Here is a 144179-nt window from a genome sequence, read left to right as displayed (position 1 = left end):
AGCGGCAGCATTAAAGGAGAAACATAATAACTCTGACAACTTTACCCAACGTTAGCAGATTACTCCTTTCTAATGTGTGGTCCTAATTAACCCCACATACTGCAACAATGATACCTAGTGATACCTTTAGCAAGAACGACAACAAAAAATGTATTAAACATCAAACAAAATTTGTTATCAAAGTATAAATGATAGAAACAATTTTAAAATTACCTCAAATATGGCACAGAAAACTTTAATTGTCTCTGACTTTTGAATCAATAAAGGGATTCAGCTGAAAGAAAAAGCACCAGAGACAGATCCCCTTTCATTAATTCATACTGCTATGTTAGAGTTGTTACAGGTGACAATCTCAAGTAAAAGAAAACTGGACCCCTTTACCTCTACAGTGCTGGAATCTCACTTTGCTACGCTTAGAGGTAAAGGTCACTGCAAATCACCAAAGTTGGTTCTCCAATCGGTCTTTGTTGATTTATTTCGTCACCCTTTCCCACCGTCACTTTCTGTGACAACATGGACTTTCAGCATTAACATAAGTGAATAATACACAAACAGGGGAGATCTACTTCCCTTTATATCACACCTACAGGTTATGCACTGACTACTTTAACCACACGTCCCATCTACACAGTGTTTCATTCGGCTTGTGTGAAATTACTTCAGACACTCTGCTCATTTCATTTTAGGGAATTAAGTCCTTTTCCGTAATGTTTTGCCTTGATGAATAAATGTAAGCTAACTGTAAACTTGCTCAGGCTTCACAGTGTTACACACCCAGCCTTAAACAAGTAGGGTGTCTGAACTAAACAGCAAATGCACAAAAATCGCAATTTATAAATACGTTGTTACAAGTAAAAGTACTGAGAGTTCCAGCTTGGTAGGTCTAATCACAAATGGAATATCCTTATTTTAGAGAATAAAAAGAAGTTTGAATAAGCATGTGAAAATTGCTCTCTTTTTCTCTGATCCAGGTTGCTCAGCACTATAATTGACTCACAGCTCAAGACAGCAGCATGTTTTTTGCTGCTAACTCTAAGACTGAATCACATCCCTATTTAGTCATTAACCTACATAACAGAGCTGGGTACTGCTCCCAAAACACAGTTAGGCCAGACCAGCGCCTCATTTTCATCCCTATTTGGAGCCGATGAATGCAAGTGTGATTTTTGCAAATTCTTTCATAATGCAGGTTCTCAGCAATCTAAAAAAAATAAATCAAATAAAGCGATATAAATTTAGGTCAAACTGCCACGCTAACTCCAAGATAGCAATCCTCTCCCATCTTTAGGTCACAAGGGGCCACCAAATGGTTTGATGAGTATGAAAATTTCACCTGAACATTATTGTACACCTATGGGAGGTTTTGACTTGGATTCCTCCATTACACCATCCTTGAATGAGGAAAAATTCTGTCACACAAATTTATGACCCTGGATCCCAGGGTCATAAATTTACCAAGAGGCCATTAACAAGTAACAGTGTAAATATAAGCCAAACATTAGCACATCGTGAGTTCCAGACACTTGTACTGCCATAGTCCCAGGGTATTTCTGCTTGTATGTATGTATCTGGCCTCGGTTAATTACTTCCTGTTTTATTTATTTAACAGCTGTCTCCTGTGTCTTCCCTAGATTCAGTTCACCTGTGTCTCGTTCCCCAGCTGTTTCCACTTCCCCTAGCAACCCTTTGTGTCTTTGTGTGTCTGTGCGTATATCTGTTGTCCTCGCAGTAGAAGCTTTTTGATGCCACTGAAATCGGGTTAATTGGGATCTCAAATTTTAAACTTAAACTTTCAACCAATGTATGGCCAAAAAAAAAGTTTTTCGGTGGTGGAAGAAAAGTTTTCACACTTCTCTTGTGTTTTTATGACCCGTTGCTGAGTTTTTTGGATTCTATCACTTTGGATTTTTCCATTGACATGGAGATTCAGTGAAGCTGGTCTTGGTCATATAATGGGCCAAAATCTTATTATATAGACATTATGTCTTTATTTTGTGTCGTATAAATCGTGTCTACACCGAGGCTGCACTGGTTCTGATTAATTCTAATAGCGCTTGTTTCAGTGCATTGTACTAATTTCTATTAATAATAAGTCTCCCTTTTACTTAATCTAAGTCAAGTAGGAAGGTTTGGGCAGTGCTAATTAATAAGCATTCTGTCCTACAAAAAGCAGATCAATCCAGAAATTAAGAATTTCCACAATATTAAATTGGCAGATTGCTCGTGCCTAGGACCTAAAACAAGAAAAACTAAGCTGAGACAGAACTATCTGATTTTAAAAGATTCACATTCACTACAATATTACCTCTAGTAAGTACTATTTTAAATACAAATGTGGTAACAAAAATTTACCACAAAATGTTGTAAAATTAAACTCATTCTATTCATGTTTTCCTTTTTTCTTTTCTTTTTTTGTTATCATACAATCTTGCGATGCTAGTTCTGAACATGTGTAACAACTACTGCATACAACACTTTTCTGACCTTTTAAGCAGCAGGATTTGTTCAGAGGCCTTGACCAGTTGTAAAGCACAACAACAACAAGGCTGAAGTAGGCAGCCCTCATACAAAAGCTAGACATCTCTAAACATCAAGAAAACTCACATTTCTTTGTAAACAACCTGTCAATCATTTCCATTAAAAATGTTTTGTCATTTTTTTGAACACTTGTTTTGAGATCCCACCAACTGTATGCTTTATTTGACAGTTCCAATCATGTAACATTGCATCTTTCAGCTGTAGATGTGGCAAGGGTGTCTTCCCTGTGTAGTTTTCCCATAGCAATGTAATCTGCGGAGGAAACAGTAGTGCTTTTAATGAGAAGCCATGGTCTCCTCTTCTCCGTAACAGCGCTTGTCTGTCTGTAGCACAGTGCAGCAAAGCACAGCACAGCATGCTCCATTGAAATGTGGTCTGTCTATGTGGGATTGCAAGGGCCCCTTTGAAGTACTGAGCTGCGGCTGTTTCCTTTGTGTGTAACAACACTAAAAATCAAACCTAAAACCAAAACACCTATAAGAATACCTAAAAGGGGTACAATATAAAGAGCCGTATGTATATGATGCTTTACACATCTCTCCTTTGTTTCATCCCCTCCCTTCTGCCATGATTATGCATGTCTTCTGTGAAGAGCTGCAGTGCGTCTGGAGAGCCCCCTGAATGGAAACTGTGAGGTACAGAAAGGCACATTAAAATCCTCTAACGTTCTCAAACGAACAACCTAGGGACAAAACATGAATTCCATGTGGTTTCTCTCCTTGTAGTGCTGTAGCTCAGACAACCTCACATTTAGTACTGGCTGCCATCTCAGACAGTGGGTCCAGTGGGATGTGTAGCTATGTGTTTATCAGAGAATGAACTTCCACTTTTAATCCCATTATCTCCTCCCCCATTTTCCTTATTCCTTCCTCCCCCTCCTCCCTCCCACTTCGGTTAGACTGTAGTTGAAGGTGAAGCACCAGAGTTCAGAGAGCAAGAGGAGCAACCGCCGCCTGAATCACACAAAGCTCTGCTCTTTGGGGGCTCAGGGGTTTTGCCCTAGTGTAGACGCTGTGGCACACTTACAGGAGTGACAATGTAGGATGCTTGGAATATAGTTTATATTACTGTGGCCTATATAACATATGTGCTTGACAACTAAAACAGAATAAAAATAAACCTTTTATAATGGGATATGAATATGTGGACATGAATAGAGGCCATGGATGCTCTTTTACATGTAATTCAAATATAAACATACAATTATGACCTTATGAAGGGAAGAAATAGTTGAGAATAAAGAGCACAAAAAGAGCAGCTAGCATATGCATAAAAGGCATGCTTGTGACTTTGTGCTGTCACCAATTTGGGTTGCACACGTGTCTACATACTCAGATTAAATTAATACACTTTGTCAGTTAGTGACTCATATCTTATTTATATAATATGTTTATCATTGTGAAACTAATTCAAAGGTTGCCACAGAGACGAATAGTAAAAGAAAAAGACTATAAAAGATTTTACAACCATAATTCTAATAAAATATATTAACAAAAAAAATAATTGTGGAAAAATAAGACAATTAAAACAAGTAATCTTCCCATACACATACATGTATTTTTGAAGGATTTCCCACCTTCCACTCTGAACAATAACGTTATGTATAATTTGTTTTAAACATCATCATGGACAGTATTTAACTCAACTGATTCATATTTTCTGCCAAATACAGGAATAAATAAAGGAAGTCGATAACAAATTGCATTATCAACATTTACTTCAGTGTAGGTAGGCCTGATAATCACTGAAGCTCTGAGTGAAACTGCTGGAGGATATTTAGGAGACAGCATTCTCAGTATATATCCATGTGGTACAGCAGCTCCTCTTGCTTATAGCTTGACTTTTAAAAATGCTGGATTTGATGCACAGTACCCCACATGCCAGGTCACACATCAGTTGCCTGTAGTGTTTTACATTTACTGTCTCTCGGTTTATGAGTTCCCGGATTCAGTGTAAATGTATCTGCTATATAGTGCACTCTATGCCGTGATACACTGTTCTGCGTTATTTATACAAAAGTACTTACTTAATCTCTCAGTGATGTTGCAAAATGATGTAAGCATTTAAAATCTGAATTTACTGCTCAATATTGAGTACTTTTATGACTATCCTTTATACTGCATAGGCAGCAGTGAATGGATGAAAAAGAACAAGATGTGATTTTGAAGTTATTACTTGTATACCGTCACTTTTTAAAGAACTATTGCATAACTCATATCAACTTCATATTGCCAAACTTTTTATTTGAATCAAGGCATAATAATATGTGAATGCACGGTACAAAAATATGTTACGTTGCTACAACTATGACTGTGAGAAAAAAACCCCAACAAGGGTGCAGTTCAATTCAATTTAAATGGTGCTCTCTAGTGGACACTTTGTATCACTGCTGCATTTATTTTATCAGTTTAACAGACTTGTGTACAATTAGACAAGTCTATTAAATGTGTAAGCTTTTTGTGAACTGACTTTTTACAGCCATTTGTGGATATTTTGGTCATTATAAACTGATCAAGCCAGATTTGTGCCATCTAACAGTAAAATTCAGTTGTTGATGCCTATTGTTTCTGTGGTTTATTCCAGAAAGGTGTTTTTGGAAAATCGACTCACTCACTATACATTTTGCAGTGCTGTTTCAGTTCTAAACTGGAAATATCAATTTTACTATAGAGCGCAAACAAAATATGGTTCCAATCTGTTGTTGGAAGAAAGAAAAACAAAGATATGTACCTAATCTTATTACATGCTGAGAATCCATGGTGAGCATTATCAATGTCAGCCGTCTCTGTTCTGCAGTTGATTTCATAAAAATGCCTGCTGTAACAAAATTTACGACTTTTCAGAATTGTGTAATCTAAACATATATTAATAAACAATAAATTTGTTATCACTATGAGTAGCTATAACAGCTACAAGAACAACAATGCTGCTTTTGTTAAAAAAAATAATTTTATAATAATTAAGTGCTTTGCATATATAAATATCCTTAATTAACAATGAATATATGGAGATTAGTATCTGCTACCATGCAAATCTACAGTCTCATCAAGCTTGCGTAAGCTGATATAGTGCATTCAAAGTAAGTTACATAATAAAACACAGGTTTGTGATAGAAAGTAAGTTTTGGGGAGAGATCAGTGAATAAAAACATTTGTGCATCCACAAAGAGAAACACTGTAGTGTTATGTGCCCTATGTGAGACCTCTGTAGAACTCCACAGAGTGCTGAGACTTGCCTTGCTTGTTTGTGGCTTCCACTTTTCAATTTATATGGGGGCATTTAAAGACTTGGCACAATTTGGAGCACAATAGTCCTTTTGGGGTGGACAAATATTATATAATAATATTATAAAAAATGTATAATATTTGTCATGGCTTTGTGTTGTGCTTTCATTATAATTATTATTATAATTTATAAATCACATGCATGTTCTAGGTCTTTGATCTGAATAATGCTACACTATATTCATATTCTTATCATTTTCTTTTAATTTATAATATTAAAAGTAATTCTAAATCAGTTTGGAGTTTTCAGTTTTTGTTATACTGTTTGTTTGTTTATTTATTTATTGTTTTTATGGTTTTTGATTTCTTTATTATAAGATTTTTTTAAATTGTCTTCAATAATCAAAATCCACAGGGCCAACTGTTAGACGAGCACACTGGCAAACCTCCCAGCGCAGACTGAGTACTGTAAAAGCTTCAGCTTATCAACACAAAGACCCTAAATGTAGTCTCACCAGTCACTTCAACAGTCACACCTGGCTAGAACCAGGTTGGCCTACCTTTGACATGGTAAGCAACAGTATTCACATATGCTGTGGGGTTTTAACAATGCCCAGTTGGTATGAAGGGGTCCATAGTGTGCAAAGAAAATATCACCCACACCATTAGATGACTAGCAGCCTGAACAAGGGAAGAATCATCGATGCTTTCATGTGTTTTACACCAAATTCTGACCCTACCATTTGAATGACGCAGCAGAAATCAACAGTGATTAGATCAGACGATGTTTTTCCAATCTTCTATTGTGAGCCCATGCAAACTGTAGCTTCACATTTCTGTTCTTAGCTGAAAAGAGTGGCACCTGTTGTTGGCTTCTGCTGCTGTAGCCCGTCTGCTTCAAGGTTTGACATGTTGTGGATTCAGAGGAGCTCTTTTGCATACTTCAGCTGAAAGTATAGGTTATTTGGGTTACTGATGCCATTTTCTCTTTTTCAGACCCTTCTCTGTAAACCCTAGGGAGTGTTATGCGTGAAAATACAAGTAGATCAGCAGCTTGGGAAATACTGAGATCAACCATAACCTAGATTAGCCATACCACATTTCATTCATTAGCCATACACATTTCTTCCCCATTCTGATGCTGAAGTTTGAACTTCAGCAGGTTGTCTTGATCATTTCAACATGCCTAAATGCACTGAGTTGTTGCCATATGGTTGGCAAATTAGATATTTGCATTAGCAAGCAGTTGAACAGGTGTACTTAAGTATGTCTATGTTAGTTTATTTATCTCTAAACAGACGTCTGGCACCAACAGCCATGCCACATTCAAATTCATTTAAATCACCTTTCTTCCCTGTTCTGATGCTTAGTTTGAACTCCGTCTTGACTATGTCTGAATGCCTAAATGTATTGAGCTGTTGCTATTTGTATAGTTGATTATATATTTGCTTACATAGCTAATCAAGTGGCCATTGATTATGTGTGTTTAATATTTAAACTTTAATATGACAACCTTAATTATAGACACAGGAAAGGGCTGGCGTATTAAAGTTTTAAACAAATGCAGAAAATATTGAAAAAAACTTACCAAACAAATTCTAAAAGCTTTAAAAAAAGAACAAAAAAATAGCTCAGTGCTAAATCGCCTATCTAGTAGTCTATGTCAGCAAGTCTCGATGCCCCAGGGGTAAACAAAACAGTTAAATAAATCCAAAGCTCTCTTTTGATAAACAAATACTTGTCTATTCGAAAGCTGTATTAACTGTGAAGCCAAACTACTGCCACCCAACCGTATTTGCATATTTTCTTGGCAACCACATTTTCCACCAGAACTCAATAGAAATCACTAAATATCACTTCTACTAAATATCCTCAAAGATGTTACATTTAATTCATCAAAACCTTAGAAAGTAAAAAGAAACATTTAAACAGATGCCATGAAACACTGTTATCCAGTATAACTATTTTTATTTGTTATACTTTAAGGTAAAACATATTTTTACGTGACTAATGTTTTAGCAGGACTTGATCATCTGAACCACATGAACCTTTAAAGATATCAGCATCAAAGTCCTTTCTCCAATTAGTATAATGATAGTTGAAAACAACAACACAGCACATTCGGAAAATTTTAGAGTCAGAGCATTTTCAATAATACTATACAGGCATATTTTCCATGTTTACCTTGCTAATTTCAAATGTCCAGGCGCTGAGATAGAGGGAGATGGCTCACAACTCTACATTGATAAAATGAAAATAATTAATTCAAGCTACAAATATTTCTTGGTGCTGACTAGCCAGCAACACTTAATGGCCAAGTCAACTTATCAGATACAGCCGCAGTGAAAGCTATCATACAGTGAAAAATAAAATCTCACCAAACATGAAAACTTCACAGGATGACTTTGGGGCTTTTATTTTTACCGAATCATGCTCAATTTTTTGCATTCAAATGAACAGATCTGACCAATCAGACCACTGCATTTGGCAACAGTGGACTTGTAGCGCAAAACACACTGAATACACAAGGATAGGAAATAGTAAATAGAAAAAATGTTTTACCTCAGACACATAGCTAGAAGCTACTCCGGATCAGTGGGCTCTCTAAAAGTATTTCTCTGCTTCCTCAGATGTGGTGCCATCTCTGCCAACAACAGGGCAAACTGTCCCACTGACACCTTGAAATATGTAGGAAAGCAGTTGTGACCCACGTTAACTCCTGGATCAAACCATGAAATTCTCCCTGCTGCTTCCTTCTCTTAAAAAATCATAGCTGGAGCTTTTTTAAGTCACTGTGTTTCTTATTGCTAAACTGACATGGATCCAAAACCCACTGACAACATATTTCAAAAACTGTAAAAACAAAAATATGCTTGATAATAGCTAGCTAGCTAGCTGAGCAGCTGACCAGATAGCTAGACTACAGAGATGAGGTCAACAGACTGACTGAGTGGTGTTCAGTTAATAACCTCCAACTGAACACCACGAAACTAAAGAACTTATCTTCGACTTCAGGAAGGGCAGAGCAGACCCGGCCCCACTGTACATTCACGGGAGCTGTGTGGAGAGGGTGCACTCCATGAGGTTTCTGGGCGTGCAGATCTCTGATGATCTCTCCTGGACTGCAAATACCACGGCGGTGGTAAAAAAGGCCCAGCAGCGTCTACACTTTCTGAGAGTGCTCAGGAGGAACAACCTGGAGGAGAGGCTGCTGGTGACATTCTACAGAGCCACCATAGAGAGCATCCTAACGTACAGCATAACAACATGGTATGCAGGGTGCTCAGCTGCAGACAGAAAAGCACTGCAGAGGGTCATCAACACAGCCCAGAAGATCACTGGCTGCTCTCTGCCCAGCCTGGAGGTCATTGCAAACTCTCGGTACCTCAGCAGAGCTGGCAATATCATCAAGGACCATTCTCACCCCAGCAATCAAGTGTTTGAACTATTACCATCAGGCCGACGGTACAGGTCACATAAAACCAGGACAAACAGATTCAGGGATAGCTTCTTTCCCAGAGCTATCACCATAGTAAATAAGCACAAAAACAACTGAAACTGCTTAGCTACACCATACTGTCACCGTCAATTATTATGCTGCTATTCTTACTGTCATTATATTAATGCTGCTATCCTGTATATATTGTACTTACTATTGTTTGTTTTATTGTACCTTTTATATTTTACATTTATATTTATTATTGTATTTTTGCATTAAGGGAGTGGCACTCCAATTTCGTTGTACCCTGTACAATGACAATAAAGGCTATTCTATTCTATTCTATTCTATTCACTTGTCAGCAAGCTATGACAATAACTAAAACTAGCAACCTATTTTTTTTTAGCAAAAATAGCTACCCCCCCCCCCCCCCCCCCCCCCAGCTAAGAAATGTGGAATGCAAGAAATTTAAATATATGCATATATATATATGTCTCAACCTGTAGTCATCTCTATGACTATTAGACTAACTCTGTAAAAGGTTGAGTTAAATATAACAAATGACTGTAACAAAATTATACAAACAAGAAATCCTTTGAAAAAACAGATATACCCTCTCCAGAATTCAGAGTTGCCATTGTTTTTATAGTTTAAGAGCATGAACCGCATCCTCGACTATTAAAATATCCTTGAAAGTTCTTCTTAATACTTTAAGCCAGAAGTCCTGAGAAAAAAAACAGCCCACTGTTCAAGGTAGCATTAAACCAAATCACGGCTGGAGTTTCCCCTGTGTGTATACACACTGGAGCACTGGTCCTATGATAGAATATACTCATCCACATTTGTGATGAGAAATTAAATGAGTTGCTTTCCACTTGAACAAGTTTTCTGAAACACCTTCAGATTGTATGTTTTATTTCTATGAGACAAGGACCACAAAACTGAGTTAAAAGTGTGAACAGCATCTGAAATCTGGGGATAAATACTGATATCGACCTAGTTAACTTTAGCAGTGCCTCTATATTTTCTTTCTAACTCTGGTATCAACGTAACGTACATGGACAAAAGTATTGGACCACACCTCTTAATTGTTGAATTCAGATGTTTTCAGTCCCATTACCGCAAGTATATAAAATTACATTCATTCCCTTGCAGTCTGCCTTTAAAAACATCTGTAAAACAATGGGTTGTTCTAAAGAGCTCACTGATGCAACAAGTCAGGTCATGAAATTTTTCTCTTCCTAGATATCCCCCAAATCAACTCTAAGTGCTATTATTTTAAAGTGGAAGCATTTAGAAGGGAGCAATATAGTTTCAAAATTATATCACAATATTTATGAAGATATAGAAAAAGATACTGAACATTTTATCAGTGATTCCAGCTCACAGGAAACAGCATCTATTAGTGCAAATAAAGTGAAGGGCATGTTTAGTTTGAGTTACAGTCACTGATGACAATCTACTTAATTTGAAGTGTGGATCTTTTGCCAAAACGTGCAAGCAGCAGCATTATAAGGTAATAGTAGTGACACAGCATTATATACAGTGATACTACAGAAGTCAAATTCAAGCAGAAAGTTAGTCTTCTTCCTGGAAATATTAAGAAAAGGTATAACATAACATATAATGAAGTTTAGACCTCTTGGAGCCAAACTACTTCCTTACTGTTGAAGCCGCTCTGTCTTTAGCTATTAAATCATCATTAGAGGGAGCTCTCGCTCTCAGATATGTTTGCCACTCTAGGGAATAATAAATGCATGGTGTCGCAATATACTTGGTACTGTGAGATAAGTTTTATAATCACATAAAAATGTATACCCATATTGGGAATCACAACAACTCATCCTCAAAGTAGCCCACTACATGACATTACAGAGCAGGGTTGCTGTGTAATATGCCAACACACACATATTGCACAAAAATCCCTAAACATCACCAACATTCTGCTGACTCAATTCTACTAAATACAGAGTTCCAAACTTCATCTTGCATTAACATCAGAACAAAATAGTACACCAGGAGCTTCGTGGCTTGACTCCATGAATCCGTTTGTCCATAACATACATAAATTTTAATCCAACACCAGCAAAAAAAAAGGGATTCTTTAATCCATAATTTTGAGTTTCCAGTTTATTTAGAATTTAAAAAATTACTTCAACTGACAGATTTTAATAAAAAATGGTAACTAGCCTATTCCCCTACCATCTCACTACTTCCAGTGTGAGAGCAATGTATTGAATAGTATTGAAAATGTTTTTCTAAAAGAGAAAAGATAATGAAGCAAGCAAAAGCATCAGAACAAGAAATGAATTATTAGTCAGCAAAGATAAAGAAGCACAGCATTCTTTGTTTTTCCATTTTTTCTTTACTAAAATCTAAAAACAATATTTCTATTTTTGGCACCTACAGTCAGCCAGGTAGAGAATATAATACTACTTAAAGCATTGTGCAGAGCCAACCTCTGTAACCTCTACCTCAAGCAAACACCAAAGGGAAACCAAAGAACTAAACAGAATGATGTTGATTTGTGATGACTCAAACATCAAGGCAGTCTCACAGTCAACAGTCGCGTCTGCATGTCCTCTATAAATAGCTCACCTGGTTGCATTTCTCTGCATGTTTTCACTGAATGCCACTGATTGGTTATTCCGCAGCTGGCATGCTTCACACCCTCTTCAACATCATGGTTAGCAAGTTCAAAGAAGTTCACAGAGGTTTCAATCATCAAGCTTTCAAAGTACACTTCGAACAAATAGATACAGTAAAGGAGAAGTTTGGAAATTCTTTAGCATAATTTTGATGCCAGATATTAATTCAACTGATAAATATTCTGCCAAGAAGATGCCACAACCTGACAGCGTTGATGGTGGAATCATATTTCCTGCGTGTGAATTCACATATAAATATCTGAGCTACACACGGCTGTGTTTCTTTCCAAGGTGGTGTGTTAAATGACAGTGACACTCATCCCTTCATGGCGACAGGATGAGCGCATCGCGGTGATCAAAGCACGAGTGACACGCCTTGAGGAGACGGGTGTGCGTTTTATGTGGTAGGGTGTGGGCTTAGTATATTTACAGTAATTCATACGAAGTTTTCTCTCCATCCATAAACATCTGTTTGTCTCTGATAAAGTCATCTTACTGTGTTTCTTTCTAACAATCTTTCCTACTTGTCTATTTGTGTTGCTTCTCTACGGTAGGAGCTCTTTGCTTAATCTAGTGACTGAAAAACTGTTTGTCGTAAAAAATAAAGCCAATGTTGAATACGTTTTCAAAAAGTTAACTTTACTGTAAATTTAAGGAGATAAACCATCAAAAATCAAATACTTGTTTCATGTCAGTTTGAAAATTAGCTTTAACATGTCTGCACTTAATTCTGGTTTATGATGGAAAAGTTGTTCAGCCCACTAGACCAGCAGCTGTCACAACTGGTGTGAGCTAGGCTACAGTGTTCAGTGTTGCACTTAATTAATGTGACACTATCCACCCTCTATGTGTCTTCTGTGGCAGGGATGGTTCTCTGCACACTGTAGAGGGCAGGGGTGGAAGAGAACTTTATTAATACAATAATAGGCTATAGGCTGTTGCAGTGGTTAGCACTGTCGCCCTACAGCAGCACGGTTTTCTATTCCCGCTTCCTCCCTCAGTTTAAAGACCTGTTTGTTAGGTTAACTGGTGATTCTTTTTTTCTTTTTTTTGCCTGTCCCATTTGGTTCTTTAGCCGTCAGAATTGTTGTCTGAAGGCCAACAAGGATACCCAATGGATTTACTTTGCCAAATGGATCATCACGGCCTTGCCATATTGGTCCATTTGATCAACCAATTGTTATTATTTATTTTATTTTATTTTCAGTTGTTACAGACGGGACAGACATGACTGAGGGATAGGAAAGGGAGAAAGAAAGATGAAGGAAAAGAAAAACAGAAGGGAAGAGGGACAGTGAGAAAGGGCACTTAAACAGAGAAAGAAGAGAGAAAAAAATCTCCTGGATCACCTGCTGAGAGAAAAAGAAGAGAAAACAAGCAAAAAAAAAAACAAAACAGAGCAACATACTAAACACAACACCATCACGTTAATCTAGCTAAGTGTAAACAGCAGTAAATACTAAATATTGAATGTTGTTGTGTAGCAAGCAGGACCGACAGCGCACAATGTGCTTGGAAATAGCAGCCAATAAAGGTGTAGTTTATGAACAGTGAACACCCGTGTGCACACCTGTGTGGATCAGCGCGCTTGTATTCAAAAGGTTTCCCCATGTAATGGTCTGCTAGAGGGTGTAGAGAGCCATAGCCCCGTCCCCCAGGGCATGAAGCAGGCATGGAGGAGATCCAGGCTCGGACATCCAGAGGCCCTAGAGTGCGAGAGCCCAAGGAGGACCACTGGAGGGGCATCCGTGCCACCCTCCTGGGAAGAGCTGAGGAGAGCCCCAGATGAGGGGTCACCCAGTAGCCACGGAGCAGAAGCCAGAGGGGGCTGCAGTGGCGTGCCCGCCGGCTCTGCCGGCAGCCAGCTGTGCCAGAGTGAAACGAGCCGGAAAATGGGAAATAGGTGCAGGGGTTTATCAAAACATGTGCAAATATAGATGTAAATACAGTTTATAGGGCAAGGCAAGTTAGTAATATTCTAGCAAGCTTAACAGTCAATGTTTGGTATGACCAACTTTATTCTTCATCACAGCTTGAACTTTCTTGTAATTTCTTCAAGCAACCATCAGGAATAATTCTTGAGGAAAAAGCTGAAGGCTTTTCTATGGGTGCTGGGGCTCTGTTGAGGCCAATCCATGACTGATAATGTTTTGTTGTGTGTTTTATTATCTGTGTATGTCTTTAGATAGATAGATAGATAGATAGATAGATAGATAGATAGATAGATAGATAGATAGATAGATAGATAGATAGATAGATAGATAGATAGATAGATAGATAGATAGATAGATAGATAGATAGATAGATAGATAGATAGATGCTTTGCTTCATAAAGCAGCTAGTAACTAGGAGTAGACCAACACACATGTTAGGATCCTTTCTGATCATGGGAAATTTGAAGGAGGTGAGCATCTCCAATCTCAAGATATTGGCAAAGTTTATTTTTTAAAGGTAATTTTTTCACTTTACCTTGCTACTTTCAGATTGAATAGCTTCTTGTGCTTGTATCACTGTGAAGCTGAACTTGGATCACTGTCATCTTCCATGCTCTGAAAACTGACATATGTCATTAAATAATGTCATTTGAGGTTATCAGACATTTAACATTAACGGTAAAGAGGTGTGTTTAGACAATGTTAAAGGAAACTAAAACAACATTTAATGTTTGTTATAGTTGATGACTGTATTCTGGTAGGTATCTGTCACTGTAGCTGTATCATGAAGGCTCCAGTGTTATTATTGCTGTTTTCTCAATAGAAAAATGGAATTAAAATGTAATGGAACATTTCAGGCTATTTGTAGTTGCTTTCACATGGTATTCACTGTAAATTACACCTTTGAGGTGTTTATTTTTGTTTTCACATTCAAAATATATGGTTTGAATAATATACATTTTATTTTATCATGTGATCACATATTTATCCATGTTTAAAATAAGTTGAAACTACATTCATATGCTATATAAGCTACCATATTTTTTTAATCTACTGTTGTATAATCTGTCAGAGAACACTAGAAAATGCCTATCAAATTTTCCTAAAGCGTAATATGAGGCTTTTATACCCAAAGATCTGCGATTTTCTGTCATAGTGTAACTACAAAATCCTTTTTTATGCTGGCAAAGAGAAACTCAGAGTTGTAGTCAATCATGATTACTGACAAGAAGTTAGAGGATTTAAGTGAGTGTGTGTAAATATTTGAGCCTGTATGTATACTTTTGACCGGGTGCGGATCAGAGAAAATTAAAAATAAATTCAAAGCTGCGCAAGCGATTCTTGTTTTTATAGCTAGTAAAGATCATCATCCCACCCTGTAAAAATAACTGTTCAAAGGAACTAACATTCAAGCCTGTGATGACTGCATTCAAACTTCTGACCACAGCTGTATCTCCACAAGGTAACCCTGGATCTTATTTACAGTGGGTTCTTGTCTACTGGTCATAGCTGTGAATGTCATCTCCAGTTGTTCAGTTTGGCTGTTTGTGAGTTCAACCTCCTTTCAAATAAGAACTATGGAGATAATGTGCTCTTGGGCATTTTAATACTGCAAAAACACTGTAAAAACACTGTAACACTGTAACCATGAGTTGGTATTTCAATCCAAAATCCAAAATAGCTTTAACATTTTATATAGACATTTTATATAGACAGGTATCCAGATTTCCTATTTATGTCCATGTATTTTATTTTGCAAAACTAGCTTCATATTTTATAAAAGGCATTTTGTTTTTTGTAATGGGATAATGTAATTCAATTTTTAAAATCCGATTAAAAATTAGAATGGGATATGGGAAAATATCCAAATCTGTCAGATGGATAAAATGAAAAAAAAAATATCTTCTTAGACTCAACCACAAGGGGGTGCCACTGCTAAAAAAGTTGTTAAGACTGTTAAGCACTCTGGGCTTGTTTCTTACTCTTTCTACGGTGCTCGGGTGAAGACTTGCCCTTTTAGGCGATCGTGGCTGAAGAGTTGGCAGTTCCTCTTGTAATCGGAAGGTTTCCGGTTCGAGACCCGGCTCCGACAGTCTCGGTCGTTGTGTCCTTGGGCAAGATACTTCATCCATTGCCTACTGGTGGTGGTCAGAGGGCCCGGTGCCGCCGGTGTCCGGCAGCCTCGACTCTGTCAGTGCGCCCCAGGGCAGCTGTGGCTACAATGTAGCTTGCCATCACCAGTGTGTGAATGGGTGTATGACTGAATGTAGTGTAAAGCGCTTTGGGGTCCTTAGGGACTAAGTAAAGCACTATACAAATACAGGCCATTTGTCATGTGTAGATTAAAAAAAAAGATGCCAATGTAGTGTAAACTGATAGGAGAAAATAAAGTTATCTAAGAAAAGAAGTGAAATTAAACAGCCTGGTTCACAAACTTGGACTGGTTGTTGCGTTTTGTTGCGCATGATAAACAACACTTGCAATTTTATGCGCAGCCACTTGGTGGCAGCAAAGGCCAAAAGAAAGCACTGCGAAGCGGTTTAAATCTCACCTAGCAACAAGGTTGCTGCCTGTTTATTCACACACCTACATGGTCACACATCCACATCTACTCACATGTAGAAACAATCCATCACAAGTGCATACAAGCAAAGGAGCTTAGGATCAACTGCATAAAGATATAAACACAGTACAAAAAGCCAGAATTTATCATAAAATAAAAATCTATGTTGTATACAGGTAAGCATAGTAATCGTAATACACAAGCAGACATGGCAGAAGCTATGTCCGTGTGACCCCAGGGCCCTGTCACACGGGCTATTGTTACTGCCGGCCCACATAAAGTAACTTTCATTTTGAATGGAAACGCTCTGATTTTGGTTTCAGGCTGTGGTGAGAATCCGTGCAACACTCTCTAATACTAGAATTATCCCCACCACTTTCACCCCTTCGTCTCCCGTTTTCCTCCATTCATCCTCAGCAATGTCCCCCCCTCACACATTTCCTGTTTATTTGTCCCATTTGAAGAAATAAAAAAGCAACGCAAAAATCAATTGGCCCTGCGAGTCTCAAGACTACCATGCAGTAAATTGGCTCTGAATGACAGCACTATGTGGACCATCTTTTTTTCTTTTCTTTTTTTTTTAAGATTTCCTCTTTTTTTTTTTTTTTTTTTAAAAATGTGAATTTTGAGTAGATGACTGTTGTTTTCCTTTTTCTGAAATCATGTCAAGGGACTTTTGACTGAAAGCATGTGACTGGTTTTGTGGTATAGTCTCTCCCCAGCAGCCAACCTTACTGGAAACAAAGCCTTTGAGGTTTTTGATAACAGTACTGGGAAAAACGTTGTGCCCAACTATACGCCAACTCCAAACACCTTTGAAACATTTTGACTACTTAGAGGACTGAACTTCAACGTGATAGTCAGGACCCTGTAAGGACCCATACCACTGAAGGAAACACTAATCAATCAATATAAATAAAGAGACCTAGTTTTCCAGTTTGCACGTGTGCTGGGGTGTGAAAGACATATAAACTATAACAGCCAGCTTCCCCCATACTTCCTACCTCTTTAATTAACTCTTTGATGTGAGTGCTATGAAGTTGGATCTGCCTGTAGGCATGGTTGAGGGCCAGGAAGTAAATGGGTAGGATTTCATATAGAGTACAACAACGTAGGTGCACTGTATATGAAGTTACTCCTGTTTGGACCAAACTGAAAGTTTAGATCTTTGCTTACTTTCATTTTAATGTGGAGTTGTGTAAATCTTGTACAGTTGTCAGAGAGCTACACTATTTGCTGTATTATACATGAGTGGATGTATTATATAATGCAACTGATTGTTTCTGCAGCAAAATCAGCATTCAGTTTGGATTTTTCATCTAGATTTCTTTGCTCTGTAATAAAATGAGATGACACTGACTGTGGTGGTGTTAAGTACTTGAACTTCAGTGGAGTGTATAAGAATATGAGGGGGTTGAAGTAAACGGGCAGTGGATCTGGCAAGTTTTAAAAGGAGCAGCAAGCTTGCTTTGTTGGTTGGAATTTGCAGCCCCATGGAACGACTTAATAACAATGCGTGAAGCAATGAAAATTACACAGCTCCCGCTCAAAAGGAAAAATTAATTGCTCTCAGGTTGCACGCTAAAGAAAGTTTGTTGAAGTGAAACACGCACACATGCATTTACAGCCCTCACCCAGCCACAACACACGCTCTCGGGCACATAGGTGCACGCGCAACCTTCACCGTGAGCAAAACCAGGACTAAGGATTGGACGTGTATCCGTGTGTGTGTGTGAGCATGTGAACATGCAACTCTCCTGTGCAGTGAAGAGAAGAATTAGGGCCTAGGCTACATTCCAGCCCTGCCTCCCTGGGTGAGAGACAGTATTCAGCATTCCACTGCCTGCCTATCAGGGCAGGTGCATTCCAGAACACACACACTCACATTTAGACAAACACTACCTGGCTTAAAAACACACAATTACGCTCAGTCACAAACGCAGCATGCGTAGGCATGTGTGCATGTAAGTGCTTACAGGTGATAACAAAGCTTAACATTTAATGAAAAAAAATTAAAATTAAATTAAATAAAAGCTGTGACTACGCAAATGTCATGGAACTTTGTCTGCATATGATAATAAGAAGAAGAATAACAGTGTTTAGAACAGACATGTGCTGCCTTGCCTACATGAACAAATGTTGGCTTTGACCAAGACAAACCAGCATTGTCTGTGCAGCACTGCTGCCGTGCGCTACACAATGTGACGACATGATCTCTGCTTCTTTAATTCTCGTGTGAGTCAATCATTTTTAATGCATGTATATTTCTGTTTGGAGGAGGCTGAGCTATTTAAAGAGCAGGGGTTTGAATACACTGTGAATGTACAGCCAGCCTCTTTTTGAAGTTCATACGGTGCTGCGATGCGCTGTGAGTCACTCATGACAGTGTAGACGGGGGTGGAGTGTGTGTGCATGTGTGTGTGTGCGTGTGCGTGTGTGTGTGTGTGTGTGTGTGTGTGTGTGTGTGTGTGTGTGTGTGTGTGTGTGTGTGTGTGTGTGTGCTCGTCCATCCGGGTATTTTCTTTATTTATCAGAGGTTTGCTTCATTTCTGTCCTCTCTGTACTTGAGAGAAATCAAACAGAAAATGTCAGTTTGTCTTTAATTGGACAATTCCAGCACAGATTGGGGGGATGTGACAAGAATCTTCTACTGTCAAGGATGTGCAGCAAGTTAAAGAGTTAAATCCAGTTACTTGTTAAGAAACAGGATGAAGTGATAAATAGACTAATGTGAGGAAATGGACCCTTATGATGAGGATTATTTTAATCATCTAGAGGCTTGTTCAAATGCAAAGGCACAACAACCTCAGGACAAAAGCTCTATTTAGTTTCAACGGGCTGCTTCCTTTATACAATGTTTCGCCCTCAGACAAAGAAAAAGGTTGTTGGCTTCATGCTGTTTGACAGGCAGAGAACTCCAGTGCTCGACAAGCCCTGAATCAGACCATTAGTCTTTGTGATTCTTCCCTCAGTGTTACGCTTACTTTCCAGATTCTCACATTCCCCATCACTACCCTTATCCTTTTTCTCATTCCCTGCCTTTCATCCTTCACCTCCCTCCCTTTCTTCCCCTTTACATCCCAGTTCATGTCTGCTGGTTGCAAGCCAATCCCCCACCACCACCACCACCCCACCCACCCTTCCACCCGCAAGCCCACTTCTCATCCATTTCCATGTGCTGACTTTTCATCAGTGAAGTGCCTTCCTGGCCCGACTACCCCAGACCCGCCTACTCCCTCTAGCAAACTCGCTGAATGGATGCAGCATTAAGGAGAAAGAGTAGGCTGAAACGATCCTTCCTTCCTTCTTCCTTCAAGCGCCACCCCCTTGGCTGTCGCAGAAGTGGTATGTTCCACAGCAGTGACTGCAGAAGTTGAGAGAGCACATTGTTTGTAATCTTGCATTGCAGGGGTCACTTCCTGACTCGTGTGTCCGCTCCCCGAGCCCCACGCCGATCCCTTTTTTCCCCCTCCTCCTGGCGTGTCCATCCATGGGCCTAGTAGCCGACAGCTTTGGACAAACCCTGTTCTTCCTCTTTTGTGTAGGAATGGTCCAACATCTGAAAACAATCAAATAATCTGGGCACAATGCATTTCTTTATAGAGGGGTGCTGGTGGTTCCCAGATGAGCTTGAGGATTAAGAGGAGGTGGCCACAGGGAAGAGGAATAGAGGGATGGGGGCTACAAAGCTGAGGAGGGGAGGGAGGCAGGGGGGAGTTATTGTTACAAGAGTTTCATAGCAAAATGTGTGTGTGCGCGTGTGCATCCATGTGTGAGTGTGTGTGTGAAAAAGAGAGAGTGCACGTAGATATTTTGAGTGAAGGGATGTTTTAGGAAAAGACGAGATGTCTGAAGACTTCTGAAGAGTAATATAAGGAGTCATGTCTGGCTCAGAGTTTTTCCAGGCATCGATTTCTTCTGATTTGATGTGGTATGGAAACATTAGAGTGAAAACTAATCGTTACTTTTTTACTCACCCACCCTCATGAGACAGACACACACATCCACACACACAATGTTTACAACGTGCATTTTTAAGGTCTGTGACATTACTTACATAATCAGCTTATGTAGCTGGGCAATGTCTGTACAAAATAAAAAGGGGATGGTCTGCAGAATAATTATCAATGAAATCTGTCTTTAACTTTTGAGTATTTGATCCTTTGGGTGCAGTGATATTTAGACCCCGATGCACTATATGATTATTTCATTTTACCACCTTACATCTATGCAAGCAGGTAACAGTACAGCACATCCAGGTACAATGTGGAGGAAGTGTTTTGTTGTATGTTTTTTGGCCTGTGGCAGATCTAGAAAATTTAAATGAGGGGCAAAAGATCTAGGCAGGGTTTCATATGCCTCTTCAGTGAAGTATGTGAAAATCCCCTATATGCAAATGGAGTCAACAAAATATCCACAAAAACACTTTAAAACTATTTATTGTATCATTATCTCTTCTAAGAAAATAAAGACAAGGTGATTTTTACAAGCTTTAAAGTAGAAAAACTCACACTGTGCAGTCCTCACTGGCAAAACAATAGCAATCTTGCACAGACGAAAGGGATTTTAAGGACATAAAAGTTGGAGGGGGGGCAGCTAGGGGGCAAGGCTCTACAGCAGGGGGCAGTTGCCCCCCTGTAGATCCACCCTTGTTTTTGGCAAATGTATCAATGTCAAATTAGTCGAATTGGTTAAGTGCCATCTTGAAATCCACTAACCAGTTCTCCTTAATGCATCCATCCATAGTGCAATGGGAAACTAGAGGGTAGTCTGGCTCTGTCTGGTGATACCACAGTCCATCGAGTAGCACTTCTAAAGCTTGACAACCATAAATAACCAAAGTAAAATCATCAAACTGTAGTTTCACACTATGTGACTGACCTTTTGTCACCAGGTTACAGTTTCCCTCTATGCTATGCTATATGGTTCAGGAGTGTTTAAAAAAAGTTGAAGAAGCCATTTAAAATGTAATCAGAAACAGAATAGAGTATTTATAAATGATTCAAACCTTAATCATAAACATTGTAGAGTTTTTAAAAACGCTTAGGCTCTTGGCTTGTGATTTTGTATTGTATAGTGTATGTTAACTATATGTACAGTTAAGCATAGTCATTTGAAAAAGACAGTTTTTACTGGACTCAATGTAGCCCTGTGAAAATTTTCACTATCACCTGATTGCTTACATAGGAATCAAGGGGGTAAGTAGCAGTTTCATATTGCTGCTAATCAAATTCACTTGATTAACTGATCATTGGCAAGTGTGGCTATTCTATAAAAGCAGAAATTTTGATATGGAACATTTATGTGTGTGTTAAAACAATGCCTAACACTAACCCTCTTCCCAGGTGTGGATGTCCCAGCAAGTTCCCCCCAAGGATAAGCCCAGAAAAGCTCAGTAGAATGACAAAATTCTGAAGATCTATATTACACACTCCTCAGGCAGCAGTCAGTGTTAAATGTTAAAGTTTATGACAGTACAATTTTAAAAAGACTGAATAAATATGGCTTGTTTGAAAGGGCTGTTTTCTGTTAACAACATCCCAAGTTCACCCAAGAATTGAAGTGTTGAAATGGTCCAGTCAAAGGCATACCATAAGAGGGCTGTGCCAAAACAAATGCCTACAAAGCTCAATGAACTGTAGCAAAACTGCAAAGAAAATTCTTCCACAAATATGTGAGAGTCTAATGAAGTCATATAGATAATGATCACTTCAAGTTATTGCTGGTAAAGGTGGTTATACAAGTTCCTGAATCATGGGGTGTACTTAATTTTCACAGGAATACACAGAGTCCTGTGTAAACTTTTTCACACGATTGCATTTGTAAAAATGTTAAACTATTACCACTGTAAAGTGAAGGACCAATAAGATACAATAGAGAGGATTTCTCTTTTTACCCTTCCTTCCTGTGTCTTTAATCGTATTTGCACAAACGCCCACATATGTGTGCTTGCCCAAATGCACCTTCTGCAACTTCTTCTTCTACTGTTTCTCATGCCGTTCCTTCTCATCCCCATGAGAATGATAAATAGTCATCTGTAACTTCCCCTCCAACATATTCATTAATCCCTTCTATCCTGTGGGGCTGGGTGATGATTACAGGGAAGCCAACTGAAGCCGCCCAAATAAACACCCCTCAGGCAGTAACAAAGGCCTGTCCACCTCACCCTAAACACAGCTTCCCCAGCAAGATCAAGTTTCAGTCAAGCCCACACACAACATGCAAACAATAGGAAGTGACAGAGTCTCAAATACTGAAAAAGCGAACTGTGGTTGAAACTAATTTAGTTTCCCATTTTTGTAGCTGAGACATTACCAACTGGTGCACCAGGTTTTGAGTGCTGATGTAGTTTTAAATGTAATAGTCAGTCTAAAATGGAATGGAAAAACTGTCCTAGCTGCAAAACATTTAATGCATAACATGTAAACAGACATTTAAGAAAGCAAAACAAACTATTTGAAGTAACACAGTTACTATTTATTAATTAATTTTTTTTTCAGCACACATGGGACATATAACTTATTATAACACTCTTTCTGTGTATAAAGCACACAGTGTGGCCATGCCTTTCAGAAAGAAAGTTTTGTTGGTCTCCACAAAGTTCAAATTCTGGTGATTTACAGAACTTTGATAACTCTAGAGATGTATTTCTCTCAAGGGCTTTGAATCCATACTGACCTTTCATATGAACATCCTTGTGCGTGGTCACAAGACCAGCTCTTTAAGCTTTACACACTTTACTCATCTACTTATCCACATAAATCTCTCTCAAAAGAGAGATGGATTTGTTTGGAGACATTCTTGAAAATCCCCTCATGCTGCTTGAATGTAGTCAGAGATTTCAAAACTGGAATTTTGAGGGCGATTAGGCAAGATAATAAATGTTTGTATCTTTGGTATCTTACATACCGTATGCACATAAACAGTCAGAAAGAGTGAAAGAAAGAGAGAGGTGGTTCAAAGCACATCAAACACGCCTGAAGGCCTTCACACTTCCTTCCCCTCTAGCCACTACACCTTTTCTACTCACCACCCTGCAATTAGCTTGCCTAAAAGTTGTAGACTTCCGAGGCCAGGCCCACACTAATCATAGGTATGCATTGTTGTGTTCAGCTGCCAGGCCTTAAAAAATCAACACCTCTTGTGTAAGCCACACCTCTTGGCCTACATGACTGAGAGTCCACTGTAGTTATCGAGTGTGCCTCACAGACAAGCTGGAGATGATCATTTCTGGAAACTACACAATAACAAATGTGGCTAAATGAGGTTAAATGTTTAGTGTTGTCAATTAGTTACAGTTACAATACATATATACATATCTCCAAAAGTTGAATCTGTTCATCTGGACGTAGCGTTTTGTGGGAGAAACGTTTCGTCACTCATCCAAGTGACTTCTTCAGTCTCAGCTGACTGCAGGTTTCCCCAATCTTATAAACAGTACATTTGCATAATGACTGAAACCAGCCCACTGAATAAACAATGGGCTGGGAGGTCAGTTCCTTAATCATAATTATGCAAATTCTCATGACCATTGATCAACAACCACTGACCAAAACCATATATACATACATCTATTTATATATATATATACATCAATATAACAAACAAATGGATGAATAATAGATTACTCATTCACCAAACCATCAGCCTACATGGGTCATTCGTTGCCCTGAGTTTACTGCAGACTGTATGGCTACACAGTTATAGTTCTCCATTTCTAGAAGCTGCTGTGCTTTTGAGATGATCAGAGCAATATGTTTGGGGAAAGACATCTGATTCTCTCTCTTGGCCAGACCAGAAACTATAGATCTGTGGTTTCCAACTCCAGGCCTCAAGGCCCGGTGTCCTGCAGGTTTTAGATATCACCCTGGATCAACACACCTGAATCAAATGATTAGTTCATTACCGGGCCTCTGGAGAACTTCAGGACATGTTGAGGTGGTCATTTAGCCATTTAAATCAGCTGTGTTTGATCAAGGACACATCTAAAACCTGCAGGATGCCGGCCCTTAGGCCTGGAGTTGGAAACGCCTGCTATAGATGAATCTCCCATGCCCAGTGGTGCAGTGCTTAGTATTGCTGGAGCCCTTTTTTGTAGTGTTTTCAGGATTAGGTTAAGTGGCCATTCCAAAATTAGCTATATAGGTGCAAATGTGAGCCTATGTGTCTATCTACTTTTGCCCTGTGAAGGATTAACAACTTGTCCAGGAAATGTACAATCACTCGCCCAGTGTCAGATGGGCTCACTGTGAACCGGATGGATGGTACAGAATCACAGGTTCCCATGTGATCCTAGGTGCAGTTGATCACATTTTGCTGTCCAAATGCTTTCTGATGCTGTATTTTAAATAAAGGCATTCAAGGAGAGAAAATCTCTTTCATGTCATGAGCAAGTTTGTTTATCTACTGAAGTTTAGATTCTGATTTTTTGTGCAAACACAAAAATAATAAATACGCAATGGAAACAAGTTTGTCTGGTAATTTTATAATTTTTGTTTACATTGAATTATCACATTCTTTTCACATTACAAGATACGTCAGACGCTTCAAGTAAATAAAAATTCATGCAGCAAAGTCACTGAAAAATAAAGGAACATGACTTAACGCCAGTCACATCAGACTGCAGTATGTAAATCATTTCACTCATCAGCTTAGATCTGATGAATGAGGATTGTATCGGGCTAAAAATATCATCCATTCTGTGGTTCCTTGTTGGCAATACAGGAATGTTATTGTTTACTGCCTTGAAGAATATTGTGATGAGTCTGATTGCATTTAGTGAGTAAAGTTAAGGAGGGATGCTTCTATCAGCTAAACTTCCTGTTGGCTGGTTTAAATATGCTACATTGTGTGATATGTTCAGTGTGAAAAACACAGGAAATGGACTAGGGTCATCCACATTTGTGAGATGAGAAAGAAGGCTGACTTCCTGAACTCTAAATACTCTAAAGGATAAAGGCATGCTAGTAGGAAAAATAAATCATGTTCATTGTTCTTTTCTGCTCTTTTTGAATCAAGGGACACTTCATTTGGACCTGATCATGGTAACTTAATCAGAAATAAGTGAAGAGGCCATGTTAAATAAAACAAAGATGCAGTATCCTAACCTGATTACCCCGTTTATAATACAGACTCCTTGTATAAACATTCATGTCAGCTTGAAATCATTACTTTTTTTAGAGAAAACAATCCCAAGAGAGCTTTTGCTCTCAGGCAGTCTGTTTTGGAATTATGGCCATTTTTATACATAAAATCCTTCATTTTCAGAGGCTCACTGGACAATTGACTGACAAGCAGTTTCGTGACAAAGAGAAGCCTAGTCCACAAATTAAGCAGATAAAAGAGTTGATTCTGAAATTTGAACTAGAATGTCATAGTTTTTGACATGACATTTTATATGAGGTTCAAAGACATGCCCATGCAAGTGAATGAGGCCAACACAAGGCTGAAAAAAGACAAAATAAACCAATTGGAGAGATAGCAAAAACATTGGGAGTAATCAGATTAATAATTGGAACAATATGTAAAAGAATTCATTGGCCAATAGACCTGGAAGATCACAGAATTTATTTCTAGGTTAAGAGAAACCTCTTCAAAACATCTAGAAAAGTTAAGCACACTCTTGAGGTTGCAGGTGTATCCTTGTCATAGTCTAAAATCAAAAGGAGTCTTAATGGATTTAAATACAGACGGTTTATAACAAGATGCAAACCACTGGTTGGTTACACTCAAGAACAGCACTGCTAAATTAGACTTTGATAGAAAACATTTAAACAAGACTGCCCAGCTCTGGTGCAACCAAGATTAACTTCTGCCAGAATAATGGTGAAAAAATAAAATAGCTCATGAAGTATGTCACGTCATCTATCAGACATGGCAATGTTATGCCATGGACATGTATGGCTGCTCACTGAATCAGGTTACTAGTGTTTATTGACGATATGACTGCTGATAGAAGTAGAAGGAAGAACTCTGAAGTGTATAGGGGTATACTCTGATCAGGCGGTATTTCATGGTATAAATAGATAATGACCAAAAACATGCCGCAAAAGCAGTCTTTCCAGGCAAAGAAATGGGATATTCCTTAGTGGCCAAGTCAGTCACCTGATCTCAGCCCAATAGGGGATACTTTTAGTTACTGAAGACAAAACTGAAGGTGGCTGCAGTAAAAGCCTGGCAGAACATCTCAAGGGAAGAAACACAGGATTTGATGTCCATGGGTTCTACAGTCTATTTCTACAGGATTTCAGTTCAAGTATTAAAAACAATCCTTGTATCCTAGGTTATCTTTACTTCTTCCCACAGTTCAGTGACATACATGGATTAGATTAACGGGTGAGTCTAAATTAGACATAGTTAACTATTCATGTGAACATGAATAGTTAACTGTCTCTCTGGTGTTAGCCTTGTCAAATACTACATGCCCCCAAATTGGATAAGCAGAAGAAAGTAGATGAATGGATGGATATTTACATTTTTTTCAGCTAGTCCAATGACTTTTAAGCCTTTTAAACCAATCAGCTACGTGAAGAGAAACGATAGTCCATCATTTCTTTAAGAAGCAAAGCTCAGTCAGTCCGGAAAATTGCAAAAACTTTAAATTTGTCCCCGAAGAGCAGTCGCAAAGACCATTGCTATGACAAAACTGGCTCACATGAGGACCGCCCCAGGAAAGGAAGCCCGAGTGTCACCACTTCTGCTGAGGATAAATTCATCCGAGTCACCAGCCTCAGAAATCGCCAGTTAAAAGCACCTCAGATTAGAGCCCAGATAAATGCCACATAGAGTTCCAGTAGCAGACACATCTCTACATCAACTGTTCAGATGAGACTGCGCGAATCAGGCCTTAATGGTCAAGTAGCTTCTAAAAAACCACTACTAAGGAAAAGCAACGAGCAGAAGAGATTTGTTTGGGCCAAGAAACACAAGGAATGGACTTTAGACCAGTGGAAATCTGTGCTTTGGGCTGATAAGTCCAAATTTGAGATCTTTGGTTCTACCTGCCGTGCCTTTCTGTGACGCAGAAAAAGTGAACAGATGATCTCTACATGCATGGTTCCCACAGTGAAGCATGGAAGAGGAGGTGTGATCGGGATTTATTCAAAACTGAAGGCATACTGAACCAGCACAACTACCACAGCATCCTACAGTGGGATGGACCGCAGAGTGAACGCAAAAGGGCCAACAAGTACTCAGCATCTCTGGGAACTCCTTCAAGACTGTTGGCAAACCATTTCAGGTGACGACCTCATGAAGCTCATCAAAAGAATGCCAAGATTGTCAAAAGCAGTAATCAAAGCAAAGGGTGGCTATTTTGACGAATCTAAAATCTAAAACAAAATTTGAGTTATTTCAAATTTTTTGGTTTACTACATAATTCCATACGTGTTCATTCATAGTCTGGATGTCTTCAGTGGGAATCTACAATGTAAATAGTCATGAAAATAAAGAAAAACCATTAAATGAGAAGGTGCGTCCAAACTTTTGACTGGTAGTGTATGTACAGTGACACAGAGGGATGTTTCATATGGCCCTCAGCATAATACTGTAGCACAAGCTGTATGAAAGCCAGAGAAATACAAAGAAACTTCTCACACAACATGTTGTCACTATGACAACCAGGCAGAATCATTTAGCCTGATCTCTTGCCTTTTCCACACAGCACAGAAATCCAATAGCATTTAAGTCTTATGCAACCAGGCTGCCAATTTGCTCTGAAAGGATTTTAACACATTTGCAACTAAGATTCATAGAAGCACACATGGATTTTTCTGGCAACTTCTTTGACTGTTTTATTCTGGAGGGAGCTTTAGCTGCCTGGTACAGTTTTAGAAGCTAGGTAAGGCAGTTTTAGCAGCACAACTTTGAGCCACACGCAGTTGTTTTAGTCCCATACTCTCTAGTGATCACCCAAACCCCCTTTTTGTAGCTTATAGTGTAATCCTAATGCCAATTACAGTTCTCAAAAATCCCACACCGTGCCCTACTCAGATTTTTGTTTCTACATTCCAGAGAAAAAAAATCTTCATTTTCTGAATTAGTCTTTCACTTTTCACTCTGCTATCACTGAATAATAAATAACCCTGGCCTACGCTCAGAGATAGAAATACCATCTTGATTTGAAACATAAATCGTGAAGAGGGTCTGATATAATTCCACGTGCTGCAGCACTCTCGGTTGTGTACATTTGCAGCACTTCCCCGCTATTTTGCATTAGGATTTTAAAAGCGGTTCGGAGGGGAGGTAGATCACGATAATACAACTGAAGAAAAGAATATACCAGAAATTGTTAATGACCAATCTCCGTGTCAGCTCAGGTCCTTCCCCTAGATTATTTTCTAGCCTACTTTGCGTGCTATCACACAGACGCTTCCCTCTTGTTTCAATGCGTGATTGAAGGGAAACTTCTTTTGGGAAGTGGGGGGACTACTTTAGGTCAACTTTAGAAAGAAATCTTACTAACTTATTGCATACGCTTACGGGGGAACGCGGTTTAGTATAATATACGCTACTCTTTAAGCATACAGAGCAAAGTGTGTGCTGGGTTGGTATTTTTTCTATCACAAGTGTTATGTTTTTACTACGTCGCGGAAGGATCCTTTTTTCAAGCGAGGGTCGACATATCCGCCCATTTTTCCGATGTTTCATTCCCCCCCGAGTTGAAAATGGAGTTCGATTAAAGCAGATGTCCATCAAGTTCTCAAGGAAATTTCAAGTCTATGTGTTTTTACTTTAACTGTCGGTGCTAATACTGAAAACAGTTGGACCATTTTGGGGGGCATTGGATGCCTTTACTGAAAATTACTCGGACACGTTGACGGAGCAACGCTGCACAGCGCTTTTTCAAGTGTTGTCCTGGACCTGAAGTTGGCGAATGGATGCTCGACAGCCAGCCATAAATAACCTGCCAAACGATACAACCTACAACGGTTTCTACATTTTTTGAGGATCTATGCACATTTTTGCAAGCTGGGGATTTGTGTCAGTTGAAGAGGATGGTCCAGATGGCCCATTTGTTGTGGTCGGATTTTACTTCCAGGGAGGATAAAATGAATCAACGATTGTCATTCCTCCTCGCGATTTAACGTTAGAGCCCAGCCAGCAGAAGCTAACGTCCAGCTAGCTTCACTTGCTTTTCATAGGGACGCTGAGTTAGGCATGCCCCTTGTACGCCGTTTATTTACTAACCGAAATAGGGGTTATTTCTGTATGTGAAGGAAAATGGTGATATATGTGGTATTTTATCCCGCCGTCACTGCGTCGTCGATGCTATTGCTAGGATTTGGATCCCCGTGAGGAAAAAAATGAGTGAAGATTCAACAAATCCAAACAACGAGTGAGTCCTGTTTTACACACACATTATTTTATTATTATTATTTTATCATTTACATCTAAACACACAGCTAATCTTCAATATGTGCTTATATGTGTAGATATTAACACACCGAGCATCGAGCTACGTAAGTTCTCGGTGACATTTCTAACCGAGCAACGTTGCCATTTCATCGTCTTGGTTTACTAATATCAACAATAAGAAACACGTTGTACTTTCCCCCCCTGTTTGTTTGTTTATCAAGCTAATAGAAAGGATTGCCTTGTGAGATTAAACAGAACCGTGCCGGGGAAACGGTGGCATCGATCCGTAGTAAAATATTAATCTCGTTGCTACTTTTTTGCAGGCTTATGATACTGCTAACCAGTATATGTTGTGAGAATTCACATTAAAGCCACAACATTTGAGGTGTACTAATCTTTGCTCATTTAGGAGGCACTTGCTTGGTGTATTATTATATATGTTCGGGAAATGTATTAATTCAAGAAGGATCGTTCGGAGCAGACGCATAGATGGCAGTAATCTAAATATAATTTTATGTGAGTGCTTTCTCAGTACATCACGATCTGAGTCCTCTGCATTGACAGCCCAGATCTGTGTCTAACTGCTGTCCGCCATGATTTCGGAACATAATCATCGATTAAAATATTGCGGATTGTGTTAGTCTTTAAGTCTAGCCTTTCTTAATGAAGGCTCTTCGCGGTTAATGCGGCAATGTCGGCATTGAAAAGCCGAAGATGGCATTTTTTTTCTCAATCATGCTCATTTACATATCACAATCCTCCATTCATAAAAACGCTTAAAAACGGCATCGCATTCACGTCCAGAGCCTCACAATCTACGGGCATCGATTATAATTTGTGCATGCTGTGTTTTTGTACACGTCGCGCCCATTTCAGGTCGCATTTTGGTATTGTTTTAATGGGCTGATCCCTTGTGTGCGCTTGTTGACAGTCAGTGAGAAATATCTGCTTCGGGAGGTGCTGCGGTCACATGATCCCCTCCATTCATAAAGTACCTGCCTGCCCATTCACAGCACTGTACACTGTTTCGCATTGCACCGACGGTCACACAGTGATCACATATTCTGCATTCGCGGTAAAATACGTCGCATATAAGCGCCTGTGCTCGTTTTTCCAGTCGTTTATTTTACATGTTTTTTCTTAACCATCTCGACGTGATTTTTCTTTCACAATGCATTTGTCACAGAGGAAGTCATATGCCCTTTTCAGCCATTTACAGTGTCACGGTTTAATGTCTGAAACACACCCATGTTTTTTTTGTTGTTGTTGTTTTTCCCCATTCAGTCTTTCTGGCCTTTGTGAGACTGATTGATTTAATGCATGGAGGTTTTGTCCTTGAACTACACTGCTGTTTTGTTTTTATGTAACATGTGTCATGGATTTATTTATTTTTCCTCATGTCAAAGCACAGGAGCTCACACATGAATTCATCCCAGGCTATATTTGCTCTAAACCTTGATTCAGCTTGAATTGTGTGAATTGGTGAAACCTCCTCATCTCCTAAATTTGATGCGGCTCCCTTCAATAATCTCGGGAACTCATCCACGCCCCAGATCCCCAATTTTTCAGAACTACTGCCACAGGCTAAAAAATAAAAATCCTCAGTTCCACACAGCATGATGGCAGCAGCTAAAATGGCGAAGCGATCCAAACATTGTTGCTAAGATTTCACCACCTTTCCTCTTGTATGATTCATAGTAATGGAGTGAACGGAATACTGAGCGCTGCCTGAGCCATTTATTTTTGCTGAAAAGCGTCTATTTAATGAAATATTTTTCATGACACATCTATTGACCAAAAAAAAGAAAAGATTTGGTGTGCCACATTTTTTTAAAGAGTCAAGGATAATCATTTCCCCCCTAATAGTAGTCTTTACCATATTACATTGTGAAATTGAGCCACTTTCCACTGATAAATTAAATGTTGGTCTTTGAACCTCTGAATCCTTAATCAAACTGCCTTTTTTCTCATATGTAGAACAAGTGTAGGATCATTTACAAATGTAACTAAGGATGTATTATTTATTTTATTTTATTATTTATTTCTTTTACATTTTGCTCTCACAGCCTCGATTTTTAAACATTTAATGTGAAAGTATCCACATGGTTTGTGAACAGATAGCCCTGAGGTGGTTTAGTCTAAATGATAGGTGGTAAGCCGAGCTGGTTTACACACAGCACGCCCTTTGCTGAGAACATGTTACTTGGCCTTGGTGCAACAATGTTCACATGGCTGAAATGACAAGAACGCACTTAAAGCCTTGTGAAATTTTGGTTTGCGTCTCGTCTGGGATGTGTGCTGTGATGTAAGGCTAATGTGAATTCTGTAGACGAGGACTGTGGTCTTCCTGGGAGACGTGGGAGATTTATGCAAGCACAGTATGTGCAAGCAGTCTCTTTGTGAATGTCACGTTTATCTAAAATATTCATCTCTACCAAAGCGGCTGCCTTTTGAGCTGTACTGTGCTTATATCTCTTGTTTTCCAAATTACTGTTTTTCTTTTTCCTCCTCCAGTTTTTAATAAACACATGCTAATATTGCTAATATATTTTAGCTGGTCCAAGTATATAGTCTGATTCTTTTTTTTTTTTTACTTAAAAAAAAATCCTTCATCCTTTTTATCAGTGAAGGAAGGTCAGTTGCCTCAGTACCTCACCGAACATGTCTAGGGTATAGGCTCATTGTTTTAGATTCCTGTAGTGCTGTGGTATTGTCTGTTGTCAGTGTGATCTTTTAGTGATTCCTCTCCCTGTGTCCTCTTCCTATCTGTGTGATTGATTTGACAGCTCAGCGTTTTATCTGCCATTGTTGTGATCTTATCACCTGTGGGCTGGTTTGCACTCCCATTCCTTTTGCGGAGCCTTCCAAACACATTCCTCCCAAACAACCCCCATCATGTCCTGAAACGACAAAGGGAGACAGCTACTTCAGCTGTTAGGGCTAGTGCTTTATGGCCTGGGTAATTGCCTATATCCTGTGGCCCTCATGTTAAGCTAAACAATTTCCTGGACCTTTTTATAGATGGTATTATTTGGGGTTACTGCCAGTTGTTAGTTCTGACCTCCACCACCTACTCCTCCAAAACCTTTGTATTACTAGTCTACGCTTGCAGACACACCTTACCTTTAACAAAGTCTGCTGAGCTAACCACGTCTTTGGTTTTGCTTCTGTATTCTTTTGAGGAAGTGATGGTTGTGGCTGCAGTAGTTAAGAGGCTAATGAAATGGTGTTATTTGACAAATATGTATATATAGATATGTAAGGGCACTTATAAAAGTATTAGGGGTGCAACGATACACAAAATTCACGGTTCGGTTCGGTTCGATACTTTGGTGTCACGGTTCGATATTTTTTCGATACAAAAAATGTTCATGCTTTTTTAATTTGTCATTTATTAAAATTATAAATATATATTTTAACTCAAAAGTACAGTTTTTAAATTTAATGTTGCTGAAACGACAAAGTAATAAAAACATAAATATCTCATGGAGAAATCCCTCATCTTTGGAAAAGAGAGTTTATTACAGAGAAATGGCTCTTTCCAAAATAAAAGCTATACTATACGCTTCTTCTGGGGTATACTCTCAGCAGCATATTAAACATATCAGGTCCCCATAAGGAGAATCATGTGCTAACGGCTGTCTAAATGACTCGGGTAAAGTTTGTAGCATGCGTGCTTGTTGTTTTTGTCTGCTTCCACTTGTCTTTGCACTAGGATGATGTCGGAGTATGCAGTCATATTCGTTGTGTTCCCACTAGTGCTGTCAGCGTTAATCTGAAATTACATTAATGCCACAACACGGCAAATCTCCGTTAACGAGCTACCGCGGATCGCCCCGTGCGTGGGGCTGGACAGCGTCAACACGTTAACGAGCAAATTGCGCTAAGCACTAGTTCCTACCCATGTAATTGAGCATTGCGTGGCACATCCGACATACTGTTTTACTTTTGTCCATGATGCGCTTACCTTCAGGGTCATACTTCACACGAAGACCAAAACAGTTCCAAAGGCCAGATCTGAATGAGGGTGGGGGAGGTTCAATTTGCCATGTTGCAACGAGCTAAGCTTCTGTCTTGCTAGCTTGCGCTGCGTTCAGTGGATCTGCGCTCGACAGTGCAGCCTAGGCGGAGTAGTCGAACGCAGATCCACTGAGCTCTCAACACAGACAGCATCGTCAGAAGAAAAGTTGATAAAATAAATTAAAAATTTTGTATTGTTCGATACACATGCGTACCGAACCGAAAGCACTGTATCGAACGGTTCAATATCGATACGAGTATCGTTGCACCCCTAAAAAGTATTGTACTTGACTGGTTGATGGTTGCATTCTCATATTTCATTAGATGCATGACAGATTTAGGACGTGCATTTATGTCTTATATGTTAGGATATATTGGGAAGTTTACAATGTCTTTCTACAGACTTTGACACAGTGTTCACCTAATAAAATGTTTTGTAATCCTAAAACTTATCTTGTGTAGAGAGTATCAATGTCCGAACGTCTGCCTATTTTATTAGAAGCTGCTGCATTGTCTCAATAATGACAGTGAACATTTGTACAATCAGTGGGCTTTGGCTGTAACCGAGACATGTTAACATACGAACAGGCCTTGTATAGTGTTGGGCTGTTCCATTCCCATGGCCAGATTTGGTCCTGGATTCTGTGTATTTAAAACCCAAGCCACTTCCCTCTTTTAAGTTTTTCATTTCCTCTTGAAGTATTTTAGGAGCACACATAAACTGCCATAAATGTCAGCAGTGTATTTGGAGGATATTTCAAACCAATTTGCAGATTTTTAAGAGAAAGACCTGATGTGTGTGTGTATATGTATGTATGTATGTGTGTGTGTGTGTGTGTGTGTGTGTGTATGTATATATATATATATATATATATATATATATATATATATATATATATATATATATATACACACACACTGTTAAGCCACCAGAAGTGTGTGTGTGTCTCCATCACAGCATCCACATAGCAGCGATTATCTTTATTTCTTTGTCAGGACGGTCCTCTGATGTTCACAGACCATATCCTAATGCCTCTAAGAAGTGCTTTTAGCACTAAGTGTCTGAATTGGGGATATTGTTTTTAGTTATGCTGCATGCGGGAGCATGAAGGCTGAGCCTTGTAGTGAGCTCTCTGCTGCAGCTGGGCTAAGATGGTTCTTTCCTGTGAGGCCACAGACATAAAAGGGCACAGATGTAAATCCTAAACCTTGTGTCTTTGATTGAGTTTGCAAACGCTTTGAAAACAGGAAGGGGTTTCTGTGTGTGCGTCTGTGTAGACACACAGCAGTGTTTACGGTATTTCTCTGGAAACATTTGGCGTGTATATGGGTTTCTGGGAAAGATCGAGCCAGATCCTAGATGAGGGAATTTATGCGCACATAACATGTTATCAAATAAATTGCTTAATGATTCACATTTTTAAATAGGATTAAAATTAGAGGCCTGTAAGGATATGTATTTTTATCTGCTCAGGAAAGTTTTGATCACATTTTGTGCTGTCTAGGGACTATATTTAGAATTTGGAACAGACTTTTATTGAGAGGAAGAGGTTCATGCAAGAGCTGCTTGGAAAAATTCATGATTCATAATGATGATAATGTTATAGTACTCCTAACAACTGGGCGTGCTGCGATGATGTACAACTTGTCATTGCAGTTTCTCTTAACCTTCATGGGCCATCATCTTGGTTTGGTGGTTTGACCTTCCCAAGTTCCTCCTGAGATATATCAATAGTTTCTCCCACAGCTAGATGGCTGCCTTGTCTCCTTAGCTTCCTGTTTCCCCATTAGTTTCAAAGTAGCTATGACGTGTAGATGGTTGGTCTTTGGGGACTACTCTTACATCAAAGCAGCCCAGAGACGCTGCAGCAGTCGAAATTTGTGGTTCCTCTTTTTGTTGTAATGGCAGGCACGAGGTTTTAATTTTCCAAATGCTTGTGGTTCAAATTAAGATAATCTCAATATGTGGCTTTGATTGATGTTTGAGAATAGTTTTTTTGGCATTTGATACACATATGGGAATCTTTTGATTTATAGTACCACAGTGCAGCGGCACCTACAACATTGCTGTTGGGGTTGCGGGCCCAATCCAGTAATGGAGGGGTTGGTTTGAAAATCAGTGTTAGAAATGCCGTCTGAGTGAGTAGATCTGACATTCGTGCACTGGTTTGGTCTATCTTTGATTTAGACTCCAGGGTAATCTGTGCCACTAACTGCTGTATGTGACAGATAACAACAGACATGACAATGAGCGGTTAATTTGTCGTATGCATTAGGTATTTTTTTTGTATAAAAGAATGGTGAGACATGAAGTCGAGATTCACTGTGTGGTGCAGCAGCAGAGTAAGCCTGTTCTGTTCTTTTTTTTTTCTTTCTTTTTTTTCTTTTCCCTGAGTCAGTTGGTAGCTAAGCTGAATGTTCTTGTGAGCGAGATGACTCACCAGCAGCCTGAGGTGTTGAGAGGAGATAGGGCAAATTTCTCTTTCACTTCTCTTTCTATAGCAAGCGTATTGGTTTTCACTGCAGTTAATGTAAGCAGGCTTATGATGCTGGTGTTTCTCTAGGCATCGTCCTATTGTTACTTCTGTTAATGAGTAACAAGATAGTCTCTTTAAAAGTGTTTTGCTCTGACCTTATGTCATAATTTGCACTGCATCCATGTTTGGCCATGTTGGTGTTTGTTTTGGGGTAAGTCTGTGCCCTTGAGTTTGCCTCTGGTTATTTGGGAGATTTGAACCATGGCTAATTGGCTAGCTAGTTTGCACCATTCAGATTAGATGCACTGTTGGAATCAATGGCTGAGTCCCAGATTGCATGTTATTTATTTCTTCAATGAGGCATGATCCCAGTGAAAGAATGTGTGCCATTAGTTTGTCTTTTCAGTCTTGGAATAACATACTCTTTGGTTTTATTGCATGTACGAGCCTCTCATTCATGAAATGGTGAAGGAGATGTGTAAAATTTCGATTTTCATCAACTTTCAACAGATTTTTGTGTCTTCAGTGAACCCAGAGATCCATGAAACATGAGAGATTCCCATCCTTTAGTTTTTTTTGTTTTCCTTTTCTGCATGTATCAGAAAAGCGCTCTAAAAAAGCCACTCAGATTTGCAGCCCCCTCTCACATTAAAAGGAGATAAGCGCAAACCCCTGCCTGGTGAACAGATTCGTCTGAGTAGCACAGACCTACCCTAATAAATTCTGAATGACTATCTGCAGTTGGCCATTGTTATATCCTTGCTAGAGTCGCTTCTGCAAACTCCCAACTCTGAAATGTCTCATTTGCGAGCAAAGCAGACCAAGTGCCTGTTGTTAAAGCACATAAAAGAACCTTTAAATTGGCACATTACAAAGGTAATAAAGCTAATGTCACTCACTCATTTTGAATGTAAGGCCAAAAACTGGCCAGAATGTCTTTGAAATGCTAAAGAGCATAAATTGAGGAAGACCCAATTTCCAATGACTAAACAAGGACTAGGTGTGGTCTTAACTATGCTAGGTTTCTGTTCCATCTTTTTACCTCTCATATATTCTCAGTCCTCACATTTACTTTGTTTTAGTAAAGCTGAATTCTAATAAAGTTGTTACCATGTAAATATTTTTGTATTCCTGTTGTCAGACAGCAGAACAACAATGGTATGACAACAGAAACATAGCCCTTCAAGCCATTCCACTTGCTTCTTGGCACGGCTCTAATTATTATTTTTATAACCATGTTGTTGTCTGACAGACAGAATCACAATACACACTGCTTCAGTTTTATAACTGACATTGCAAATTCCTGTTATAATTACATGATTACACTTAGAGATGTTTGAAAGGAAGAAAATATCTTGTTCGTGTTTGTGTCGACTGCCCTGCCTTCACCTAAGGGTACGTCCACACTAGCCCGGATAGATTTGAAAACTGCGTTTTCGTCTGAAAACGCTCCGCGTCCACCAGAGTTGTCCGTCCACATTGAAACGGCCGAAAATGCTTATGTTCCAGTCCTGCGCCTGCGCAAAAGCGAGTGAGAATTAAAGAATTGGAAGAAAAGCTACCTGGAGCATGTTCAAACTGATATTAATCTTTCTTAGCGCTTTCAAAATTGAGCGCAATCAAAACAACTGCTGTATAATGCCCTCCGCTATCTTTGTTTAATTGGTCACATGACTGCATCACATGACTAAAATGCATCATCGGTTTAGAAAGTCTGCGTTTTCAAGTGTCCACACTGCGACGGGATAGCTCCGTTTTGACATGTATGCGTTTCCGAGAGTGTTTTCAAAACGCTGCGTTTTTCCTTGAGGAAAACGCCGTCTCTCTGTGGACAGGAGGACAAAACTGAGAGAAAACGATGCGTTTTCAAACGAAAACGCATTAGTGTGGACGTAGCCTGAGTGTGTCGTGTTACTTCCATTGGCTGCTCTTCTTTCTCATTCACACTCTTGCTGTGGCAGTAGGCCACCTGGTTTCAAAGATACAGGTACTGAGATGATCTTTAGTATGGCATTAGATGGGATATACTGGCATTGCAGAATGAATGATTTGTGGGGTATTTTTAGTAGAAACTTGCAATATACACTCTGAAGACTCGCCTTAACTTGTTAAATAAAGGTAAAATATTTCCCCCTTCTTAATACTTCTACACTTGGTATATTTTAGGTCAAGTACTTAAGGAAATGTCAAAATATCACAATTTTCCTGTGATAACAGCCTCTGAAGTAAAGCAAGCGACTCAAACGCCCAGAGTTCCTTTTTGCTAAATCTTCCATGTCCCACCCACTTTCCTAGCGATCACTTTCTTCTCAGAGGATAAGCTATGGAATCGGATTGGCATAAGTAGCTTGTGTTTATTTTCCCAATGGTATTTTAATGACCTCCCACCAAATAATATAAAAAGTCCTACAAGCCAAAGTGGTCTAGTGGAGCTTGACTGTGCTTGACAGCCTTCCTCCGGTTTTGATATGGAGGAGAGATGGTGAGGGGAAAAGGGGTGATTGGGGAAAAAAAATAAGAGGTGGTGTCGAGGGGGCTTTTCTCCCCTTTTCTGATGCTAATGAAAGGAGGAATGGTTTTCCAGCTTTTAGCTTGCAGAGTGTGTCTCCCCTGCAGCATGCTCCGCTGCCTGGACATTGTGGGAGGACAAAACTCCAGGCCCGGGATCCAATAACGTGAAATTTCAGCAGAGAAGCGGCCATTGTGTAGAGTGAGGCAGGCCAGGGAGGGGCTGGGCTGGAGGGGGAGACGGAGTGGAAAGGGAGGGCGACTTGGAGAGCACCCAGGGCTCAGGCCACATCCTTTCTCTCTCTCCCCTCGTCTCTTGCTTTCGTCTTCATTCTCCTTCCCTTCTTCTCCCCCCTCCTGTCTTTCTTTCATTATCCCCCCCCCCAAAAAAAAAATATATATATATCCCCAATCCTCCTGCTCTCTTCTCTACCACTCCCCTTTGGGGTGGGAGGCCCAAAGCTGAGACAGGAGCAAAGCATGATGGCATGCTGGAGTCCAGCGAGCCATGGGCCAGAGGAGCAGACAAACGGCCACTTTGTCCACTTAGGAAATGGTTGTCCCAAGATCCCCCTTCTCCACCACACTGGAGCAGCCGGCCTCGAGGCCCAGGCCTGCCTGCCTGCCTGCCTGCCTGCCTGCCTGCACTGCACATGCTCCCCAGTTCTCTTCTCTTCTCTTCTCTTCTCTTCTCTTCTCTTCTCTTCTCTTCTCTTCTCTTCTCTTCTCTTCTCTTCTCTTCTCTGTGAGCAAGTGATATCTGTAATTTTTACACAATGTATCAAGTATGTAAATAGCCATTTATCATGAGTGACATAGTTTTAACTGTGAGACATAGCAGATGAATAAAAAGTACAATTATCCATATTCTAGTTCTCACACACAGTAGTACATAATAGGAGGTTCTCTTTCAGCAAGTAGGAATCTAAGAGAGACATTTACTTGCTGTGGTCCAGACAGCTACAGTACTTGCTCTATTCTCTAATGGAGAGTAGGACGCCCAATCTGCCTGATTTGGTCTTTTGCATTGTCACATACAACTCAGCCAGATCGTGTCTAGAAAAGTTCAGAGGTGTATGCGGATGTGTGAAAACAGCTTTGGTTATTCCTTTATGTAGTGACAAAATACACTCACATTTACATATTCATGCACTAAAAAATAGGGCTGGACTGTATATCAGCTCCTTTGCTCCTGACCGACTGATTCATTTTTAGTTGTTCAAATAGCCAACTAGTCTAAAAGTAAGAAAATAGTTAAAATTAAGCAAAATCAAAATATTTTGTGCATATTTGAAACTGTTAATCGTATTCTTCAGTAATCAAATCGTTTTTCAAACGCCACTGCAGCGCCTGTCACGCGGACAGAAGTGGCTATCAGATTGTGATCATTAACAGTGTTAACACAAGTAGCCCTCTTCCTCACAAGCTAATGTCCACATGTCTATGTTGCATGTGGTTCTTGCTTAATCTTGGTGTTTACATTCTGTTTAACTCTGACACAGTTGTTCATCTTCTACATCTGCAGAACTCTGTTGGTTTATGTGGCTATCTTCCGTCTTATTTTCCACCTTGCTTGTTTATGCCTTCCTGTCAAGTAGAAAGAGGTGTGCGGTTGTCTTCTCTCAAATACTAGCAAGTGGCGCTGTAACTTTTCAAACAGTTAGCTGCTATTGTACTTTAATAGATATGAATAAGTAGTTTTGCACCACTAGTATTTCGGGTACTAGCTAGCAGGAGCAGCAACATTTCATTGTCTAGTCTACTAGTCATTCACATCCCTAGCAAACTGATGTATTTTTGGAGAAGATGTGGAAAAAGACTGTTTACATAACCCTTTTTTATTTTTATTTTTCCCCTTTAGCTAAGTCTGTGCTATAGTATTTGGATCTCTTGAGTCTGTGCAGCCCCATCCACATTCCTATCTGCACTCACTCGAAAGATCTCCTTATTTTTTCCAGTTTTATTTATTTTTTTGTGATACGTTTAGCATGCTTTTTGGACAACCCTTGGCTAGTTTCAAAGAAGAGAGTTTCTAGTGCTGCATCTTTCTATCTACTAGGTTCTGTGAGCGACAGGAGCATATTCATTGACTTGATTGTAGCAACATGCAAGCTAACTTAAGTTGCTGTTTCATGCTTATTATGCTTATAAACATGGAAAAAGCTACCACTAAACATAATGCAAAATGTGATACAATTACATAACTGTGTTGTCATTCAGCCAAAAAAAAAAGGGTCTTTTTGTTGTTTGTGTTTGTTTGTTTGTTTTTGTATTGCCCATCTATTGTCAAACTACACACACAGTACACATATGTATTTAAATACATTTTGTGTGCAGTGTTGTTACAGTACTGAAACTACAGTTTGCTTCAAGTGGAAGCCAAGTTATAATTTTAGACCTTCTGTGTGTTCTTTTCGCAAATGAGGTTTGATACAGTGAGATACTCGATTATGGCTTCCTCTTTATGTGTTGGTTGTGGGCTGTTTATTGTCACCTTGGTCTCCAGCAATCATGCTCATCACCCCCACCAGCAGTCCTCTGTTACACTCTCACCCCTCCTTCTTTTTTTCCTCTCCTGCTTCGGTCGGAAATGAAGTCAGTCATCCAGCAGAACAACTTGGAATAATTCAGAATTGGGGGCTCTTTTCTTTTGCCCCCTCCCCTGCAGGCCCAGGCCAGCTGATCTGCTTCCGCTCTCAATTGTGTGTCCAGTCGACTGTGTGCTCCCAGCAAGGGGCGTGGAGGCCAGCTTTTGTCTCCGCCATCCTACTCTGAACTTTGTACGTGTGTGCGCCTGCATATACGCATTATGTGTTGCAGCAAGTTGCAGTGACATTTGTTTTGGGGCTAGTGTTCCTCTTAAGAATGAGAGGGGTTGAAAGAAGAATGAATAGAAACTGCTGTGAAAAACTGATCTAAAACTTGTTGGCTGAGTTTTGCTTTGTTTTCTTTCTTTCTTTTTTTTCTTGGTCTCCAGGATGTAGGTGTGTCTATTTGATTATAAATGTTAAGTAAGTGCAGTAATAACAATACTTCTTGTTCAGGAGTCTCTCTTGGGTGACATGGGTGTTTTAGACCAGATGCAAAAATGCACGTATGCAGTTCAGTTCAGTTAACTTCCTTTCTGAGCCTTGCCCCCCTCCCTGTGAGTGTCATGGTTGCTGGCATGTGTGTGATGGTAGGTCTGAAGGGTCAGGCCCTGGTCATTGTGCCCTGGTCATGGCTGAGCGACACCACCGCCTGCCTTCTGTTCACCCCAGGGACCCCTTCCTGACTGACAGTCCCTTCTGCACCCATCACCCATATCCTTTATTGGGGGCTGTAGAGAGGTATAACAGCAGCAGCATATTCTTCTTACTGGCTGCTCAGAAGTACATTGTGTGTGTGTGTGTGTGTGTGTGTGTGTGTGTGTGTGTGTGTGTGTGGCGCATGGGTTCTCATGCACAAATTTAGTGACACTGCTGTTAAGCTAAGGTTAAGCCAGAAAAGGGTGTTTGTAGCAGATTGCAAAGAGGAAGTTAGTTGTGTTTGCGTTTTGTCACCCTGCATCCTCCCACGGCCAGTTACTGTCTAATAAGCCTGGGGTGGGCGTTAGGAACAGAACTGACAAGTGGTGTGTGTGAGTGTATATGCATATTTTATTCAAATATATCTAAATACACTTTTTTTTGGCTTGGTTGAATCATCAGGTGAGAGGGGGAAAAAAAGCACAAATTCACAAAGTAATATTCATAAACTTGACAAAATAATATTTAAAAATATCTTTGGAAATTGGATAACTTCAGTAAAATTGAAAAATCTTCCTGACATCAAGCTTTGCACCTTGATCTTGAATTATCAGGCCCCATGTTATCTTAAAGACCTCATAATACCATATCTCCCCCAATAGAGCACTTTGCTCACCGATAGCTGGCTTGCTAGGGTATTTAAAAGTAGACTGGGAGGTTCCAAGCCTTTCAGGCCTTTCTTCTGTGGAAGGAGCTCCCAGTTTGGATTTGAGAGACAGACACGTAGTTGTCTAATTTTAAGATTGGGCTTTAAAGTTTTCATTTTGATAAAGCATATAGTTAGGGCAAGATCAGGTGACCCTGTATCCTCCCTTAGTTTTTCTGCAGCAGACCTAGGCGGTGCTTCTTCATACTCGCCATTTTTCACTCGCTGTGTGTTTATACACTGCTCTTCATTTAATCTTCCCTCAACCCCAACTGGTCGTAGCAGATGGCTGCCCCTTTTTGAACCTGGTTCTCCCGAAGGTTTCTTCCTGTTAAAAGGGAGTTTTCCCTTTCCACTGTCGCCAAGTGCTTGCTCATTGGGGATTTGTTTTGATTGTTGGGGTTTTCTCTGTATTATTGTAGAGCATTTACTTTACAATAAAAAGCACCTTGAGGTGACTGCTGTTGTGATTTAGTGCTATATAAATAAAATAAAATAAAATTGACGTCAGATACGGACAGACTGTGCTTAATTTAATATCACATAAGAATTTGATATAACTTTTTCAGTTTGATGGAGAGATTGTTTGTTTGAGTAGTAATTGAAAGGTCTAAATTTGAAAAGCTAAGGATATAAAGGGCATTTGATAGATTATAACGTTAACAGGGCTAGAAATTAACACCTGCCAGATGCTGGTACAGTTTCCTTTTGGCAAGTGAATATCAGGAAGCCATTGACCACACTGGCTAGTAAATGTTTGTACCACAATAGCAGTTTAACTTGAAGTGCTTTGAGCCTGTTTAGGTTTAAAGCCTGTTCTGCTGCTTGTGGTCTACACCATGTGTTTGGAGTCTAACATGTGTGCACAAAGTTATTATTTTATTTATTTTTTCATTTTTGTTTTTACCCACCAGTATTCTGCAAAGTGAACCCCATTCATCGTCTGATTGACTTCGACTGTGACATGTTTGTCCAAACAGAGAAGTATGACAAATCCTTAGATTTGAAGCAGTAGTAGAAGAACCAGCTCGGCTCACACTGATGATGACGACCAACAATTATTGATTGCAGATGTCTCATCCCCTCATGCACTATGAGCTGTTGTATAACCATAAAAGTGTAAAAGGAAGACAACTAATATTTGGTAGCTAATTCTGTTGTTTTTCTGCTAGTCAGAAATTTCCATTTCTTTCTTTGGTTTTATTTTTTATTTTTGATGGCAGACAGGCACTTATCTACACAACCAGCAGATTTAGAGCACACATGTATTTGGAATGTTTTTGATCACCTCTTGAATGTATGCTCTTTATATAGCATTTATTTCTTTAAAGCCATTACCCCCCTCTCAAATCACTTTATGTATTTGTCTCTTGTTTTGAGTTTCTCTTATTTGACATGCTCATCACTCTTTTGAGGAAACTTTGGTCAATTATTACATGGTGGCAGGTCAAAGCTTTCACATGAAGAAAAAGATGGCTTCAGATTTAATGCTCACTGGCTCTTAGATTAATTACTAACCAATATCCTGAACACTGAGATTTGCCAAGGGTGGGGAAGGAATGAGACCAAAGGTTAGCCTCATTGAGTTAGCCAAGAGGGAAGCCAGGATGATGCTATTCCTCTTTTAGAACAAGAGCTAAATGTTAACTGTTTTCATATTACATGTTCTTCATAGTGACATTTCTCTGCCTCAGTCAGTGCTTGAGATTTGGCCGCTGATTGAAAAGACATTCTTTGCAAATGTTTCAGACTCTGATGTCATCTTTATTGGTTAACCCGGACATTGGCCAGAGAGCAATGTGTCACAGGGAGACATCCGGCAGTCATATACTTCAGTTCTTTGACTATTTCTGGCTGCGCTCTGATCTTTCCAAGTCTTTAATATGTTACCAGCAGTTTGTGCAAAATGCTGCCCTCAACACCCCCTGACCTTTGTCATTTCCGGTGGCCCAGTGCTGTGTTATCTAATCACGGAACATCTGTCTCCAAGTGAGGGGACAGAAAACGAAATGGAATGAGAGGCGAGCAGATTTAAAGTTACGTTGTGTAATTGGGATAATAATCTCTTATTACTTTATTACTGATACACTGGCACAATATAGCAATTTGTTCTTGTGAGTTTTATTTCTGATTTGAATTTCTTGTTAATTTAGAGTTTGTGACTTATTGATATTTCAAAGAAGATGATTTTTTTTTAGGTACTTTTCAACCATCTGCTTCATGTTAATTCTCTATAAATTATCTGAAATTTTTATAATACAGTAAATGATCAACACCATGTTTTATTTCTGCTTCATTAAAAAAAACCTAAACTTTTTATTAGTGTGTTTGCTTTCTGTTACATACACAGTGTTAATTATCTTAAATGGCTATCTCATAATAGTCATAATACACTGTGATTTAAAGGAAAGCGGATGATGTTGTTTGGAAACCAGGTCATGTGCTGTCTAGTTTAAAACCACCTGTTTCAAGAGAAATGTTGTGAATCAGCTGTGGCCAGACCTAGCTTGGCCACATGGTCAGTCACCCTCTGCCTGGGGTTAAACACACACACTGGGCGCTTCAGACGTAGTCTGTTGTCTTGCTGGGTACTAAAACCAAAAACGTATCTTTAATGCAAAATTTAATCTCCAGTTTCTTATGTTCAGTTTTTTTGAGTAAGTAAATGGCAAATAAAGCAAAAGACAGGCATTGGCCCAGAATTTCCTAATTGCCCCATCCCTAGTTTAAATTGTCATTTTCTCACGTTATCATTTGTGTATGTTCTCTTTGCTCTACATTTTGTTTGTGCTGCACTTAAACTGTATTACTGGTCAAGGCTGAGGCTGTGTAGTTCTGTAGTTCTGCTTTTGTAATAAAGGTGATTTAAGCAAAGAAAAGAACCCAGGAGACAACTGAAAATATGTTAATGATTCTAGATTATGTTCACTAACACCACTGGGTTTTCCTTCTTCTTTCTCTTCCTCCTTTTTTTCTCCACAGTGACAGTTATGCGCGTGTGAGAGCAGTGGTCATGACTCGGGATGACTCCAGTGGTGGGTGGCTTCCCCTGGGGGGTGGAGGACTTAGCTGTGTCACCGTCTATAAGGTCACCCGGGCGGAGGACACCAACAGCACCCACAGTGGAGGCAGTGGAGGAAGCAGCAGCAACCTCAGCCCCTGTAGCCCTAGTCCTAGTCCCAGTCCAAGCCCTAGTCCCACCGCTGTGGAGTTCCACATCAAAGGCGAAAGGCTCAAAGACAAATTGGTAAGAGAACCTCCAGTTCATAAATGCGATTAGCGTTTTATGCTCCATGGCCAGACATCCAAAGTTGTTTTTCTTTTTTTTTTCTTTTTTCTTCATCTGAATGAGATCACTGCAAACCCTGCTGTTCTGGACTCCCGTCCACTGCTTTGTCATTCATACATGTACTCACACAGGAAGTGGTTGTTAGGCTTTCCTCCATGGCACAGGTATCTGAAAATAGGAGCAAACTGCGTGTTTCTGTGATGAATCACCAGGAAGAACAGGAAATTATTATTTTGCGCCTGTCCCGTTTGGTTCTTTAGCCATCAAAATTGTTGTCTGAAGGCCAACAAAGATACCCAACGGATTTACTTTACCAAGTGGATCATCACGGCCTTGCCGTATTGGTAAATTTGATCGACCTTTGTTGTTGTCGTTGTTATTTATTTATTTTATTTTATTTTTAGTTGTTACAGACGGGACCCTCCACTGCTTTGTCATTCATACATGTACTCACACAGGAAGTGGTTGTTAGGCTTTCCTCCATGGCACAGGTATCTGAAAATAGGAGCAAACTGCGTGTTTCTGTGATGAATCATCAGGAAGAACAGGAAATTAAAGAATAGAATGTGAGAGATGGAATAGGTGGAAATGCACATTCACTCTGGTTTTCCATCAGTACTCAACTATTTGCCCCCCCGCCCCTAAAAAAAAAAATAGAATTTCCTACTTCCTGACTGTGATGTAAAGACTGTGTTTAAAATTAAGACAGGTGAATCTGTCCCTTTTTAACCCATAAATACTTCTTTGTACAACACACTCCGTAGTTAATGTGGTAAAAATAAAAGTAGAATAATTTTTGACAATTCTGATAAATATTTCATTTCAGATATATGCAAAAATATATATATATTTTTTTTTCAAAAATATCCATTTACATTCAAGCTTTTCCTAACAATTACTTTTATATTTTCCTTTGTAGCCAGAAATGCTCATTTTCTAATAGGGTTGTCAAACAAATATCAGATCTTAATTGATACAGTGGAATTAGCTACTCATTTGCTACAGTATTGATACCAACAGTGTCGTTTTTGTCTCCTGCAACTGACACAACTTCACACCTCCCCTCACTAGTTACTGAACACATGAACATTCAGCCAACACTATTGAGAGGTCAGTAAAGCTCCGGTTTCAACATCATGAAGTACTGAACAGTTATCATAAATGTTAACCTGGCTGGTGCACACGTTACTGTTAGTTGCTTAACTATTAGCTATTACCCGATAGCCACACACCCTGCCTCACTGGACATAAACTAGTATACTCTCAGTGCCGCTCCCAGGCTCGGATAAATGGGAGGGTTGCATCAGAAAGCACACGCTGTGGAAATAAGGTACATTTATGGGATAGCCACGTCGGTTAAGTTATCATTAAAGTTGTGGCTAGCAGCTAGAGCTAATAATAAAACTATAACGTTAATGTTGGCGCAGGCAAACATTATTAGTTCTGCCTGTTTGTAATTTTATAATATACAGAGTTGGATTAACAGGGTAGTACAATTATTTGTGTCTAAAACGTATTCTCTTAAAGTCCCAGATTGAAGCTAAGAAAGTTGACCAGCGACAGTGGCACCCTACCTTACCCACAGGATTTGTTTAACAATGAATATATGAAGCCGTGTCAGCAGGCATTGCCTGAGATGGACTTAAAATACTTGTCCTTTTAGTTATGTAAAAAAATAAAACAATTTTATATATATATATGTTAGTATTTTCCTGGGTATTGGTATGAAGTTTGAAGTTCTAGTATCTGCTATCCCCATAATAATCATAGCCTTGCTGTGGGTGAAAAGCTCAGGATTTAGGCTTTTTTAACTCTCATATCTGGAGGACATCAAAAAGAGAGGATATTGTCATCTCAAGTGCACCAATCTAGCTGTAAATGCATCAGCCCCACTCTCCTGCTCCTGTTGCCTGAATATGAAAGTTTTTTTTTTTTGTTTTTTGTTTTTTTATTTGTTTTGTTAGTATTCACTTTAGAGCAGGGGTGCCCAATCCCAGTCCTCGAGAGCTACCGTCCTGCAGCTTTTAGATGGATCCTTGTTCCGACACACCTGAATCAAATGAATGGCTTGTTATCAGGCATTTGCCAAACTTGATGGCATGCTGAAGAGGCAATCAAACCATTTGATTCAGCTGTGTTGGAGTAGGGCTGCATCTAAAAGCTGCAGGACAGTAGCTCTCGAGGACTGGGATTGGGCACCCCTGCTTTAGAGGTTAGCAGAAGAAATGCTTTGTGCTAAGACCCAATTATAAGCTGGCTCTTTGTCTGCTAATACTGAAACATGAAGCTTTTCTACCTATAAAAGAAATAGAATTTGAAGCTGTATGTGACTTCATATCACAGAAATGTATCAATATTCAGACCAGCTTGTGACTACAGCTTCAGTGCTGATAATGGCCATAGTTATCATGTAGCTACACTGCTCTTAATAATTCAATGAACAATATAAGAGACGCTGCAAAGAGATACTAATCACTCACACAGTTTTAAAAACAAAAACGTAACATTTCACTCATGCTTCCTGACTGCAGAAATTTTCCGTTGCAACTGGGATTTTGGCACGTTTCCCCTCGCACACACGTACAAACAGGGACATGTATAGAAACTATTTTTTGTTATTGAAAAAATAAAACCATTGTTATGTGACAAAGTGGATTATGAAGGTAATATTTGCTGAACTGAAAGTCATGTGGTGATATTGGTGCTGCAGATGTTCTTGCTGTCCACTTTCTTGTTCTGGATCGGATTCATTCTCAAGCACGAATGCATGGATTCGAGGAGTTACAATTTCCAATTAAGAACAAGAAATTGTGTCTTTGGTAGATTTGGATGTTAGAAACTCTGCACCATGTACACAAGAACCAAGTTCTGTTTGCTTTGAATTAAGCTGAGTGAACGATTTGCACCAAAGCTCAGTGTAAAATAGATAGGAATTATTTTTGAACTGCAGATCATGAGGAGCTGTTCTTATATAAAGTCCAAGAATTAAAAAAAAAAAGTGCTGTTAAGCTGGGAATGATCACAATATGTCCTCTTTAAGCTAATTGAAACCACTAATAGTTATAGCTCTAGTGTAAAGTCTCGCTGTAATTCAATATGAATGCAAATGTTTCTGTAGCTGCACAATACTACATTATATCAGTAATCAGCTTGCTATTAACATTATATATTTTATTTATATAAGAAAAACCTAAATTGCAATTAAGACTATGAGTTTAAGTCTTCCGAAGCTTCTGCTTTGCTAATTTCTAATGTCTGGCATTATAAATTGCCCTTTATCCTGCACACCTGTTTATTGGCACTGTGCATGGCATGTTCACAGGAAATCGCTAGACCTGCATTCTACATGTATTGTCAGATTCTTTTTTTTTTTTTTTGCCTGTCCCGTTTGGTTCTTTAGCCGTCAGAATTGTTGTCTGAAGGCCAACAAAGATACCTAACGGATTTACTTTACCAAGTGGACCTTGCCGTATTGGTCCATTTGATCGACCTTTGTTGTTATTATTTATTTATTTTATTTTATTTTTAGTTGGTATTGTCGGATTCTTCATAATGAAAGTAACAATGAGGCCCTAAAGATCAAGTGCTGTGTTGTGGCTTTAATCTGTTTGGCTTATGGAGTAGTTGCTGTAAAGCTCATGAGACTCATTCTGTGCTGTAGATGTAAAACAGATCCAGTAGATGCACTGGGATAATCCTTGGTCTGTGGTAATCGGGAGTGTAAATCTATTTGTTTGTCTGTCAAATGCCAGATGACAAAAGGCGGCCACCATGATGCACAGAATCTGGTGCTTTCTGGCAGATGGTTATTAGAGCCTTCTTACAGCACGGTGCCTAAATGACCTTTTTTTTCCTTTTTTTTTTTTTCTTTCACTGAACATTTTATGTATGTTTCGTATTTACAGTCCTTGTGTTTTGTGCGTTGGTAACCCAGCATGTGTGTGGCACAGAAAAAGGGTGTGATGGGAACGGCATTGCTCAGACAGGGTGTAGACATGGTTCAGAGACCCCGACAACTGTTCTGGGATGTGGTAAAACACCCCTATCACCACGAGAATCCCCAGCCACCACAACAAACACCCAGACATATGTAGGTCTCTCAGGATACCACCCAGTGCCAGGGTGTTGGCGTCAACCACTTTGCCACCGGCAGTGTGAGGGCATCAGAAGAAGCAGCGTCCAAGAAGAAAACAGTGGCAAAAAAAAAAGACATAAGAATATGAACTGTGATATTTATATTTGTTGATGAGATAGATAGATAGATAGATAGATAGATATATATAAAATTAAACTGTAGTGTCAGTCTTTTGATTTTAGGGGTAAATGAAGGAGTATAATTATGTTGTATGAGTGATGTTTAGACTTAGTGATGAATATCACTAAGGCTCCTTGGTTTGGGTTATGTCTAACATACGAAATAGGACAGTGGTCTGCCAGGTTTTAGATGTATTTTTATTTAGACATTTTTTTTATTTTTCAAGGATACAATTTGGGTGTTTTAATCCAACCAGAAATAAACAAGGGAAAAAAAGGCAGTGACATCACCAATCCCTGATAGAAACCTGTGAGGAAAATGAATCATAAATGCAGCTATTTTGAAATCAAAAAGACAAGATTTTTTTTTCCTGAGGTGACTGGAGATGTGGGGGGTGGGGTTGAGAGGAATTCGGGAAGCCGAATGTAGTCAAAGAGCAGGAAATGGAGGTGGAGCCAGATAGATGGGAGACGGAAGAGGAGAGGTGGAGGGGATCTGTCTATAAGCGCAGTGATGCGGCACAGAGTGTACTGGTGATGACTCAGCTGGCTCTCCATATAGCTACCAATCACTCTCCTCCTTGGTCCCCCCCCACCTCCCCTCCGTCTCTCTTTCTCATTCTCGCTGCTATTCGGTGACTCTCTTAAAACTACAGCTCTAATTGGTTGATGATTACTTACCATGCTGGCTCTCGGATTATGACAAATCTCCAGTTAAGCTCTTTCACTCCACCTTGCTTCCTGTCATTCATAGTTTGCAACTCCCTGCAGATTGGTACAGCCGTGCATTCCAGGCTTACTCTAAATAGCATTGCCTTGGAGGCAAGGCCCTATTTGACTGTTTTTTTGTTTTGTTTTGTTTTTATTGTTAACCCTGTTTGTTTGTTTTGACTTACCAGTAACATTTATAGCTTTAAGTCTTGGAGGGGGTGAGGGTGTGCTGGGTTATTTCACTATGAATCAATGCACCCTGTTAAACTTAAATTGCATTATTCTTTACAATTTTTGTCTTAAAATGATAGCAAGGTTGGAATCATCATTCTGAAAGAAGCCTGATTTCTTGCATTCATGTGAGCATAGTCTCCATCTGTTCCTCTTTTCTTCTCTTACACACAGTCTTGACTGCTCTCTGTCTCTCTCTGATACTCTCCTCCATTAACATCACTTGCCTCTGTTCCCTTTCTGTCTCTTTTTCTGTCAGCAAGGCTCCTCCTCCTCTCTTTTCTCTAAGCACAATATGGAATGCGGTGTTAAGTATCAACCTTCCATGCAACTGTGATACTTCCTCCTCAGTCGGCCTTGCTGTGCGCTCACCTTACCTGCTCCGGCTCCATTCAGTCTCGCCTCCACAATCACCCCCAGAGGCACAGCGGACCCCTCCTCCCTTCCCCTGTCCTTGCCACCCCAGCAGCCTCTCACATCCATCCTTCCCTTCTTCTGTGCACTGATCCAGTAGCTCTAGGGTAGTCACGCAGGCTTAACCCTCGCTGCCTCCTTTTCCTGTTAGAGACATGTATGAAACAATGATATGGAGACAGACGCTTGAATTATGTGCAGCACACTTGCAAAGCGACTCACACAGACAGAATGAAATTCAGACCTGAGCACTCCCCCTCTGACACACATATCATCAACCTCTTGTACAGCTGCCACGTATTAGCCTCTTGAAGTGTGCATGTTGACTGTTGTCCAGATCCACGGGGAACGGTGCCATCTGCTTTCAGCAATCGAGTACTTTGTTTGTGACCGTTATCCTCCGACAAGACATTTGGACCGCAAAGATGCACAGCGTAGCACTTGGGTCATTGAGCTTTTCATCGCACCAGCTCCTGCGCTCACGCATACTCTCACGCAGATCGCCGTGCGCACAGTCACACATTCACACCCCATTAAGCCACCTCTCGTGCGCGTCAGTAAAAACCTCAAAGACTGTAATGGCCGTCTCTCATTTCATTTAATCTGCCTAGAGGAAGGCCGGGAGGCGGCCCAGTAGCCCTGATTAATAATAGGCTTTGGAAACGCAGCCTCTCTCTGCCATACACTTGGGCTCCCTGGCTCCAAAACACCTCCACACACTCCAACTCTCGGGCCACCACTGCTAAAGTTTAACTTTATTTGTAATGAAAACCCCACTATTTAGAATGTGTTTTACAAATTATCTAAGAAGTATGTTGAGTATTGGGTTTGGGGGGATTTTCTTTTTTTCTATTTTTGATTTTAGAAGCTCTGGAACTGCCCATATGTGTAGTTCAAATGGCAGAAATCTTCTACGTCTTTTTGTTATATTCCTGTTGTGTTGGAATAATTGAATTTGACACATTACAACAGCTTATGGGGTTGGATTAAACCACACAGGTCAAATTCTGTATCCAGCTATATTAAAACATCTCAACTCTTCTGTTTGTTTCTTTTCAGGTGGTACTGGAGTGTGTGCTGCAGAAAGACCTAGTATACAACAAGGTCAACCCCATCTTCCACCACTGGAGGATCAACGACAAGAAGTTTGGACTGACCTTTCTGAGCCCTGCTGATGCTCGTGCTTTTGACCGGGGAATACGGAGGGCCATTGAGGACATTAACCAAGGTGTGTTTTGCCTTTTTGTCTGCATGCGTGTGTGTGGTTGTTTTCTTTTTGCTAGTTTAGAACAGGCCAAACCAGATAACAAAGCCAATAGAATGCCAGCAAAAATGCACCTTAACTTAACAGTCCATCAGCCAGCATTGGCTATTGTTTCCATATCAAGAAATCAAGGCAGCCCACAGATTTTTTTTCCTCTACTACCCTCACCACCTTTCAAACTCTTGCTCTATCGACAAAACATCACATTTGTTTAGAATTCCCACCTAGAGTTTGCACTGTGTGTCTTGGCAACCATTCAGTACATGTAAAAGTTGGATGTAGATGGATGTATGCACATGAATGTGGTGTGTATTCTACTGGTGTGCATTCACAGCCTGTATTCCTGCTTGTTTATCTTGGCTTGTAAAGGCTGACCTAGCATCTGTTCTAGAAGAGATGTGTGCCGTTGATTACCTTTGATGACTCCTCCGCCAATGCTACCTGCTCTCTCACCCAAGCTTGAACCCTCCTGTGTTATCTTATCAAGCCCAGCTGCCCAGATAAGCTTGCCACTTCCGTAGAGACTGGCACTGCAATGCTTTGCTCAGACAGTGGGTGATAGAGGACAGGAGAGGGTTGGTGGGAAAGACGAGAAACTCATAGAATGGATCGCAACCTGAGATATGGGCTGAGCTTCACTCAGAAGAAACTTGACCAGACTGGGCTTTTGTCCTTCTCTGTCTTGGCAAGATAGTTTGAGGACTGGCTAGACTAGTCTAACAAAATTTTGTATTTGGACTGAATGTGGCATTTATATATTTTAAAGCTAAGCTAGGTATTTACTTTATGCGTGGAACTGAGTGGGCAGGTTTAGGTCCTGATAAGCATTATTTTTCAGCACAGTGCCAGAGGTTGCAAAGTCATCCAATTAGTAGGAGAATTGCCAACTCAGCAATCTGCTATCCAGCCCTGTGTTATACAAGATGCTGGTCGACCGGCTGGCTGGCTGGCTGAGGAGCTGTAATATCCTTTACTCTCTAGACCCGGGAATCATGGGGAGCATAGAGGAGGTACAGCGGAACATTTGTAAAGGTTTATCGCCACTGAGCATCAGTTGCTTCTTGCCCACAGCCGTTTATCTGAGATTTGAACTTCCTGGGCACAAGTCCACACCATCTAGGTAAAAGGTAGTCATGTAGAACTTGCTTTGCAAGCTGCTTTTCCTGTAAATTTCACATGAAGATAACGAACAGGCAATAACAGCGTACTTCATTACCACAGGGTCATCTTCTAGGATGATTAGTGTCTCTTTTAAACAAACCAAAATTCGCTCCCAGTTTCTTAAATAATATCTTCTATTTTGTTACACTAAAATGATGTGTGGAAACCTGAGGGGTTTTGTTTGGAATGGGGCGTTGGCATTTGAAGGTGTTACTGTGAGCTGGGAAGCTGTTATGGTCTTTTGTCACAGTTTGACAACAAAATATCAGTAACATATCTGATATTCATGATTTGAGGCCGTTTCAGTGCTGTTCACATAATCAGATGGCAAAGAGGCATGGGTATCTCGTGTAGCAGGGCCCGGGTGATTGTGAAGATTCTCATTCAGAGACCATATAGTTTTGGTGTGCTAATAAATGCTTCGGCTTCTTCCTGTGAATGTCAGCTACAGCAGGTGATGGTGGGGTTTCATTCCCTTGCATTTCTCTCTCTCTCCCCCTCCCGCCCCTGCTGTCCTCTCCTCCCTCCGTTCTCCTCTCTCTCCTGGCATCTTCTGTATTCTGCCAGTGTTGTGTAATGCCTCTCCTCAGTTCTTCTGTATTCCAGTTGCATCGTTCTGCTGCTGGACTGCTGCGTGAATGTGTGTGGGGGAGAGAAGAGGCAGGAAGGGAATATATGTTTTTTCCTGTGTGTGTGTGTGTATGTGTCTGCGCACGCGTATCTGCGTGCACGCACACGTGTGTATCAGTCTTGCAGTCCTCTGTTGCCATGGCAACGTCGGGCACATGGCTCAGGCAGCTTTGTGGCCCAGCGCTGCCAGAGTTGTGCTGCAGGAGGCCTCTTTCTCTCAGTAGTGGAGAAATGCACACACACACACACCTTTCTCCATGTGACTCAGCGACAGACAGACAGACTGATAGACAGACTGTGTCTAACACAAGCTCAGTGAATTCTTCTGTCCTCTCTGTGACAGAGATCACATTACTGTGTTTTTCTGCATTCTCTCTCTCAATGCAGACAGGAAGATTGATGCCTCAGTGCTTTAAATAAAGCCTCAGTAATCCTAAATAAGTGAACCAAAGTTTAAAAAGAACCTCTTGATGCCCTTGGATACAAATATATTCACCACCACCCCTCCCCACATTCAGATAGTTTCATCCTTGCTTTCTACAGCATTGCCAAACTGTTTTCTCATCTAGAAATGTCCTTAAACATTGATTCTTCTTTTTATTTATTTATTTATTTTTAATGTATAAGCTGGTGCTTTCATCAGTTGTTTTTTTTTTTAATTTAAACTGACTGAAACCACAATAATTTGATTGGCTGTACCTGTGCACTGATATGTTTTAGTAAATGGCTGCATTTTATGTTAATTCTGACTATATGCTTGGAACTGCATAGGTATAACTCATCGTTCTGAGCTCAGCTTTTAGATTTTATACTTCTGATGATATTACCTGGTGAATATTATCAAATTATTAACTTTAAATGTGATTTAACAGTTCTTTATGCAACTTTATGCACATATTAACTCAGATTTACTTCAATTATTGTTCTGAAAGAGTAAATGTCTGCTGTCTGTAAAGCCACACACACCTGCACGAATGAGTGGTTAACTGGTGGCATCTTTTAGTTGTGTAATGCTTTATTTTTGGTTTTTGGTTTTTTTTTCTTGTATTTGGTTACATTAACAGCCATATATTACACATACTGAAAATGTAGGTTTATTCCAAGCAAAGTTTTTATCTTATGTCACAAAACGTTGGTGTTGCATTCTGCTTGTTGTGATCTGACAAACCTCAAGACTTCACTGGACTATACAGTGTCAGTACGTGCAGGGAAATTGGCAGACTTTATTCAATTACACCTTCACCTAGCTTTAAAAAAATCTTCAGACTGCATACATTAAACAAGTTATTTCACATTGTTGACATAAGCACCATTAAAATGTTATCTTTTAAAAAGTGATGTTTGTGAGAATAGTGTTCAGCAAAACACTATGAAAATATAAGTAGTGTAAGTGTCTTTCTTAAGATTACACAATCTACAGGAGAAGTCAATGTGTGCAGTGATGAAAAACGTTAGCTCTTTCCTCCACCTCGGTAACTGAGGTGTTTGGGGTGCGAAAATGGCACGTGGGTTTTTAGCCGAGGTCACGGTTACATTATTCTCTGCATGCATATTTTATTAACTTCTGTGAACCCCACTAACGCAAAGCAGCTTTCATTTCCCCATTAGGCCACAGGCAGAAGAAAGCAGAAGTCTTGAACTATTCCGGCCCGACAAGAGTCAGCGTGGTAACTTTAAACCATGCTTAGGGGAACAGTTTGAGAAACAAACAAACAAACAAATAGAAATATTTTGTTGGTAGAAAGGAAGTTGCTGAAAGATTCAGACTGATGCAGGTTGTCGCCTGGGTTCTTTGAATTTTTACCCTCTAGTCTTCCCTTGCTTTTGTCAATCAAATTTAGCTATGAGAGTTTTGTGTTGTATACTTTGCCTGTTTGAGCTGTTGTTGAGTTCTCGTACCTTTCTCTCTTTCAGGTTGTCGACCGTTTGGGGAGGGCGATAATCAAGAGGATGGACTACCGGTGGGTAACATTAAGGTTTAGTAAAGAAAACCTGTGTTGCTATGACTGAAAAGAGTGAAGTTCTCTCTGCTTTGTCACCGACTCTGAAATGAAATGATCCACATGTTTGGTTGAGGTCTGATCTGTCCCAGCCAGGTGCTGAAACCTGCCTTTGTTGTCTCACAGTTGTTCTTAGAGATTTACAGATGTTTAACCAGTGTCAGCCAGACCCTGAGGTGAAGCTGGGTGTTGGCCAGCAAATGTGGTGTACTCTAACGCTGCAGCTGTCAGTCTTGTCAAGATTGAAGATGATATATTATCGCCTGGAGCATTCATCTTTACTAGTCAAATAAGGCTTTAGGATGTTGATGTTGTCTTAGCTGAAGAAACAAGGTACTTTAAGGTGCTCAGTAGATAGTTGTGAACTCGCGTTTAGCCTGTTTAAGTTAATCTCTCCATGATGCTGACATCAGGGTCGCATCTCGTAAGACTCTTTATTCTTCCTTTGTGTGAAGATAGGACTCTATAACTTTAGCTAACTAAATTTGGGACCAACTAAACCTGTACACAATAACTGCATGCACCATGTATTGTACCAACAACAACACTCAGTGCCTTTGCACAGCGGTTGACTGTCTTTTTTTTTTTTTTTTTTTTTTTTTTAAACCTGTCCCATTTGGTTCTTTTGCCATCAGAATTATTGTCTAAAGGCGAAGAAAGATGCCCAACGGATTTACTTTACCAAATGGACCATCCCAGCCTTGCCGTAATGGTCCATTTGATTTACCTTTTATTGTTTATTTTTTTTATTTTTTATTTTTACTTGCTAGATACGGGACAGGGGAAAAGAAAAGGGAGAAAGAAAGAGGGGAAAAAAAAAAACAGCGGAGAAGAGGGACGGGGATAAAGGGCAAAAAACAAAAACCAACAAAATAAGCAGACAAAAAATACATATATCGATCACCTGGATCACCTGTTGAGAAAGAAAAAAGAAAACAAGCAGAAGAAAACGAGAGTAATAGAATAAACAACATCACAATGATATATGGGAATATAACACTAAATACTTAATATTAAACATTATTGTGCAGCACGTAAGATCGACAGCGCACAGTGTGCTTTGAGGTAGGAGCCAAAAAGGGTGTAGTTTGTGTGTGTAATCACCTGTGTGTACACCTGTGAGCATGAGCGCGCTTGTATTTAAAAGGTTCCTTAATGTAATGATCTGCTAGAGGGTGTGGGGGGCCACAGTCCCATCCTCCAGGGCATGAAGCAGGTATGGAGGAGATCAAAACTCCAGACATCCAGAGGCCCCCAGAACACAAGAGACCAAGGAAGACCAACAGAGGGGCAGCCGCGCCACTATCCCAGAAAGAGCTGAGGAGAGTCCCAGATGAGGGATCACTCAGCAGCCGCGGAGCAGAAGCCAGGGGGGGTTGCAGTGACGTGCCCGTGAGCTCCGCTGGCAGCCAGCTGTGCCTGAGTGACCGAGCCCCAGGCCGAGAGGCCGAGGGCACCCCACCCCTGAAGTGGCCCGAGCGAGCCCCAGGTTCCAGGCCCCGATAAGCAGCCACCAAGGAGTGAGCCAGTGTGTACCCGGACGCCCACCCCCGGACACAAGGAACCACCAACGCACCGATGTCTGAGGGCGTCTGCCACCGGCAGGGGAAGTGGTGGGGGGAGATAGGCCTCCAAACCTTGGAGGGCCTGAGATGTCCCCAGAGAGGTGGCGTCTGATACCCAACCTGACATATAGACACAGACATACAGGCACACTCAAATACAAACATCCATTCCCACCCTCATGCTCTCATAGACAATTACTCCACACTCAACCAACGTGGAGACAGACATAAAGAGACGCTGTACACACAATCACACTCCCCAAGCGTACTCTAAGAACCGGGTCTAGGTACCCTTGCCCCTGGAGGGGGAAACTGCACCCAGACCCAGGTGGTGTTACCCTTTTCCCTGCAGTGGGGAGAAGCAGACTGCCCCGACTCCGCAGCAGCAGGGAGGCCCCACACACCAGACCCCAGTCGGACGGCCAACTCCTCCTCCTAGCCCCCCCGCTCCAGCAGGCCGCAGAGACCGGGGGTGTGAGAAGACTCCAAACCTCCCTCTACCCGCTCATATGTAGTGTTGATGTATATGTGTTCTAAGGTGCAATTAAAACCCAGGAGGGCATGGAGCTACCTGCCAGAGAGCAGCAGGTAAGCGCATAGCCCCTCCTGATAGCCCTCAATGTCTACGTGTATTTAAAATTGAGAGGTGGGCAACGACGCCAGGGGTGAGGTGTACACCCTGATGGTAATTTGGAGTCCGTGTTGTGAGCCCACCCCCAAGCTCCTATATGTATGTGTTATGAGAGTGTGAGTAATGTGAATGTCTAAGTTGTGAGATAAAATTGAGGCAGAGGCAGCCAGAAGGGGACAGAGGGGGGGGATGCCTCCTCTGCACCCTGGTGATACACCCCTACCCCAAGGCCCTGCATGTGTGGGTGATTGTGGTGGAGCGGGAAGAGGGAGGCAGCTGGAGATGGGGAGGGAAGAAAGGGAGGGGCAAGTGACCCCTCCCTGGGGCCAGCTCCCCCGCTGACCCCAGTAGGCACCCCTATACTCTGCAACCCGCCAGGGAAAGGGGGCCCAGGCCCATCCGGACCAGGGCCCAGTGCAGCAGCACCGCCCGGCCCCACAGAGCCCGGGACAGCCCACCCGACCCCACTACAGAGAAAACTGCACCCACCCCATCATCCACTCATCTTCCAGACTACACAAGACAATAGACGCCCAGGCTGAGATCTTCCTCCACCTCTCCTATATCTCCCCCTCCTGCAGAGAGAATTCCTGAGGAGAGGAAAGCTCCTGCAAGATGTGACAACCTCCCCCACCAGTTGAAGAGTCCCCCAGGTGGCTCGATGCACTGGCGGCGCCCTGCGCCAGGGCAGGGCCCCCATATACCCACCCGCCCACAACCCCAGCAACACACCAACCAGGACCCGAGCCCCCGAGGCCCGGCCAGGGCCCCAGCCCAGAGACGGAGCGCCCCCAGAACCTCACGCCCGTCCCGGACCCACCCAGGGGCAGCCAGGCTACCAGGTCAGTAACCCACGTCCGTCAGCACAGACCCTCCCCTAGCCCCGCTGCACGCAGCCACGAGGAAACCGTCACCTAAGAGCCAACAGAGCCCTTAATTGGCCATGACCGCTACCCCGGGTTGAGCCCCCCAAGGAAGATGCTCCTGGGGAACCCCCCGACGCCCTAAGCCTGTCCCTACCCCCACACCAATCACAACAGTGAAGGTGGGACCAAACTATGACCCCCCCACCCCCACTAGGTGATGGAGCTGATCAAAGGAGCCCAGAGCAATTGATCTGATGTGGTGGCAGAGGCTGTATCAAGACTAATGTAATCTATTAGATAATTTCTATACTGGTTAGAATTAAGATTATTTTTATTTTTCCAGTTCATGAGGACTGTTTTCTTGGCTATGCATAGGGCAGTGAAAACCATGTGGGCTATATTCTTTTCTGAAGTGACATTATCTAAGCTGCCCAGCAAACACACTAAAGGAGAAGTTGGAATGTTACATTTCAGACACTTCGATAAGTCTTCACATATCTCACGCCAAAACTTCTGAACTGGTGGACAGAACCAAAGAGCGTGGATATAATTGTCCGGTGAATTGGTTTGGCAGTGTGAGCAGTTGTTGGTAGACGTAAAGCTCATCTTGAACATCCGATGACCTGTATAGTGCACTCTATGTAGTATTTTGTATTGAATTAATTGAAGACTGGGATTTCTAATTAGATGAAAGGTTTTTAAGCAAATCTGAGACCAGAAGTTTTGGTCTAAGTTAACTGATAAATCCGCTTCCCATTTTGCAATAGGAAGTGATATTGATTCATCTATTTTAGAAAGCATTCTGTATATTTTGGATAGTAATTTGGGGGTTTTAAGAGTAAGAAATTGAACCACACTTGGTGGTGTTTGTAGTTCAACTTGACCCGGTTTAAATTTCTTTTTTACTATGGATTTAATTTGTTGATATTCTAAAAATCTTTTCTTGTTGATCCCATATTGTGTAACTAGTCTGTCAAATGAAATAAATTCTGTTCCTTCTAGTATATGTTCTAAATATTTGATTCCTTTACCACTCCAATCTGAAAAGTTTATCATATTATTGTTTTGTAATATGTCAGGGTTGTTCCAGATAGGTGTACGTTTGCATGGGATTAATGAAGACTCTGTCAACTTCACAAACTCCCACCATGCTGTCAGAGAGGAGCTAATGTTGACGCTTTTGAAGCATTCATGTCGTTGAATGTTTGAGCTGATAAATGGTAGATCTGAAATCTCTAGATTATTGCAAAGTGTTTGTTCTACATCTAGCCAAGGTTCATCTAAGAGGGTATGTTTTAGCCATCCTGAGATAAATTGGAGCCTGTTGGCTAAGAAGTAGTGCTGAAAGTTAGGTAGTTCTAATCCTCCTTTATCCTTGGTCTTTTGTAGTGTTTTTAAGCTTATACGTGGGGGCTTATTTTTCCAAAGGAATTTGGACATATATGAATCTAGAGATCTGAACCAATCTTGTGGCGGTTTAGTTGGGATCATTGAGAATAAATAATTTATTTTTGGTAAGACCATCATTTTTATAGCGGCAACCCTTCCCATGAGTGATATGGGTAGACATTTCCACCTAGCCAGATCGCCTTCTACTTTCTTTAAAAGTGGGATATAGTTTAATTTAGTTAGATCTGCAAGCTTGGGAGAAACATTAATACCTAAATATTTTATATTTCCCGATTGCAGTGGAGTAGAAGAGGAATTATGGAAGGAGCAATTAATCGGAAGGACTGTAGATTTTGACCAGTTAATTGAGTAATCTGATATTCTTGCAAAAGAGTTTATCAATTCAATCACCCCAGAGATATTGGTTTGTGAATTTTGGAGAAAGAGTAGCACATCATCCGCATAAAGGCTGATTTTATGTTCCACGTTCTTGCATTTTATGCCCTTAATTACTGAATTCTGTCTAATTGCTGCTGCTAGTGGTTCAATAAAAATTGCAAACAGTGAAGGGGAGAGTGGGCATCCCTGCCTGGTGCCCCTCAGGAGACAAAAGCTGGAGGATGTCTGGTCATTTGTTCTGACACAAGCTGTTGGGGAATTATATAATATTTTTAACCAGTTGATGAAAGAAGATCCAAAACCAAATTTGTGTAAAGTTGCAAATAGAAATTTCCAGTTAACTCTGTCAAACGCTTTTTCTGCATCTAAAGAAAATATTGTAGTTTCAAGGTTTTTACTGTATGAGTAGTCTAGCAAATTAAGTAATCTACGTGTATTTGTTGATGAGTGCCTACCTTTTATGAAACCAGTTTGGTCAGGATGAATTAAGAGGGGGGTTATTTTCTCTAGTCTCTTTGAGAGAGCTTTGCAGATTATTTTAAGGTCTACATTTATAAGGGATATTGGACGATAGCTTGAGGGATATACAGGGTCTTTGCCTGGTTTTAGCAGGAGATTAATGTTTGCAGAATTCATATTTGATGGGAGTCTGCCATTTTCTTTGATTTCCAACAGCGTTCTGTAAAAAATTGGGGCTAAAATCGTCCAGAATTCTTTGTAGAATTCTGCAGGAAAGCCGTCTGGACCTGGAGCCTTATTATTGGGCATACTTATCAGGGCTTCCTGGAGTTCACCTGGTGTCAGTGGCGAATCCAATGCCATTGCTTGAGAGTCTAATAATTTTGGGAGAGTTATGTTGTCTAAAAACTAATCAATTTCCTTTTTAGATGGGTTTATTTGTGGTGAATACAACGTTTTATAGAAATCCCTGAAGATGTTGTTTATTTGTTTCGGGTCATATACTGTGTTCCCAGATGAGTCTTGAACAGCACATAGAGTTGTTTTTTCTTTATTTATTTTTAGCTGGTTTGCTAGAAATTGACCGGATTTATTACCATGTTCATAATTTTGTAAGCGTAGTCTTTGTACTAAGAATTTAGTTTTTTTTTTTATCAATTATCTCATTTAATTCTAGTTTTGTTTTGCGTCTTTTGTTCAGTGTTTCCTGATCTTGGTCGGACGCATAGGCTTCTTCTAGTGATTTGATGGTTTTTTCTAATTCCTGAATATTTTTGTTTTCTTTTTTCTTTTTATGTGATGAGAAAGAAATTATTTTACCTCTCATCACAGCTTTCCCTGCTTCCCATAGAACAGAAGCTGATGTTCTGGGAGTGTCATTAAAGTCTAAATATGAAGTCCACTCTTTTTTAAAATATTTAATAAAGTCTTTATCTTTAAGCAGTGATGTATTAAATCTCCAGTTTTTACTAGGCGTAGTATTATTCTTGTGCATTAGTGTTAAAGATACAGGAGCATGATCGCTGATAGCTATAGGGTGAATCTCAGTGTCTGAAATGTCCCTCAGCAGTGAGCTGCTGACCAAAAAATAATCCAGACGAGAGTAGGAGTGATGGACATGTGAGAAAAAAGTATATTCCTTACTGGTGGGGTGAAGGGAGCGCCATGCATCGCAAAGACCAAAGTCGCTCATATACTGTTTGATTATATTTATGGACTGCCAATTACGCTGAGTTCCTGCTGTATTGAGCCTATCCATTTCTTCATTTAGTCCAAGGTTGAGGTCGCCTCCAAGAACAAGTGTGCCATCTAAGTGTTCGGAGAGTGCACTGAAAAAACCGTGAAAGAATGAGGGATCATCAACATTTGGACCATATACACTTACAATACATAGCTTTTTATCAAGTATAGATAGTTTAATGATTAAGAATCTGCCCTCTGGATCTATAACTGTATCGAGTACTGTGAAATTAATTTTTTTATGGATTAAAATTGCTACTCCCCTTTGTCTAGAATTATAACAAGCTGAGAACACATTAGGAAACTCAGGTGTTTTAAGTTCATTCGAACCTCTAAGAGGTCTGTGGGTCTCTTGTAAAAGGACAACATCTGCCTGTAGTTTTTTGAGTTGGTTAAATATTTTTAACCTCTTTTCTCTGGAGCCAGCTCCATTTACATTCCATGTAACGAATCTTAGTGCACCCATAGATGTCTGTGTATAACTAGGGGTGTGGCAGCGGTTGACTGTCACCATGTGTGTTTAAGAATGTCACGTTCTCTTTAGCAGAGAAAGGCAGCAGGTGTATAGTTCAAGGCAACACACCCTTGGTAATTTGTTTTAGATATCTGGTCTTTTACAGGAAAGCCAGCCACCCACCTGTTCTGCTTCTGATTGCAAAGTTGATAAAGGCACATTAGTAGGAAGGGCAGCTCTTGTAGGACACATTTAGTGACAGTATAGAAGCCTCTGACACTGTTAAGCAATCCAATGCACCAGTGCTGTAAAGAAACCCTAGACATAATAATGATTAACTGTTGTGCAACACTGAGGTGTGTTGATTCACCTATGATCATTTCCTCCACTCTGCACACTGTATATGGAATAGACAGAACCACGTTTGTGGTCTCTTTTTGACTTCATGCTGGACCTCATGTGAATTAAATTTTTAGCTATGAACCTCCCAGAGGCTTATACTTACCTCTGATCTGCTCTGTACTTGCCCATCTGCATGATGCAGACTAGAAGAGCAGTGATGGAGGAGAAAGTGGTGTTCCAGTTCTTGTGGCAAAGTTCCTCTTTAAGGAATCAGCCTGAACATACAGGAAATCCAATGGCACCGCTGTTGCTAGGCAGCGGGGGGGGGCAGGAGGAGGGGTAAGGGGTGCATCCAGAGAGGGGTAGAAGGGGGGTGTTCAGCAAGCCACCGAGGGTGTCACCATGGTGATTTGGCATCCGAATGTTGCGGTCAGAGACCTGGGCTACAGAAAAAGAGAAGTGAACCAGAGGCTGCGGCCAGAGAAGCAGCAAATACCACCACACAGCAAAGTGTTAGCCGAGCTGTGTGGCTCCAAGCTCCATCACGAAGTCACGTCAGTGTCTGTGCAGATAAATGATGACTTTCAAAAAAAAAAAAAAGTACAGAAGCTTTGCTGCATGTCACCCCCTCCCAACCTTTCTGTGGCTCCCTCCATCTGCCATGTGTGGGTGTGTAAAAGGCAAATTGCAAAAAAACCAAAAAAGCATAAAAGAAAGAAAGAAATTGTTATGACCACTAGAGGTGGGAAACGGATAGTAATTTCATTCACTTCACACGGAGTCATGAAATAATCACTCTAGTAAGTCAGATTAGTTGCTGTATTTGGAGCGTGTGCACTTTCTGCTAATATTTGGCACCAGAATGTTAATAATTGTATCACAAGAGGAAGCGGTGTGATGATGCATCAAGATTTCAAAATGTTGTCCCACCCCTGGTTGACCACACGTGTAGTTTTTATTAGTGGTAGGTCTTTTTAGAAGCAGTAGCAGCTCTCTATGGATTTGCTGTGACCTTGTGCCAAAAACAGATACCAGAGGTCACCATGAAGCCTTGTTTTTGTTCCTTGATTAAATGGCTCTAAAAATCGACGGGTATCAAAATTTGCTGGAATTCATCCTAGCCTTGCATTGTTACAAAGATTTGTGTGCGTCGTGTATATGCACTCACACACGCGTGCATTGTCAGTGTTCGTGCGCTGAAGATGGTCTTCTCCACCCACATCCTGCCCACTGAGGCTGAGCACCCACATGTATGCCCTTCACAAGCTTACCACATTCTTCCTCTCACTCAAAAAACACACACACATACACACACACACACACACACTGAACATGCAACATATTTCACCCATAGAGAAAAGTGGTTGCACAACACCCTACTCAGCTGTGATGACCCACTGCCAGGAATTATGCTGTACCGCTACAGTCCTTCCGCTAGTACTAAGTAAAATATGTATGTGAGGGTTTTTTGTTCTTTTTTTTTTTTTTTTTCTTTTCTCGAATACCACAGGAAAACATCCGCATCTAATTTAGAACTGGCAGGAAGTTTTCTCTTATCTGTTTTGTACACATGGGTTTTGTTGGCCAGTGGAGTTTCACAGCCTCACTCTGACCGATGATGTCGTTTTCTATGAGACATCTCCAAGCTGTGAAGAAGAGTAGTTTAAAGTAGCCATTTGACATTTTATGAAATATGCCTTTTATTCTCTTTTGCTGTGAATTTGATAAAAGTCTACCAAATGTATTTGTAGATTGATGTAACTCAACAGGCCAGAAGTTGGTTACACACATCTCACCTCACTCTTACAAATAAAGACTCACTTTCCAAAACAGCCAGCCACTCCTTTAGGACACATCAGGAGTGGGCTTTTTTTTTTTTTTTTAATTTTAATTTTAAACTGGCAGCACCCAGAGATGAGCACCCATCAGGCTTCTTTCTAGCCTGTGAGAAACAAGCCCATAGAGAAGTAAAGCATGTATTCATGTTTGTATTCAAATATCCAGGCACACACACAATACGTTCCTTTGCTTTGTTGAAGTGTGTGTCGTAAGCTTTTAGTATGTGGGCCAGCCTTCCCTGTCCTGAACCCCTGTGCCTTTGAGGGCGGAAGTGCATGGATCCCTGATGTTGGTGTGGAGCCAGGTTGCCCGTGGCTCCGCACCACCTACAACGCCCTCTCTGCATTCCTCCCCCTTCTCGTCTCCTCCCTCAAACAGCCACATCTCTAGGGTCAGATCAGCTCCAGATTGGCCCCCACGCATGCCTTTGAATGGTGGGGGCTTGGGCAAGCACTTTAAAAGGAAGCCCAAGTCTGTTTCCCATTTGCCCCGCCGCCCCTCGCTTCTTTCTCTCTTTCTCTCACATACACATACAGCTGTCATCTGGCTTTTTAAGTTCTCTGCTGCATTTCTCCAGCTGGAGCTGGTTTATGACATTCCCTCGGCAGACTCTTTGGCCTCTCGCTCCCTCTCCCCCCTCTCTCTCTCGCACTAGCTCTCTCAGACGCGCACACACAAATACAGCACAATCTCATTTTTTCCTGCTCTGTTCTTTCTCTTCCCTCTGCCTCCAATGTCTCCTGTTCCTCACATTCCCCTGCAGATGCTGTCGATGTGTGTTGCACCACTTGGTATGTTTGGAGGCAATGAAGGAACAAAGTCACACACACGCACACAGACCATGTGTTAGCAGTCTGTGGGGTGGGTGGGGTAGGGGGCTAGTGGAGGAGAGGGGGGGGGGAAGGGGGGGAGTCAAAGGAAGCATCTCTTAGCAACCACAGGACAGTAATTACTGTAGCAGCAGCTGGGAGCAAACCAGATTTCCGCTGTGCGTTAAAGCACTGGCGTGGGCTACTTTACACACGGCACTGACTAACTACAGCCAGCACCACCTCCACACAGAAAAGAGAGAGGGAGAGAAGGTGGGAGAAGAGAGGAGGACTAACCCTGCCTTGATGAGGTCGAGATGTGTGTGGGGGGAAAAAGAGGGTCAGCTAGCCAGTGCATACGAGGCTCGAATACGGTCCGATCGAACTCGAAGACGCCTCGGCATGCGTCCATCTGTGTTTGTGTATTTTCGGTTGCGACACGCAGAGAGAAAGAACCTTCAGTTTAGCGGGGTCACTTTGAGACATCACAGGAGCGTTTAGAAATAGGCAGGCGCGTCCGTGAATGTGAAGTTTAGCCACGTTTTGAGGGCGACCGGTGCACAGTTCTGCTTATTTTCCCGTATCTTGCGTGAACGTTTGAATAAGCTGGAAGTTGTGAACATAGTTGCACTGAAATCAAGCTCCACAAAATAGGCTCTTAACATAATAACTATCCTCCCCCAACTCTCATCACCTCTGCATGCATGAATCATGAAAATCACTGCTGCTTTTGATTTTTGTTGCCATGAGTACTTAAAGTATGAGGCTATTGCTGCTGGAGGCTCCTTTTTTAAATATAATTTCTATAGATGTGTAAAAATATTTTCCTGCATTTGATGTCCTCTGTGTCATTCACAAGATGTTATTTATAGGCCGATTGATGTCAACAGTGAGCTTTATTCTTGTAATTGTTGGAAGGAATTAATTGTTCACTTTCACGTTGCAGCGCATGGTTTCCAACATTTCTCTTTTTTTTCGGCATTGTCAAGAGCCTTTTTAGGCCAGTGTTTGTAGATTTTTGCATCAGCTAAAATGTTTGTGGGAACACAGGCAAGGCTGATGGGAACTCTGAGTTCTTAACAGAAGGGCCTTGAGTCATCTACACAGCTCAGTCATTTGGACAAGCGTGGGTGCAGGATGCCCCCTGGTGGTTAAAGTGGAACACACACATGCGCGCGCACACACACACACACACACACACACACACACACGACAGCCTACACACACTGAGTCAAAGCTGTTGTAATCATGAAAACTGAACTGATTGACCATTACAGCTTTTAACAGTGAAGCAGTATCGTGAAAAGTGAGAATGGCTTTTTTTGGGGGGGGGGGTGTTTAACAAAAAAATTTGATAATTTGCAGAATTTTTGGTAAGCAAAGTGACTAAAAATAATTACAAAAGTTGTTATTGCATCATCAGAGTGTTAATTCACTAGATTTTCTTTGTGATGCATTACTAAGGAAGAAATTTGAACATGTTTTAAGTTTCATCCTGTTTCACATACTTACCTGATTCTGTATGCCTGTAGGTGTGTGATGAGCCTCCTTCCATCTGTACCCCGATGAAAGAGCCCTTCTCTCCTCTGAACAATGTCGTCTCCACCGAGCCATTCAGGGGCTGCTACGTTCGCGCCCAGCCCTTTGACGAGTTCCCCTCCAGCAACAGGCGCTACCTGCCTCCACAGGTCTGCCTTTGCCTTACTGGCTTATATCAATATATAATTCTTTAAATTAAGGTACTTTTTATGTAGTATTTTCCACAAAGTGTTGATTTCTAGTCTTTCTAGCAATCTGACTTCTTATTCCTCTTTTGATTTTCCTCTTTAAGTCGACTCGCCGTGTCAGTTTTCGCATGGATGAAGAAGAGATCGTCCGCATCAACCCACGCAAAGACGTGCTCATCCGTGGCTACGAGGACTACCGTCACCCTGTCATGTGGAAACCTGAACCTGACCGTGAGGACCTGGACTTCCCCACTGCATTTCACAAACTGGACAGTAAGAAGTGCGAGTACCTCTTCCCCGATGGCCCCGGTGGAGACTCCCACTCAGGCCCCGGAATGGGTATAGGAACAGGTATAGGGCTTGGGCTGGGCAAGGACACGGCCATCAAGACTCAGCCGTCGCCCCTCATGAAGTCCAAAAAGAGCAGACGGCGGCGAGAGGACGGTGAGCGTTCACGGTGCATCTACTGTCGGGAGATGTTCAACCATGAAGACAACTGGCGGGGGCAGTGCCAGGATGCCCCCGACCCAATAAAACAGTGCATTTACAAAGTCAGCTGTATGCTATGCGCCGAGAGCATGCTGTATCACTGCATGTCTGACTCAGAGGGTGACTTCTCAGACCCCTGTTCATGTGACACTTCTGACGAGCAGTTCTGTCTGCGCTGGCTGGCCCTGGTGGCGCTCTCGTTTATCGCACCCTGCATGTGCTGCTACCTGCCTCTGCGCGCGTGCCACCACTGTGGCGAGGCCTGCCGCTGCTGTGGGGGCAAGCACAAGGCCGCGGGGTGACCCGACACCGGACACTGGGACGCCATCAAAGCTAGCAAACAAAGGAAGTGGATAAAAGCGGAAAATTATAAGCTGGCATCCTTTTTTCATTCCCCTCTCAGACGGGGTGATATGTTGTTGATCCCCACTTTGAGGGCTTTTGGAGATTTCAGTTTGTGTTTGTCGCCGACAAGCAGCAGCGGAAGACAAAACCATATGCTTTGTGGGGGGTAGGGGGGCTCTGAGCATCAAGCTAAGCTCAGGAGCTTAAGCTGAGGAGAAGAAGAGGAGGAGGAGAAGTCACGATTAATAGACTTGGAGATGTTACTACACACATCTGCACATACAAACACACACACCTCTCTCACATTCACACTGATAAGCCAGGCCACAAATATCAGACTTCTAGTACAAGTTATGTGTAACTTCATGAAGGAAAATTGTCTTTTGTACAGAGAGCGACGATTTCACGACAAAAAAAAGAAAAAGAAATCAAAACTATTCTGCGCTGAGGAAAAAACGTACTTGCTGTTTGGGTATGCTAAAAGGGATATGTTTTTGCTTGTTTGTGAATTTGCAGTTAGGTAACAGTGGCCTTTCCTTCATGGCTTAAGCATTCGCTGACAATGTAATTATTAGACGGAGAAAAGTGCACTATAAAATGATATTCCCCCCGAGTAAAGGTAATCCTCTGAAATTCTTGTGGTATATTAACCACCGTGTTCTATTGTAATTTTAATGCTTGAGAGTAGTTGCTGTGGTGGATGTCTGGCCATTTGATTTCCTTCTTTCCTTTCCATCACTTTTTTTTAAGCAGAGTAACAGATTGATTTTGAAGGTCCACCTTGGCACAGCTTGCACAGTTCATTTAAAAGACGTTAAAATGACTAACTTGCCTTCCTGAGGTGATTTAGATCGTTTGATTGCATTCCAAAATAAAGGGATCGATTCTACGATTAGAAGGGAAAAATATGGTAACAACTTCACTACATTAAACACCCCCTCCCCCCCATATATTTTTATTTCCTCATAAGAAAATTGCATTTTAGAACCTCTTGAACCATATAAATAGAAACCAACACACAACAGTTTCATTTACTTCAGTGAATCTCAGTTATAGTCCAGTTATTTACTGCTGTAGTGAAATTGGTGTTTTTTTTTTTTGTTTGTTGTTATTTTTTTTCTTATTATTTTCCTGCTCATTTTTTACAATTAGTTCTTAATCAAGTGTTAAAATGTTGCTCAACCAGCAAGTTTTGTTTTGGTGAGGTAAGGGGTTACGGTGCTCCTTGGTTAAAATGACATGGCACTTAAATTAGACTATTCTTTGACTGATAAAACTCCAGATTTTGGAATTAGTCTGTTTCAAAAATTAAGTTAACATCCTTTTTTTTTTTCTTTAGTGGGTTAAAAATAAAAAAGACAAAAAACCAAAATAACAACCCTCTTTTTAAAGCACTGCTCTCCAAGCTTTGGTTGCAGCACCCTCTTCAAATTCCCTTGTTTGACCTCTGAATCTTTCTGTTTTTCCCCTTCAAATGTTGTGCAAATGTGGTATTACATTGTTCCTTGAAAGTTAGTCCACTCCTTCCACGAATGAATGAACGAACGAACGATTGAAGGAATGAATGCATTGTTTTGGGAATGCTGAGCATCTCAGCTATTAAACCCTGAGATGTTCTGTATGTGTGTGTGTGTGTGTGTGTGCATAGGTCTGCATACGCAGAGGTGGTTTTATGTTACATAACGTCACCGGTGACTACGTGATTCAGGCTTTGACTCATAACAGTACTGACCACCATCCTGCTTTTGGAAGCCCTGGCTTCAGAGTAAACAAAGAAATGAAATGCACTCATCGGCTTTCTTGCCAAGTTAGATTGAGAAGAGTGACGCTCGTTCTGTTAATATGAAGACTGAAAGCAGGTGGAAGCAGCTAACCGATATCTCCAAATTGCATTAATCCCTTTTTCCCTTTAAATAAAAAAAAAGTAATCAAAAAGCGCATTTAAAAAAAAAAAAGAAAAAGGAATTACAGAAATATGGATGCACGGATGTTTAAAAATAAATTGGCCAACGCCAGCATGATATTTTTCCACATTTTAATGTGTTTTTATTATTATTTATTCCCGTCTTTGTCCAGGGAAACAAAGAAATCTTCACCCTAAATAAGACTGTTAAAAAGCTTCTTCATCACATTGTTTTTTTTTGTTTTGTTTTTTTTAATACACACACAAGGGGAAAAAAAGCAGCGGCGTGGAGACCAGAGATTATGGAATGTCAGTGAAATTCGGAGTCTTGTAGTGATGACAGATGGAATAACAGTTAGCGGTGCGAAATGGCTAGAGGCAACAATTTGAAACAACTACCAATGGGATGGCAAAGGATACTGCTGACTGACAAAAGATAGGGCAGGAAATAAGGTTTCCTATGCAACCAGTGTCTGAAAAGTCTGCTAGCAGCTGTCAGCTGCAAAGCGAGAGGTGGCAAGCGAAAATCACTTTATATGTGGACAGGGCTATAGCCAAAATTAGTGACCAGAAATATTGTCCACTTGGATTTCCTGGTAGGCCAATATCGGTTGACGAGGGCAGCATGTCGACATCTGTAGTCCACTGCACAAACATGCTATGACCTGTAAATTGGTAACCTCAGGAGATGGATTATGTTTGCCTCAGTTTCCAGTCTTAACTACATGAATGAAGCTTCATATTTAGTAAACAGATGTGAATGATGATAATCTTCTGGTCTAACTCTTGGCAAGAAAGATACTATCCTGCACTCCTCACCCAAATGTCCAAATTTAAAACCCTTTGGGAAACAGTATCTACGTGGACTGTTTGGTAGTCTTACCCAACAGAATATTCAAAATTGAAGTTAACACTTCAAGTAGAGTAAAAGTTGCTACAAGAACAGCTTAGTTTGGACATCTGGCTGCAATAACCCAAATGCTCCCTAACTGCAAAGTGTAATCCACCTCAGTTTTTTTAATAGCAAATTTGGTACAACATCCAAATGCTGTTATTATCAGATATGCATGTTTTCCCACCTCCTGTCACTCCGAGTTTAAAAAAGGAAAAAAAAAAAAAAAGAGAGAGAGAGAGAAACCACACCTCACTTTGGAGTACAAGAGAACAATTTATCTTCCAGATTCCTCCCTAACCAATGCTCCCTTTACTTTCTATGCAAACCTTCGAATGTGGGGAAACGCATTGAACTCTTGGCGAACTGAGTCAGTGACTAGATGGGACATTTTAAATGCTATATATAGGTAGATGACAAACCCCTGGTACCAAACTCCAAACACCTGTAAATATGTAACACTATATTTAAGTACTGATAATAATCCCAGTTTTTTTTTTTTTTTTTTGTCTTTGAAATCTTAAAGATAGAGTTGTATTTATCGTTGCTGTCAGCATATACCGTAGCTTGAAATGACAGCATTTGTACATAGGTCACCTTTTAGTATTATTTCACATTGAAAAGTAGAGGGCGTTTGTGATGGAAATGACTATTGAGCTTCTAATAGAGTTTCTCTCTAGTTTTGTACGGTAGAAGGAAGGATAGTGCTAACACGGTACAGTAGTGGCAGTCCACTTGTTTTTAAAGTTTGATATATAAAAATATATATATATATAAATATACATACGTATAAAGCTGCTAGATACAATCACTAATTTTATTGTGTTGACAGAGAAAATCAGCTATGAACGACTGTTAAACCTTAATTCTCCAACAGCATATAACGACAACGGTCAGTTTTGAAATGTTTGATTGCTCTGTGTGATGAAGTGGACACTTGTGCATGTGTGTGGGTGCAAGAGTGTTACTATTTGTGCCCACGGGTGTGTGTTTGTATGTGTGTGCGTGCTAGATTCCAGGTAGGTTGGCGGTGTGCGTGTGTGTGTGTAACCAAATGTTTGGTTGGTTGTCTTTTTCTCCCATTGTAATCTGATTACCCTGCATTATTGCAAGCTGAACCAAGGTTTGATGAACCTGATTAAAACTTGCTGGCTGAGAAGCAAAATGTAGGACGTGCATTTATACAAAGTGTAGAGAATGCTGAAATAACACTTCTCATTCTGCATTAACCAGCACAGTGCAACTTCCTGTCATGTACTGTATTATATATGCAACATGTGTCTGTCTGCTTTAATATATATATATTTTTTTGACCTGCATTATATAAAGACTTCAGTTTTAACCACTTTGCTGCTAGTCTTTTATCCTCTTTCAATCTTGGAAACTGTGCATATCTTTGGGAATGCATACAAGTGTACATTCTTGACATTGTGTAGATTAAGAAAGATGAAAAAAAAAGCTATATAAACCTGTTTCTCTTCAGTGTATTGTTTTAAAAACGGTTACTTTTTACAGCAGTTGAGTGGTTATGTTTCAATTCTCCGATGCTTTGGTGCACTGATGATACTATATGTAAGCTTTTTTTCATCTTACAGCGCTCGATGTAACATTTACGTGATTAGTTCTAAATAGTGGAAGACATTTGTGTTTTGAAACTTGCAGTATAAATGGTACTATTCTTAACTATTCTGTAAAACACTGCCTGTTTTCTTACTTTTCGTTCTTTCACTTTCTCTATTTGTGCACATTTCTTTTTCCTGTGCATCCTTTTTTTTTTTTTTTCTTTTCTTTTAGTGCCATCTGCTTTCACATCCTGACAACCTCAAAAAAGTGCCTCACGTCCATCCTAGTTTCCATCTTAACGTCTCTTGTTCTGGTTTTATTGGTTTCTACACGTCTAGGTATTATCATGGTTCGAGAATACCAAGTATCTGTTGTAAAATTTATAGTACCAATAACTCATGTCATAGTTGTATTTTCTTTATACAGATGTAGCTCGTTACTTTTCATAAATATAATGTAAATATGCATACATATGTTTGTAACTGTTTTTATGTTACATCATACACTTGTAATTTGACATATCAAATAACATTATCATAATAAAATGGTGAGTTTTAATCTTTTGCCTGCACTTGATTGATTTGTTGATCACACCCAACGTATACAATGTTGCATAGAGAAGACAAAATATAAGAAGACATACATTTGGTGAACCGCAACATTAAATGGGTGGGGACCTCTGAAGATTGACAACCAAGACTTCAGCAACAGATCCTTTAGGTTCTATACGTTGTGAGGTGGGACCACAAAATGTAGAACTAGTTCAAGCCCAAAACCCATCTAGCCATCGATTCATCCGTCTTCTGTCACTTATCTGGGGCAGGGTTGATGGGTCAGCAGTCAAAGCAGAAATGTCCAGACCTCACTCTCTGCAGACATCTTCCCCAAGTCTTCCAGGAGGATACTGAGGCATTCCCAAGCCAGTTGAAAGATGTAATCTCTCAAGCATGTCCTGGATCTCCTCCCAATGGGACATGCCCAGGAGGCATCCTAATCAGATGTCTGAACCACGTTAACTGGCTCTTTTCGATGCAGAGGAGTAGCTGCTCTAGAATAATAGAATAGAATAGAATAGAATAATCCTTTAATTGTCCCACAAGGGGAAATTTGGTACTCTACTTTGAGTCTATGTCAGTGGTTGCAAAGGACGCTGTAGAAAAGACTTTATCAACAACTGAGAGACCCAATGTGCTAAATTCCTACAAAATTCACAGCAACGTCTGCCGGTAATTGTATGCAATAGAAATATGAGCTGGTTCTCAGAAGCCATGCAGGCAGAATTGTTTCTGTGGAAAATATAATGGGCCTTTTAACATCTTGTTGTCTTCAATGACGTTCCTCAAAAAGATTCCTGATTAATGTTTTAAAAATGTATTTTTCTTTCTTTTTTTCTAAATCTTTAGAACTTGCTAAGATTTAAAAAATTTATTCTCACTTAGATGGGCAATAGTATAATTAACAGTTATGTTGATAGGATTACAGACTCATCATTATCCTGCAGAATAAGGCTTCCACTATCAGGAAAAGCAGTTGTCATAAGTGGTTGTTAGTGGTCTAGAACCCAGGACGTACCCACATGGAAGCCAGGACAAAGTTTCCCAGCAGAACATTCCCTAGAGCATCACACTGCCTCCACGATGTTGGCTGTTTCCTTTGGTGCATCCAGCTGCCATCACTTTCATCATACCAGTCGGCTGACAGTTCAGTTCTGATGCTGATGGCCCCATTGTAGATGCTTTCAGGAGTGGAGGATACCCAGCCTGAGAAGTCTGATAGGTCTGGAGTCTGGTTTCACTCCAGTCATTACACTTTCCCTAATTCTGTGGTGGTATTCAGTATTGATATTTAGTCCTTGGTCAAAACTTGCTATGCCATGCAAACAGCATTGTTTTGATATTGTTGGTTGCATGAATTATTTGGTTCACTCTGTATCCCTGCATGAACCAAATTCACAACACGTGTACCAATTCTAATTCTGACAAAATGTAAATTTTTACAAAAATTATGTAACAGCTGATGGAAATACAATCAGTTGTCTGCCTCATATTATCATAACCTTAACAGACGCTTTATTAGTTCCACCTTTATAGTGCTGGTTAGACCTCTTTTACCTTCAGAACTGCCTCAATTTTTCGAGGCACATTCCACTGTAATTTTGGTCTATATTTACAGGCTAGCACAGGTGTAGGCAACCCCAGGCCTTGAGTGCCAGTGTCCTGCAGGTTTTAGATGTGTACTTGATCCAACACAGCTGATTCAAATAGCTAAATTACCTCCTCAACATGTCTTGAAATTCTCCAGAGGCCTGGTAAAGAACTAATCATTTGATTCCGGTGTGCTGACCCAGGGTGATATCTAAAACCTGCAGGACACCGGTACTCGAGGCCTGGAGTTGCCCACCCCTGCACTGGACTGATCAATACTCAGTCTGTTTCCAGTGGGTCCCACTACTTCTTTGCCAAACTGAAAGCTGGCAAAACTCACCAAAATCCTTCATTAGGTCTTTATACTTGTCCATCTACACCATTTTATTTTAGGAAGAGGCTGCTCAGCCAGCCTTTGGTTTCAGAAGTAATGATTCAAAAGTGGAAAAATATGTTTATTTACACTTTAAAATAGAGGATTTCAGTTTTGACCTTATATAATTGTATAAATATCCTCAGCTTTAATAATAAACATCAATAAAAGTGACTCAGAAATGCAGTCACTGTGAGCACAGCGATGAGAGGGCCCTGCAGCAGTCCCACCAGGACGTCGCTCGGGTGGTGTTTGTAGTCAGAGACGCGCGTGTATCCCACATACAGAGAGAACGACACCAGGAAGAACTGGATGGTGGGTCGAACCAGTCTCGTCCATTTCCCCTGCATCCTGGCCTGGACATAGAGCTTTACACACAAAAGTACAGATTCAAGCTCAACTTAAAGGTTACATGACATAAAAGAACCAATTTTTGTAAAAAGAACAAGAAAACAAACAAGACAACCCCAGGTTAAGATTGGAGCCATTTATCTATAGCTACAATCTTTTTCGGACCATTCCCTGTAAACCCTAGACATGGGTTCAAAGTCCCTTAAATGACCTTTCTCTTCCATTCTGATGCTAAATTTGGTCATAGGTCTAAATGCCTAAATGAGCTGCTGCCATATAATTGGCTGATTAGATATTAGCATTTGTATTTGTCATCTATTTTCCGCCATCAATGCACAAAGTTTATTGTTTTAACTTTAACAATATATACCTCTAATTTTGGAAATAGACACGCTTTGCTTACAGTTTTGCTAAAACTGGCGGAACCTAGGCGGAACCAAATTTGCGGAACGTAATTCCGAAATTCGCCCGTTTCATTCCGGGTCATTGTCTTGGTCGGACCACAGTGGAGGCGGATATCCACGATAACGGAATGAATGGATGCTAAAGCCCCCTGTGCTGTCATGTTTTAAGTAGATACACGCGCGTGAAACAGCTCGCGGCTTCAGCGATGGAGTGTGACATTTTGGACTCGTTAGAGCAGCTTGGGTAAGCGAAGTCACTGCTAGCATAACTGTTTAGCTTCCACATCCTGCGGCGTGTTTTCAATCAAAATAAAGCAGCCGGTTGAGCCAAGACCCCCGTCTAACTCCTGGATGTGTTTGACTTTTGGCGATGTGTGCTGGTCCGTAGCTATGACGGCCCTCTGCTTGAGGAGAAGGCGTTGCTCAGAGCCGCAGAAGGAGGCCTGCAGTCGCCTGAATATGTGGACCTCTGCAAGTGGCTGTCAGCCAGGTTAAAGCCCCTGTGTGACCTGGAGGAGAGCATCACCTCAGGCCCAGGTGAGCAGCATCCATTCTCACCTTAATCTGATCTAAAAACAGTGTCTAATCTTTGCGCTCACATCTGTTTTGTTTGCTCTTCTCCTCCAAGACGATATGGACAGCCTCCGGCTGGAGATGAGTGGTCTGCTGAGGGAGCTGCACTGCCCCTGTGAAGTTTCAGGAATTCTCAAGGGCACTGGGCAGAAAACAAAAGACCATCTCAAGTTTGTCTGTATGTATCATTCTGTGTAATCCACTCTGTGGGCTGTAAACTGTAACTAAGTAGGAAGATTAGATTTTTGTGTCTGTTTTTCAGTGTTTTTAAGCTCTGAGCTTCAGGCCGCCCAGATTTTGAGAAGCAGGCAAGTCTCTGATAAACAAGGCCAGAGTCCAGTGAACCAGGAGCTCACAGCAATCTGTGAAACTCTGAAACTACCTGTTCCAAAGGGACAGGAGGCCACAGGAGTTTTCTCTCAACTTCAAAATAAGGTGAGGCTGTTTGAACTGCACGTGATTTCATTTAGGATGAGCAAGAATAAGGCACGATTTACTGGGCAAAATGTATGTGTAGCAGTAGCAGTGTGCACAATTCTTTTACGGTAATTGCAAAACAATCAAACAAAAAAAGAAAATGAACAAAGATCTGCTCCTCCTACTTTAACACAAGGCATGATGCAATCTTTAAAAAAAAAAAAAGTATTCTTCAGAAAAAGGAGGAAGCCGTAGATAAGAACCCACTCAGACACAGTGAGAACATGCAAACTCCACACAGAAAGGCCTTGGGGAGATGGTGTGGTCAAACCCAGGACCTTCTTGCTGTGAGGCAACTACCGTCCCACCCCTTCCAAAATAATCAGATTAACACATAAAAAAATCCTCTTGGGCGTGTAATTTAAATGTGTAGCACTCTCTGCTCATTATTATTAGGTGGCACAGACAGACATCGACACATTTCCTTCATTTTCTTCCTGCATTGCTTCATTAGCTGTCAATACTTGAGATAGCAAGTTAGAAGGAAATTGTTGTGTGTGATACATTAATCATTGTATTTTTACAACACTGTCTCTCTTTGATCGTTTTTTTTGTTGTTGTTTGTTTAACAGGTTGAAAACTTGCTTAAAACCCTTCCTGGTGCCTCTGTTGGAAACCCAGTGCTGAAGAAATCACTCAGTAGTGAACAGTGGGTATGTATATGATCGGCTAGTAGCTACACTGTACTGTGTATGTATCTGGTTGCGTTGTTGTTACAGGTCTCTTTTTAATGCTTGCAGGAAAAATTACAAAGCATCAACGCAACTCTATCATCGGAGTACGAATGTCGCCGCAGGATGCTGATCAAACGGCTCGACGTCACCGTTCAGTCATTTGGGTGGTCAGACAGAGCCAAGGTATGTTTACAGTCACACTTCAAACTAACGTCTGCTTGCTTGAAGAATGTTTTGTGGTTATTTGGCGAATAGCGAGAAGCATTCAGATAGTTGTGTTGTGTTTTAGGTGAAGGTGGACAGCATGGCAGGAGCCTACCAGCCTAAGAGACACTCTCTGAGGCCTCAGTCCTTTGTGGACATAGCGGCGCTGCTGGCTGCCAGAGAAGATCTCTGCAATGTGGTGAAGACCAGCAGTGGCTCGAGCAGGGAGAAGACCGCTTGTGCCGTCAACAAGGTGCAGCAAACGTTTCCCACGGCCAGAATAGTCGGGCCGATTTGGACGTTTTCTTCATAGACGTTCTGTTTAACCTGTCTTTGCAGATCTTGATGGGAAGAGTACCAGATCGAGGAGGACGTCCCTCAGAGATCGAAGCCCCGCCTCCTGAGATGCCCCCCTGGCAGAAAAGACAAGATGGCGGAGGTGGTGGCTGGGGAGGACGTGGCAGTGGTGGAGGAGGACGAGGTGGAGGAGCCTGGGGACAAGGAGGACGAGGTGGTGGAGGTGGATGGGGAGGAGGAGGAAGAGGAGGGGGTGGAGGTGGTTGGAGAGGAGGTGGGTGGAATCAAGGAGGACACGGCAGACACGGAGATTACGGAGGACACAGTGGGCATGGAGGGAAGCGAGGACGGTACCAGTATTAGCTTCCACTCATTGTCTTTTGATGGGTTTTGTTGTTGTTTTTGTTTTCTTGCGATACTAGACGTAGTTTTTCACATGACCTCAACTGTTTGTTTGTTTTTTATGGATGAGAGAACCTTTTAAAAATCTGATGGATGATTGTCAGTATTGGGTGGAAAACCTTAAGCTTTAATCTGTGCTCATCGTTTCCCCCCCCCCCTCACTATTGTCATCAGTGTTTTTAAAGTGAAAGTAGCACTCAGTACATGAGTTTTCACTCAAACAAAAGTGGCAAACACAAACACTGTGGCCATAATATTGCAGTTACACTCCAAATGAAGACTGCATTCTAAACACTGGCAAAGTGACTTTAAATGATAAATCCAGCTGAGATCCTTTTATATACTACAAAAACAAAAACATTCTGCAGCGTTCAGGTGTTAAGTATTTAGTGTTGCAGTAGTTGGACACAGCCTGCATCTTTAACATTGCTCAGCACATATACCATATCCATGCTTCAGAACAAAATGTAATTTCTTGCCTCTTGTGCATATTACTGTAAATATGCACATCTGGAATATTAAGAGGCAGATGGATTGAAGGATTTTTAAAACGATGACTGCATTTTAAATGTGACCTTTATAAATTAATAGCTCCCTATGCTGCATGGACTCTGATGACTGAAACCGCTGCTATCTGAATAACCTGATTACAATGAGGACAACTACACTGTAGTTCCATTGATTGATCCTTCAGTATGCCCCTTTAAGCACAGGAGACTGTTTTTATTTTTTCCCCTTCCAGGATCCTGTAATAGTTATTTATATAATGGTGAGAAGCCTTTTCTTGTTGTTTTTAATTAATAAACCTCTTTCAATTCTACAATCATGTTGTATTGAAATTATTAAAAAACAGCAGCAGTGGGTATAGCAAATTCCTACCACAAGGTGGCAGCCTGGACTCACATAGAAGCTACAGATGACAGTTTATTTCCAAGTTTTTATTCTTGGCTGAAAATAATTTCTACACTTTTTTTTTTGTTTTTGTCCAATGGCATACCAAGTTCAGTTCAATAGATACAGTTTGTACAACAACCAATATTCATCAAAGCAGACTTTTACATTGTGTACATATGAACAACCTGTACATGGACAAAACGCTTACACCATATTTTCAGTCTCCAAACTAAGACTCCGTCTTTCTGCCAAAACCAAACAATCAGAAGGAAATTATGGTTCCCCCCCCCAAAAAAAGTTCCACTTAATAAATCTCAGCAACATTTCCCCCCCTCCTGTTGAGTAACATGTTCCTTTGATGCAAAAATTCCCCCAAACATCAGGTCAGTAAAACTAGTATTACTTTGGCATCCAGAACAATTTTGTTCTGCACAGGGAAAAAAATGGATCTGGATGCAACTCACAGCTGCAGCAGAGCAGCTAGACCCAACTCCGGTTTAATATGACTGCACAAGTGTTCATTAACAGTCTGGCAGCCATTTGTGGAAGCAGGAAGTGTATCTACAGAGTGACATTTCTCATTGGAGTCGGGACAAGTGTGGCAGCCAAAATACTGAAACTAGAGATACAACATCCACACAAGTTTGCACTTCAAACCGAGCACCATGGCCAGCAGAGGTGATGCAAAACTCAACACACTGCATGCACTCTTATGGTAACACTGTTGCAACACCACCTCCTTGTTTTTTTTAGTTTTACGCCCTTCATTGAAACAAAGACGCTGCTGTCATGATATCAGGGATGAGCTGAATTTATTAATGTTAGCAACCCTCGTGTTTCTGAAGGCATCACTGCACTCCTTCATATTTTACCAAGCTACGGAGGCCCGCCAGCATTACAGCGCAGAAACGTAACACTTCATCTTCAGTTTAAGATAAAAACAGATGAATGTATAAAAAAAAAAAAAAGATTTTCCAGTTTTACTCTAAACCCAGCATTTATTTTAGCTTTTTAAACCCATGCAGCAAATTGCTACTTTGATCAGTCCAGTGTGTGTTTTCTTTTTTCTTTTTTTAAAAAAAAAATCATTTCCCACGCCTCTTTCAGCAGGTGTATTGGTTCAGTAAACAAATGTTGGGCGGGTATGGCGTCTTTAAAAAAAAAGTACTATTAATAATAAACTAAATCACACAGCCATATCCGTGTTTATTGCATGAATTGGCATCCTTCTGTCTGCACCAGCAGAGGTCACTAAATAAAGTTTAAATCCATGGATTTCATATCAAACACATTTTCCAAGCTTTTCCAAACTTTAAAAAAAAAAATCCTTCATTATCGGAATTAATAAAGCAACAGCAATTCAAAACATACTGACAATAAAAGTGTTCTTAGGCAAGTTAAAAATCAACCAATGGTTTTTGATAGATATCTAAAAGAATTTTTAATGCAGCTTAATATTGGTTCTTTATGTACAGCATGGTACTCTGAAAGTGCTGGGCTTTATAAAGTAGCCAATATATGTAAGAAATAATATATAATACTGTTTAGAGACAGGTCACAAGTCTTTGTGCCCCTTCATGTGGCACAGCGTCTTTGCACATCTCAACAATCGGCACCTCCCGGCTTGCCGGCTCTAATACACGGCCAGAACAGAACGTAAGCAGCCACCTTTCAGAACAGATTCAAACATCTGCATCACTGCACTGCAGTTTGGCACAACTGTGGAGCAAAATCCACTGCAATCATCTGTGCTGATGCCCGTGGTCAGATCAGCCGGGAGTTGCGGAGGTACTGGATGAGGACCCTGTACACGAAGGTGTACTGGGACAAGGTCTGAACCATCAGCATCCTCTGATTGCGTAGCGCCAACAGGTGCTTGGGAACATCCAATGGCTGAAAGAGAAAATATTCATTTTTGATAATACAAAGATAATACACACAAACCCTCCAAAAAAATCACTTAAAAAAAAAAAAAAAAAAAAAAAACTTCATTAGGGTAAGAAAATTACCTCATTGTGCTCTAGACACGCTATCATGATCTCAGACAGGATGACAACTCCAGTCCGACCCACTCCTGCGCTGCAGTGCACCAGCACAGGCTGGTTGGAGTTCTTTGGGTCACTGATGCTATTTGTGTGTCTTCTCACAGACTGGATCTCCTCCAAGTAGGCTGGAGAAAGATGAGAACGCAAACTTTATATTTAACTACATTTCTGGAAACCTGAATGTAGCAGAGGTTATTAGGCTCAAAAAGGTAAAGATCTGATTATAAACTGATACTGATCCACTCACTAAGGAAGCCTTTGAAGTCCTCGGGACAGCCGTGGTCAGGCCAGTCTGTATACTGCAGGTGCCAGACAGTCCTCTCTTGTTGCGTCAGGAGGTGTTTGATCTTTAGCCCAGTGGTGGCGTAGCAGCCGGACTCTGTGCGGAACCGCGTGGTGATCTTGAAGCGCCCGTACGTCACTGTGTTGTGCCGTGAGCCAAGTCGGGGCCAGTATCTAAAACTCTTTTCTCGACCGCTCTCCTAAACGAAGGAGATGATGCGCATCTGTCAGTGCACATAGAGACAGGGAGGGGAAAAAAATATGAAGGGGTTTAAAATTAAATCAACGTACCTCTTCGGCAGTGACCATGGCAATGATGGAGACACCCTGTTCCCACACCATCTGCCAGAAATCCTGACACGTGTGCGACATGGGACCCTGCGAGGCAATGTAATTCCACTCCTGCCCACCTACTGTCATCTAATGAGAAATAAGACATAAGGAGCATTCTCAGTCATTTCTTTTAAAAAGGGAGAGCCAGTGCAGCAGAAAATATTATTCATCTATGGAAGATGTTATGTGTCATGCCTGAAACTCCAGAAAGAGGAAGTAAAGGTGACTAACACGCTGCCTTACCACAAACCATTAAGCACGACTGAAATTTAAGAGTCGCAGAAATCTGAGGAAGTATTTGGCGATCTAGTTATCTGGTTTGCAAATGTATGTACATACATTCCCAAAACAACTTACTCTAATGTGTGATGCATTGATGTAGCCCGTGTTGTTCTCTTTAGTGGGAACCAGCTCCACTCGGGTATCGTCATAAGGCAGGACGTCTTGGAAGCGGTTTCTGTCTCCGCTTTCTGGCAGCTGGGCGATCGTGCACTCCCCTCTTGGACGTTTTGGGATGCTCTCGTACTCCTTCAACACTTCACCCTTCTCCATGTGCTGCTCCAACACTTTGCACTGACAAATGCAAACGGAAAATATGTCACTGTCATGGACAATGCTGTCAAAGAAGATATTTTGCATGGAAGTGAAAATATATCAAATGCTTAAACTGAGAAAATGCATTATTTTAACAAACAGGTCACAACAATGACTGTGCAAAATCAATACTGGATGTCTAATCTGTGGTTACACTCGGGTGATGCTGCATGGGCTCGGGAACACATCCAGAAATTAGTGCCTGAACAGAGTTCACCGTGTCTCCCACAAATTCAAAGAAGTGATGTGTAATCATAATCCACAACCACCACTGTCTGTTCTGGGACAAAGCTCATTTTCACAGACTAATTGAAAACGCAAAGTCTGTTTTTCACATCACGTCCTCCAGACTAAAGAGGAAAGAGGCCATCATGCTTGTTATTAGCACTCAGTTCAAAAGTCTGCATCTCTGATGACAAGTAGCTGCATTAGTGCCTATAAAAATGGCATCTTGAATATTTCCGGAAAGCCAGCATAAATGCTGAAAGGCATATGCATACTGCATCTTTTACAGTAGCCTGGCTTCGTGGTAGAAGGAGCTGATCTAGCCTGCCTGTAGTCCAGATATTTCACCAACTAAAAACATCTGACATCACGGCATCAATGAAAAATATGACAGAGAAGACCTGTTCAGCAGCTAGAAGATAAAAGACAACATTCGTCTCCCAAAAGTCCAGCAGCTGGTCTCCTCAGTTCTTCAGACACTTACAGACTGTTTTTGAAGAAGAGGAGATGCTACACAGTAAAAATGACCCTGTCCCTGCCTTTTTGACTCACATTGCTGCCATCAAATTCAAAACATTTTCTTTTTCTCATTTGATGTTTTCTATGTTCCATTGTGAATAAAATATGGGTTTATGGGATATGCAAATCATTCTGCATTTATTTAGTGTCCCAACTTTTTGGGCATTGAGGTTGTATAAGCAAACAACAATGGCATCTCATTAACAGTGAGAGTTTGATTAGCTGGACAGACTGTTGAAAATTTACTTTCACTATTAGCACAACAACCATAAAGATTAGCAATCCTTACAAGTTCAGTTGTGTTTCAAAGCTCTGAACAAGAACACGTACCCTCCATAAAAAGTCCTCCAAGAGTCTAAACGAAGTGCATAAAGCTTAAATACATCCCATTCACACGGAAAATCACTCACGAATTCAAACATTCTTTTTAGATGCCATACCCTTTCATCATTCGAGGCTCGTTCAGGCTCATCCTTAATCTCGCTGTGGACTGGCTGCCTGGATATGGACAGGCCATTGAGGTGGGCCACTTTCAGAGGGCCCATCTTCTTCACCTCTGACTTGGCTCCTTTTTTCATGCCCTAGAAAGACGTTAAAGTGGTGACAGAGAAGAAGTGAGAATGACAGTGAACCCCAGAGAACAGACAGACAAGAGGCGGGGACAACGCAGCCTCGCTGGGCGTTTCTAGAGGAATGTCACCTATCTGGTTTACCAAGGTAGACCGACCGCATTCTTTTCAAATACGTTTGCGTCATTACATGCTGGCCACTGAAACTTCTTCTAATTCTTTCAGGATGTGCACTCATGTGATGTTGATGTGGGGCAGAGGCATCAGGTTACAGAGAAAGCAGTTTTTGTTTTCTGACATTTACAGTGCAGCAACCGGCCAAGACAGAAACAGACTTAGGCTTGTACTACTGGCAATCACACTGATGATTCAAGAAAGAAAACCTTGTATGTTTTTCCCTTATTGGTGATTGTTGTTAATCAGCACAGGTGACTGCGTCTTCACTGTCATTACAGTCTTACATTACAGTCTGCTGCAACTGCACGACTCCAAACCACTTTGCTTTCGAATGTATTCACCATAAATACTTAGTACGCTTAGCGACAGTAACAAGTCATTACGTATACAGTAAAACCAGTTTTATGTGTAGGTAATTATTATAGGAACACCAACACAGGAAAAAAACCCAAAAAGACAACCCTCGTTTCAGACAAACCAAGCTAGTGCCAAGTAAAAACTTGTTTTCTTGTTAGTAATTTGTACATCATTGTGAAATTATGACAATGTTGTAAAAAATGAAGCAATACACAACAAAATAAAATGTCTAAAATAAATAACAAACAAACCTAAAATAATTGTATATTGTAGAAAATGACATTACCATGTCTTTGTTGATCATCAAGTGGGTCTAGGAGCTATTTAAATACCATGCAAGTCTCAAAACACTTGATACACAGAAATGCACACAGCCCATATTCAGGAACTTTGCCTGTAAACATGCCATCAGGGCTTATATAAGGCTGTGTGACACAGCTATACAATTATGGCCATCCAGACACACCTTCCAACCTCAGGCAGCAGCCTTGCAGCCTGCCATTATTATCTTCTCGCAAAAGATGCTTCTGCGAGCTCTAAAATGTCTGAGCTATGAGCAAATGCTCTGTTCTTTGTTGTAAGCGCGAACACAAGTATCTTTGTGCGATTCTGCCATCTGAGGCACTGAAGACCCAGCAGATTACTTTGATTTTTTGAGGGCAATGTCACCACAACAACAGTGAAATACTTGTGGCTAACATTACATTAGCTCCGATTGTACTCCCACAGGCCAGAGCTATGTCGTAATTATAACCCTGAGGGATAATCAGAAATTGTGGAAACTTTAAAACCGATCTGAATCCAATAAACAAGGACTGGGTGTGGGTCACTGGTTTTCATGTCGCCTTTCGTGCTTCAGAACAAGCCAAACTCAGCTGGCTTGTTTTCCCCTCGGCCCTTTAGATGTTTGTTTCTCTCCTGCTCTGTGCTCCTATTTGCTGTGTTTTAATGCAGTTGAGTTCCCAATAAAACTATGGGAAGAGTATAAAATGGGGACACAAACACAGCCCATTAACTGGGTTCTGTTTAATTTTTAAACCAGCCACCTCTTACAAGCTATTTCCCAAGCCGTTTCTCTGCATTAAATTATTTTATTTATTTTTTTTATAACTCTCTTGTTTGCTGACAAAAATCAACATTTGGGTTGGTTCCAAACAACTATTTTGGCTCTGTAATTAGGGCTCTGGTTAAAAAAAAAAAAAAAGTTAGAAAAGACGTGAATTAAACATTCTGTCAATCAGGTCATATACATGTGCTGTACTCCTCCCATTGGCCGCTCCTTTTGCTGAAAGATATATGGCTTCAGCTTCAATACTTTTAAAGCTATAGGCACCAAAAGAGCTAATTTGGAGCGAGGTGGAGTGAGAAGAAAATTGGTCTGGAACAATGACCAAAAAAAGAAAAGCCCAGGAAGAGTGCTTTTCCAACTTTTTTATTAAAGCACTACCGTACTATGCTACTACTGTAAAGAAATACATTGATGTATTATAGTTAATGTAGGTCCATTCATCCATCCCTCTCACCAGCCACCTCCACCAGCTAATGTGAGGGAGTAGCGAGACGTTCCCAAGCCAGCTGAGAGATGTAATTTCTCCAGACTGATTCTCATTCCTGCCACTTTATGCTCGGCTCCATTGCGACCTGGAGGCCGCCACCTGATGAAGTCAATGGGACCATATCAGCTGCCAAATGCAGAGGTGAAATCCTGAGGCCACCAAAGTGGAAGCTTTCTGCCACCTGGCTAAACCTAGAAGTTCTGTATAAAAATTATAAACAGAATCCGTGACCAGGGCAGCCCTGGCGGAGTCCTACATGCATTGAGAACGAGTCTGACTTATTTGCTGGCTCCAAGCTCCTGCAACAGTTATAGTGTTCAAATGGCTTGTAGTAACAGGGAAGTCAGTCCATACTTGTGACGGATCCCCACAGGATACTACAAAGGACGCAGTCTCCAAGTCCACAAAACACATGTGGACTGGTTGGGAGAACTCCCAGTTAAAAAAAAATAAATAAATAAATCAAAAAAGAAACCGCATATTATTAAAATACTCTGAACAACGAGGGAAATTTGGAAACAAGACTCACCGCGGGAGGTAAACCTTCTACTGCCTTCTTCCCAGGAGGAACATCAGACACAGGCCTCTTCTTGAAGTCTTTCTTGGGCCTCGGCTTCTCCTGGCCACTCAAGTCTCCCTCTGAAACCGAAGGCATAATCCTGGGCTGCTGTAACTCTGATACTAGGTACAGTGGCTCACGTTCATGGATCAGGGTATGAACCTTATAGGTTAAGGTGCTGGTTATAGAGGGGTCAAGAGAGGAGCCTATGGGATATGCAGGAGGAGGCTCTGTCGGAGTCTGCTGCTGCTGAGGTGTCAGGGAAGAGAGAGATGTCAGGCTGTGATGCTGCTGTGGCGGCTGCTCGGGAACGAATGCCTCCTGAGAAAGTGGTGTGTGACGTCCACTGTCATCCTCAAAGTCCTCTTCTTCTCCGCTACTGTGAACTAGCATGGTGGCGTCTGAAAGGGACTTTTTATGTCCGTACTGCACATCTTCCTTAATGTCTTCAATGTCTTCTGGATTTTTTTGTTCCAAAAACACATTCAGCTGGGATCCCTGAGAGCGCCCGCCATGCAGCACTGGAGGAGGTGTGGCCGTTTCAGCTGCTGAAGAAGACGCTGTGCGCTCTTTGACCCTCATCCCCTCAAAACTTTGCGCCAACCCAGCAATCTCAATGGAGTTACGTTTCTGAGCATGGTACTGCTGCCTTTGTGGAGGTCCGCTGTAAAGAGGCTCTGAGACCTCTTGCAAAGAGTGTGCAACGGGCAGGCTGTCCTCCTGAAAGGTCTGGACTGAGTGGTGCACACGCCTTGTTATAATCAGGTCTGGATTGCTGCTGCTGACGTACAGGTGACGTGACAGATCAGGTGTGCTGTTAGCTGGTCTAGGATGAGCGTATGGGTAAGGTGGAGGCGATCGGTAGACGTGTGTCTTCATGATGTTGGGGGCTGGATACTCTTGTGCCTGTTGTAACTGGACATTTGTGAGCTCTGGGACACTTACTGCCCCCACCACAGATCGCCTCTCTGTAGGGTAGGGGTATGGAGAAGGGCTGTGGAAGCTGGAGCCCAAATGCAAGGGATAGTGGTGGTGCTGAGCTGCCCCGCCATGCTCCCCCCTGATTTCTGGCTGGCTGTAAACTAGAGGGTCTGGTCTACTGTAGGCATAGGAGTTTCCAATATTTAGGTTCCTCATAGAGTGGCTTTGCCTGTGCTCTTGAGACAAAACCATTCCTCCCCCTGCACCTCGGTTCTTCTGACGCATCACTGTCTCATAATCGGGAGTGGCACGGTAGGAAGGTGGGATGAGAGCGCTGTGCCGGTGAGAGGGGACGTAGTCTGGTCTGGTTATGTCGCTTGTAATAGAGGGGTTGGAGGACATGGGTGAAGGCTGAAGGTAGTGCTGGGGATTGGTTAGGGAGCTAGTACTGTGGGCACTGTACACGCTGCCATTACGTAAACGTCCTCCACTACTGTATTCTAGAGGAGAGCAGTCCAGGCTGGTCTGAGAGTGGTAGTAGAAACCGTTCTGACTGTTCATGTACAGGTTGTCTATGAGCAAGTGAGAAAATCCCATTATAACTAAAGAACAGTTTAAGCATTTAGACTTAACCAAAACAAAAAAGACAAGAAGAAGAGCTTACCCTGTGATGACGTGTAAGGCTCTGTGAAATGGCCATTGTAGTGCATTTGTGGAGGGGGCATCATGTAGGTCTGCGGCTTTGGCTGGAAATCAAAAAAGAAAAAAGAAAGAAAGAAAGAAAGAAAGAAAGAAAGAAAGAAGGATTTAATCAGTGCTAATATGAGCCAAACGCTGCCCAGGAGCAAAGAATCAAACACTGCTTCTAAACAATGAATATTCATTATAATACTGCATTAAAATACCCACTAGAAAGAGTGCAAAAATTTGTCAACTTTTCAATCAAAAACAAATGCAGAATTATTTTTCTTAAGGACGAGTTTCAAAATAAACTACTGTTTTACAAGACCATTATGTTGTAAGCTGTATGCATTTTCCTCCCCCCCCCACCCCCACCCCATTAAATACATTTTCTTTGTTTGTTTTTTTTAATAAAGCAAAGATGCAACTTTTTAAATCTGTGTGTTTTAAGTGAGTGTGGGCATTACCAGAGATACCCTAGTAGAGGATCTCCGTCTGACTGGGTTGACAACTGTGGGTTGGGGTTGGCTAGCAGAGGAAAAAAACCCAAAACAAAACGTGAGTCATCAAAGATGAACTTACCCACTACTGCTGTTACAAAAAAAGTGTTTTGCAATACTTGATGTTGTTCTTGGACACTGATATGGCACACCTGGAAAGGTGCAGACCAGGTTAAGTCCATAAAACATGTCGTGCTATTCTTCTCCAGCACACCAGTGTACATGCTTGATGAGCCATGTTTTGATTTTACATTCACTTTTCATTTACCAATTGTTAAAGATAGTTTAACAAAAGTTAGATTTTCTCTTAACAACACAACGAACTGCCCAAATAAAATGCAGTCTAACCTTGTTCTAGACTTGAAAATATGCAACACAGAAGTGAAAGAACGTGACTAAGCTCTTCGTCTGATGAAAGTATCTGACCCATTACTCAACACGTAGAGCGTTCTGACACTCTTAATAGTCCCTTGATTCAACCCAACGCAGTTCAGTTACATTACTTTTAGATTCACAGATGCTGAAATTCATCTAAAAGTCAATAAAATGTGCATCCCTGTGTACTGGCTTTAAGTAGTAACTCAAGTCTAAAAATGTATTTCACTTGAATTAAGAATCACTGTGTGGTTCAAAACCCAAGGCCCATTTCAAATATGCAGGAAGCGTATTTGTGGTGGCACTGTTGGGTAAGCAGCTGAAAGGAATGAATAATGGCACTTGTCTGGCAGGCATACTGTAGGCGTTGGCTGACTGTGTTCCTCACCCCTTATTAGAAGGCAGAGAGGGACGAGAGAGCATTGGAAAACGAGGAAAAGATAGAAAGAGAAGGGACTTCTGGGAGCCCTCAGAAGGCAGGGGGTCACACTCCTCTCTGAAGAGAGAGGAGGAAAGGAGTACAGACATGAGACTACACCAAAGATGACACCCATGCATGAGACAACGATGAACAAAGAGACAGGAGCTTGGGGTAGACAGGTGGAGAGAAAAAACACTCACAGGCTACTCATGTTAATCTTATAAAACTTGAGCCTGGCCAGACACATCCGGCACACATATTTGGAGGTTTCCATGTCTTCCTACACATGAGAAAGAAAAACAAAAATTAGATGGCTAAACATGTGGTACGGACTAGTATTTGCTTAGTTATAGACAAATAAAGGCAATCCTGGGAATGCCAATGTGATTTCATGGCCACACACACACACACACACACACACACACACACACACACACACACACACACACACACACACAGTATGCTAAGGTTAATGATGAAGGCCATCTCCAAATTATCAAAATCCAATAAAAGATAGCAATGTCACTAGGGATGGAAAAGACAGTGCAGTTACTCACGGTCTGATACTGAACACTCTCTTCTCTGTTGGCTAGCTCCAGGGCAAAGAAAGACCTGTTGTGACTCATGTTGTTAATATCATGCCACCTACACAGCCAATTAAAGCACAGCGGCACAGAGAAAGAAAGGAGGGGGGAAGAAAGAAAAAAAACAACACATGATGTCATGGTGGTCACAAAACCTCAGGGCGTTTTTACAGACATGGTTGCTTTAAAAACATGCATATGTGGGAGTCAATCAAAAGCCATCTAGAACTCATACTGGTACATAGCTAAATACTTTAATGTTCACATACTCACAAAACTGACAGATAACATTCCCAAACATCCTTATCAGCTATCAGTCTACTTGACTCACTACCTCCTGAGCCATATTCAAGGCTGGAGAACATTAAGGAGACAACCTTAACCAAGAATAGCTTGTAAGTAAGCTGTGCCACAAAACTCGGTCTTCCAGATTGAGTTGTGTGGGCGTCAGACATTTTTTTCCCCCATTCTTAGAAGTAAATCAGATTTCAGTTCTTTAGGTATAATTGCAATCATTTTTCCTAGGCTCACCTGTATAAAACAAGCGGACGCTCGCTTTTGTGCTTGACAAAGATGCCGTCAAGGCAGGAACCCAGGGTAACATCTGCACCTGTATTGTCCTGTTATGACCAAAGGAGAATTTTGTAAGCCAGTGTCATACTTGTTAAAGGATCCAGTGATGATCCAGTGGCTTTCACAGACCTACCTTGGCTTGAAAGGTTTCTTGGCCATAGCCCTCCATTTTCTCAACCTCCTGCATGTACAACATCTCTGCCTCTGGAACTGGCAAACCCCTGAAAAGATTTTTTAAAAATATCAAGAAAATGATAACAGTACTGTGACTCATATAAACATATTAATCAGAAGAGATGTGTATTAATCGAAACAGGCTTTATATGTATGTGCTTGTGCATTTGCTCCAATTCTGTGTGACGGTGGGGTTGGAGCCAATCCCAGCTATCATGAAGCATGAGGCCAGGCACACTCTGGACACACACGGAGACTGATGACCATTCACGCTTAAGTTAATCTAACCTAACATCTAACATCTTTGGACTGTGGGAGGAAGCCATTGTACCCACAGGTATAGGAAGAACATGCAAACATGCCACCCAGTGGATTCAAACTCAGGATCTTCTTGCCGTGTGGCGACAGTGCCCAACCTCTCACCTCTGTACCACTACTAAAAGGTCTTTTTCTCCTAACAACAGCTTTGTTGTTAGGAGAAACAACAAAGCTGTTGTTAGGAGTTGTCAGGTTTGTATCTCAGATAAATACCATTTAGCCCCTTATTGTGCATCCTCAGTCAGATGTTTAGGGAACCCCAGTTTGTAAAATGGTCAAGGATCAACAGAAAGGCTTCGAGTGTAAAACAGTTTGTCATCCTCTGAAACTTTCATCACCTCATGTTTCCTAGGAGATACTTAGAACCTAAAAAGTTAATGACATTATAAGTAGAAGTGACACAGCTTTATTAACAATTTGTTTACTTATTTTTTTTTTAATCTCATGAGGTAAATATAGTCATTAAGATCTGATGAATGACAGTTTGTTAAATTAACTGTGTTTACTGTTGTTACAAAAATCAACCAAATGTGTTATTTGCCTTAAACGTTTACATTATACATTCCACTCCGAATAGAGACGACCAAGAACCAAAAGCCACAATCTCCAAACAGACCAAATCAGAGCCAGTGTGTTTCCTCTGCTAGCCATTTGTGTGACCGGGTAGACTGATACTTTGAAATTTGGCTTACTTGAAGGACTGATAAAGAAGAGCCACTTTCTGAATGGCCTCTTCCAGCACTCGCTCATCCTGAATCCAGTCCTGCAAAGACAGAGCGAGAGAAACATGTTTGATACAATCCACACAAAAGAACATCTGAATTTAATGGAGAACAAGTGGAGAATGCTTACAATGGGGAACAGTTCAAACTTCTGAAGGAATTCCTGGGAACCATATCGATTAAAGTCTCCAAAGTCAGCTGTGGGCAAGAAGAAACAATAGAGCATAAAGTACAGACATTTGTAACAAAGCAGACTCCAAGGCTCTCTCAATAAATCCTATGTCTATTTCTGCTTGCAGTACAATTCAAAATAGACATTCAGGACTTGCAGAATGGTGTAATGCCTTCTGGAAAGCTGTAGTGTATGATGACATGATGGACTAAATTTAGAAGGGGAGATGTTCGTTTGTTAGCCCGCCAGCGTCTGATAACGTAGAGGTCCTAAAGTGTTACAGCCTCAGGCTTCCTTCTGGCAACATTAACAGCTTTTCTTTTTCTTTTTTTCCCCAGACATCAGCTGTGCTTAAAGGCTACAACTGTCCTCCATTCCCAACTCTGCTGCACGTTACACAAAACAGGAGCAACACAGCTTTACTTGCAGCACACTGCACAAGTTTTCATTGCAAACAAAGCACAGACTAAATATGAAGGGCAACTGCAAGAAGATTCAGTGTGCTTTTCTAAACATTGAATGTTAGTCAGGCATTTGAATATGGCTGCAGCAGTAAGTGATCTCAGCAGCACAGCTATGCTGTAACACCCAGGCAAGTAAGCTGCAGCGCCTGATATAACTTTGCCAGCACTGTCTGAGATTCTTCCAGCTGAGCGAACGTTGCAGGAGCTCAAACTCAAGCAAAGAGTGTTCAAATTCACTCACTGTTGATCAGTTTCATAGATCTGTTTAGGATGTAGAGTTCTTCTTCAGTGCTGATATATCTATATATATCTCTCTATATATATATATATATCTCTCTATATATCTCTATATATATCTCTCTATATATCTCTATATATATCTCTCTATATATCTCTATATATATATATATATCTCTCTATATATCTCTATATATATATATATATCTCTATATATATATATATATCTCTATATATATATATATATATCTCTATATATATATATATATATATATATATATATATATATATATATATCTCTATATATATCTCTCTATATATATATATATATATATATATATATATCTCTATATATATCTCTCTATATATATATATATATATATATCTCTATATATATCTCTATATATATATATATATATATATATCTCTATATATATATATATATATATCTCTATATATATCTCTATATATATATATATATATATCTCTATATATATCTCTATATATATATCTCTATATATATCTCTATATATATATATATCTCTATATATATATATATATATCTCTATATATATATATATCTCTATATATATATATATATATCTCTATATATATATATATATCTCTATATATATATATATATATCTCTATATATATATATATCTCTATATATATATATATATATCTCTCTATATATATATATCTCTCTATATATATATATCTCTCTATATATATATATATATATATATATATATATATATATATATATATATATATATATATCTCTCTCTATATATATATATATATATATATATATATCTCTCTCTATATATCTCTATATATATATATATCTCTATATATCTCTATATATATATATATCTCTATATATATATATATATATATCTCTATATATATATATATATATCTCTATATATATATATATATATATATATCTCTATATATATATATATATATATATATCTCTATATATATATATATATATATATATCTCTATATATATATATATATATATATATATCTCTATATATATATATATATATATATATATCTCTATATATATATATATATATATCTCTATATATATATATATATATATCTCTATATATATATATATATATATCTCTATATATATATATATATATATCTCTCTATATATATATATATCTCTATATATATATATATCTCTATATCTATATATATATATATCTATATCTCTATATATATATATATATATATATCTCTATATATATATATCTCTATATATATATATCTCTATATATATATATCTCTATATATATATATCTCTATATATATATATCTCTATATATATATCTCTATATATATATCTCTATATATATATCTCTATATATATATATATATATATATATATATATATATATATATATATATATATATATATATATATATATATATATATATATATATATATATATATATATATATATATATATATATATACATACATAGATATATATATTACAAAAATTGTAAAAATGTTCTTGTAATCTATCAGTTAAACAGCTGAACAGAGGTTTCTGACAAACTACTGTGAGGAGCAAACCTCTAAAACAAGATGTTGAGATTTTTAAAAAAAAAAAGTACCATTAATCCCAACAATTTGTATGCAACTTGATTTCAATTTTTTTTTGAGCTGTGCTTTAGGAGGAAAACTAAAGCACAGTACTGGAAATGATGAAAACTCATTTCCAGTACAACTCCTGCAATCTCTTTGCCTGAGACCCCTTTATATTCACAGCACTCGTCGTGTTTCTCGCAAAAATAACGTCGCCACAGCTTAAGGCGGACCATTTATACCAAAGCTGAAGGCTAAAGTACTCACTGCAGAAATCTCCTGAACAATAGGTATCACCGTTCAGACAAAATCTCTGCATCAGCACTGGTACAGGAGGAGCAGTCCTGTACCAGTGCTGACGCTGTAACTTCTATGCTTCTGTAATGACACGTCCATCATTAAACTGGTAGTGAAAACTGACATGAACATATACTCATGTCTTCTTCCTGGCTGCAGTATCAGCAGCACTGTACCAGGTCAAAAAAAAAACTGCAATGTGCACAACTGAAACAACACAGAGCAGCTTGCACCAGAAGATGTGGCACCACACTGAACACGTTGTGCCATCTGTGAGGGCAAGAAGGAACACGGGACTTACCAAACTACAAATTCTGCCATCAGGTTAGTACAATACATCCACAATACCTTGCACTGCCAGGCTGGCCAAACGTATAGCTTGTTCGAGCGAGCATGATATCCTGCCCTCTAAAACATCTTTCTTCAGTTGCAGGTAATACTGATATCTGTAGAGAGAGGAAGTAACTGTTAGGAGCAGAAGACTGGCAAGCCACAGATGAAGCAAAACAAGAACTTTCTTCATGTTTCAGATATAACATCATTAATTACAAAACATCTAGCATACAGCACCAGATAAATTAACACTCAATTTTTAATGGCCAAAAAAAAAACCAAATAAAAAAAAAAAACTGTACAATCAAGTAAGAGTGTTTTAACTACTGTAGCTGATAGTCAGTACAACTTTTTAATACTTGATGTGGCGGCACTAAATTTTGTCTAAAATTCTCTAAGGTCTTTCTTGCCAGTAGTCTTAAGCAACAAACAGTAAAAGAGAAAAAAGGGCAGTGGCTTTGTAAAGACACTTCCTGCCACTGATCACCTTGTGATCTCCTGTTGCAGTTGGGTGACACTGGGTATGTAAAACACGACTCCAAAGTAAACGGTGGGCTCCAGCCCATACTTGTCCAGCTGCTTCTTCAGTGGCTTCTCCAAGTCAATCCATCTCTGCTGGTTCTGCTTGTTGAAGTACCACAGGCTAAAGTATGTTATCTAACAAGCAAAAAAAAAAAAGAAGCAAGAGGACAGATTAAACATTAACCACGCTAGGGTAAACTGTAATCCAGGCAGGCACATTTAGACTTATATTACATATTAAAGACTAGACCAATAGGTTACCGCTTAAGAGCTCAGTGCCAATGTAAATCTGCACGTCTTCTCCTGCTTATAAATATAACACAGACCTTAAAATCCAAAGTTGCAATGTTTGAAATTCTGGCCATGTTGGCGTGACATACACAAATGTTTAGAAACCGTATTTATGAACACATTTCCATTTGACACTTTCACAGTGTATATGTGGGTCACAGCATAGAACAACGAATGAAGGCAAATGCTTAATGGCAGTACTACTTTATGACGGGGAAATAAATCCAGTAAAACGTGAGTACAATTTGTTCTATTACAATTTGAAGACTGGCTAAAAATCATTTATGAAAACTACTCAATGGAAAGATTGCCATTTTTGTTATAAGCACAGCAAGATAAATTTACAAAATAATGAAACGCTTATACCAGCCCACTTAGATTAACTAGAAAGGCTAAATTATATAATTACCATTATGAAAACAGAGGAGCTTAAAAACTTATCTATATAGAAATAAGACTAGAGACACAAGTTTTTTCTGTTTTAATTTAACGTCATCAGTGAAATGAAATTTTCTCAAAAAATAGGAACATTAATACGAATTGTCTGGTTCTTTTTATGTAGCTGTTATGTATCATCTAAAATAAATCTAAAATCGAAGACTTCTCTAGATTGTGCTGCCCTCTCTATCCGAATATCCCACAATGAACACTGGTAAGAGAGCAGCTGAAAAAAACAACTAGAAATGTGTTTACTGGCATTTTACACTGGACAATAGCTGCTGTCTATGAGTAAGCACTGTGTAAACATTACAAAAATTTGTCTGTGAAGGTTCTCAGTCATCCAGGTCATCGTAGTCAAACGAGTTTGCAAAGAAAAGCGTCTGGACTTCTTTAAGTTGCTTGAAGACGTTTCACCTCTCATCCGAGAAGCTTCTTCAGTTCTAAGGTCAAATGGCCGAGAGTCCCAGATTTAAACCCAGTGGGAGCATCCCCCCAAAGAGGGACAAAGGACCCCCTGGTGATCCTCTAATCACATGCGCCAAGGTGTGAAAGCGGGTGTGGGACCTAATCAGCCAGGGTTTCGGGTGAGCTCATTGTGAAACCTGGCCCCACCTTGTCATGTGGATTCCTGAGGTCAGATGGCCCAGGATGTGAGTGGGCATTAAGGCGTCTGGGGAGGGAACTCAAAACTGGATTATAGATTACTACGATGACCTGGATGACTGAGAACCTTCACAGACATATTGCCGTACATTTTGGGAGGAACACCCTTCAACTGGTACGGGAGTATGAAAGGGAATCAAGGAAACTGGCGGATTATAGGAACCACCTTCGTTTCAACCTAAGATGCAGACAAAGCAGAGTTGTTCCTAAGAGCTTGCGCCTTGGATCCACTGTCAGGGGACACAGAGCAGACTTGATTCTACAGAGAGCACAAAATCACCTTTTAAGTGAAAGGATAAGACAGGTCCATTTCACTATAGATGCCCTCCAGATCAAGATCAGCCAGACTCTGCAGGAACTGGAAACCCTTCTACCCTCTCCATACTAGAAGAGGTTTACAAGTTTGTGGACAAGGCTCAGCGGGCCCAACACTCTAAAGGAAAAGAAAGACAACGCAGGAAATTTCACACCTTGCTTTCAAAAACCCACACTCCTCAGTCTGAACCCACACAACTCAGAGAAGAAAACACACCTGAAGACAGTCGGGAGAAATGGGTAAAGAACTTTTCAGACCGGAATCTCACTGAACCTGAAAAGAGGGTTTTAGCCAAAAGGACTCAATTTTGCCATTTCTCCGCAACAGTTGCCCATAGTGGACCTCATCACAGCCACAGAAACCGCCATACGGATTAATAAATTATCACAGACAGAAGCAGAGCAAATCAGGATGAAAGTCTCAACCACCCTCTCCAGTGCGAAAGTCCCTCCGTCTAACCTTACATTACAAGAAAAGAAGGCCGTCGCTTCCCTGAGCAAAGACCACAACATCACTATATTACCAGCGGATAAGGGAAGGTGCACCGTGGTCCTAAACACAACAGATTACCACACAAAGATCACTACTCTCCTCAGTGACAACAACACCTACGAAGCTTTAAAGCGAGACCCCACAAGCAGCTACAAAAAGAAAGTTATAGCTTGCCTTTAAGACCCTGAAAAGGACAAAATCATTGACCGCATTACATATCACCGCCTTTATCCAGGGGATGCCATACCCTGCATTTATGGACTTCCTAAAATCCACAAGGAAGGGGTCCCACTCAGACCCATAGTCAGTAGCATAAACTCAGCCACTTATAACATTGCGAAACACCTTGCTACCATTCTTGCACCTCTCGTGGGGAACACCCCACACCACATCAAGAACTCCACCGACAAGGTCCAGAAACTTACCCTGGATCCAGATGAAACCATGGTGTCTCCACCACGGAAGCAGTGGAGACTGTCAGAAAATGACTACAAGAAGACAGCTCCTTGGAAGACAGGACCAACTTCACACCCGATCAGATCTGCACACTGTTAGACCTCTGCCTTACCACAACATACTTCAAATACAACGAAGGCTTCTACAGACAAAAACATGGCTGTGCCATGGGCTCCCCCGTGTCACCTATTGTAGCCAACCTTTACATGGAGGAAGTGGAAAGGAAGGCTCTTGGCTCTTTCAAAGGAAGAGTACCCAGCCACTGGTACAGATATGTAGATGACACCTGGGTCAAAATCAAGACACAAGAAGTGGAATCCTTCACTGCGCACATTAACGCTGTGGATAAAAACATCAAGTTCACCAGGGAAGACACAAAAGATAACTGTTTGCCTTTCCTGGACTGCGCCGTGCACATTGAAGAGAATGGCAACCTCAACATCGAAGTTTACCGGAAGCCCACACACACGGACCAGTACCTCCTCTTTGACTCCCATCACCCTCTGGAACACAAACTTGGAGTAATCAGGACCCTACACCACCGGGCAGAACATGTTCCCTCTAAGCCTGAGGGAAAAAAGAAGGAACACACACACATAAAGGAAGCACTCAAAACATGCGGTTATCCTAACTAGGCGTTCATAAAGTCAGCAAAGAGGCACAGAAAAGAAGATCAGACACCAGCGAGGGAGGATAAGAAAGACAGACGCAACAACGTTGTCATCCCCTATGTAGCCGGTGTATCAGAGAAACTCAGGAGAGTTTTCTCCAAGCACGACATCTCAGTGTACTTCAGACCCAGCAACACACTCAGACAGAAACTGGTTCACCCGAAAGACAAAACTCCAAAACACAGACTTAACAACGTGGTGTATGCTGTACAGTGCAGCGAGGAATGCCCAGACCTCTACATTGGAGAGACCAAACAGCCACTTCACAAGCGCATGGCACAACATAGAAGAGCCACCTCCACAGGACAAGACTCAGCAGTCCATCTGCATCTTAAGGATAAAGGACACTCTTTCGAGGATGCCAATGTTCTCATTTTGGACAGAGAGGACAGATGGTTTGAAAGAGGAGTGAAAGAGGCCATCTATGTCCACTGTGAGCGACCATCTTTGAACAGAGGCGGTGGTTTACGACACCAACTGTCTGCCATCTATAATCCAGTTTTGAGTTCCCTCCCCAGATGCCTTAATGCCCACTCACATCCTGGGCCATCTGACCTCAGGAATTCACATGACAAGGTGGGGCCAGGTTTCACAATGAGCTCACCCGAAACCCTGGCTGATTAGGTCCCACACCCGCTTTCACACCTTGGCGCATGTGATTAGAGGATCACCAGGGGGTCCTTTGTCCCTCTTTGGGGGGATACTCCCACTGGGTTTAAATCTGGGACTCTCGGCCATTTGACCTTAGAACTGAAGAAGCTTCTCGGATGAGAGGTGAAACGTCTTCAAGCAACTTAAAGAAGTCCAGACGCTTTTCTTTGCAAACTCCTTTGATTACAAAAATTTGTTTTTATAGCAATACTAAAAAGTTATATTCAAAATACAGGACCTACTAACCCGGATACATCCATGGTTGAAATGTAACAGTGAATTGTGCTTTTTGTAGTTTAACAGACTGACTAGTTCACCACATGATTCGCCTAGTAACTCTACTAACATTAAAAAAGCAAACAATGTGACATAAAGTAAATGAAGGTGGAGGCCTTGCATTAGCATCACTAACCAAACATGCTAAATAAATGCCAGACTTGGACATGAACCTCAGTACATTATCTTTCATAAGCATACTGTCCAAGATCTACAAGAGATGACACTTCTGCTTTTAATTTTTTTTAAATTACATGTTTCTCAACGTGAGTTACATATATGTGTATGTAAAGCATTTAACTGGGAAATGATTGAGTCATTACATCTTGGGAAATATTATGGGAAATGACATTATATGAGTAGACAATGACAAACTGGTTATCATAGTTTTTGTTGTTCTGCTTACTAGTTTCAAGTAAGAATGTGACCAGCAGACAATGGTCACAAAAATACTTTGTTGCTGAGATGGCAGGTCTTAAAGAGTCCATATAAGAGAGAACAATCAGCACTTGTATTGCGTGAAAAACACCTACATACCTCTCTTAACTCGAGTCTCTGGGCTACTGCCTCCAAACATTCCTGTCCAGTGCTCTCCACTGAGAGTGTAAACTCAACAAACTCTCCATTGAGAAGCTGAATCCGTGTGACAAGACAGCTCTTGCTTGAAACAGTATACCTTCGAGTCCTTTTGAGTTTTAAGCCAAACGGCAAGGGCATGTTTCAGGCGTCTTAAACAGTGGAGAGGGGGTCTCCACTCAGGCCAGAGGAAGTATTCTCCTTGATGTCCACAAAGTTGTGATAATGTAACAAGTCAGGGGGTTCATCATCAGCACACAGGTCTGAAAAGTCAGACGGAAAAATCAATCAGATGAGCATCCAAAAACCACAACCAAAACTAGCTTTAAGAGCGTGGCCTTACTCATCACTAAAGAATATGTTACGATACTTACCCTTAAGACTAGACTAACACGGGGATTACCGTAAAGTAATCCCCTTAATGCTTCATTTTGACAGCAATGGGGTCTCAGTAACGTTACAATTCCTCCACCTCTTGAGTTCTTTAACAATCTGGGCACAGCAGAAAGGGCAAATCCTACGGATGTTCCCTCTGACCTGTGCACTTACTGCTAACTATAATGGTCATTTTACTACGCCTATGGCTACAGTAATCACTTTCCGGCGAATAGTCTGATCCAAACACCAACAAGTGCGACCGATTCTATAAGCAGCAGGCACTTCAAAATCATAAACCATGCATCCATTATATTTCAAATTACTAATAGTTACAATTGGACTGTCTTTACTGCTACAATTAAAACGCTTGGTCTACATATTTGGTATTTTTGGTACTATCTAGCTGCTTTTAAGTCACTTTAAGAAAATCCATTACATTCACTACAACTGGCTTGGAATTAGCGTTTACGCTAGCCCGCTAACTTCCAGCAAATAGACGACACCCTTGGGAAGCTGACGTCGCCCCGGTAAATATTTTTTTGGGGAAAAAAACATCAACGTTACCGTTAGCCACCAGATGCAACTTGGTAGTCCAACTATTGATCAGTCCTTAGGGATTCCACCACCAAAGTCAATGGATTGCTGCTTACTGGATAACTATTAGATTAACAGGCAGTTTGTTTGTCTGTAGTTTGTTCTGGATCCAAACTAACAGAGCCCCCATGCCTTTTGGTCCAAGTGTTCACTCTAAGTTCCAAGCGTGTTTCGCTTCCTGGGATTAGAAGAGCAACAAGTGTTTCGGTCTTCATCCGCGGCGCTATTGCTTTGGCGTTTGTTTGTTCAGCCTTCAATTCATTCCTGGACTACACTGAAATCAACACCAACTCAACTAAACATTTATACAAGCTAGCTGGTTAGGTGTATTTTCATAAGCAAACTGTTTAAAATCTATTGTAGTTCCGCTGGAGCGGAAGGATACATGCAGGTTTTCAGAGCGATGACATCAGACAGCTGGAATGCCGAGCAGTGAAAATGCCAGAAATGGGACAGCTGTCAGGCACTGCTGGCGAGGACCTGTCTGTTTACTTTTTACATCGACCCATAGCTTAGTCGACAGCTGTAATGGCAAACACACGATATTGCTCAATAAATAGTTTCAAGATTCAAGCATAACGAAATCACGTTTATACTCCCTGACACAGTGCACGAAAATTAAATAACAGATAAATATAAAACCTTTACTGACAAAATAATACACACACACACACAGCATGGTAAACACTGGTATGTATTTAAAAGATTTCAAAAAATACGAATTTACTTGAGGATGTTGCACATTAGCATTGAAAATGAGTTATTAAAATGAATGTGTATGAGAACGTAGACATGTATAACTGGACAGTAGAATATTGCAGATTACCTGTGAAGTGTACATAAAATCTATTATATACATACAATAGATTATTTTTCATCGTTTCCCAGTTGCAATATTTCCCAAGTTAAGAACCTCAATGATAGTCTCAATAATCAGAAGCAAGCAGTGAATGAAAAGCAAATTTTATTGGAGTTGTAAAGACACTTTCTGGTAACAGTGGACTTTTCAGATTGAACACACTTCACACCTTATCTGAAAATGTTAACTTGTGCTACATCGTACTTAAAACTGACAGGGCAGTATACTGAACCTAACTGCAGAGGTAAACTGCAGCTCAGCCACCTAACCCTAAGTGATCAAGCTTATCCCCATCCTAAATGAGAACTTTAAAGCTCAGACTTATTTTTGTGACATTTTCATTGTGCTTTTGTTGTTAAAAATTCATCGAAAACAAAGCAGAAGTACAACACTCTTTAGTGAGGCTCGTAAATAACCAGTGTTATTTCTTTTTATATGACACCTTTTAAAAATGTAAAATATCACTTCATTCTCTGGAACACACTTCACTCGGTAAAAATGTAGATGGATATAAAATCCCACAGTACAATAAAAACTTAAAATTCATCATCGCTGCCAGAATCCCCTGTATTTGAATGTTGCTCACTGGCAGCACTTTCACAGTGTGTGTTGCTGGACACATGCAACGACTCTGACAAACTTTTCCCTAGATCCTCAAGCTCATTAGACTGTCCATCAGCTTGCTCTTGATCACTGGCTATAGCAGAATTCTCCTGGGTTTCACTGTGGACGCTGGTTGTAACAGTTGTGCCTATTATATGGAAATCCTCTTCACTGGCTGTTGTATTATCAGTGACATGCTCACTGACCAAAGAAGAGTCAATAAACTTTCCCTCACTGTCACCCTTCTTATCTTTTTCAGTTATTTCAGTTTGAGAAGGAGTTCTTGCAGGAGAGCGTAAGGGCGTAGAGGCCAATAAGGGATCAGTATAAGCTGGAAAATCACAGTGTTTAATTGGGGAAACATAAGGGAACAAGTCATTGTCTTCTTTGGTCTTTACATGTTTTCCCACTGATTCCAGACATGGTAGGAGGCTATCAAGCAGATAATTCTCCTTTTTTTCAAGCTCTGCATTGGAGTTGGATATGTTGGTTGGTTCGTCAAAGTCTTTACGCAACACTTCCAGCAGGTGGCGCATTTTACCCTAAAAACAAGCAAAGCAGGCTTATAAGAACAGCTTAAAAAGCCATGAACTATTATGCATGAAATTACATGCTGACCTCATCCAGTTGATGACGATTCATGTCGATGTGCCGATTTAACACACGGTCTAGGACCCTTGTAGAGGACACAGACACTTACATGTCAGTAATTACTCAAAATAAGACTCCCATAGCTACTATTTAACCAATAACTCCTTTATCAGACACATACAAAGTTATTAACAAGCTGTGCAAACGTCTGTACATCTGTCATCTAACTATGGCACAGAAAATGTAAAAAAATTAAAATATTTCAACCTGTCAGAAATGTGTCCCCTGGACAAGATATCCTCTGTCACAGCAGAAATGAATTCAAGGTACATTAATTCTTCTTCTCTATTCCTCAACAAAACACAATAATTCATTTATTAGATAATGTATTACTTTAGATTGCTAAAATTTGTCTATGTCTACTAATCAGAAGGTTGGTGAACTTACTCTGTGGACACTCTCATCATATTGGGAGATTTCCTATTTTCTGGTGAGACCCTAGAAGATGAAACACTTTAAGAATCTTACCCAACAAAGTAATTAAATAAATAATAAAATACAATGTCCTCTTCTACTTCATGAGCTCACCTGGACCAGGAGTTGAAAAAACTGCGCTCTCTGCCCTTGGCTGCTCGACTCTTTTGTCTTGATGATGAATATGTGCCATTAAGCTCATCCTCAAACCACTCATGCTCTGTAATAAATCCCTGTAGAAAAAAAGAGAAAAAAGAAAAGAAGGCTGGAAAATGGGAAGTGTAATTCAATTCTACCAAAGCTTTCTTGTGATCAAATAGATTCTGTTATCTTTAGCCTGTAAATGCTTCTGTTTTGCCTTCTGCTTTAGGCATATTTTAAAGGGAACAAAAGATAATAAAAGTATTACTGATAAATTGTGATATGTATGCGTTATTAATCAAATCAAATTCTCCAAATTACCTGAGATGGCTCATCAACATCCAGCGTGGAGTCCTTGTTCTTTACGCTGTATGAAAACAACCATAAGACATGTGAAGACACAAGCAGCACATGCTGAAAAAAATCTCCCAAGACACATCTTTAGACCTGCAGTCTCATCAAGACATTCAGCCGTTACCTTCCATCACACATCTCCTGCTGAAATGATGTTGAGTTGCTGCAGTCCTGAGTAGGTTTTCTCTGTGGTGCTCTGTAGTAGCGATATTTTGACAGGTATGAGCTCTTATCTGATTTTAAGGTCTTAGGAGTGAAAGGTTTGTCTTGTGTAAAGTGCTGTGAATGTTTCAGTAGCAAGTCTCCGCTGTATGTCTTCCGGACAGGGTCCTGGAAGGTTTTGTAGGAACTCTGATCTCCAGATGCTGCCAATGAACAAGCTGACGACTTTCTTCGAAGAGCTGCCTCCGGGCTCCGATACTTCAATTCTGATGCTGGGCGAGTGTGATGAGAGCTGACTTTGAGCGATGGATAAACCATCTCATTGACTTTAAAGGTGGTGTTGAACCTAGGGCTGGAAACCAAGGAGCTCCTCGAGCAAAGGTAGGTGCTGTCATCATACTGCACAGATAATCTGCTCTAAAAAACACACATGGGGTGAGTCTGTTGTTGTGTAGACTGAAAAAGATTCCAAGCAAATAAAGTTGGCTTTGCGTTTGCTTGAAATCTGCTAGTAAAAATTTGTTAGCATCACATGAAGCAGTGATCAATGACAACACCAGATTTTCTTACCTGTGATGAAGAGTATGAAGTTCTGCTATTCCTCTGTGCAGGTGCTGACTGAGGACGGCCATTTTTCCTCAACCTATCCCGCTTGATCTGGTCATTGTCTGTAAAGAGGTATTAAAACAACTGAAGTAGCACAATAGATGCAATTCTCTGCACTGCTGAACTATCACCAGCAGCAAAGCATATACTTTACTTTATTTGCCTATTATTTATTTATTATACGCACTGCTAATTATGGCATTATTTGTCTCATTATTATCTAAACTTATGACACAATCTAAATTTATCTTGTCCCAACATCTCCTGCTGTATGAGTCATAAGAACAGAGTATGGCCACCATATATATGTATACTTACACTTCACACTATACAGCAAGCTTTTGGGTACTGAGGTATCAATGGCAGCTGGTGGATAAGATAGAAACTATTAGTATTATTACACAACAGAATTAAACACAATACTTAGTTTTGGTCTGAAGTATACAGACAGGCTCAAATATATACATAAATCCACACCAATATTTGGTTAAATATCCCTTAGCATGTTGCACCTGGACCAGATCCTTTGGGTAAACACAAAAAAGCTTTGGGTACAATTCTAGGTGGATATTTGACTCTTCCTGGCAGAATCGGTTGAGGTCATTCACATGTTGGTTTCCTGGTACAGAACCAGTTTTTATACAAAGTTCACATATTTACTATGAGACTGGGGCTTTGCTTTTCTTTATCCATTCCAAAATCAGTTTTGATGTGTGTTTTAGATCATTGTCCCATTTGAATGCCCAATTGTGTCCAAGTTTCAATCATCAGGTTGTTGATTTGAGGTGAAGTTGAAGAATTTGGAGGTAGTCTCCTCCTTCTTTATTATTCCATCCTCTTTGTGCAGTATACCAGTACCACTAGCAGCAAATCGGCTAAAAAGCACAATGCTACAATCATCATGTTTGACAAATGGTACAGTGTTCTTAAGTTCGAAAGCCTCACCTTTAATCCTCCAAACCTAAGTCTTGTCATTGTGGCCAAATAGCTTAATCTTTGTCTGATCTAACCATAAAACCTTCCTTATAACTGTTTGAACTGATGATCTTGGAATCTGCAGTTGTTTAGAAATGGCTCCAACTTGTGTAAATCTAGAGTAAACTCCTATTGTTCTTCTTAGATCTTCAGTGGGTTCCTTGGACTTTCCCACTGTTCTGAATATTGATCAATCTAATGAGTCCTGTCAAACCAACCTTCTTATGCTCCAAAGAAAAACTACCAGCTGTCGATCATGATCACCAATGAGACGTTAATAGGCTTTGACCTTGTCAATTAAAAGAACCTTAAGCACGAGTTATTATGAAATTTAAGTTAGTGTATGTATCTGAGTATATGCAAACTTTTGACTTTTTTGAGACAATCCAGAACAAATCCATCCATTAATGTTTTTTTTAAGTAATTAAAGATGTATGCTGTAAAATCAATGCACCCTGAAAAAAGAACAGTTCAAATAAATCATTAACAGCCCCAAATTACCATGACCACAACTGTAAAATATACCTGCCATGCAGCTCACCTTTAGCTGAGTAAACCTTTTTGTAATGAGACACCATGTGGTCTTTAATGATGGATTGTGTCAACTTGCTAGAGGAGAGTGGACAGAAAGCTAAAAACACAAAACAATATATGATACACTATTAAATTAAGCTCTTCTTACAGATGACCAGTACTCATGAGCATGTAATAATACTTACGACTACTTTTCAAAGCCTTTCCTCTCACACCAGGGCTGTACCCCAGTCCAGATGACACACTCCCTAAAATGTAAAAAAGTGTTATGACTCACACTTTATCAGTTACAGGTTTTTTATGATTAAAAACTTTTCATTTATCATTTAATTTTATAAGTATGTGGTGCACAGCGCTTCTCAAGACTAAATATTTTTAGATAACTAAAACAGCAAGTTTACCACAGCAAGATTTTCCTCACTCCACACACAGTAAGGCAATGCTAATTTAGTTAACAGGAATCTATGCATTTCCTAGTATTTTTTGATCATTTAACTAATAACATATTACAGTACTGAGTATTTTCTTTTGGACCTGGCAATATACTATTAAGGGGTTCCAAGACTTTCTGGGTAAATTCTGTGCTATAGGTTTTAATGCTTATAACACTGACTGTTTACAAATAAAAATATTAAATACTCAAAAAGTGTTAACATAATTTGAAGTAAATGTTTGAATAACACTGAAAATAAAATAAGACGAAGCTCCAGCAAACAATAAGAGTACATACTGGTTTTAAGTTTATAGAGGGCAGTACTAAGCTGATATAGTGGATCTCTTCAAACTAGAAACAGGAAGAAACGAATAAAGATTTAACAGGTTAAAAATGTCACTAAACGTAAGCTGGCTTTACTGAAGCATCATTTTACAAGCTGTTTTTCGGTACAGACAACGTGACTAGTAACCACTGTGCTGACCGACTTGAAGCCATATTATTAACAGTAAACACGGTGGACATGAGCTTATCTTTAGGTAGCTGCTTAAGCAAAAGCTAAATGTGCTAACGTCTCCCGACTCATTATCCAGCTACATGGCTAACCAATGCTAATAGCATTAGCATACCTATTCTTGAGTCCATAATACTACACTCAGCATATCCCAACCTCGGAAATATTCTGAGGGAGAGATGGCAGAGCTCGGATCCATCCAGAAACTTCACTGTACTTAACCGTAAACATGCTGACGTAGTGATACAATCAAATATCGTAGAAGTAATAACCTATCAAAGGTTTAGCAAATTTAGCAAATGAAGAGCGAAGCAACGCTTCCCCGTCGCCATGCTGGTTGCTATGATTGCTGTCGTCATCACGTTGATGCACAACAGGAGCACGCACACACACCCAACACTTGAATGAGAAAATTGAATCGAAATGACAACCTAAGAAAAACGCCCTTAAATCCAAACTTGATTAAATCAAATATGTCAAATAATTATCTCAACAGTCTGAAGAGTACAGTACATATAATAAAGATATGACATGCACAACATAATAATAGACAACCTGACAAAGATCTCCTGTGAATATTTGCGTTTCAGCACTGGGATTTCTGAGTGTGGAGTTGCAGACTAACAGGGGGAGCAAGTGGGGCCAGTGTATAAAAAGCAGGAAAACATATACAGCCGTACGTTCAGGACCACTTGACCCTCTCAAAGGTCATCAAGTGAGAAATCATCCTTGAAAGCCCATGTTTGGGCTCCAAGAATAAACCCCCCATCTCTCCACAGATTTGAAGTATTTCTCTCTAATAAATAACATTTTGTTAAATCCTGGCTGAAAAGGCTTAGGTATTAAAATAAAAGTTTAAGTGGTAGTCTTAACAGTGTGACAGTGAGAAAAGCAGAAGCAGGAGCTAGACAGATTTCAGCCATATTTTTGCTTTACTGAAAGGTTTTCTTTCTTTTCATTTCAAAATGCATTATGTGTTAGTATAGCTTTTTTTTCTACTTTGGTGGGTGAGGTTAATGTGTTTTGTGGCTTTACAGGCAGAATACTGCCTCCAATGGACTAAAACAGCTTTCTGGTTGGTCGTGTGGCTATTAAGAGCAAACATTATAATTTATTCACCGTGTGGGTCACTAGATACTTTCCATTTGCACCAAAATCATCAATAAGCGTATCATTAATGGTAGCCATTCTTCTTCATTACTGCAACAAAATCTGACCATGGTGTGCTGTTATCATAAAAAGCCAAATCCTCAGTGGCCTCGTTTTACAGTAAAATGTGGGAAAATACAGTACCACAAATATAAGTTATGATTCATCTGAGTACGTGTTGGCCACGAGAACATTCTGTCAGCATCATATTGTTAATTCTCTTAATTTCCTTGCATTGTTTGATTTAACTTTTAACCCCTTGCGTCATTTACCAACAAAAGAATATAGTGTGACAGGCAACATATTTTACTGGCACTTGAATTGGGCACAAGTTCAAAGGAGAACTGGTCAATGACTACATTGGACAATAACTTTATTGTAAAGTTATCAATATTTTTCTGATGCTCAAAGAGCTGACTTTGATCATTTAGGATTGTAAAGACGTCAGTTTACAATAATGTATATTTGTTTATTTGCAGTGTATCCACACGATGATCTATTTCGATTTTCCCATAAGACCGCATCTTCTTTTATTAAGTGATTCATTTCTGATCTTGTACATGTGTGTGTTGCAGGGCGCTTTTACATAACATATAGATAACGAGACAGTTCATTTTCCCCCTGTCTAAACTGTCATCCCGCCAAATCATCAGATTTATAGTATATGATTTAGGGGGGGTCTGACGGAAGTGGTGACCTCCCTGTACCACTGAAGCTCATAAATAATACAGTTTTCCTCACATGCGTGAATGATGTAATGGGTTAAGTCTGCCTCTGATTTGGTGATCATCTTTGCGCCATGTGGTCAGACGCTGGTTACGGTAACGATAATAGGATCATCTGGTTTTGGGGGAAAATATAAGAGTGAGTATTTAAAATCGGATTCCACAATGAGAGAAAATGCCTCTGATGCAAAGCTCGATGCACATTAACAGTGAAGGCAGGTGGAGGAGAGCGCTTATTTGAATTAAAGGGAGGGGACATCATCCTCCCTCGTTGTTCTCGCTGCCGGTGTAACGCGTGCGTAAAGTTGCTAGGTTGGGCCACACTCCGGCTGTGTTTCTGGACCGGACCATTTGCGTGCGTGCTCTAGTGTGAGTTTGGAAGTGGTTTGGACCGCGGAGTGGTGCCACTGCTCAGTGAAAGGTGCCACACGTATCTCTGTCAGTCTGTCAGGCGAACACCACGCGTCCAGGCGAGGTGGAGAAGAAAAAAAGGAGGGGGTGCAAGAAAGGAAGACAGACAATGCGGTTTTGCGATGCGTTTATTCCTTTGTCCAATTCACTCCCACTTCGATGAAAAGATGATGTGTCCAAGATAAAGGGAATGAATTTCTTGTGATTTGTCTATTTTTCCTGTATTTTTGCGATTACGCTGACTGAATTTACCTGCGTTTTCACTGAGCCAAACCTAGAGATGAAATTTCCAATAGAAAACCCGAGAAAACAAGTTAACTGGGACCCAGAACAAGGTTGGTGAATATTGCTGTTTTACTGTGGAATAACTTCAGATATGCAATTAAATAGTACTCTTAATGTCAGTAGCCTAACATCTGAATGGAAATACTTGATACACAATCTCATCAGGCTGCATTATTCACAGACTCAGTATACAGAAATTCATATTTATGCTTCTTTTAATTTAATTGAGCGGTCCCTTTATTTGCTTTTGTGATGCAAAATTACCATTCATATACGACAACGCGGCTTTTCTAGTCTGCACTATCTGTCCGCTCAGACGTGTAAAGCAACGCTGCTGGATGCGGAGCTCTGGTAGTGACAGGCTGGCAGAAATAACCAGTGTGAGAGCGGAAGAGATTTCAAAAGAGAACTAGGCTGTAAAATGTGTCTACTTAAAAATAATGTCGCCATCTAAAAGACATCATTATACTTAGGAATAGAATTTATAAGGATTTCAGACATGCGATTTTTATTTGAAGAGAAATGTTGTTGTTGTTGTTGTTTTTTATTTTTATTTTTTATTTTTTTATAATATCATGACTCATGTACCCCTTGCCCTTTCAAAAGCATATAAGAGTCGTGCTAAGTCTCCAGTCACTGCTGGAAAGGAATTCTGCTTTAATACACTATGCATGGGTATCGTGTTGAGGATGCTGTTTGCGCCTCCCTTAACAGGGGTTTTATTTTGAAATCAGTCACTGCCGGAAGTGTTTGGTGTGCACTGGGATTGATTTAATGTTTGAAATTTGAGGCTCAGCTGCCGAATTAAACGCCTACAACCTGCCCAGTGCCACAGGGCCTAAAGCTTGCCTGAGCCTTTATGTTTAATACCACTAGACTTCTTTTTGTACACTTAACTGTACCTCAGATGTAAATATGATAGATACTGTCATCAAACTCCTCATCTGTATCCACATACTTTGTTAGTCCATCTTTGTGGTCGACATGAGGGGCATCACTACATGAGAACATTTCCTCTGCTTTGGCCAGACACACTTGGATCCAAAGGGTGAGGGCTGAGAGGTTGAGATCAGATAAAAAAGAAAAACCACCACTTTCCACTCAAGCCTTATTTAATTTGCAAAAATCAATTCGAAGCTGTTGCATGGTTCAAAAAGGATTTTGCATTAATGGATCATGGCCTCAGAAAGGTGAAATGCAAACCTTATAGTGCTCACTGCACTTTTGGTTTCAACTCTAGCTGTAAAATATAGATTATAGTTTCATATTCTCTGCTTTTTCTCAGAAGTGCATGAAGTTTACTTTGAAATGAACCAAATAAACTAAATATATGACATTCAGTCATAGTTCATTTATTTAATTTCACTCAGTCACACACTGTGATAAAAGGCAATTAAAATCTTGGTTAGATTAGTCATGGACTTGGCCTAGTTTGAAATTCACTAACCAGTAACTGTTCCACTTCATCTCTAAAAAAACATTGCACCAAATATAGCATACGATACTGAGTCTTCCAGCTGATTCACCACCCAGTCTTTTTTTTCTAATACATTTGTGCTCTATTGCAGTCAGCACCTTTAAAGACAGATACTGTAAACCGAAAGTGTTTTTCTCCACCTTAAGGTGACATCACATTGGTGTTATTGATTCAGTCTTTTATATAAGAATTGACTCGGAAGATGAATAGCTCTTGGATCAGGGAACAAGCCACTTCCTGGACATTCTTTGACTCATGGGTCGATATGTGTGTGTGTGTGCGCGAGTGCATGGTCATGCTGTGGGGACCTGAATCTGTTTAAACAGTCACACCACGGTAACAAAAAGCAAGTCCCTTACGTGTTAAGTTGAGGTTTAGGCAAGATGGAATAAGTCTCCAGGAAATATTAAAGAAATACATTTCCTCTCCTCTAAAGTCATAAATACTTGATTAAACATGTGTGCATCGTACTTAGCATATCCTAAAAGTAATATCACCCCATTAAACAAAACAAATACATTTCTCATCCCTCTGAAAAAGCTCACGCAGTGCTTTATATACATTAAGGAAGTCAAAATTTGGCTATCTCCATAGGTGATGTTTGATGGTTGACCTGCTACAGTACACATGCAGTTGTTATGAAACCTCTTTGGAAGACAATAACTGAAAGTGGCACTTATCCCTCACTTACAGTCTATTAGAAAAATTGGATCCTGCATCCATTCAAAGAGAGTAACTCTATTTTCACCTTCACCTCTGCCAACATTATTATAAGGTTTTCATTGGTGTGCCATCCATCCATCCATCCATCCATCCATCCATCCATCCATCCATCCATCCATCTTATTAAACATATGTCCATCTAGGGTCACTTGGGGGCCCATTTGATATTTAGGCTTAGGGTTATGGTCAAGATTTGATTAACTTCCACTTGTCTTATGTTTTTATTGAGCTTTTCCTGTTTTGAAGACCCAAATGGAAAAACTACAGAAAACTGTAATGGCAAAACCTCTATGAGACTTTATTTGCTGTAACATCTTCTCCATCCATCCATCCATCCATCCATCCATCCATCGTAACAGAGCAGGATTGAAATCAGATGTTAAAATGAGAGTACAAATTATGATCTGTAAGGCAGATGTGAGGCCCAGTGATTGTGGACTCCATTTCACAAGTGAAATCTGAAATACATTTTAGATGAAGAAATTCTCAGGATAACAAGCTGCTGAGATGACAAAGGAGTCTTGCTATGTTTGGCAGAGCTGTAGGCTGGATAACTAGATTTTTTTTCTAATAGCGTTTGACTTTGCAAAAAGCCTTTTATTAGCCCAGTGTAGGAGGTATAAAATGTTTTCAAAGCTCCATAAAGGACACATAGGTTTTAAACAGTTGTAATGAAATTATGTTAATGTCTCCACAACACAAAATTCGAATTATAAACCAAAATGAAAGCCTGAAGGTGAGAGAAAAGGTAAAAATAAGAAAAAGAATCTGTGAACAAATCAACAAATGAAATGTCCAAATGCCTGTTGATTTAGGTAAAAGGTTCTTATAAAAAGAGCCTTTATCCAATTATTATAACACATCATAAATGACCATCAGAGAGACAAACATGCAGTAAACCACTGGTGTTTCCATCTTTGTAATCTATATCAAAAAAATAAATAAACAACGTATGTGTTACAGCAGCCCTTTCTTCCCTCCTACTTTCTTTGCTAGTGGCAGTCCAGACCAACTTGGTCCCTCCCAAAAAGGTCCAGCCTGGCATGGTGAAGTCAACCCTGGTCCAGGCAAGTGTTGCCACCATGCAAAACCCAATGGGCTACGACCCGAAAGCCAGTGGTCACTGTCCACTACCACGTCTGTCCATCTCATCTCGCTCTGCCAGTGTTGTGGCTAGCATGGACACCAACTCTGATGGCTCGACAGCGGGGCTCCACTCAGTGATGAAGTGGAAGACAGTGCTGGCGGTATTCATTGTGGTTGTTCTCTACCTGGTTTGTGGAGGTCTTGCCTTCAGGGCTCTGGAGCAGCCATTTGAGAGCAACCTGAAAACTAGCATCACCCTGGAGAAGGCCTCTTTCCTCGAAAGGCACCCATGTGTTACTCCCAATGAGCTGGACGCCATTATCAAGGTAAGCGCTTGAAAGTGGACATAATTGTCTGGTGTTTGGTAATTTTTTTGTTTCCTTCTTCCAGGCATTTTGGCAGCCTCTGTGCACTTTATTATAGTACCGAGCAATTAGGTAGAGGTAAAAGGATGGGGAGCTGGCGCTATTCCCAGTTGTCGTAGAGCAGGAGGCAGGGTCCCCTGGATGGGAGCAGAGTTAAAAAGGATGACAAAGCATGGTATCCTTTACGGTGGGCCTATCTTGTGATTAAGAAGTAGCTACGATAAGACTGCACAGTGCTCCTTTCTGTCAAATAAAAGGAATGTGGAAGTGCCAAAAACTGCAGTTACTCTAATTGCCACTTAAAGTTGGCTCCAAAAGTCAATCCTCACAGACTCCCATGGTAAAATGCCCAACCTTACAGCGTTAAAGAACACATTTATAGCCTGGCACAAAAATAGTTTTGACCTCTGTGGATAATTTCCCTCTTAATAAAAACTGTACAGTGGGTGAACTCCTTCATTGTTGCACTAAACTAAGGGATGTGGAGCCACTGAATTTTATACATGTTAAAAATTGTTTGTGCTCTCAGGGCTTTTTGAGGCACTTTTAATCAAATTATATGGCTGCTGCTTGCTACAGCCTGACCAAGACATTTGTTCTGCCCTTCCCATTGAATGGCGGTTTCCTGAGTAACAGCTGATAACTGATAACAATCAACCCTCCCGTATAAATACGGTCACTTCAGGCTCAGAAAAAGCAACATAAGAACAGCAGAAAAACTAATGTAAAAACTCATGTAGGAAAAAGTTCAAAAATCCATTTTCATCATACTAATCTATTTAAATACGCTTCATACCTAAGTTACACAAGTGAGGGGAGTGTAGCCATGCACCCACTCAGCTGAAGGCACCCATTTGAGAATTTACACTAAACTTTAGAGAACTTAACATTTAAAATAGAAACCTAAATGCATTTAGTTTTCTAATAAACACAGATCTTTTAGAACACATACACCAGTACATGCAGCCTGATATTACATAACAAAAGACAGCATGATCATTGAGAAGAGGGCAAAAAATGTCTTCACAATGACCTTTATGCTGTATTCACAACAAACAATTTTTTATTTAATTGCAGCTCTCTCTAGTTTTCTCCCATTTTATTTGACAAATAACTAACTTGTATTTGAATAGCTAAAAAAAACTTCAATAATAGATGTATTAGTGCGATATGAAATTCCAGAGTGCAGCTTTAACAACGCCCACATGTTTTAAATAAGGAAACAAGCTCATGGCTGTGACAGCGCTGTAATATTTACTGTGAGAAATGTCAGAAACCAAGTTTTTTTTTTTAATGTTTTCTTTCAATACTGTGTGATGTTGCTCTATTATGACATACAAAAATTGTTAAAATCTTTAAAGACCCAAGAGAGGTTTCAGAAACTCAATATTCCAAACAGTCTCCACAAAATCCCTTCACTGTCTGCTTTTTCACAGCAATACAGCATCTGCTGTATAGAAGCAGGGTGCCGGTGTTTTACTGGGCACAGCTGTTCGCCCAAAAAACTCGTCTGATAACTCTTAAACCTGCGGCATATGGTCTGACGCTGTCTTTAGAGTGTTCCACATTTTACCAAGCCAGCTTGTGAAACTTTTTATAATTGTGTGCACTATCAAGCAGACCCACAAAACAGAACCATTCCCATCTCATTGAAACTTAACGGCGCATTTTACAATGCATTTTTATGGTGTCAGCCGCTTTATAACACACTATGGCAGTGGTTCACATTGCTCTCTAGCACCACATCCAAAATTATGGATCAAGATTTAAGGTCACTACACCCAGCTGACACTTACAACTGCAAAGGGGAGTGGAAAATGATTTGAGATGTACGAGTGGGTGAGTGGGAAATTTGATTTGTGAGGGAGTGGAGTGATGGGAAAAAGCAATCAGTTTGCAGAGAACATCTAGAAATGAAAGAAAGAAACATTCTGGACAATCAAAAGAACTGAGTAACACAAGAGCTGAAATACAAACACGAGCACACAATTAACCGGAATCAAAAGAGACTGAAAATAGTTTTTCTTGGCAATAGAGAGAAAAAAAACAGCCTTTTAGAAATCTTGTGCTTTCCTGTTTTTCGAATGTAGCTTGAAAATAGTAAAGACTTGGAAACAACCAAATGGCAATGCTAATGGTGTGTTCCACTTTCCACTAGGATGGCTCCATTTGACGTTAATATCTTCAACACTGCTCCAGTGAATATCGGACTGCCTCTCTCCTTCTCCACACCCACCTCTGTTCTTTTCTTCTTCTGCTTCTAGCTTCTTCTTTTATTTCTCTAGCAGTGCTCAACCTTTGAGCCACAAAAGCCCTATCAAGAGCTTTCAAAAATCAATAACAGTATGTCCTATGGAGGAGTGTGTGGAAATTAGAACCTTTAGCATGGAGTGCCTGGGGTCCGGAGGGAATCAATTATTCATTACACAGACGAGCAGGCACACACACCTCCTGCTGCTCAAAGTAAAAGTGCTGGAATCATAGACATGAGATTCTTCTAGACAAATCATCTAATTCAGATAGATAAGAAAATGTTTAATGGCATGCCAAGTCATTGATCTGATATAGTTAATTAAGAATAGTGGCAAATTAGTCATGCTCGGTTTGTGCACTTATATGTATAATTATGAGCTTTTTACTGCTACTCCTCTCCTTTCTATCATAGCTTCATAAGTGATGTACTAACATAATCAAAACATAATATGTAAATTTCTGTAAATCAGTAGAAATAATGTTGATCTGTTGAGTTGTTATGGGATTCCAATACTAAGTGTAAGCCATGTGTGAAGCTCATATGAACAAATAACACTTTTTTTCCCCTGGTGTCTCAAGCAAAAGCCTGGAGGACATGCTGCTTCACAAGTACTCCATCAAAAAGTCTGCCCGGTCCTCTAACAGTTTCCATTATCGGCCTGTGTGTGCTATGTCAAGCCTGTCACTCAGCCGAAGCCTTTCTGCGGGGACACAGCAGCGGTGACTCACTGTTGTCAAACTGTTTGGTGGAGGAGTTGACAGAAAAATGGCAACCTTGGGAAGCATGTGCATGCCTGAGATGGAAGCAGACAGTATATCACGTCGCAAGCTCTTGTTAGGGCACAGCGTGTGTTGATTTAATGTGTGCCCATGCACGTCTGTTGACCTCCTCATGTCTTCTTCAGTATTTGTGTTGTCCACGCACCCACTGTGCGCCCACGAAGACAGCAGACCTAATTGGCTTTCCTGTTGCTGTTTTGATGACTCACACTATGGCACGATGTGAAGCCGCGCTGTTACTGACACCAGTCAGGTCTCATTTATTGATGAGTCACTTATTTAAAATAAACTTTTGTATTCACCGAGCTACCTGCAGTAGAATCTACGTCAGGACATGCTGCCATTTCCGTCATAATCTTTTATAGCACAAATTGTGCTTTTCTGGAAAATGTCAAGCAAATTCTACATACTTGATCAAATGCAAAATCAAAATGCTCAACTGACTAGTGAAGGCTAAACTCTTTAGATGGCTGCACTGAAAAAGAAAGCCAAAAAAGATTCATTTCTACTCATTTCCATTTCAGGTTTTCCTTGAAAATACCTCCAAAGCTTAACACTGGGCTTTTAAGCATAAATAATAAAAAAAGTTTTCAGTATTATATTGCTATTTTCATTTGAATCTGATCACTTGTTCCACATCAAAAGTCAATCATAAAAACCAGCCATATACGACCATTCTGTGAGGACATAATGAAAATCACATGATATTTTGCACAATGCTACTATTCATTTAACATAATCTAAAAAAGTGCATTTAAATTAATTAATCATGAAAAAGTGTGAGCACCTCTATAAAAGCAGAGGTTTTGGTAGTTTGCTTACGTGGAGCATTCTGATGTGTGTGCATTCAGGATTAAAGATATCAGCAATGATCTTAGTGAACCAATTGTTACTGCCCATCAAGGCTATTTCCAAACAATCTGAGATCCATCATTCCACAGTGAGAAAGATTATTCATACATGGAAAACTTTTAAGATAGTTCCAAAGTTTCTGAGGAGTGGAAATCACAGCAAATTCACAAGTTTAAACAATGAGTCAACAGGCCCGAAGTTAGCAGACTTCGCAGACTTAGCAGAATGTTAAAACTGGCTTACGTTTGCAAAGTTGCATCTGAACAAACAACAACGCGATTTTGGAACAATGTGCTTTGAACAGACATGCACAATGCCCCATTTGGCAAAAACGAAACACAGCATATCAGGACACCTCATGCCAACTGTTAAGTACGGTAGTGGAGGCGTAATGATTTGGACTTGTTTTGCAGCCACAGGATCTGGGCACCTTATAGTCAGTGAGTCAAACCTGCATATATCAATTCTAGAGTCAAATGTGAGGCCATCTGTCAAGATTGGCCAAAACTGGGTCATGCATCAAGATTTGATCACAAGCACAGCAACAAAACTACAACAGAACGGCTAAAAAGGGAAAGAGTCAAGGTGTTGCAATGGACTGAAGTGCTGTCGTGGGACCTTAACAGAGCTGTGCATAAAGGGACACGTGCAAACCTCAATGAACTGAAGTAATGTTGTAATTATATGTATCCCAAAATTCCTCCACAATGATGTGAGAGACTGATGATGATTACTGAAAGGGGTTACTCAAGCTACTGGTGCTAAAGGTTCTGTAATCTGCTGAATCACTAGGTGTAATTAGTTTAAATCCACTGTTTCTGTATTTTGGCTTAGTTAAAAAAATATGGTATAATATATCATGTGATGCTGTTCATCTGAGCTTGAACTAAAATAATTTTAGGACCTGGTAAGGACCAAATGATTTTATATTATTATTATACCCTGATACGTAACCTTAGAAAGAGACCGTGCACTTTCTTTTTACCATGATTGTATATGATGGACCTCAGTGTCCTTCATTGCAACAAGCATTAAGTCTTCAAGGGGGTTAGGTTAAAGCTTTAGATATTAGTAATGTTGAAAGTGCTGCAGAGGACAGTGCTTGGCAATGTATCACAATGAGGTTGGGTGAAGGATAGAGCAAGGCACCATGCTGGCAGGATCACCGCTGTCCCCCGCTGTGGGGTAGAAAGGCACACCGAGAGGATAAAAATCTGCAGTGAGTGTGTTTGCTCTGTAATGATCCTGCACTGAAGAAACAGAAAACACATTAGCCACGAGGACTCGTGAGCACTCTGCAGTGATTCTTCGGTGAAATCAAAATAGAAAGGAGCACGAGGCGTGAAACGAAAACACCATTTGTCTTGCTAATTAATGTGCTGCAACACAACACAAGTCACCATCCTCATGGCTCCAAAGTGCATGTGCAAAAGGAGGATTTTTCTCTCATGAAGCATGAACATGGCTGAGAAACAGGCAAGTGCCAAAAATAGATCTCCTCATACAGTATTCAGATACATTGTGCGGCTATTTATAGCTCTCCCTTGACTCCAGAATTAGGTTATTTGGGGTTTATTATATAATTACCACTTTGATATTGCCCCCATAAAGCAGCTGTGTCTTCTAAAACCTATGAAGTAACATAACTGAAATTGCCTAATTATAGATACAAAAAATCCGTCTCATTAGGGAGAGAGGGCACTGATGGAGCTGAGGTAATCACATGTAGGATTCTGAATAGGCATGTGCAGCGATGTGTTTAGTCTCTGCTTTAAACTGTGTGTCACAGCAGTTCATACATATTTTATTATACCGCTCTGCACTCTCTGAAAGGTTATCTCACATCTCACTGTATAAAGTGGGGGCTGCTAAGTACGACTTTCATGTCAGCAGAAGTTTTGAGCCTAAAGATAAAGAACTATAAATGCTTGTGTAGAGAACACAGCATGCCCATAAACAGAAAATGCAGAAAGACCAAATGATAGTCAATTAACTTTTCATGGCAGCATAATGGAGCACAGAAGGCAATCAATGAAAATAATGAAGCAGTAAATGTTTTCCCTGCACTAGACAAACTAGTCGATGGAACGCAGAAAAAAAGGCTGACGTTAACGAACAACAGGGAAACAGCAGTGTTTGGGCTGCAAGTGAGAGTCTGTGTGGATTTGGTCCATGTGAACTGTGAAAACATGGAAACTGGGTGTGTGGAGAAACAGCTCCTCGAAGAGAGCCAGACACTGAACAGTTTAAACGCATCCTGTGGTCGGATCAACTTGATGTGCACACGATTAGTAATTCGAAAGGCTCAGAAGAGCCTGCTGCACCACCTTTTACTTAATTTTCACTGCCTTTCTCTCATTTTAAAAAACAAACAAGTCTTTTTTAAACACACAAGCCAAAGATGATCAAGAGGAGATTAAAAAAAGAGCAATTATACATGTTTATTGCAATGCTTAATTATCGAGTTTCCAATTACAGTTCACAACAGTCAGAAAACAGTAGCTCAACACAATACGAGTCTGGACTGAACTACAACAGTGATCAGCTGATTTAATTAACTGTAACTCAATCCACAGCCTCAAGGCCAGGGACGTCTCCAGAATCTCTTCATAGGGGTGGCCATATGGGCACCACCAAAAGTATTGTGGTGGCACACCAAAAGCAAAACAGTGCAGGGGTGCAGCGGAGGCGAGGGGGTGATGACTAGAAATTGTGAGGGACCTACAAAGTGACACAATATGAATGACAAAAATCATATATGCAGGAATAAATAAATTAAAGTTAATGTTTCAGCTCATTGTAGGGTGTCTTCCTCTCTCTTGTGCTCACATTTGTTAAAATTATTACCAATAGTGCCCCCCCCCCCCCCCCCGGACCCCCCTTGGTAGCGCCCCTGCTCGTGCCATTGCATTCCCTTCCTCTATTGTCCCGAGCCTTTATTCTTTGTATTCAGGTGGTAACCTTCTGGGCTGATGTTGGAGATCGTTGCACTGGATCTAATCTCAGTTTCCTCACGAGTGTTACGCAATCAATTGCAATACATAAAGGCACATGTAACAGAAACAATAGTAGGACGTTGTTACTCACTCTGTTCACACCATTGGGGCTGTGTATAGTGAAATCAAAGCAGACACGTGTTTGTTGTGTTGTCATCAGCTGAGCTGGCATACAGTCATAACCTTGATTCGCTTAGTTTGTAAAAGCTGAGTGGCAAAACAGGAGCCAGCTGCTATTAAGCATTTTGGCATGACTTTCACTAATTATGTCGAGGTACACATTTCAGTTTTAAACAATTTTAAATACTTTTAATCCATATCTTTTCTATATTTCCCTACTTTCCAGCATGCTATAGATTCTGTGAGTGGAGGAGTGAGGCCTACTGGAGACACATTGTACAATTCCAGTCACTGGGACCTGGGCAGTGCCTTCTTCTTCGCTGGAACTGTCATTACAACTATCGGTAAAACTATTAGATACTGCTCTCTTTATTACTCTAAAACACGATGAACCTGGTATTGCTGACAGTCCATGCAATTTTCATTGTACGTGTGAACCATCAAAATTCGTTTTGAACTCACCATCCTTCATTAACTTTATATTAGGAGAATGAATTTTAACAATCTAAGAATAATGTAGACTGAGGCGAACCTCAAATCTCATAAAAAATACATGCACAAAGTACTCTCAAAAGCACAGTCTTCATTTATACAGCGCAAACAGATGTAAGAGGATGTACGAGAAGGAAAAGTTTGTAGTAGTGAGAACTACTAAATGGCATCAATGTTAAGCCTTGCCATTCTTAAGTATATATGAGAGAGAGGGAGTCCCATTCACGAGAATTCAGTCTGATGTCATTTTATTGAAGATGTATATGAGACCTGACTCATGATGAAGACACTGTTGATTTTTTTTTAAATTGTCTCATTTTGCCCTTTCTTGCTTTTTAAAGAGAAACAGTAAATTGTGACTCACTGAAATTCTTTTTAAAATGAAAGTAAAAAGACTTTGGGTACCTGGCTTTGATCAGATAGACCATTTTGATATACAATCACAAAATCAAAGCTGAGGCACTACTGTTTGTATTCCCTCTATCAGCTGTGGGTACCATCCTTTAGGTGACTGGAAAAACAGCATGTCCCTGACCTCCTTAATGGTGTAGTCTAGAAATTTAATTAACCTGGTAGCTTGCTTCATTTAATCTAGTGCACAAACAGAAGATCAACACAAATATCACCCCATAGGACCCCCTCCATTAAAAAAAAAAAAGCAAATTATATGTATTTTTATTTAAGAGAAAAAGAAAATATTTAAGAAGACCTTCAAAGATAGCAGGATACGATCAATATTAATTAGACATTCTACAGAAACAAAAACAGGGAGGTTTAACTCTACAGATAAACAGGATAAGATTGAAGCCTCCTTAAGGACACCATCTTTTTCCTTTTATCTATTATGTCCAGTGGCTTGAAAAATTGAAGACACTCATTTTAAAATTATATGAGCAATATATATGCTGTTAATGTGTTTCTCTTAAAGAGACTGAAATTTGAAATAGATCCTTGCATGCTTTCTTTTTCTGATGCTGTAGCCATTGACTCCATTTTTTTTTACTAATATACTTTTTTTCACTAATATACCAATATTTTCTGATCCAATATCCACAATTAGAAGTAAAAAGCAATGAGAGGTGGCTTAAGACTTTTGCACTGTACTGTATGTTGTCCAACATGTGTAAACATATTACTTCTCTCAATAAAGATAGTATATTCTACACAAAGAACAGGTATTATGTTAATATTCTGATTTTCAGCAGGTTAAAACAGGAGATAGTGATTTGTGTCTCCTCCCTCACTAACGCTCCTCAAGCTCCTTCCTTTTACCTCCCTGCATCATAGTATGTCATTATTAATTCAATTTTCTTTAAGGGGAATCTAATTATTGCCTTACTTACCTCAAGCCTTGCTCCTGGAACTGAAAGGTATTACATAAGGGCTTCAATTGATTATGTTGCATAAGGAGGTCTTGATTGTCTTCTGCTTCTCATCTTACCGCTCACTCTTCTCAGCCCTGCTTTGTTTTTTGACCTTCCTGTCCTGTTTCTTCATTTCTTCTCCCCTCCTCCTCCTCCTCATTCTGCTTTCAATTGTTCAACAGGTTACGGAAACATAGCTCCGAGCACGGAAGGCGGGAAAATCTTTTGCATCCTTTATGCCATATTTGGCATCCCTCTTTTTGGCTTCTTGTTGGCGGGGATCGGAGACCAGCTGGGGACCATCTTTGTAAAAAGCGTCTTAAAAGTTGAAAAGATATTCAGGGTAAGATATAAGTAACACATTGTGATGTTTTCTTCTTTACTGGCTGTGTAAAAAAATCAAATATGCAGATATCATTCTAACATTTAGCTGCATTTTTATTCTTACCCTAATAGCATATGTAATGGTGTCTTCTTTTTTGTTTGTGAGCCATGTTTCATTGCTTTTTGTGGCTCACACTGTCACTCTTACATCATCTTTTTAGTTGCTTATATTGGTTCTAAATGCACCTCCTGTTCTTTTCAGCAAAAACACAAGCAGATTAGCCAGACGAAGATAAGGGTCACATCCGTTATCCTGTTCATCCTGGCTGGCTGCATTGTCTTTGTCACCATCCCTGCTGTCATCTTTAAACACATTGAGGGCTGGACCACACTGGATGCCATCTACTTTGTCGTGATCACGCTCACTACAGTGGGAATAGGAGACTACGTGGCAGGTAGAGCTACGCTCCAAAATTCGGACACAATAAGCTGTTCTGTTGAAGTTTTGGGCTTAATTTCTGACCATAACGACATTTTCCTTCCTCTTCAGGTGGAAATCGCAAGATCGATTACATGAAGTGGTACAAGCCTCTGGTGTGGTTCTGGATTCTCATAGGTTTAGCGTACTTTGCAGCTGTCCTCAGCATGATCGGAGACTGGCTTCGAGTGCTGTCTAAAAAGACTAAAGAGGAGGTAAGTCTTGTATATGTATTATTTAACAACTCTACTCTGGATCCGAAGGTTCAGATGCAGCATCTTATATGTTATCATTATTAAAATATCTATAATGAGTTAAAAATTATCTGTGGTTTGTGTCTCAATTTTTTTATTTTTAGGATCTCACTACGGTGCTGCAGTATTCAGAATTAAAATCATTCTTATTTTTCTTGTATTGTCTTGTGCTTCCATGACCTCAGTCGCACAGACTTAGAGACCAGGTGGCATCCCCCTGGCATAGCAGTGTTTCACTATGGAAAAATATGTATTTCCCCAAGCGGTTGGTAATGTTTGCTGGAGGTTGCTGTGTGTCGCTAATTAAAATCTGTTACAAAGAGGGGGCTGCACTAAAAACCTCCTTGTGATTTCTTTGGTTGATTTCAGATTTCCACCAACATCTGTAATTTTGCAAACCCTCACCATTTACTCTCTGAGCTGTAGTGAGACTGTAAAAAGTGTGATGGACACTGGAAACAGAGACTGTTTGCCTTCAATGTTAAAAAGATATAAAACAACACATTTCAGAGAGCAGGGCTCTAGAGTGCGACCAATTTGGTCGCAAATGCGACCAAATTTTTCCGTGGTGCGACTAAAAAAAAACATTTGGTCGCACCGGTGCGACCAAATGTTACCAACATTTGGTCGCACCTGTTTGGGTAACAAAAAAAAATCTCTGCAACTCTCCATGTGGTCAACAACAGACACACATTATGCCCCTATCGTGGACTAAACCAATCAGAGATAGTCAGGGGCGGGACCTCTCTGATTGGCCGTGGTCCAGTGGAAAGTGCAGGCAGAAGAGGGAGGTGAGTAGCTTTAATAAGGCGATATCAATTCATTAACGGATTCCACACAAAGACGTAAACACAGAGCGACCCGACGCATCAGAATCAGCTTTGTCTTTCTCGGCTTTCTCACCGGACGGCCCGCAGACGGACACGCTGTCGGAGCTTAGCGATTCTGATGCGTCGGGTCCGCGCTGTGTTTACGTCTTTTTGCGCTGATTCTGACCTGCAAGTTTTGTCTCTCCAACCAAAATTCGCCGAGCCAAAAAGAAGCAGCAAACTGCGCTTCACATTTGATCAATGTCGTCATGAATTCCCTCTGACTTTTGCTGTTTTGCTTCCCCACGATAAAAATTACACTTCCTACACAGCTCCCTGTGTGTACTTCAAGAACAGTTTCCCGTCTCAAATCTCTGTTTTCTGGATTATTCATTCGCTTATTACCCACCAGTCTACCGTTGTTTACAGCGCTGTCTTTTTCTTTTTTCATGTAAATGACGTCCGACAAGAAAGCCTAATTTCTGCTGTTCAATACTGAAGAAATTTATATAATATTGCAGAATATTTTTAAGGTTTTCTGCTATAAAAAGCCAGACCAGGAAAATCTCCTGCATGTTTTTCTGTGTTTTATTCTCAGTTACTTTTACACAAAGGCATCTGCTGTGATGTTCACAATTCTGATGAAGTCTCACAAGTGTCAGTACTGATAAATGATCAGAATTATAATATTTCTGACTGTCTGAGGCTAAACTGAATCGAATCAGGACTTTGAGAACCGGAATCGAATGGATCATAGAAATCAGTGATGATACCCAGCCCTAGTGAGCAGCCTAGGCCCGACAGAAGTGGATGTAGCTGTGGGTAATAAGAAAAGATGAAAAGAACTATTGATAATTTTTTTGTTAAGTTAAGGCCTGATCCGTCTGAAATTCATAGCCAGCTCTGACACAGTGCCATCAATCTTTGAATGCTGAAAAAGCAGCAGTGTATCCAGAAAACACACTTCATGCTGCAATAAATGCACTGCCCAAGTGTCCCCTCTCCCCACTGCCTTTCACCAGCAGGCAGCAGCAAACAGGTCATCAGAGGAGGCCAAGATGATGATTAAGTTTAACATTTTCTACAATATTGACAAAGCACTTTAAGCACAACATTGTTAGTTAATAATTTAGAAATGAATATTGTCTGTATGGACCTCCCCCCAAAGAAGGTGCACATGTAAAACTGCGGTGTTAAGCGAAGCGGTTGAAAAATTTGAGTGCGCCTAACTTTTGTGCCGGTACGCCTAACTTTTGTGCCGGTACGCCTAAATTTTTTAAGTTAGGCGTACCGGTGCGCCCATGTCAAAAAGTTAGTCTAGAGCCCTGGAGAGACATTTCAGAAAGACTTTGAAGGCAGATGCTTTCTCTTTTCAGTATGTGTTCCACTTTTCAGTTTCACCACTGCTTGGCAAGTAGTTTAAAAGTATTTGCAAATGACTCAGCAAACTACTTGTCACCAAAACGATCACAAAGTGGTTTGCCATGCAGCATCGTTTGGCTGTTTGCAAATGTTTTCACTCTATCAACTTCCAGCAACCTACAGCAACCAATCAGCAACCAACAAGTTATGCATGTTTCCCTAGTGACCCTTCTCTTTAAAAGCATCTCGTCTTTTCATGAACATTTAAGCAAATCAATATTAACCTGATACCAGCTGGGTGTAAGAGTAAAAAGAATAATTGGAAATGAAGCATTTAAAGCAAGGGCAATGAAAATGGGGCATAGTTCAGTTCAGTCTAACATTCATGAGTGCAGTCTTTTAGACAGTAGCTTTTCTTTAATATTTCCAAATCAAGGCTGGTATTGGTAAATGTAAGATCAACCTTAATAATGCCTACAAAGCTATAACTTAGCACAACAGTTAGAATTAACAAAACAGGTTTCAAATATTAAGTAAAAGCAACACACAAACTAAGTAATTAATGACTACTACATCACAGACATGATGAGGGTTAAACACTTTTGCTAGAGCGTACATTTATTACATTACTAAACTTTTGTGTTAAACTGAAAACAGGCTTGTGCCAAGTTAGTAATGAAAGGACCTTTTTGTGATATATTGGAAGAGTTCACGCTCAGCAGTGAAGCTCCCTGACAGCTTAACGTTTAATCAATAAATTATTGGCTTTAGAATTATTTTGATGGGTGCGTTTTTTTCTCTCAACAGTATGCTGGCTCTCTGAAATGAATGAAACACTCCTCAAAACTTTGAGAATCCCTGATTCAGGGATCATGTAATTGATCAAAAATGGCATCAATATTTCACCGGAACTTTTGCCACATTAAATATAAGTATCCAACAGTGCAGTGGTGTAGGGGGGACCGGGGATAGTTGCAACATTTTTGACATTTCTGTCTGTGGCTCGGAGCTCTTTTAAGGTATTGGATTTAAAATGTAATGCAAAGTATTTACATGTCTCTGCTATTAAATAGTACAGCTATTTTCTCTGCAGCACAATTACTCATTGCATGGTATGGTCTCAAACACAAAGAGTGAATTGTTACAATTGACCCCATAGTTTGGGTTAGTTGTAACATATCCTGGGGTGAAATGTAACGCAATGAAATAAGGGTACTGACAAAATCTTAACATGTAATCTTTTTTATTCAACACCTGAATGCACTTAGAACTATTTATGTAGCTATGTGTGTGTGTGACAGAATGCAGTAATCTAGCTTTTGAACATATTCCAACCCCCAAAAAAGACAAATTATGGAATTTTCAACAACTGAATATTTCATTAATTTTGGTTGGTCTTCCTTGAGTTTGGCCTCATTGGCTCAGTGGGCATTGTAACCTACAAGTCTTGCACCAACTTTTGAATATAACAATGAAGCTGAAAAAATGTAGTTGTGCACCAGCATCGCATTTCCACTGCGATGTCCATGAGAAGAATTACTTTTTTTCATGGCTTATCTTGGTGATGGTTTGCAAAGTGCTTCAGAAAGATGAAGAAATCTGTTTCTTGCACCCATCCTGATTTATTTCCACTACCAATACTTCCTACTGACCCGTCTCTGACAAAGTGGTCTGCATAACGTATGCGTTGGAACACAAACATTTGAGGAATTGTGTTGCCAATGGTATTAACCGCATATACAGAGGTGACCAGTGAACCTCTCTCTGATGTCATTGCCCCAGCTTGTTTAATATAAGTTAGAGTAATAGTGTGGTAAGTTGTAACATTTGCATTATTGTTACAACTAACCCAGACTGTTGCTGTTACAACTGACCCAGACTCCTATAGCCACGAACTAGCTAACATTACAGCCAACGGCTAAAACATTAGCACGAAAGACCTGCACAGAATATATCCCCATAGACATACAAATAACATAATTTAAGTTTGATGAGTTTAACTGCAAAGCAGATCATGCTATTAGAAACTGAAATAAAGTAAAAAAAAAACAAAAAAACAACTTGCTTTTTGGCATAGAAATTACTTTTGTTCTTCTTAAATTGTCTGTGTTTGCCAAAATGTGCTAATTTTTCACACGTGATAGAAGAACTGAATTGGGCATGTACAGGATGAATCACATCATTTGAAACTTAGCTCTGATTGGAGAAATTGGAAGTGTTACAACTGGCCCACGTTACAACTATCCCTGGTCTCCCCTATATAGATATGACAGAAAATAAAGAATAGCATAATAGGGGCTCTTTAGAATAGCAAATACAATTGAAAGTGGCAGGGAGACTTTGCCTGTAAAAAGCACATTTGTTTTGTGACCACTTTTGTAATTATGAAATTACGTTTTCTTTGTGTCAGTAGTAGATGTTATATGGTGCTGTATTGAATGTTATATATGGGATACTGTTGCTAATCTGTATATTATCCTTTAACTATTGCTTTGTTTCCATGTTCATATTTCATAGGTTGGGGAGTTTAAAGCACATGCTGCTGAATGGAAGGCAAATGTCCGAGCAGAGTTTCGTGAAACTCGACGGCGTCTGAGTGTTGAGATCCATGACAAGCTCCAGCGGGCAGCCACCATCCGTAGCATGGAGCGCCGTCAGCTTGGCCTAGAGCAGCGAGCTCACTCCCTTGACATGCTGTCACCAGAGAAACGGGCTATGTTCGCCAGTCTGGATGCTAGCCGCTTCAAGACGTCCTCCCAAGAGAGCATCGACAGCAAGCTGAACAACCTGAGGCTGAAGGGGGCATGCGAGCCGTACGATCATCAGGGAAACGAGCAAACGCCAGCGACCGCATCATCTTCAGAGGAAAATCTCTTCAACTTACGATTTGGATCCCTCAGCAAGCTGGCAAGGCGCAACAAGAACCGTGACTTGCGGAGGAACATACCTGAAGATGTTCGGCGGGCAAGTTTAAGCATAAACAATGGCAGCGCCATGCTCGGGGAGGAGAGAACGGAGGAAGAAGAAGATGGTGAGCCAGATGAGGAAAACAAAGAAAGAAAAGAGGGAAACACCAGTCTGACAAACCTCTCACAGTACACAATGGAGCGCTCAAAGTTGAATGGGTTCACACCGGCACTGGCCAAAGACAGTGAGAATAATTAAATATTGAATGCACAAACACTTCATCCACGTACAAGGAGTGTTGAGACAGGAAGAGTGAAAGATACTCAGACTGGGAGAGTGCACAGTCCTTTGAGATGTCAAGAAATGTGCCTTTCTGTTTCCTATGCTTAGATTGGAACTGCTCCCAAGAAGTCAGTCATCATGCCATAGCTATGGGAAGAAAATGTGTTGCCAAAAATGAATAAAACTAAAGGTGCAGAAGAGGGTGCAGTAGAAATACCTCATTGAGATGTTGCTGTAAAATAGGCTACTTAAGAACTTTGATTTCTACAGGAGCAGTATTGAACAGCTCTGTTGTTTTTTTTTAGCCCTCAAGGCTCTTCTTCCATCTGTTCATGCTGAATATTATTTTTTTAACAATGTGGGCAGGACCGCTTGAGAGCTAGATTCATGCCATTCATTCAGTAATATTATTGATCTATGGGTTGTCATCTCATACTCTAGGGGTCTATTTTTAGCCCAGCAGCATGCTACAAAGTGACTTTAATATTTATCGAACAGAGGAGAGTAGGTTGTGTTTTTGCTGGATCAACAGGCCATATTTACCTAGATGACATGTAGAACTATTGCTACATTATGTTTGGCTTTGAAAATGTAGCCTGATGTGAGAAACTACAATATGTTAACAGCTTGAAAAAACAATCTGAAGTGCATGGTACCAACCATAACCATTCATTGCTGGCATAAACTAACTGGAAAGCTTGAATTTGCAGCTATCATAATGAGCGAAATACACTTCTTTCATTACTACTCTTCTCTCAACAGAAAAACAATGTGTTTCGGTAATGATTGTTACGATTTTCTGAATTGTGAATCAACACAGACAAACATACACAAACACAGACTGTCGGTAATGTAAAACGCAATTGCATTTTTTAATGACATTCAAATGATCACAAACACGTTGAGAGTGTTTGGATGGATTTTAATTGATGAATGTGATGCTGTTAATTTGTATTCACCAAGCATGTTTACATCTATGTTTACTTCTTTTTTTTAAATCACCCAAATTGTATTTTTCATTGAACTGTAAAATATACTGAACATGTTTCTTTTTTGTATTGCTTTTTTAAACAACACAACTCACAAAGCATCTTGACACTGCTATATGCGGACGGGGGCATTTCTTAAAATTTTAGTCCATTTTCACTTGATTTGTATTTTGCAAACATTTACTGACACTCAAAAACAGCTTTAAATTTTACAGGATTAAATGTACCACTGTTGTACTTTGCATGCATTCCTCAAGGTGAACATTACACACACACACACACACACATGTCTGGTTTGCTATCCTCGTGGGGACATCCCATTGACATAATGCTTTCCCTAGCCCCTTACCCTAACCCTAACCATTAAAAATGAATGCCTAACCCTAACCCTTACCCTAAACCTAACCATAACCTAATTGTAACCCTGACAGTAAAACCGCATTTTGAGTGTGAAAATTGCTTTCAACCCCGAGGGGACCTGGATTTTGGTCCCCACGGTGCAGAAAGTCCCCACCAGGATAGTAAAAGTCAGATTTTGGTCCCCACCAGGATAGTACGAACCCGTACACACATACACACACACACACACACACACACACACACATTGATTGTTCCAGTAGCCTGCTTATCTGATACCATTAACCTTTCCATGACCCTAACCTGTGACACACTGAGCGGCTGTTTGTTGTGTACAGTTTATTTTTGTCACATTAAATGTAGTGAGTGCCTTTTTTAAACAGAATAAATGAACAAAACATAAGAGGTATATTCATTCTGTAAGTACTCACAGAAAATGAATGCAGTATCGACAAAATTTGGACTAAGATAAAGTAGAGCCTGACCAATTTATTAATGGGCCAGTATTATATACAATATATAATGGCATCTTTTATTATCTTTCAAAAAAAGGAAATAAAAGATGAGAGAAACACCCTTCAACCATGTCGCAAGTGTTGACATTGTGTAATTTGTCCACCAGAGGGCACACTGTAACTTCCTTTATGACGAAGCAACATGTTTGGAAGGTAACGACCATATGATCCGAGCAGAGCTGGATGTAAGCAAGTAAATATGTTTATATATGTAAATATATATATATGTATATATATATATATATATATATATAAAAAATATATAAAAATATGTAAATATATTTAGATGATTGGAATATCAGATTTTCACATCAACAAATATCAGTATGTGTCTTAAAGATCCTAGATCGGTCAGGCTCTGGATTAAAGGTAGCCATATAAACATATAATTCAGCCGTTCTTCTTCTCCTCCATAATGCGCTCCTTACCACATATTCTATCGATAACTACAGTTAATGAAGCTTGCCCTAAAGGTTTTTCACCAATAAAAACAAAGAAATAGCAGCACTGTTGTGATAACTACACCAAAGCTGGACTTTTTTTTTTTTTTAGCTTACTGTAATAAAAAATAAAGAGTGAAAATGGCAGTGTGTGAACACCAACAGCCTCATCAGCACTGCTGATTTACTCTTTTTCTTCTTTTCATTTTTTGACAGTTCTTGTTTATAATATATATTTAAGTTCCATATTCTTATTTCCATTTAACATTTAAACTTTTTATTATAATTGTTTAAATAATATATGTAATGATAGTGAATCTTCCTCTGTGAAGTTATTATTATGCACAGAGCTTAACAAATTTATTTAACCACCATCTAATGTGGGGTTTATGCCAAAGCTGCCCTAATTAACAGCACAAAATAATTCTTTTCTGTTTCTGTAATTGCCAGTCCATCAGTGTGCACAAGTTCTTTCATTCAAATGATATTTTTAATGCTAAATATTATTATTATTGTTATCCACGAATTTTCAAATTTACTGTTTAACAAATAGCATAAACAATAGTAAAGCACAGCACATTATTTTCAAATTAGGATGTCAAATTACAGTTATTTACAGAACAGAAACTGCAGTTTTAGGCATTGAATCATTTTTTGTCCTTAGTGCTGATTTATGTTTGGGCATTCAGTTTTATTTGCCTTAATAAATAAAATAAAACTTTTAAACTAGTTTTTGACAAATTTCTAAAATGTTTGTATATATTGTTTTTATGATGGGTGGTTTAATACAACACAATTTCAGAAAAGTGTTGCAGAAAACTGAAGCCCATGGTCTTCATGCACATGGACCCTGCTTTAAAATAGCTGACAGCCCTAAGAAAGAAAGAAAGAAAGAAAGAAAGAAAGAAAGAAAGAAAGAAAGAAAGAAAGAAAGAAAGAAAGGAAACAGGTCAGTAAAGAAAGAGAAATTATCTGCATTTAACAATTGGTGTTATCTGTGGAGCTTTTTTTCAGATAGTGATGTGACCTCATCCTGCTGCACTCCTTGTTTTCTCTTTTGTCTTTCATTGTCTCTCTGTCCCCTTATCTCAATGGCTTTCCTACACATGATGAATCACCAGCAGATTTTAATCTCACTCTTGAATATTATTGCCCTCTGTCATTCATTAGTCTACTTACTCATGTGTTCAAACAAATAATCAGAGTCGTCTATATTGTAGAGGACGGTGAACTCATTTGATGGACGCGTCTGTGTGTGATTGAGCTGGTAATGAAAATGCCCTACAGTAAGACTCACAAACCAAACATATAAAGTTTGGTATGTAAAATCTGACACCGCAAAAATGCTAGAAAATAATATGCAGCATACTTTAACCCCACACATACTTACAAAATGAGAGAAACAACATCGAACTCAACATAAAACTAAAAAAAAGAAAAGAAAGCAAAGAAAAAGATCCTCATATTGTCTCACTTTTAAATATTATAACATTTTTAACAAATTCTTAACTTTGTGTCTCAATTGAATATAATGAGGATCTGACGTGGGTACGGCAGCATGGTATACATGTACAAGCTAAGGTTACTGTGCTGAGTCACACATAGAAAACTGGATGAATAAAACACAATTTACCAAAACACAGTGGAAATAACTGTCAAGAGTTGGAACATAATAACGTTACAGTAATTTTACATTGACTCTTGGAGGGATCAGGTCACTTCCTGAAAGTAAATTTTATTTCTAAAGCTAAACTAAAGCTAAAGTGCTTTAAACTCAAATAAAAAACAAACAAACAAACAAACAAACTATAACAGTTTCCCCCAAAATTAAATAAATAAGTAAACGTTCTTAGCGTGATGCTTACATCTACTGACAGTATACTTCTAAATCTCGCAGTGGGGGCATCATGATGAGTGGATTCTTAAATCTGGCTTCACCCAAAGGCCTCCTTTTTGTAACTGGTCCTAAAGGTAAGTAAGAATAAGGTTGTGGGGATGTTTGACTTTGATGTCTATTGAACTGATATGTGATTTGTCATTTTTATCCCTCAGAGTCAAACAGTCATGATGCTGCATAATTAAGAGTTAAGAGTAAATATCATGGTTAAACATTGACTGGGTTTAAAGCAGTAAAGCAAACCAGTGTCTCATCAACCCCTGAATACCTTTGCCAAGCTTGTGGCTCTGTAAACTACTACACCTCATTTCCTGTTCTGCTCCCCCTATAATGGCCACTAGATGGCGCAGTCAGGGTTAAATTCATTGAAGGTTAAACTGAATTTGCACTCACAAATGTGTTGTTTGTTTTTGATGTTGCAAGCATTAATGAGTGGGACTAATGAACATCCAAGCTTTTAAACCTTCCCTCATGCCAAAAGCATTTCTTATGGCTTCAGTTTCCCCTCATGCACAATGACATTTAAAGAGACTGTGACTGATGTCATCCATCAGCGTTAGAGTGTGTATGAATGTCCATGAGAGCATGCGTATCCCATCCAAAGCGGCCAATAACATGCGTGGGCACACATCCTTATCTTAGCAAGGGTAATCAATGGGAGGATAGAGGGTCTGAAATAAATTCACGCACTGTTGTAAACAGATCAAGAAGATGGATTATAATGGAGAAATCTGCCCAGTTTCCTTTCCATTTGCAGATGTTTGAAATGACCATAATTGACTCACAATGAAAGCATCAGTGGAGGTCAACACTTTCCCTATTTATGTATCTTTACATTCATATCTTTACAGTCATTTACAAAGCAAATCTGCAGTCTAGACTGCGGCTTTTTTCCAACTTAAAATTTAGCCCAGCAAACTATGTGACAGAGACAGGCCTGCCTCATGTTCATAATTCAGAAAGGTCGGAATATCTATGACATTTTTGGTAATTTCCCAACAGCATGAGTGAGAAGATACAAACAACACTGCAGAAAAGAAGGTGCATGACATAGAAGTCACATTACTATAGCTAACACAGCTTAAATTGTAATAATAACTTTTCAGAAAAGCTTTCAGTACAGTGTATTTAGCCTTGTATGTCTGGTCTGACATTTGGTCTAGCAAAAAGAAAAATTCCCGATAGTGATGTGTGAGAATATTATCACCACACTGGGCCAGATGGCAGAGTACTACATCTTGTGCTACATTATCTGTAGCCCAGGTGCAATGCACACGCACAGATAAATGCTAATTAGTAACACACAAGTGAAGTAGGAGAATTTCACCCACCATGAGCACAGACTTCCTGGATGAGCTGTCAGCACAATGAACTGCACATCATGCCAAATTATTTGTGAGATAGCTGCAGTACAAACTCTCCAAAAAGCACAATGCTACAAAGCTTTTAAAACAGGAGTCCGTTGATACTGACACTATAATAATGCTCTCCACGTTATGAAATAAAAATGTTTAAAGACTGCAGAAATGATTTTAGGTGACAATAACTGGCTGAATTTTACTGAAATGCCAGCTAGAGGGATCCTCAAGTCCATGTTGGTGTAAGTGCACTCTGTCTCCTAATTTAAATGCTGCATTGATGAGCAAATTTCATTTTACTTGAACTCAGTATGATTAAACCAGAAGATAAAAACAAAAAAAATATCTAGGCTTAATGGAAGTGAAAACATCAAAATAAAACTTTAAGAAGAAGTAAACCACTACTGAACATTCACACACACCCTCAGCACACACAGCACAATTTAAATTTGGGAACAGTTAAAAGATCTGCACCTGATGACCTGAGAGGCCTGATTGGTTATAGACACTGAGACAGTCAGAGATGTATTTGGGGACCAGATTCTGTATTGAACTGGGAGCCTATCAAGTGACTTCAATACTGGGGTAATATGTGGAAATTACTGTGTATGTGTCATGATTCTGGCTGCAGCATGCAGATTTTTTTGAAGTTTTGGATAATCCTGCAAATAGACCTTTACAGTGGTGTAACCTGCTTAATATAAATACACTGAGCAATTTCTCATAGTTACTATTAGACAAGACTTTTCTAACTTTTGATATATTTTTATGTGATAGAAAGGCGCCCTGGCAACCTGAGATCATGGTCCAAAACAATGCCATGGTTTTTGACTTGAAAATGATATGCAGAATTTAATCCCAAAAAGCATTCATTCAAATTTAAAGCACTAAATTTATCACAGTGAGTAACCAATACCAGCTAAAGGAATTTGCAAATTTTCCGACATTTGAAGTGCTGGTTGTTTCCTCTAACACGCTTTCATAAAGGACAAAAAACCCCAACCAAACAAAAACTACTATTTGATACATAATTCATATGTTGCTCATATATCAAATAGTAGTGCATACAAACAAAGTTTCACTTCAAGGAAAGAAACCTGTCACCTGTGACAGAATTTCATCAAATACATTAAACTAATACATAAAGAGGGCTCCACTACAGTACTCATAGGTTCTTTCCCCTACTTGAACATGTGATTATATCTTGCCTCCGGGCTTTGTGGGGTTATTTTCAGAACAAATACTTGTGAGGAAGAGACGAGTGTGAAAGTGCTAAAAGCGACAGGAAGGATGACACAGAAGAAATGTTGGAGGGAGTGCCAGACAGGGCCTAGAGGAGCAGAGCAAGCTTGACAAAAAATATCACAGGAGGGAGATGTGAAACCTGCATAATGACTTGCTTGACAACTGAGATAATGAAGTAAAGTGCAATATGATGTCATTTATACAAGTCAAGGAAAAAAGGTGCATCACAGAGATATCTACACTCTGTGGTTACTTACAGGTACACCTTGCTAGTACTGGGGTGGACCCTTCTTTGCCTTCAGAGCTTCTGTCTTCATGGCATAGATTCAACAAGGTAATGGAATCATTCCTCAGATTTTGGTCCAAACATGTGTGGAGACAATTCAAGAAATCAGTTTGAGATAAACTGAACATTGTGACATGAGTGTACCCATGATGGGCACACTGTGGTAATATAGGAATAGGCATGGTCAGCAACAATACTCGGGTAGGCTGTAGGGTATAATTGGTGCTCAGCTCGTATTAAGAGGGCCAAAATCTGACAACATTACACCAACACCACCAGCCTGAGCAGCTGATCCAAGGTAGGATCAATGTATGCTTTCTTCTAGTTTACGCCACATTTTGATAGTATCATTTGAACATTGTAGCAGACATCAAGACTCATCAGAGCCGGCAACATTTGCCCTCTCTTCTGATGTCTAGTTTTGGAAAGCCTCAGTTTCTTGTTCTTAGCTGACAGGAGAGGTACCCAGTGTGGTCTTCTGCTGCTGTAGCCCATCCACATGCTGTGCATTCAAAGATGCTCCTCTGTATAGTTTGGTTTTAACAAGTGGTTATTTGAGTTGGTGTTATTTTCAGGTCAGGTAGAAGCTGTTTGACTGTCCTTTGACAACAAGAAGCCATTTTCACCATTTTCATTTTCTAGGTGAAAATGGCTTTTGCTATTTTTTCAGATCTTCTGTGAACCTGAGAGATGGTTGTGCAGGGAAGTCATAGTAGATAAGGAGGTTTGAATTCCTCACATCAGCCCACCTGACACCAACAACCTTATCACATTCAAAGCCACATATGTGATCTACTGTCCAGATGCTCAGTGTGAACTTCAGCAGGTTGTCTTGACCGTGTCTAAATAGCTAAATGCACTGAGATGTTGCAATGTGATTGGCTGTTTAGATTAATGATGACTAGATTAATAGGCAATTGAACAGGTGTACCTAATGAAGTGTCTGGTGAGTGTATATGATGGGTTTAAGTGACACTGCGTGAGCTGTCTAAGCCAATAGTGCCAAAAGAAATATCTAAAAAAAAATACACAATTCTAGGGTTGGTCAGGTGGCCCCAGGCTCTTTGTCTGTAATGAGTTCTTTCTTTTTCCTGTTACCGTCTATAATGTCCACTGACATCAATCAAGCAGTACAGAGATTTATTTGTTAGAAAGCACAAGACACAGACCAAAAAAAAAAAAAATTCTTCTGCTTGGGTTAAAAAAAAAAACCCAACACAAGAAAAAACACTTTATCAGCTAATGGAGCATGAGTCTGTGAGGTCATGTCAGGGGGGCTCATATCAAACTGAGAGTGAGGTCACATTTTTAAGTGAAAAATTCATTTCAGTTCAATTTTATTTCTGTAGCTTTGAAGAAAATGTGTCTGAGAAAGGCGGACTAATTAGGGGTAACTGATTTTACTAATTAATGGTCTAAATAAGTACCAAGAAAAAGAGTAACCACGAAAAAAGGAGATCTATCTCAGAATAGAATAGGATAGAGTGCATGTACATGTATATATTACCCTGAGTACTCCCATAGTACACCTGCAAGCCACAGCTTCCAGCGCTAGGATTGGTCAAAATGTAGTTATACTTCCCGACACACTGATTCAACGCTAGCTTTCCAAATGCCAGTAAGGTGGACCCTCACATAATGGGAGCAATTTAAGCCAAGCTGTCAGCGGTCTTCATTGCAGCGCCATATCTCAGTTTGCACTGCTTCATCCTGTTACATTTTTGTACAGTCAGACCACCAGCGCAATTTACAGCCTCATTCATCCATCATTCCTGAGAGAGCAGGCTGTCTGACACGTGCCACTGCTGAAAGGCTGCCAACATCCAGGCAGAGGTAGGGCTTCACTAACAAAACCTATTGATCCAGAGGTACTTGTCTTCTCTGATGTGTTTACTTTACTTATAAAGAAGCCAGTCTGTTACAGAGTCAAGGGGAACTGAAGGTGAAGGCTATTCAGTGATAGGCGATGCTTATCTGATAGTCTGGATGGAAAAAAAAGAGGCCAAAAGAACACTCACGTGGAGCAAATGCACTTTCCAGCGTTTGTTGTTGTGTAACAGCAACCTGAGGAGTGTGTCACTTTAAATACATGTGGAAAAAAAGCAAAGCCTTCCCATCGAGCACCTTTGAGTTTTTATAATTTTCTTTTCTTTCTTTTGAACAACACTTACCATCGTTTTTTTTTTTAAAAGATTTGTCTGTGGACATGTGGATTATCACCATCACAATCTTGTTTTTCTGAAGTCAGATGGCAGATACTACATCTTGTACTACACTATCTGTTGACCAGGTGCAGACAAATGCTAATTAGTAACACACAAGTGAAGCAGGAGAATTTCACTCACCAACACATGAGCACAGACTTCTTGGATGAGCTGTCAGGACAATGAACTGCATATCATGCCGAATTATTTGTGAGATAACAACAGTGCAAATTCTCTAAAAAGCACAATGCTGCAAAGCTTATCTTTTAAAATGGGACTCCATGGATACTGACTCACTGTTGGTTAAGAGCTCAAGCGGTCATTTGGGGGAGCTGCACTTCTTCTTTCTTCTTTCTAACTTTTCATGCTCACATTAAGATGACTCAACTCCCATATGGATACCAGCAAATCTGCCAGAGACTAGGATGCTAAATGAGAACAAACACTGACAAATATTTCACAAAGTTCTTTTATTTACAGTGCTTTCAGTTAAAGTTTAAGAATGCAAAAATGAATATATCATTTACTCTGACAATTGAGAAAAGTGCTTTATTTGGAAAATAATCTCATTTTAGATCATAATGTTGTGTGCGTGGTGATGGAAAGAGCAAATTTATTTTGGTTTGTTAAATGCAAATGTTCTCTCCACATGGCACCTGACCCAGACAGTTGTCTGACAGAAAATATAAACAACGTGACTAAAAAGCTGAAGTGAAACCACTCCGACTAGTAACTCGCTGATAAGAGACAAAATCAGATCAGCAGTTGCAAATAAGCACGGGCATTTAAATATCTCATTTCCAGTCTTGTTGTCCACTCACGGCGTGCTCTTATGACCCGTTTGCAACAAGGAAAAAAATCTGTATTGTCTGTAAGTCACTGCTAAGGATTTTTATGATTTTAATGAAAATCAGAGGGTGTAATCAAAACAATGTAACCACTTGCACTGAGTAGTCACTGAGCTTTATTAAAGTAAAGAGCAAACATTTAATCAGTTTTATGAATTATAATATTATGGTATAATATTACCATAGAATGCAAATTGAAATCCAGCTCCCGATCATTTCCTCTAAAACTGCAAAACTGCACTGAACTTTGCAAAAGATGTGCTCTCTGAATGCCTTTCTTGTTATTTTTTGGCCATGCTCCACCAATCCACAAAGTTCAGTGAAATTCTGCTTGGTATTTTTTTGCATAATCTTACTGACAAAAAGCTTTAAATGCCACAATCCCCATGGTTAAATAGGTGACAGAATTCCTCTCTTCTTTTCCTGCAAAAAGAGAATAATCCGACTGACACGTGCCTGTCCTGTGCTAGTAATGAAGCAGTAAAGCAGTGGGTCGGCAAGACAGTTAAGGCTTGAAAGGGCAACGCTGATCTTGTAGGGATAGAGGAGCCATGCAATGTTCCTGCAGTCATTAACCAGTATGCGAAGAAGCATCATGACATGAATAGGTCCGAAGCAGAACAAAAGTCCAAGAAGAACCAATGTTAATAGCTTTAAAATCCGCTTTTGTTCCTGCTTGTCAGTGGCCTGATTGGATTTTACAGCTGTGCAAATCCTCCAGGTGGAAAAGAACACTAGGAGAACTGGAATAATAAACCCCAGAAAGAAGCGCATTACATTAGCCCGGAGGAGAGTCGCTGATAGCGGACTAAAAATGTCAAAGCACACTGGAAAGTTTTTCTTTTCATGGTATGAGTCCTCCCAGGTGATGGTGCTGGTGTTGAAACAGACCACCAGCAACCAAATGATAACAGTGACTGCTGCTGCAGTGCTAACTTTCCTCCACCATCTGCACTTTAATGGGTGAACCACTGCTAAGTAGCGGTCAACCGCAATGCAGCAGAGGAGAGCTTCGCTGGTGTAGAAGTTGGTGAAGAGAATGTATATGGACAGCACACAAACATAAGGTCCATGGATCCAAACTCCTCGCCACAGGAAGTCCAACCAGAGAATAAAACAAACAGTGAAGGTTAGGTCACTCAGAGCCAGACTGAACAGATACACGCCGAGCTCATTCCTCCTTCTAATGTGCTGCCAGGACACGTAGAGGAAGAAGGTGTTGGAAGGAATGGCGATGGCGACGACAGCCATGTAGAACAACAGAAATGACCTTCTCCTGGCTGCGTCGTCAACCAGGTTACATTCTGAATGATTACTGGTCAAGGTTGAGTTTTCCATTGTAGATGTTGTGTTCATATGCTTACACCTTGTAGAAAAACAAGGAAGCAATACATGAATGGATGTAAATACATTAACCTGTAAGAGTCTCTACCAAGTTCACAAACCTGCCATGTGACTATATCTCAACTCATGAAAGGACTTTTTAAAGTTATTAAGTCTGACACCACTGGGCACTACAAATTATCAATGGAAAGTGGAAATGGAAAACTCTACGTGTGCACTTTAAAAAAAAAAAAAGAGGAAAATTTACTACTTAGAAAGAATAGTTGAAAGATGCTGTTGAGTGTAAGCCCTTTTGTTTTGGTTGTTTAAGATTAAAAGGCAGAATGTTTCAGTTGTGCGGATTGATTTGACATTTAGCATGAGTGTGAGTCAACGTTATGCAAGTGCAATTAAATTGCTACAATAGCCTCGGTTTTGCAGCATTGGGTTGTTTACCCAGTGTTTTGAGTTCATGGAGTTTTTAGTTTTGTTATATTTGAATATTTTCTGTTCGCTCTTAGTTTGCTTTATTTGCCCCCACCCCACTTTTTCCTTAGTTACCACTTATTTTTGTTTATATTGTTCTCTATATATTTTCCCGTTTAGTCTTGTTCTCAGTTCCTGGCTGGTTTAGAGGTTTGTTTTAATGTTCCTATGTCAATTCCCCTGTAACAAACTCATTCGTATCTGTTTCCCCGTTATCACGTTTCACCAAGTACCTTACTGTAAAACAATTTCCTGTCAGTGTTACAAGATTTGTTTAGGCTTTGGTTGTGTGCTATTTCAGCAAATTATGAAAATGAACAAGCTTGCCACACTGGCAGTGTGTTCCACTTTTCCTCACAGTTACATTTCCTGATATTGTCTACCACGAAAAAATGTGAAAAATGTTTTCCAAAGTACTCTAAATTCTCAGTTATGTTTTGTTGAAGTTGCAACATAATAGAAAGTCCTACATTCACATTTTTATTGCAATGGAATTATTTGACAGGGGCTAGTTAAAAAATTAAGGTCCAATGCTGAACACATATAATAAGGCTAAAACTTTATAGTATTCCTTTAAACCATAAAGTCATATTAACAAAGTTCTACTTACTCTGTATCAAGTTGTATTTCCACTCAAATTTCTATAAATTCATAGAATAAAACCAATAAAACAGATGAAAGGCTGACGTATTCTGTTTCTTCATCTGCACCGCTTCATCGATCTGCTAGAAAGAAGAGGAAGGGTCAGCAGTTGCTGCATTTTATCCTTAACAACTGTATCATTTACTGGGTGACAGGATATGACAAAACAAACTACAGGACCAGGTGATTTTGATTTAAGCCCATATGAAAGTGTGTGTCTCTGTTTGGCGTGTCAACAGACATGAACTCAGGCAGAGGTGAGGCCAATAATCGGCCCATAAAGTGATAGATGTCTTTTCAGCTAGTTGTTTGAACAGCACAGATATGGCTTTATGGTTTTGTTTCAATGACTGCACGCTCTAAAAGAACAGGTGCTTTTATTTATTAGTATCTCATGGAAGCATGAATAGCTGTCAAGTGTTATAAATACAAGTGGTTAGTAGGAAAATTCCACAGTGTGCTTCTCCCTGTGCAAAGATACACTCAAATATTCAAGTGCAGTGATACACAACAATACTGAACACTGGATCAAAATGAAACCATTAACACCACAGCCAGATATTTCAAATTACACAAATTACAGTTAAAATTAAACATCACCGTAAAGACAAAGTTAATAATTCGATTTTCATTATATTTACATTTTATGTTGAAAGAAGGGGAAAGAAATAATTCAAACAGAGGTCTCACTGTGCTTTCTACACATAAAAAGCCCCCTCACATTTTGTGCATTTTTCGTAATCTCTGTCTTAGCGCTCTCATTGATTAGACAGTATATTATAGGATCCAGTGTACTGTTTAGCGTTGTGGTGGCAACTGTTACCATGAATGCACTTTTGAGCCTAGTTGCCCAGACGCAGGACCCGGGCTCCAGTATAGCCCTGAGCAGCATGACCAATTGGTAGGGCATAAAAGACACTATGTAGGTTAGAAGGAGTAGCAACAACAGCAGTCCCACTTTCCTGCGCTCTTCCACCTGGATGGAGGTGTTCTGTTTGAGAGAGTGCATGATGTGATGATAGCAAAAAGTCATGATGAAGGTGGGAACCAAGAAACTCAAGGCGAACCTTGTAAGGGCAACAGTGGCATCTTCTTGTGTCATTGGTATCTGCTGATCACACAAGTATCTTGAAGCTTGCAGCGCCCCCATGTGGTGAAGTAAGACGATGTGGATGGCAATCTCCAAAGCCCAGACAGCTATACTCACAAGCACTGCTGTCCTCACCTCCCTGATCCAGTTAAAGTAGAGTGGGTAGACCAATGCCAGATAGCGATCAGCACAGATGCAGCAAAGGAGACCGGAACCAGCAAAAAAGCTGTTGTACATGATTACAGCCATGAGGTTGCAAAGTCCGTCACCTATGTGTTGCCCCATGGCCTGTACTATCCAAATAGGCAGAGTGACTGTGTAGAGTAGGTCAGAAATGCACAGGCTGACAAGATAGACTGCCATGTTGTTCCCCTTCTTCATCAGCATCCAGGCCACATACAGAGACAGGCAGTTGGCTGGAAAGCCCACAATAAAAAAAAGAGAGTACGCTGTTGGATACATGTCCCTCTGCACCGAGGAGTTAGCCGTGCATGAGTTTGTGTTGTTGATGATCGCCGAGTTCATCCTGAC

At 40.1% G+C, this 144179-nt stretch overlaps 6 protein-coding genes, 1 long non-coding RNA gene and 1 pseudogene across 12 annotated transcripts; 4 read left to right on the top strand and 4 right to left on the bottom strand.

The window, feature by feature from the left end:
• Window positions 1–28927: 28927 nt before the first annotated feature.
• spred1 (sprouty related EVH1 domain containing 1) lies at window positions 28928–74049 on the top strand. Its single transcript, XM_063498015.1, has 6 exons — window positions 28928–29682; window positions 45623–45887; window positions 52599–52767; window positions 56509–56555; window positions 68119–68274; window positions 68418–74049. Exons 1-6 carry the CDS (start codon window positions 29651–29653, stop codon window positions 69102–69104), a joined length of 1356 nt encoding a protein of 451 aa, XP_063354085.1. The 5' UTR covers window positions 28928–29650; the 3' UTR covers window positions 69105–74049.
• On the bottom strand, window positions 49508–52155 carry LOC134645459 (uncharacterized). The gene is made up of 3 exons (XR_010096561.1): window positions 51784–52155; window positions 51498–51683; window positions 49508–50067 (listed from the first exon to the last, which is right to left on the bottom strand). It is a non-coding gene; the product is annotated as an uncharacterized LOC134645459 (long non-coding RNA).
• Window positions 74050–76859: 2810 nt separating the features above from the next.
• On the top strand, window positions 76860–80209 carry fam98b (family with sequence similarity 98 member B). The gene is made up of 8 exons (XM_063496877.1): window positions 76860–77021; window positions 77166–77314; window positions 77406–77528; window positions 77613–77785; window positions 78400–78480; window positions 78568–78684; window positions 78791–78958; window positions 79045–80209. Exons 1-8 carry the CDS (start codon window positions 76984–76986, stop codon window positions 79363–79365), a joined length of 1170 nt encoding a protein of 389 aa, XP_063352947.1. The 5' UTR covers window positions 76860–76983; the 3' UTR covers window positions 79366–80209.
• Window positions 80210–80306: 97 nt separating this feature from the next.
• ptpn21 (protein tyrosine phosphatase non-receptor type 21) lies at window positions 80307–102481 on the bottom strand. 3 transcript variants are annotated; one of them, XM_063496873.1, is made up of 20 exons: window positions 102199–102481; window positions 101218–101519; window positions 96389–96558; window positions 95917–96014; window positions 92914–92981; window positions 92754–92824; window positions 91703–91790; window positions 91528–91616; window positions 90970–91057; window positions 90613–90692; window positions 90380–90487; window positions 89584–89644; window positions 89100–89181; window positions 87485–89007; window positions 84737–84877; window positions 83316–83531; window positions 82917–83045; window positions 82591–82825; window positions 82308–82468; window positions 80307–82191 (listed from the first exon to the last, which is right to left on the bottom strand). In XM_063496873.1, the coding sequence occupies exons 2-20, from the start codon at window positions 101395–101397 to the stop codon at window positions 82063–82065; spliced, it is 3717 nt and encodes a 1238-aa protein (XP_063352943.1). In that variant the 5' UTR covers window positions 101398–101519; window positions 102199–102481; the 3' UTR covers window positions 80307–82062. The 3 variants fall into 3 exon arrangements, with proteins under 3 accessions (XP_063352943.1, XP_063352944.1, XP_063352946.1); XM_063496876.1 differs by having other exon boundaries at window positions 80310–82191; window positions 87485–87594; window positions 102199–102478; XM_063496874.1 differs by lacking the exon at window positions 90380–90487 and having other exon boundaries at window positions 80308–82191; window positions 102199–102480.
• LOC135932124 (uncharacterized) lies at window positions 97865–101107 on the top strand (annotated as a pseudogene).
• A 694-nt stretch (window positions 102482–103175) lies between the features above and the next one.
• spata7 (spermatogenesis associated 7) lies at window positions 103176–108808 on the bottom strand. Of its 4 annotated transcripts, none has more exons than XM_063499911.1 (12): window positions 108590–108808; window positions 107713–107775; window positions 107535–107624; window positions 106337–106384; window positions 105983–106080; window positions 105375–105829; window positions 105218–105263; window positions 104870–104988; window positions 104729–104779; window positions 104549–104632; window positions 104309–104366; window positions 103176–104232 (listed from the first exon to the last, which is right to left on the bottom strand). In XM_063499911.1, exons 1-12 carry the CDS (start codon window positions 108603–108605, stop codon window positions 103624–103626), a joined length of 1737 nt encoding a protein of 578 aa, XP_063355981.1. In that variant the 5' UTR covers window positions 108606–108808; the 3' UTR covers window positions 103176–103623. The 4 variants fall into 4 exon arrangements, with proteins under 4 accessions (XP_063355981.1, XP_063355982.1, XP_063355983.1 ...); XM_063499912.1 differs by having other exon boundaries at window positions 104549–104626; XM_063499913.1 differs by lacking the exon at window positions 107535–107624.
• A 1787-nt stretch (window positions 108809–110595) lies between these two features.
• LOC134645251 (potassium channel subfamily K member 10-like) lies at window positions 110596–131702 on the top strand. Its single transcript, XM_063498627.1, has 7 exons — window positions 110596–111094; window positions 114241–114656; window positions 121923–122040; window positions 123735–123895; window positions 124139–124331; window positions 124427–124569; window positions 129297–131702. The coding sequence occupies exons 1-7, from the start codon at window positions 111040–111042 to the stop codon at window positions 129942–129944; spliced, it is 1734 nt and encodes a 577-aa protein (XP_063354697.1). The 5' UTR covers window positions 110596–111039; the 3' UTR covers window positions 129945–131702.
• Window positions 131703–140318: 8616 nt separating this feature from the next.
• LOC134644642 (psychosine receptor-like) lies at window positions 140319–141445 on the bottom strand. Its single transcript, XM_063497729.1, has one exon. The coding sequence runs from the start codon at window positions 141443–141445 to the stop codon at window positions 140498–140500; it is 948 nt and encodes a 315-aa protein (XP_063353799.1). The 3' UTR covers window positions 140319–140497.
• Window positions 141446–144179: the final 2734 nt, after the last annotated feature.

This window comes from Pelmatolapia mariae, linkage group LG16_19, assembly GCF_036321145.2.
Source record: "Pelmatolapia mariae isolate MD_Pm_ZW linkage group LG16_19, Pm_UMD_F_2, whole genome shotgun sequence".
NCBI lineage: Eukaryota > Metazoa > Chordata > Actinopteri > Cichliformes > Cichlidae > Pelmatolapia > Pelmatolapia mariae.
This window is presented reverse-complemented; position numbering and strand designations above follow the sequence as displayed.

What these genes read in the sequence shown, in the direction of transcription:
- spred1 (XM_063498015.1), top strand. Translation starts at nt 29,651, where the DNA reads ATGAGTGAAGATTCAACAAATCCAAACAACGA. An exon ending in TCAACAAATCCAAACAACGA is followed by an intron (nt 29,683 to 45,622) that starts GTGAGTCCTGTT and finishes TTTTCTCCACAG; the next exon opens with TGACAGTTATGCGCGTGTGA. An exon ending in AAAGGCTCAAAGACAAATTG is followed by an intron (nt 45,888 to 52,598) that starts GTAAGAGAACCT and finishes GTTTCTTTTCAG; the next exon opens with GTGGTACTGGAGTGTGTGCT.
- fam98b (XM_063496877.1), top strand. Translation starts at nt 76,984, where the DNA reads ATGGAGTGTGACATTTTGGACTCGTTAGAGCAGCTTGG. An exon ending in GACTCGTTAGAGCAGCTTGG is followed by an intron (nt 77,022 to 77,165) that starts GTAAGCGAAGTC and finishes GCTGGTCCGTAG; the next exon opens with CTATGACGGCCCTCTGCTTG. An exon ending in CCGCTTGTGCCGTCAACAAG is followed by an intron (nt 78,959 to 79,044) that starts GTGCAGCAAACG and finishes CTGTCTTTGCAG; the next exon opens with ATCTTGATGGGAAGAGTACC.
- ptpn21 (XM_063496873.1), bottom strand. Translation starts at nt 101,397, where the DNA reads ATGCCCTTGCCGTTTGGCTTAAAACTCAAAAGGACTCGAAGGTATACT. An exon ending in CGTCCGCTTGTTTTATACAG is followed by an intron (nt 91,058 to 91,527) that starts GTGAGCCTAGGA and finishes TTGGCTGTGTAG; the next exon opens with GTGGCATGATATTAACAACA. An exon ending in GCCTTACACGTCATCACAGG is followed by an intron (nt 89,008 to 89,099) that starts GTAAGCTCTTCT and finishes ACTTGCTCATAG; the next exon opens with ACAACCTGTACATGAACAGT.
- spata7 (XM_063499911.1), bottom strand. An exon ending in CAGGAGATGTGTGATGGAAG is followed by an intron (nt 105,264 to 105,374) that starts GTAACGGCTGAA and finishes GTTTTCATACAG; the next exon opens with CGTAAAGAACAAGGACTCCA. An exon ending in ATGATGAGAGTGTCCACAGA is followed by an intron (nt 104,633 to 104,728) that starts GTAAGTTCACCA and finishes TGTTTTGTTGAG; the next exon opens with GAATAGAGAAGAAGAATTAA.
- LOC134645251 (XM_063498627.1), top strand. Translation starts at nt 111,040, where the DNA reads ATGAAATTTCCAATAGAAAACCCGAGAAAACAAGTTAACTGGGACCCA. An exon ending in AGCTGGACGCCATTATCAAG is followed by an intron (nt 114,657 to 121,922) that starts GTAAGCGCTTGA and finishes CCTACTTTCCAG; the next exon opens with CATGCTATAGATTCTGTGAG. An exon ending in CTAAAAAGACTAAAGAGGAG is followed by an intron (nt 124,570 to 129,296) that starts GTAAGTCTTGTA and finishes CATATTTCATAG; the next exon opens with GTTGGGGAGTTTAAAGCACA.
- LOC134644642 (XM_063497729.1), bottom strand. Translation starts at nt 141,445, where the DNA reads ATGGAAAACTCAACCTTGACCAGTAATCATTCAGAATGTAACCTGGTT.